The sequence below is a fragment of the Cervus elaphus genome, chromosome 21, assembly GCF_910594005.1.
Source record: "Cervus elaphus chromosome 21, mCerEla1.1, whole genome shotgun sequence".
Taxonomy (NCBI): Eukaryota; Metazoa; Chordata; class Mammalia; order Artiodactyla; family Cervidae; genus Cervus; species Cervus elaphus.
The window spans coordinates 81893430-82008003 of record NC_057835.1 but is presented as its reverse complement, the minus strand read 5'-3'; the positions used below and the strand labels follow the sequence as shown (position 1 = coordinate 82008003).

At 39.6% G+C, this 114574-nt stretch overlaps 2 protein-coding genes and 1 non-coding gene across 6 annotated transcripts; 1 reads left to right on the top strand and 2 right to left on the bottom strand.

The window, feature by feature from the left end:
* Positions 1-2119: 2119 nt before the first annotated feature.
* LOC122679193 (MDM2 binding protein) lies at positions 2120-75040 on the bottom strand. 2 transcript variants are annotated; one of them, XM_043879521.1, is made up of 22 exons: positions 74783-75040; positions 73849-73929; positions 70333-70406; positions 70086-70237; positions 68257-68315; positions 66539-66683; positions 61928-62045; positions 60875-61009; positions 59228-59322; positions 58356-58428; positions 55278-55395; positions 42030-42203; positions 40744-40851; positions 33512-33667; positions 30903-31017; positions 22788-22943; positions 19974-20069; positions 10817-11083; positions 8920-9160; positions 7370-7483; positions 3914-3979; positions 2120-2450 (listed from the first exon to the last, which is right to left on the bottom strand). In XM_043879521.1, exons 1-22 carry the CDS (start codon positions 74898-74900, stop codon positions 2412-2414), a joined length of 2700 nt encoding a protein of 899 aa, XP_043735456.1. In that variant the 5' UTR covers positions 74901-75040; the 3' UTR covers positions 2120-2411. The 2 variants fall into 2 exon arrangements, 1 of the variants encoding a protein (XP_043735456.1); XR_006336344.1 differs by lacking the exons at positions 2120-2450; positions 8920-9160 and having other exon boundaries at positions 3947-3979.
* TRNAC-ACA lies at positions 70844-70915 on the bottom strand. Its single transcript has one exon. It is a non-coding gene; the product is annotated as a tRNA-Cys (tRNA).
* A 78-nt stretch (positions 75041-75118) lies between the features above and the next one.
* MRPL13 (mitochondrial ribosomal protein L13) lies at positions 75119-114346 on the top strand. Of its 3 annotated transcripts, XM_043879524.1 has the most exons (8): positions 75183-75275; positions 76311-76429; positions 79288-79411; positions 83323-83416; positions 88007-88067; positions 94624-94710; positions 100737-100858; positions 114084-114346. In XM_043879524.1, exons 2-8 carry the CDS (start codon positions 76403-76405, stop codon positions 114103-114105), a joined length of 537 nt encoding a protein of 178 aa, XP_043735459.1. In that variant the 5' UTR covers positions 75183-75275; positions 76311-76402; the 3' UTR covers positions 114106-114346. The 3 variants fall into 3 exon arrangements, with proteins under 3 accessions (XP_043735458.1, XP_043735459.1, XP_043735457.1); XM_043879523.1 differs by lacking the exon at positions 76311-76429 and having other exon boundaries at positions 75119-75275; XM_043879522.1 differs by lacking the exons at positions 75183-75275; positions 76311-76429 and adding an exon at positions 78238-78331.
* The last annotated feature ends 228 nt before the right edge of the window (positions 114347-114574 follow it).

Genomic DNA, 114574 nt, shown 5'->3' with positions numbered 1-114574 from the left:
TACGGGATTTCTACTGGGGTGATGGAAATGTGTGGGAATGAGACAGTGGTGATGGTTACACACCTTGTCGATACACTAAAACCTACTAGATTATATACCATAAGGGGCGAATTTCATAATGTGTGAATTACATCGCCAATAAAGGTAAAACTTGTGGGCTTTCTGTGTATCCAAAGTTACAGTCTAGTCTGTCCCATGAAAACCGCATCCACCAGAGAGGGCCTCTTTGGCTGTCGGAGTGCTGTGGGGCAACATCCTTAAGAGTCATAAAAGTCCTTTTGTCTTGCTGAAAGGGTTTACTTAAAGTATTCCTAAGGTTTTAATGAAGCGTTTTATCACTGCACCTTTGGTTTGATCTTGAGGCTATTAATTACTTGGAGAACCTTTTGCCACTGGAGATGAAGTGGGAAAACATTTCATTTTCCAATCCAGAATGTTCCAAGTCTTCAGTATCTCCCAAAATGCTGCTAGAAAACCGAACAGTCTCTCCTCTAGTTGATCTATCTCATCCTGTGCCTTTATGGTTTTCAGCCAAATAAGCAAACAAATGGCTCACACTTTTAACATTGTTTGGAACTAACCTTAATTAGATCCGTGAGTTCATCTGGTACTTCTCTTCTCCAGGCTGTATGTGTGTGCTTAGTCACTCAGTCGTGTCTGACTCTCTGCGACAGGCAGGAACGCTGGAGTGGGTTGCCATTCCCTTCTCTAGGGAATCTTGCCCACCCAGGAATCGAACCTGGGTCTCCTGCACTGCAAGCAGATTCTTCACTGTCTGAGCCACAAGGAAGCCAGCTTCTCTTTTCCAGGTGATGTACGTGACAATTTTCCCAAACGTACCGTCACTGTGGGACAGGCTGAGCTGGCCTGGCCCTGTGGCTCCCTTTTTCTCCAAGGCCCTCACAAGGGGAGGAAGTTTTAGGCATTACTCCCAGCACAGGCATTACCGTCAGAACAGCAATGCCTGTGCTCCGCTCTGTTCTCCCCCGTCTGCCCTCCGAGGTCCTGCACACGGCTGTCCTACAGGCGGACAGGCCCGGTCGGCAGGGCCTCTCCTGGACACAGGCACACGGCAAGCGCAGCTGGCTTCGGCCCCGCCTGCAGCTTCTCCCGTGCCAGAAACGGACCTGAAGTCTCCGGGCCTTTCAGGGATCGCTCCTGCGTACCTGCTTTCACATTTATCTCAAATACCTTAAGTCACTGTTTACTTTGAAGCATTTTTGTGGTGGTGGTTCAGTGTCCGACTCTCGCGACCCCGTGGACTGCGGCCTGCCAGGCTCCTCTGTCCATGGGATTCTCCAGGCAAGAATACTGGAGTGGGTTGCCCTTTCCAGTATTTTTACGGGACATTCACAAAAGTTAGTAAGTGTGAGCACAGCACTGAAGTGAAGGTAATGCAGTATACTCAGACACCCACAGACTCCACTCTGAAAGAGCTGTACTAAGGAGTAACCAGTGATGCACCAGAAATATTCATTTAAGTTTCATTTACAATAAGGAAACATCAAACTCAGATGTCCAACAATGCAGGATTGGTTAACTAAACTGATTCATTTGAATCATGCAGTTATTAATGATATGATATAAAATGATATGATATTTTATATATTATTGTTATATCACATTGTTAAGTGAAAAGCAGGCTATAAATTAACATACATACATATCACACATACTAATACACATACATAAACACACACATATGACAGCAATTTTGAAAATAAATATAATGTTGAAAAATATTAAATACCTGTAGACAGAACAGTATTGGAATTTTTTCCATTCTCCTTAGTATTTTGCACATTTTCCAAATTTACTCTGTCATGGGAAAAGATGTTTTTTTTTCTGGGAGTAGGTACTTAAGTCATTTCCACTATGTCTTATTTTCACAATTTTTGCTCTTTTTTTCATCCCAAATAAACATAAATAGCTCCAACAATGGTGGCTCCCGGGCAGGGGTAAGGGAACATGACTAAGTATATGAATTTTTTTGCCAATATTTTCTAAACCAAGGGTCATCCAGTAAATCAAGCCGCTGTAACACATGAGAAAAGCCACTGGCGACGTCTTACTTAAGGCTCAGCAGTTTAAATACACCTAACAACAAAGACATTTACCAAGAGGTAAAGAAATATCTTTTTCTATTTATTGAAATAATTAAATAACCAAGAGTAAAATTTTTAAACATATATAAAAATATTAACTTTAAAAATTAAAATATAGTAAAATTATAAGTATACAAATTAAAATTACATTAACTGAGCAACGTTAAAACTATATAAATACAGGGTATTTATGAAATTCCTTAGAAATGAAACATTAATTCTTTGAATAAAGTTTGAAATTTGTAATTGTCAAACTAAAGAAGAGCTCCATCCAATTTATAATCATCAAAAGGGAATGATTCTGTGTTATTTCTTGCTTGCTCTTTCTAACACCCATTCAATCACCTACGGGGAGAAAAAATATGATTATGGTACATTCTTTTGAAAACAAAAGCAACAGACAAATACATTGTTTAAAAGAGTATGGCAGAAAATTTAAGACAAAAAATAACACATCAGACTCTTCAAAATAATTTTATCTAAAAAATACTCTTTACTAGTGGGGAGGGGGAGGGGAGAGGCAATACAGAAGTAGGACATTAAGAAGCACAAACTGTTACGTATAAAATAAGCTACAAGGATGCCCTGTACTGCACAGGGCATATAGCCAAAATTTTACAGTAACTGTAAGTGGAGTATAACCTTTAAAAACTGTGAATCACTGTATTGTACACCTGTAACCTATATAATATTATACATCAACTATATATATTTTTTTAACTATATTTTAATTTTAAAAAATTAAAAGATTATCAAACACAAAAAAATCAATATAGCATTTACCTCTAGAGGTGATGGAGTAGGATATGGTGGGGAAGAGACTTTGGGGCTTCCAGGGTTCCTGAAATGTTTTATTTCTCAGCCTAAATAGTGATCCCAAGGATTATCTCTTTTAAAATTCTTTCTTTTTTAATTGTGTTTCTTTCCATATGTATTTACATATTATATCAAGAATTTTTATTTTTTTATTTTTATTTTATTTTTTTTAATTTTTATTTATTTATTTTTTTGTCATACATTGATATGAATCAGCCATAGATTTACACGTATTCCCCATCCTGATCCCCCCTCCCACCTCCCTCTCCACCCGATTCCTCTGGGTCTTGCCAGTGCACCAGGCCCGAGCATTTGTCTCATGCATCCCACCTGGGCTGGTGATCTGTTTCACCATAAATAGTATACATGCTGTTCTTTTGAAATATCCCACCCTCACATTCTCCCACAGAGTTCAAAAGTCTGTTCTGTATTTCTGTGTCTCTTTTTCCGTTTTGCATATAGGGTTATCGTTACCTTCTTTCTAAATTCCATATATATGTGTTAGTATGCTGTAATGTTCTAAGAATTTTTAAACAGAAAAAAAATCACACATTTTATTTTCTTGCTAAAGAACATTTTTTGGTGAACTTATGTTGCAGAATACAATGATGGTGTTTCTCACTGGACAAAATGAAGCTACTGCTCTATTTTCTCACCTTTATTTGAAAATATGTTTTTAAAGGATCACTAAAAATAGAACTAAACCAAGCTTTGAAAACAGCTAATCAAAATGGATTAATTTTTCCAGCTCTTTGGATTATTCTTTTTCTTTCTGAACATTAATTTAGAAGCTCTTTTGTTAAAAGAGAAATCTCTTAAATACTACTAAAGACCCTACTTACGTAAGTCCATTATCAACTATTTTAATGAGTGGTCACAGGGACACAGTGGAAAAGACCACTCGCTAATTCTCACTGCTTATATTATAGCCTCCTAGCTACCCGGAAACAAAACAGCAACTTAACTGAATGTACTTTCACAGGAACATTTACCTGTACAACATTGTTGTTTGTTGTTTTCTTCATTTCTTCAAATAGACCCCTTGAAGTTTTAAGATCCTAAACATAACAAAACAGAGCATTTCAAATCTGTTCATTAAATTATAAAGAACAAGTCATTATTAAATAAACCTGACATGATCCTAAATCATTCTATAATGATCAATGTGGAGAGGGAGAAATCACAGTAAGAGATTATCATTTAATTACATCCTGGAAGGTCAAAGTTCTCTAGCCAAAATACACCCGTCTGTACATAAGTCCATGCTGCTCTGAGCTCATAAACCCAACAGCAGCAGCCAGACCCATGCCCATCCTCAGCCATGCACACGGCTCAGGCGTGTCTGACTCTGCAACGCCATGGACTGCAGCCCAGACTCCACTGCCCACAGGGTTTTCCTGGAGAGTTCACTGCAGTGGGCTGCCATTTCCTTCTCCGTCGTTGGTGATGTGTACCCACTAATGCTTCACTGCTCAGGAGATGGATATACAATTTATGTTTATTTTTCAGATAAAACAGCTTTCACCTCTCCCTTCTTACTGGCTATTTCACTCCACAGACAGAGGGCATGACACCGGACATAAAACTGAAGTCTCTGACTTTTAAAAAGTTAATGACCTATAACAAATTAAATCATAAAATTTAAAAAATTCACTTGTATTAAACAAAAAGCTGTCCTCTGCTGTGCTTCCCAGTTACGCTCCATCGAAGGAGCCACTTCCCTTCTTTCTCCTGCTTCTCTTATTTGCACCTTCCTGTCTCTGAACAATAGCTTATTACTGCTACTGTGTGTTTACAGTTTCAGACAGTGTACAGTCCAGATGTTACGCTGGACTCAGGTCTCTGAATCCTCCCACTTCCCTCTGCTTCCTCTCAGGAACAGCTGCACCACAATTTTTTTTAAATTAGTAAACAGTCAATGTTTGCATTTTATACTTAAGCAAATAAAGTTTACTCCCAAGCTAAGTAACATATTATGGTTATAATTTCTCTTTAACCTAATGTTTTGTTTATCCTGTGGTTGAACTGTATTTGCTTAGCTTTCCCCCCACCCCCACAACTCTGATTAAAGACTGATTAAATGGACAGCAAAGGTCTTCAAACTCTCGGATACCGGATAATCTCCCCTTTCAGCTTTTTCGTTTCTGCGTTGGTTTTCTTAACTGCATTCTTTAAAAACTGGAGCCCCTTCTCCCGCAGCCTGCTACAGTTTGGTCCAGCTACTTCCTGGACCTGGTTGCCAGTGGGACACACCTTCCCCATCTGCGTAGTTTTTTTTTTATTTCTTGATTCAGCCCCTTGTTCTACTGAATTTCATCTTCTCACAAATTCATCAAAAGGGTACACGAGTGATAAGATTTTCAGACCTTTTATGTCTGAAAGTATCTCTATTGAATCTTCATACTTGACTGACTTCTATGTGTGTTAGTCACTCAGTTGTGTCCGACTCTTTGCGACCCCATGGACTGCAGCTCACCAGGCCCCTCTGTCCATGGAACTCTCCAGGCAAGAACACCAGAGTGGGATGCCATTCCCTTCTCCAGGGGATCTTCCCAACCCAGGGACTGAAACTGGGTCTCCTGCACTGTCTGAGCCCCTGGAGAAGCCCTGTGACTGACTTCTGGGCCAGATATAAAAATACCAGGTAACTCACTTTCCTTCAGAATGTGAAGATGATGCTCTACCATCTGGCATACAGGCTACTAGAAAAGTCCAAGGCAACCTTATCCTTGAATCTTTATCTCAACCACTCCTGTCCTGGGAACCTCTCACGGAATGCTCTCTCCCCCAGGAGATGGGATCTTCCACAGTGACGGGGCTTGCAGAGCTGCCAGCCACCAGGCGGGACGAGCTGTGTGCCCTTTCCAGCTGGAGCTTTGCATCCTCCGGTCTGGAATGTCTGGTATATTTTTGAAGGTTTTCTCTCCTCTCATCTCTATTATGAGCATAATGGATCTTTCAGATAATTCCCCCATTTTCTTACCTCATGTTTAATGTTTTTGTCCTCAGTTTTGTCAGCAATACTAATTTCTGGCAAATTTCTTACTCTCATGGTTGACAATTACTGTGATTTTACTGTATCCTTAAGGCGATTTCATGTTCTATAGTTTTTGGAAACAGCATCACATTCTGGTTTTGTACATGCGATTGTCTTCTTCCTGAGATACCCAGTTTTTATGACGTTCTCTTCAGGTTTCTGCTCCTCCCGAGTCCCCTTTGCTCCTTTATGTTCTGACGTCTGCTCTGTCAGAAGCTTTCCTCAGAACTCTGCTGAGCCTTGGCTGTCTGGTCACACAGACATTTTAAAATTGCTTCTGCTGCAGCACACATCACGTGGGGTCTTAGTTTCCCATCCAGGGATCGAACCCATGCCCCCTGGAGCAGAAGCACAGAGTCTCAGCCACCGGGCTTCCAGGGACGTCCCTGTCCAGTCATATTTTAAAATGAGACAATAAAAATCTCACTGGAAGTTCTGTGTGTGCAGAGCTTATCCACTGGCACCCTTATAAGGTAGGGGAATAAGAGGTCGTTGGCCTTTTCACTGCGGCCTCCCATGCGTTTCTCCTCCAGAGACTATTTCCTGCACTGTCACAGGAGAGCAAAGCCGTGGGTAATACAGCCATCTGCAGCGAACGTGGGGAAAGATGTGCAGAGCAGGTTGAAGGCTCCCCGTTCTCTCTGCGGACCTCTCTCTAACTCCCGCTTTTCACGGCACTCTGCCCCTGCCTTCCACGACACCTGGTGCCCCCAGGCTCCGAGCAGGTCCGAGACCGTGCTGGGTCTGGACTCTCAGCCCCAGGCAGGCATCGAGGCTGCCACTGCCGCTCAGCCACCCCACGCTTCCACATGCTTCCTGCTCCCACAACGTATGGAAACACCGCTACGTTTTTCCTTTCTTCTTTTCTTGGCTTTTGTACTTTCAATACTGTCTTTCTTGAGAGATTTTACAAGGGAACTGAATGTGTTTCATCTGTGGTCCATCTGCAGTTTTAATCAAAAACCCATGTAAAACTGTGACTCAAGTCAGAAACGGAAAACTGGAGCAAATCTAACACCACCTAAGTTTTACAAAACAGCTCTCTGAAAGGACGGTTTGTCCGTCCTACAACAAGCTATTAGTGGATCCAGAATTAGAAACTGGATGTTTTGATACTCCATCAGGTAGCTTCACTATATACTAAAATTACCTGAGTACATTAAATAAAATAAGCTGAAGCCTATTATCAACTTAAGTCAATGAGCTGTTAGGGAAACACTGAGAGTATCAGTTAAGGTATAGTTCTCTATATACGAGAACTAACATCAACCATAAAATATTTTGACTCCAATTTTTCTACCTCCATTAAAAAATGTGGCAATAAGTTGTCAGTGTAAAAAATACTCAGTTAATATTATCTTGAGTCAAAGAGGAACATTAGAACTTGGCCTGGATTTTGCCAACACCATACCTTTAGGTAGAACTTGGAGATCTCAAAGAGACGCTGGCTGCAGGCAGCAAAACACTCGTGAGCCTCCGTAACCCTGTGCTTCCTCAGGGCCTCAGCAACTACTTCTTTCAGCATCTTGAACAGAACATAACATATGACTAATATTTCTTGGAGGAGGCACAAACATATTATTTCAGCTTTAGAGCCGAGTTCTGTAAATCACACAGCCATGTAGCTATGCTAAAGATAGATAAGCTCATTAAGACCAAACCACTGAGGAGAGATTTGAAACAGTGACACACTCAGGCGTCACAGAGCATCTGTCAGGCAGAGAGGACTCAAGCATCCGAAGGGAGGAGCTCATGTGCTAAGTTTTACATCTGCATCAGGATGGGAACGGTGCACACAGCAGGGATGTGTATATACAGGTGTGTCCTTATTTTTTATTATGGAAAATTTCAAACACTATAAAGAGAATATTTTGTAACAAATCCTTCTCTCTCTCTATATATATATATATATCAGGACTACATATAAGAGCTGGTTATATATATATATAAATCATATTTATATATAAATATATTAATATATAAACAAATATAATTATGATTGTAATTATATATTTTATATAAATTATGTATATATAAATTATAAATATATATATGAACTATATATAAGAGCTGGCTATATACATATATAAATATATATATATGAGGACTATATATAAGACCTGGCTATATATATATATATGAGGACTATGTATAAGAGGTGATCATATATATATGAGGACTATTTATATAAGAGTTGGCTATATATATATACATATGTATGAGAACTATATGTAAGAGCTGGTTATATATACGAGAACTTTATAAAAGAGGTGGCTATATATATATCTATGAGGACTATGTATTCAGGAGCTGGTTCTACATATATGAGGACTATATATAAGAGCTGGCTATATATATATATAAATACAAATATATGAGGACTATATATAAGAGCTGGTTCTATATATATGATGAGTATTTATATAAGAGTTGGCTACATATATATAAATATATATATATGAGAACTATGCATAAGAGCTGGTTATATATATGAGGACTATGTGTAAGAGCTGGTTATATATATGAGGACTATGTGTAAGAGCTGGTTATATATATGAGGACTATGTGCAAGAGCTGGTTATATATATGAGGACTGTGTATAAGAGCTGGTTACATCTATAAATATATACAAGGGGGATCCCTCTGGGGCTCCTTCTGCTCCTTCACATCCTCACTTGCACGTTCCCATTACCCTTCTTTCACTGAACTATTATTATTACTATTCTGGCTGCACCACGGGGCAGGAACTCAGTTCCCAACCAAGGACTGAATCTGGGCCACAGCAACGAAAGCCTGGAATCCTCCCCAAAAGGCCACCAGGGAACTCCTTGGTATGATTTTAAAGTAAATTACAGACCACTTCATTTCATTCATAAACTTTTTTGACAAACATTTGAAACGAATCAAATAAGGACGTGTCTCCCAGTGCAGAACTGAGACAGGCAGGAAGCAGATCTCTACCCGCGTGTGCTTCTGTGATCGGGATTCTTTCGCGGGCCTTGCTGTTTCTGATCCACGCACAGCTTTTTGACCTGAACGGGCCTTGGCAGTGACTCCGGGAATTTCACTGCTCAAAGCAGAGGGACATGTCACAGCTAACGGTCGCTCTGCCCGCGGTTTTCTGGATGGGACCTCATGGTGATGGCGAGCACTGCCACTTGTCTGAGAAAGAAGAGAATCTGAACTTCCAGATCTCACAAGTCTGTTGCAGGGGAAAGACCAAAACACAGATTAAGGGAATCACCAATCACGTTCACGTTCTGCCCTCAACACTACAGCTGTAACCATCGACATGTAAACCCCGGGAGAGCAAACGGTGTCTCGCTACTACTGCCTTGAATAAGCAAGCAACATGGCATCACACACTTGCTCCTTCAGTTCTTCAAATGAGAAACGAGAACAGAGAAGGCAGTGAGTGATATTCTGGCATTTCAGCTCAGAGCAAAAGCAACAAGCGATACTGCTGTCTCCCTCCCTGCCAGCTTACAATTCCTCACATAAACCAGAGACGGCCCTCCAGGCAGCACTGCTCACAGACCTAGCACTCATCTGTTAAATAATTACACTTTCCTATTACGTTAATTTTGATAAAGAAACCCTAATAATCGTGCTTGTTGTGGCCATGCAACTACCTGTACAAGATAAGTAAGTTGTTAAGACAAAAAGAAATAACACTATAAAAGTGACTTTTGTTTCGATTTTTGTTAAGATGTTTAAATTTATTTTTCTAAGAAAGGGTCTCAGACTCTTCAATTCTGCTAACCTATAGGAAAAAGTGTTACTCTTTTCTAGAACACATAGAGATCAATCACAGTCAGAAATAAAAAAATTACTAAAAAACACAGTATCCTAAATGCTAATGGGTTTGCTTTTTAGTTTTATCAGGTGAAAAAAGTATCATGAATTTGTAAAGTCCTTATAACAATAATTTAGTTATTTCATATCAGGTTAACAGTATTCTAATATATACAGATTTTTTTCTACACTGCCTGACATGCTAGCTTAGTGCAGGACTAAAGCTGCGCCCCCCGCACAGAAGTGTGGAGTCTCAACCACTGGACCACCAGGGAATCCTTAACACTTGTAACTGTTTAAAAGAAGACTTGACAGCTTCACTTTAAGATATTTGATACTTTTTGAAAGGCTTACATATGATAAGAATTTAAGGTTTGTTTTAGGTGCCAAAGACCTAAATTTGACAAAAGTTCCAAAGATATATAAATTCAATAGAAATTAGACTGCTTATTTCATGAGCTTCTAATTTTTGTTCAAGTATTTGGATATTTAGCTAGCAAATAAAGTAGCTAGAATAATCTCATTTTTATAGTATTATTATGTAGGCTTTAAAGCTGTATTTTATATGAAACAAGTTGTTTTAAAACGGTACCAGTGGTTAGGACTCCGTGCTTTCACTGCCGAGGCCCGGATTCAATCATAAACCACAGTCCTGAAGCCCCTTGTTCAAGGGCCCAGTGCAGGTAGCAGACAGTGGGAGGAGGCAGAAAAACCGCACCCCTCAATATCCTCTTCAACAGAGCGTCTCAACTGCTCAATCTATGGAGAAGATCGCCAGTGTTCCATGGTTTAAAAACTTGACAATCCCTTGTGCCAATGGACTGTATATTAGCATTATAAAGCCAGAAAGAATGTGTTTTTCCCCAAGTCATTTTTTTTTATAACTTGTAAGCATAATCATCAACTGCTCACAGCAGAAACAAACTCCTGGTATGAAAGTGTTACTCTAAAATCTACACAGAAAGCAACTTAAAAAATATGAATGATTAATATGAAAAAAAAATTACCCTAAGACTAAAACACTTTCCATCAAGATACTATTCTTATGCACTTCATATATCACCTTTTGCGGGGATAAAGGCAATTCAGGTCTTGTGATCTCCTTTTCACTCGGGAGACGTCAGTCCGGAGCTCCCCCTGCAGAGCTTCGCCGTCAGGGACACTCGTGGGCTCTGACAAAACTGCAGGAGATGGAAGGGGGCTGAGCACGGTGGGTCCTGGAGAACTCCCCCTGGTGCAGGTGGTCCGGGTTTCATAACGAATGAGACGGGACTGCAGCTCTGAAAACCCCCCGTCTCTCTCTAATGCCTTCCGGTCATCCAAGCAATACCTGAGCAAGAGAAAGATCTTTAACATCAAAGACTCTGCTGCAGCAATGGGCTATTTCCTGCCACCAGCAAAGAGCAAAACATTTACTTAAAAAGTTCTTACAAAACTTCCTAGTAATTGTTGGGAGCGTGAGTGATTAACCAATTTCCCTCACAAGTTCAGTTTTTTCCAGACTGCTACATGACATGGCAAAAGATTTAAAAAAAAAAAAAGTGAGGTACAGTCTGATTCCTCTTTGACTGTTTCTGGGCAACAGATTAAGTTAATCTTCTGGCTTATTTTCAAAATAATATAGTTGCTGTTTTGATACTTTCTAAATCTCTACCAACCTCTGATTCCTCAGCACGGCTGATACGTAATGATGTGAAATGCTGACTTCTGTTAGAAAGGGCAAGTTTGTTTTCAACACAAAGATTAGGAGGGTATAAAGGCATTCTAAACTGGCTCACCAAACACAGCTCAGAACACTTTGAAATTTCCCTTTGAAACTCACTTCCACCTTACTGACTGACTGACAAATTTTTCTTCAAAGTTTGGCTGTCTATGGATCTGGATCACTTTCTCTCTTTGTGCAATGTATCAAGGAAATGCAAACAGTGTCCCATATACAAGGACAGGACTACAAACATCAAAGACTTTTTCTGTTACCTGAAGTCTTGTAGATTCTAAGAAGTTCCTTAAATCAGAACTTTGGATCTATAAGCTTTTAGTTCAATGTTTAAGGAGTGTATCATGACCCCAATGTCTGATTGCCTGGGTTTTAAGGACTTTCTCTTTCCCTTGTGACACGTATTTTGATTTCTAAGAGTATATACTAGAGAGCCAGACTCTCCAGATTTAAATCTGCCTCTACCATCATGTGAACATGGCCAAACTACTTACTTTTATCTACACTATTGCTGCCTCCTCTGCAAAATGAGACTCACAGCAGTCACCTCAAAGCTATTGTGAAGATTCCATGAACGACAGACACAAGCAGTCAGCATCAGTGCCTGGAACCCGCCAGAAGAGCAGTCAGCACACACACGCCGCCGCTGCCATCACCATCGCAGCGGTTTTCTCCTCGACCTCAGCAAGCCTCACGGTACGCTAACAACGCGAGCAGGCCCCGTGGGGTGGCCTCAGAGTCTGACCTGAACCCATCTAGTATGTTAGCTTTCATGTAAAGGATAAGGATCACATTATTCAGGGGTCAACTCACACATGCACATTGGAATCACCTGAAGAGTGTTCATGAGCTGCTAGTGCCCAGGGTTTCTGACTCAGCTGGTCTGGGGTTAGACTTTCAGACTATCTTTTTAAAGCTACCTAGGTGATTCTAAAGTGAAGCTAGGACTGAAATAGCCCTGATGTAACCCAACAATTTAACAGGGGAGAAAACTGGCATTGTTAACTTGTGGCACAAAAGTGACTAGAACTTAGGTCTCTCAACTCTCTAACATTCTTTCTCTAGTCCGTTGTTAAATAAAACACATTTCATTAAAAATCAGCAGCAACCCTAGGAATTACTGACGAGTCCTATTTCTATCCTGGGCAACTGATAGAATCTAGAATACAACTAAGAACCATGAATGCTAAGGACAAGTTGTAGGCAAGAGGAAATGTAATCCCTGATTAGCCGACAGGAAATTTCTGAGAGAAAAAATGTACAGTTTGACTCCAAATACAATTTTTCCTACTCTAAGATTTTGATTCTAAGACGCAGATTTTTTCCTTCCAGTTTTAACATCTCTTGATCACAGCTGTTCATAGTGTCATGCCTTTAACTGCATTATGTGCACCGCCATGTTGACTTTAATCACCATTTAAAATGTCTTCAAAGTGATTTTACTCTGATTTGGCAGTGAGGCAAGAAGTGACTCTGTCAATGAAAGGAACAGAAGAGAGCAGCAGGAGCAGGGTGCACACTGGATGAAGTAAGTACTCACTCTTGGATGGACGAGTACACGTCCATATTTTCTTGCAAAACAGCCAAATGCTTTCTGTATCCCGAGAAATACCTCAGAAGATGAAGCTACCGCTGTACTAACGTATCAATACAAAATAGACAAGACACTGCCAAGCACACACCAAGCAATGCCAGTGAACGCTGGAAAAATTCCCAACATCCTGAACAGACGACAGAAAGCTGAAGGCAACAAGAGGCCAGTGTGGCCACCTGACAGACTGTTGGACAGCGGAATTTAATTCACTGTGCTGTTCAGGAGACGCTGCACCTTACAATCAACGGGATCTCACATTCCAGGATAAGAGAGATATGCGAAAAACGAGCCAACAGTAGACAGATGTCATTTTGCCTTTGGAAAACACTGATTTGCTCTTGAACAGTTTATATATTTCTTTCAAATACTCTTTAAGCCTGAATACAGGAAGAGCTCAAGGACTCCCAAGGGTCACAGCAATGTAAGAAGAGAGAGCACTCTCTGCAGTTTCTTATTTACTTTAAATTTCACTTGAGCTTTGTTTAGAGTTGAAACATAATCTGTGTTTAACTGAACAGGCCCACACAGTTTACACCCAGATCTTGAAAAAAGTGTGTCTATGGATTCACTGTGCTCACCTGCACATTCATGAGTTTGACTTCAATGGCCCAGGCTTAAAGAAATGGAGTCACAACTAGCTATGTTCATTTGCTTAAGGGGGTTTCATTGTTTAAACTCCTCAAATTCGAATTTCAACAGTTTTTTCCCCCACAAACAGAAGTTCAGAGTTGTTCCATGTACACGTGTTGCTCCCAGTTACTGTTCAGTAGCACTGCGTCATGTACGCACGTCAGTTTATTTATTGATCTCTCCTCCTATTGATGGAAATAAGGCTATTTCCAGTTTGGGTTATGATGAATACAACTGCTCTGTGGGTTCTTTTACAAGTGTTTCTGTAGTGTTACATTTTCATTTCTCTTAGGAAAATGACTATTGGAAATGCTGAGCCATGGGGTCTATGTTCACTTTCATAAGAATCTGCAAGATCCTTTTCTGAACTAAATATACCATTTTATACTTCCACCAATAATGTGGAAGAGTTCTGATTGTTCTATACACTTGTCAATACTTATCAGTCTTTAATTTTAGTTATTCTGGTGGCTACATGGAATTTTATTTATGGATGCAATATAATTTATTGTACCAAGCTCCTACAGTTACACATTACTTCCAATGTTTATTTGAAATAACACGGTGAAAAGTATGCATGCAAAATTCCTTTCGGTGTGTACACTAATTTTATCATTGAGCAAAGGTAATCAATCTGATATTATAAAAAATTGCATGGCTTTTGGTAAATTACTGATCACTCTCCCTAATAATATTAATTTAACTTACATGCAGAGTACATCATGAGAAACACTGGGCTGGGGGAAGCACAAGCTGGAATCAAGATTGCCGGGAGAAATACCAGTAACCTCAGATATACAGATGACAGCACCCTTATGACAAAAAGTGAAGAAGAACTAAAGAGCTTCTTGATGAAAGTGAAAGAGGAGAGTGAAAAAGTTGGCTTAAAGCTCAACATTCAGAAAACTAAGATCATGGCTTCTGGTCCCATCACTTCATGGCAAATAAATGGGGAAACAGTGGAAACAGTGGCAGACTTAATTTTTCTGGGCTCCAAAATCACTGCAGATGGTAACTACAGCCGTGACATTGAAAGACACTTACTCCTTGGAAGGAAAGTTGTGACCAACCTAGACAGCATATTAAAAAGCAGAGACATTACTTTGCCAACAAAGGTCCATCTAGTCAAGGCTATGGTTTTTCCAGTGGTCACGTATGGATGTGAGAGTTGGACTATAAAGAAAGCTGAGCACCAAAGAATTGATGTTTTTGAACTGTGGTGTTGGAGAAGACTCTCGAGAGTCCCTTGGACTACAAGGAGATCCCACCAGTCCATCCTAAAGGAGATCAGTCCTGGGTGTTCATTGGAAGGACTGATGTTGAAGCTGAAATTCCAATAACTTTGGCCACCTCATGTGGAGAGCTGACTCACTGGAAAAGACCCTGATGCTAGGAGGGACTGGGGGCAGGAGGAGAAGGGGATGACCGAGGATGAGATGGTTTGATGGCATCACCGACTTGATGGACATGGGTTTGAGTGGACTCCGGGAGTTGGTGATGGACAGGGAGGCCTGGTGTGCTGCGATTCATGGGGTCACAAAGAGTCGGACACGACTGAGCAACTGAACTGAACTGATCAGTCTCCCAGACAGGTAGCAACAATTTAGACTCCAAGCTGGCTGGCTCATATCGCTTTACCACCAATATGATTTTATGGGCAGAAAGGATTCTCACTGTTGTTTCAATTTACATTCTTAATGTGAATGTAAAAGGCTGACTGGTAAGAAAACACCTTTCACTGTGTGTGGTCATAGGCATCTCCTGTCGCATGCACGAATGGTCTTAGATGCTGCCAGCTTGCGCACTCTCCTTTTTCACACGGTGCTGACAGTATTTCAGTCCTTTCACATCTCTTCTTTGAAAGACTTCACCTCAGTTTATCAAAGGACAACGAGATTTGACAATGGCAGAAGCCAAGCATATGAATTCATGCTTTAAAAATAAAGGTTTCCTCTACTACCTCAGTGATAAGGAACAATCTCCCTCCCACATCAACAATGATCTTCATGATTTGGTATCAATACAGTACACTATACATCTTAGTCTTATTCAGAAACAAAAATGTTATTTCCTCTTCCTAGAATCTGTACCACTGCACTTCATTCCTCGCATCAGTTCAGTCGTTCAGTCGTGTTGACTCTTTGCGACCCCATGGACTGCAGCACACCAGGCTTCCCTGTCCATCACGAACTCCTGGAGTATACTCAAACTCTTGTCCATCGAGTCAGTGATGCCATCCAACCATGTCATCCTCTGTCATTCCCTTCTCCTCCCGCCTTCATTATTTCCCAGCATCAGGGTCTTTTCAAATGAGTCAGTTCTTCACATCAGGTAGCCAAAGCAATGGAGTTTTAGCTTCAGCATCAGTCCTTCGAATGAATATTCAGGACTGATTTCCTTTAGGATGGATTGGTTGGATCTCCTTGCAGTCCAAGGGACTCTCAAGAATCTTCTCCAACACCACAGTTCAAAAGCATCAATTCTTCAGCGCTCACCTTTCCTTATAGTCCAACTCTCACATCCATACATGACTACTGGAAAAACCACAGTTTTGAACAGATGGACCTTTTTTGGCAACGCAATGTCTCTGCTTTTTTAATATGCTGTCTATGTTGGTTATAGTTTTTCTTCCAAAGAGCAAGTGTCTTTTAATTTCATGGCTGCAGTCACCATCTGCAGTGATTTTGGAGCCCAGAAAAATAAAGACAGCCACCGTTTCCACTGTTTCCCCATCTATTTCCCATGAAGTGATGGGACCGGATGCCATGATCTTCGCTTTCTGAATGTGGAGTTTTAAGCCAACTTTTTCACTCTCCTCTTTCACTTTCATCAAGAGGTTCTTTAGTTCCTCTTCACTTTCGGCCATAAGGGTGGTGTCATCTGCATATCTGAGCTTATTATTTCTCCTGCAAGCTTGATTCCAGCTTGTGCTTCATTCAGCACGGCATTTCTCATGATGTACTCTGCATGGAAGTTAAATAAGCAGGGTGACTATATACAGTCTTGACACACTCCTTTTCCTATTTGGAACCAGTCTGTTGTCCATGTCCAGTTCTAACTGTTGCTTCCTGACCCGCATACAGATTTCTCAGGAGGCAGGTCAGGTGGTCTGAAACTCCCATCTCTCCAAGAATTTTCCACAGTTTGTTGTGATCCACAAAAAGGCTTTGGCAGTCAATAAAGCAGAAGTAGATGTTTTACTGGAACTCTCTTGCTTTTTTGATGATCCAACGGATGTTGGCAATTTGATCTCTGGTTCCTCTGCCTTTTCTAAAACCAGCTTGAACATCTGGAAGTTCATGGTTCATGTATTGTTGAAGTGTGGCTTAGAGAATTTTGAGCATTACTTTGCTAGCCTGTAAGATGAGTTCAATCGTGCGGTAGTTTGAGCATTCCTTGGCATTGACTTTCTTTGGGATTGGAATGAAAACTGACCTTTTCCAGTCCTGTGGCCACTGCTGAGGTTTCCAAATTTGCTGGCATATTGAGTGCAGCACTTTCACAACATTATCTTTCAGGATTTGAAATAGCTCAATTGGAATTCCATCACCTCTACTAGCTTTGTTCATTGTGAGGGTTCCTAAGGCCCACTTGACTTCACATTCCAGGATGTCTGGCTCTAGATGAGTGATCACACCATCGTGATTATCTGGGTTGTGAAGATCTTTTTTGTACAGTTCTTCTCTGTATTCTTGCCACCTCTTCTTAATATCTTCTGCTTCTGTTACGTCCATACCATTTCCATCCTTTATGGCGCCCATCTTTGCAATGAAATGTTCCCTTGGTATCTTTAATTTTCTTGAAAAGCTCTCTAGTCTTTCCCATTCTATTTTTTCCTCTATTTCTTTGAGGAAGACTTTCTTATCTCTCCTTGCCATTTTTTGAAACTCTGCATTCAAATGGGTATATTTTTCCTTTTCTCCTTTGCCTTTGGCTTCTGTTCTTTTCTCAGCTATTTGTAAGGCCTCCTCTACAATGTCACGAATCTCTGTCCATAGTTGTTCAGGGACTCTGTCTATCAGATCAAACCCTTGAATCTATTTGTCACTTCCACTGTATAATCTTAAGGGATTTGATTTAGGTCACACCTGAATGGTCTAGTGGTTTTCCCTACTTTCTTCAGTTTAAGTCTGAATGTGGCAATAAGGAGTTCATGATCTGAGTCACAGTCAGCTCCTGGTCTTGTTTTTGCTGACTGTATAGAGCTTCTCCATCTTGGCTGCAAAGAATATAACCAATATGATTTCGGTGTCGATCATCTAGTGATGTCCATATGTAGAGCTGTCTCTTGTGTTGCTGGAAGAGGGTGTTTGCTTTGACCAGTGCGTTCTCTCAGCAAATCTCTATTAGCCTTTGCTCTCCTTCATTCTGTACTTCAAGACCAAATCTGCCTGTTACTCCAGGTGTTTCTTGACTTCCTACTTTTGCATTCCAGTCCCCTATAATGAAAAGGACGTCTTTTTGGGGTGTTAGATCCAGACGGTCTTGTAGGTCTTCATAGAACCATTCAACTTCAGCTTCTTCAGCATTACAGGTCAGGGCATAGACTTGGATTACTGTGATACTGAATGGTTTGCCTTGGAAATGAACAAAGATCATTCTTTCATTTTTGAGACTGCACCCAAGTATTGCATTTCAGACTCTTTTGTTGACTATGAGGGTCACTCCATTTCTTCTAAGGGATTCTTGCCCACAGAGGTAGATATAATGGTCATCTGAATTAAATTCACCCATTCCAGTCCATTTTAGTTCACTGATTCCTAAAATGTCAATGTTTAGTCTTGCCATCTCCTGTTTGACCACTTCCAATTTGTTTTGATTCATGGACCTAACATTCCAGGTTCCTATACAATATTGCTCTTTACAGCATCAGACTTTACGTCCATCACCAGGCACATCCAAAATTGGATGTTGTTTCTGCTTTGGCTTAGCCTCTTCATGCTCTGGAGCTATTTCTCCACTGATCTCCAGTAGCACCTCCAATAGGCCACCTAGCAACCTGGGGAGTTCATCTTTCAGTGTCATTATCTTTTTGCTTTTTCATACTGTTCATGGGCTTCTCAAGGCAAGAATACTGAAGTGGTTTGCCATTCCCTTCTCCAGTGGACCACATTTTGTCAGAACTCTCCACCATGACCCGTCTGTCTTGGGTGGCCCGACATGGAATGGCTCATAGTTTCATTGAGTTAGACAAGCTGTGGTCCATGTGATCAGATTGGTTAGTTTTCTGTGACTGTGGTTTTCATTCCTCCCATAGATACTGCCTTTTTGGTCAGATAACTTCCTCTTCATTCCTTCAAACTTAGTTCAGATGTACTCACTGAAATTCTCAGTTTGTGGTGTTTACTTGTTCCATACACAGGGCAGTGTTATATACTGGTATTTTTAACACTAAAAATACATCCTGCTAAAGTCACGTCTTTCTTTCTCCCCTCTAGAGCACATGTTTCTTAAGGGCAGAAATAGTTGTCTTATAGTCTTTTGTATCTTTAGCCCCTGACTGAATAGCTATCAGTAAAGTAGGTTTAAAGTTGTGTGACATAAAGGTTAAGTTTACAAGACAACCAAAGTAGTGTATCTCTTTTGCTCACTGATAAATGTGCTTCTAAGAGATCAAGGTAAAATCAAGTCCTTTTCTATTTTCATTTATGGAAAATCAACACAAAATAACGCTTTGCTTTAGGAATGTGAAATAGTTTGCAAAATGAATCACTAGGGTCTTGCAAATTTAACCTAAAATATATTATTTCCATCATTTCCTTTCTTGTCCCGGTGAAAATGGTAGATGCACTCATGACCTCAGAACCTGCTAATGCTTCTAATTCTAAGTAAGCGAACCCTTTGAAATTTTATTCAAACAGGTCAATTAAAATTCTGTAAACATGTACACACAATTAACACATTGCAAGTGAGAATACATTTCATCTAACAGTTTCTGAGCAATTATAATGCCCAGAGAATATCAATGTGCCTGGTAGTGTAAATATACACCTAAATACAATATACAAGGTAGGAACCAAAATAATTCTGACTAAAATATCCAATAACTAATAATAGGACATTTAAATGTAAAACTGATTAATCAACAAGTATCTTTTTTTACCAATAGAAGACAAATTATTTGTGTATGTGACACTTGTTTTTGAGGTTTTTTGACATATTTTCTCTTCGGTTCTCTATCTCAACTTCTGTCAGTTTGTTACAGTCATTCTTCAGTGTCACAGAAGATAAGCCACATTAAGAACACACAGAAGAATAAAACGAAAATTAAAAACTCACTCAATTCCATGATAATGACATACTGAAGCTTTTTCAAAAGGTAAACCGCGAAGTTTCCGAGGACTAAGTTCTGGTGTCAGGACAAAAGTTTTCTCCCTGAAATAAAAAGCTTTGCATTTTCATTTATTCGGTGAGAAAGTTCAAGAAACTGTCTAAGGAAGGAAGTCTGACTTCCTTCTCTATAACTAGATATTATATGGGACTAAAAACTGAATTACATCAGGAAGCCAAAGAAGAAAATGAAGTAAGGTTAAGCCTAGGGGTTAGTAACTTACATTTTCTCTGTCCCAAGCTTCTAAATATGATAATATTACTTATTTTACAAAACTATTCTGAGAAATGGTTAAATCAAGTATAGAACATGATCTGTAGGGGAAATTCAAGAAGCAGCATTATTCCTGAAGCATATGTTTTTCCTGGTGTAGTAAAATGCTTATGCATTTATTAACAATTAAATTCTTTTCTTGCAGTGGAATAATTAAAGTCAAACTCGAATCCTCAGTAACAAAAGAGGTATTTAGTTCCTACTATACCACATGGGGAATCCAGATTTTTCTATGCTTGGGAACATAGTCATTTTGACACCTATTTTAATAATCAGTGACCTTTTAAATATCAGAAGATATAAAGACTAACTGCTGATTTCAGCTCTTCTTCTAAAGCAGGTTCCAATCAGCAGGTGTGCTGGAACTAGTCCTGTGGTGAACTTACATAAAACACTGATGCTCGGCCCCTCCAGTCAGGACCTGCAGGGGTACCTCAAAACCTCCGGGAGGAGGCTGCTGCAAATCAGCTTAAGCGTTCTGAGTTATTCTAATAAATGCCCTCCTTCTCTGCCTGGGTTGGGAGGCGCTGTTCTGATGAACTGCATCATGATTCCTGGAGGTCAGAACAGGTTAGAGGTGGGGACGGGAGAATTATACAAGTTTTTTACGCTGGTAATAGGCAGAAGGAGACACCAGGGGCTTGACTTCAGAAGACTTGCAAAAGGCAAACAGGAAAACAAGTAGGTAGTGGAGTATCAAGAATAAATTCAGTATCACACTTCCCCCTCCTTGGCTTTAGCAATAAAAACCGCCCACATGACACTGAATGTTATCTACAGAGCACTAAGATAAGCATTTGAAATTATTACATTAAAATGTAAGACATATGCGAGTTAATGAGTCCTGAAAACCAGGATTTACATTCCAATGCATTCATTTAAAGAGTTTCACATAAAGTAACGCTAATAAAGGGCAATGATCCCAGTATTTCATGACCAACTAGCTGAGTGAATAATCGTGTGATATGAAACTATCCAGGTGCCTGGCATTCCACGTCTTTCCTTTGCCCTGCCGTCTTCCATTTATTTTAATCTCTCCCAGCAACTCTGTCTATTTTGTTTCATTTTACTCACACCTTGTTCTTTCTAAAGGAAATATTTTAGTAAGCATGTATTCTGTCAATGTTTAACACTTCCTTTATATATGCAGGTGTCATTCCTGTACTTTGCTTGATATCGCGTTTCAGGTGGTTCCCTGGTAGACAGTTAATAAAAACCCACAGGTCCTCGAGTCATTACCAGGAAAGCTCATCCTTCAACTTTAACAGAAGATATATTTGATAATGACACAGTTCTTTACTAACATCAAGGAATTATATCAAACTTGCCTAGATAAGTCACTGGTAAGCTACAGGAAGAATTAGTAGTATCCCCCCTGACACTGCAGCTACAAAGACATTCTGGTCAAAAAGAACACAACCTACATGATTCAGTTTTGGCAAACCCATCTGACTCTGCCAGTTCACGCTTAATAATCTGGAAGGACAGGAATCCAATAACTAAATAGATGAAAACGTATATATAATTCTTTCCTTTCTTGATTCCCACAGAAAGGATTATCAATCTCTCAAAGCCATAAGAAAAGGAAAAATACTCTAAAATTATACTGTTTTTATGTCATTAAAATCATTAAGTCATTAAAACTCAGAACTATTAAGACCATCATATCTCCTAAGTTGCTCCCCATCTCCCTCTCTTTAGTGACCACGCACATGATAAATTCTTTCCAAAGTCAACCCTTAAATTCAGTACTTGCCAAAACAAGCTTTGAAAAAGTAATCAAAATGTTCTATAATTTTCAAGGTCCTTTGGAAGATTCTCAGAAAAATGGATTAACAAAAAGAAATTGGGGCAGTGAACAAAGTATTCAAATCTCACAAGTATTTGATATCACGATTTTGCCTGTAATTAAGTTAACTTCAGTAACACCCAGAATTTATTAACTAGCAACTTACTGGAAGCTGTCTTGGAAGTCAAATTAGTTGTAAATTATTCAAGCTGACAGTGAGTTTTACTTGGTATAGTTTCAAAAGCATTTTTACTACCCTTTCCCATTCTTCTCAGGTGAAAGGCTATCCTTTTGCTACTGTTAAGGCATAACTGACAATGTCACGATTAGGTAGTAGTAAAATCAAAACTAGAAAGTGACAGAAAAGAGAATTTTAAAAAATATTTGCAAGTCAGATTATAATTTTTCTGAAAAAGTATTGCCATCTGTCTACAAAGTAGAAGCTCACTTCTATAAGGTGGTTTTTATTATTCCTGTTTCCTTTATACTCAATACTATAACACAGTAGAATATTAGGCTAAGGTAAACTGTGAGAATTAAGACAGCTGATAAACACCAGGCTCAAACTTGTAGATTTTGCCAAAGTGGCAGAGAACATCTAACTGGATGTTAGATCTAAACACACAACTGGAGAGGAGGCAATGTGCTTTTAAAATGATTCCTTAAAAAATTAATTGGAGGTTGTAAGTTTATAACTTACCCTTTTTGAATCTGTAAAGGCTGAAGATCTCCAATTGGTAACCCGTCTGAGGTAAAGAATTTAAGCAATTCTTTAGCATCCAATAATGTGACTGAATCCCGTGGACCCTCTTTGTGGCCCAGCAATTGTTCAGATGAACGAGGTAATGAACCAGTTCTGAGAAAAAAAAAAAAATTATGTAGATTTACTAAAAGCAGATTAGAATTCTCCATGGTCAGGAAAAGCTGCTATGAGCAGAAACCAGAAAAATATACACACACACAAAACACATTTAAGAAAGAAAAAAAGTAAAAGCTTTGCAAATCATTTAGAATCAAAGCATATTTTCAAAAATCTGTATGTAGGCCACAGGAAAACTTGCAGTTATCATGTCAAAACAATGTTACTACTTAACTAAACATAATTATATTCTTTATATTTGACATGATTGATGAATGTAATCATTATCACGCTATCACACTATCATTATTAGTGTGAAGTCATCAATTCTATAAAATTTAAATCTAAACTCTCTTGTATGTTCCAAAGCCCCACAATATTGTAAATTCTGAAGGCAGAGACCAAATGTTCCAATGTTCTATAAACTTGAAAGATTACGTACAGCACAACCATGAAATGAGATAGTAATCAGATATTTCTCCAAAGTCTCTGCTAGCCATGATTATGACATTATGAATAAATACTAAATTATTATTATACCTGAAATATACACAGGATTTCATACTTTTCAAAGTACATACAATATATTCTTAACCCTCACAAATCCCCTTGAAAAAGACAAGACAGGTCTTATCTCAAAATGAAATTAACACCTGAAAATAAGAACTTTGTAAAGTTCATACCATACCAAGCCTAAAAAACGATCACTATTCTTACCACCCAATAGTGCCCACAGACCCACGGTGCCAAGACTTTTAAAATGACAGAATCAGAATGAGCCTGACTCTGAATTAGGTACTAATTCTACTCTATCACTCTATGAACCCAAAAAGCCCACAGTTTTTAAAAACTGGAAAGAAGAAAATAGTTTCAGAGAATGCTACAGGTTTTCTCAAGCACTGAGTTACAAATCATACTATTACTGTCATCAAAGCAAAATTAAAATCTTTCAATACCTGCACAGAACATTAATTTCCTGACTTTATATTAATTCAACTATTTCCTGATTAATCATTCAAGCATTTTTACTGATAATTGTACAATTAAAATGTTGACATTATGGCCTTAAGACGTATTTCTATACATGACAACAGGGTCTCTTTCTTCTTCTCATTCCCTTTATTTTTAAATTGAAAATATATATCTAATAAAAACAGTCAAACAAGAAAACACTCAAAATGCTATACTCCAGGAGGGCAAGAACTACATGATGAGCTGAATTTAATTTCTATATAGCTATTCTCTAACAGTGACTCACAAAATCTTAATCAGTATTACTCTCAATCATTTGATAGGCCAGTTGCAATGGGGAAATGCATACTTTGCATTTACATAGAACCCAGAACATAAAAATATCAGAAAAATTTAAAAGCCCAGTTTGTGATAAAGTTTACCAACCAGATATATCCTGGGTGAAAAACGAAACAAGAAACACTGACAACACTTTTTTGTGTTTCCAAGCTTACAAAGTAATTTTTCATACATTATCTCATTAAATTTTCACAACTTTGAAATAGACCTGGGCTCGTTATCTCCATCTTACAGATGAGTCAACAAAGTCACATAACAGGTGACTGAGTTTGTCTGAAACCAAATTCTTGGTACTTCCCTGGTGGTCCAGTCATTGAGAATCTGCCTTCCAATACAGGGCAGACAAGTTCGATCCCTGGTCAGGGAACTAAGATCCCACATGCCACGGAGCAGCAAGCCTCGCCTGCGTGACAAACCTTGAGAAGCCCGTGCACCAAACGGAGAGCCGGCGCCCGGCCCCTGAGACCCAACACCATCAACAAGGGCTGCCCTCGGCTCAGCTGGGAAGACTGCCCGCAGTGCGGGGGGCCCGGGTGTGAGCCCTGGGCTGGGATCCCCTGGAGAAGCGAAAGGCTACCCACTCCAGGATTCTCGCCTGGAAAATCCAGGGACTGTACAGTCCATGGGGCCAGAAAGAGTCAGACACAACTGGGCAACTTTCACTCACAGCCAAATAAATAAATAACACCGAATTCTTATAATTTCTGAATGTCACTCTGTAACGGTCTTTTATTCTTCAGCTGAATCTAACATAAAACAAATTATGAAACTATGTCACTTTGGTTCCCAGCCAAGAATTCTGAAGTGTCCACAAATACGTACTGAGCATTTACTCTGCAATTATCACTGTGAGGTACTAAAAAAGGTTCATTGTTCATAATTTATAGACCCCTAATCACTGTTCATGACTGTGTACAGGTATGACTCAAAGTAGGAGAAAGGAAGGAATGAGAGCAGAATGAGGCAGAAAAGGCACAATAAAATAAGTTTCATGAACGAAGTAATAACAGTCTTTTAACTGCAGCATTTACAGAAGTCTTAAGAGAAAGGTGATATTTGAGCTACACTTAAACTACAAACAAATTTCTTCTGGTTCAAGATGATGCATCAAACATACACATTAACCTCTCCACTCAAAAAAACAAAAATCACAATGCTGAAGTACGGGGCACTAAGTTTATAACAGGGCTCAAAAAAAGTAGAAGGAACAGGAGTGGACCAAAGGGTTCCATGAATTTCAGTAATAAACTAGAATACTCCTCCACAAGAATTAGAAAGAAACCTATAGAGAAGGTAGACTATGTCTTCTTCTTCCATGAAACCACAGGCAGACTCTAAACTGGAGCTCAGAGTGGCAACTGGCAGCCAACAGGTGATATACTTTCAGAACTCTACTAGAACACCCTCCCACACCACAGCTTAGACTCATGCTTTACCTCCAAGAGAAAAGCTGCTCTCTGAAGACACAGAACTGGACGCCTGTCCTGCCGGCAGCAGTGAAGCCCCCAGAATAGAGCCCTTTACTTAAGCGATGGGCAAAGCACCCACGCTACCTCCCCCAGGTGCCCTCTACCTCCCTTCTCCCGGGAAAATCTCAGGTGGCGGCAGGCAGGGCACAGAGCCACACATACAGAGAGAAATGTATGCAACGACCAACATAAAACAGTCTAGGAATAAATTCTCAGCTGTGATCAAGGGCCACCAGATATTAAAGAACTACACAGAAGAGAGAAACAGAGGACCAAATGAAACAGATCTAAAGGATAAGGGGATCATTTAAAGAACAGGTAAGACAAGTTAAAAGAAAATTCCAATTAATAAGTTAATATCCTTAGAGCATCTTCTCAATTCTTATTATTAATAAGAATAGGTTGCTATGAAAAAAGGGTAGATAACAAAAAAGAATTATTAGAAATTTTTTAAATGGCTGCCAAAAATTTACCGGAAAAGATGAAAGTAAAGGTCAAAGAGATATACCAGAAGGCAGAGCAGAAAAGATGAAAAGATGGACTACTATTATTTTTTATGAAACCATTCTTCAAAAACTTTGTTTTTCTCACTGTGCTGGGTCCTTGCTGCCGCATGGACTTTCTCTATAGCTGCAGAGAACAGGGCCTATTTCCCAGCTGCAAGGCGCCAGCTTCTCGCAGCGCTGTCTCTTCCTGTGTGGAGCACGGACTCCAGGGCTCCCAGGCGCAGCAGTGGTCGCAGGCGGGCGCCGCTCACAGGCTCTAAAGCACAGGCTCGGCTGCCGCGGCACACAGCGCCCTGCAGCGCGCGGGATCGCCCCAGACCAGGCACTGAGCCGGCGTCTCCCGCGCTGGCTGGCCGACTCTTTACCACCGAGCCCCCCAGAAAGCCCGAAGACATGGACTATGGAAGGAACAATCAAATTTAAATTGAAAAATCAATCTGAGGCATCTAAAATTAGGTAAAACAGATAATCACAAATAAGGAAGAAAGAAAACAGAAGGACAAATACTATCAAAGAAATAATAGAAGAATATTTCCAAGAGCTGATAAAAAGGGAAAAGCCTCAAGACAGAAACACTGCGCGCCATGATGGCCTCGTGTAATTTCAGAACATTAAGGGAAACAGAAAATTCTAGAAGTTTCAGAGACAGAATAAAACACCTATTAAGGAACAAAAATCCATGTCACATCAGACTTCTCATTAAGGTTTGAGATCCAAGAAAATACAGGTCTAATCTAATCTAGAAATGCAATCAAAAGAAATACCAGGACAACAGCTGTGCAGGTAGACACGGTCAGTCCAAACGAGAGCGGCAAGTCAGAAAAGTGGGAGAAAAATGACTTCAAGGAAAAAAAATTATCTATTGCAAAATAACATAAGGTGCAGAGGAAGGAGGAGGATAAAAGGTGAAGAGAAGCAGGGGTGTCCTTTTCCCCGTCTTCACAATGGGAAGTGAAAATATACAATCTAAAATCCATGAGTAAGAAATCCAAGCTCTCTTACGGGTAACCCATCCTTTTCTCCATCTTCTTTCCAGAGTGTCATTTTCCTCCTGACCTGTAAATGTTACAGACCCTCAGGGAATAGTCTTAAGCCTTCCTGTCTTTTTCTATACAGCCTCACCATGTGATCTCATCTACTAGCATATATTAAAGAAACCCTTTTAATGGTAACTCCAAACAGATTCCCAGATTTCTCCTTCTAATATGCCCACATGCACAATCCATAGGTCAAATATAGCATCCCTAAAGCAGAATTCTTGATCTTTCTCCCCCAATCCACCCTTGTTTCAACTTACCCATCTTCCCCAAACCATGAGAACACCACCCACCTGCTGTTCAAGCCGGAAACCTGAATTGTCTTGGATGCCTCTCTCTCTTTCTCTCTCTTCTCTGAGAAGAGGGGCAGGAAAAAAACAAAGTTTCTTTTTTTTCCTAGCTTAGCACCAAAATATTCTCCAAACTTGTTCTCCACTACTACTCTAGTTAGAAGTCAAAGTTACCTCTCAGCGTACAAAAAAAGCCACCTAAGTGATCTGTCTGTTCCTAATACTTTCCTCCCACAATCTATTCACCAGGAAAAAGTAAGTTATTTTGCAAAATCAGATCACATCACTCTGATAGAAAATCCATGAAAAGCTTACCAATGCACTTATGATTCAAAGACCATGTGAACGCCTGTAAGGGCCGACGTGACTGCACATGCTTCACTCATTCACCCACGGGGTCTCTGCTCCAGCATAACTTCTCAGGGTGCCCTCCCCGACCCGACCCTCCCACGCCAACAAATAAAAACACTCTGCCTCAGGCCCGCTGCTTCATTCGTTACACATAGATGGGTTTCCAGGTCTTGGATTGACTTGTCTGCTTATTGTTTTCTGTTGACTGTCCCTCCCCCTTAAAAGGCAAGCTCTAAGAGGTGAGCCTAACACACAGCTGCTGCCCAGTAAATATCTGCTGATCTCTATGAACAAATGCCATCAGTTCAGTCGCTCAGTTGTGTCTCTTTGCGACCCCATGAACTGCCGCACACCAGGCTTCCCTGTCTGTCACCAGCTCCCGGAGTCCACCCAAACCCACATCCATTGAGTCAGTGATGCCATCCAACCACCTCATCCTTCGTCATCCCCTTCTCCTCCTGCCCTCAATCTTTCCCAGCATCAGGGACTTTTCCAATGAGTCAGCTCTTTGCATGACGTGGCCAAAGTACTGGAGCTTCAGCTTCAGCATCAGGGCTTCCAATGAACACCCAGGACTGATCTCCTTTAGGAAGGACTGATTGGATCTCCTTGCAGTCCAGGGGACTCTCAAGAGTCTTCTCCAACACCACAGTTCAAAAGCATCAATTCTTCAGCGCTCAGATTTATAGTCCAACTCTCACAATCATTCATGACCACTGGAAAAACCATAGCCTGACTAGACAGACCTGAAGTGATAAATGTTCTCAGCAGTTCAGTTTAGTTCAGTTGCTCAGTTGTGTCCGACTCTTTGCGACCCCATGAATCACAGCACGCCAGGCCTCCCTGTCCAACACCAACTCCCGGAGTTTACTCAAACTCATGCCCATCGAGTCAGTGATGCCATCCAACCATCTCATCCTCTGTCGTCCCCTTCTCCTCCAGCCCCCAATCCCTCCCAGCATCAGGGTCTTTTCCAATGAGTCAACTCTTCGCCATGAGATGGCCAAAGTACTGGAGTTTCAGCCTCAGCATCAGTCCTTCCAATGAACACCCAGGACTCATCTCCTTTAGGATGGACTGGTGGGATCTCCTTGTAGTCCAAGGGACTCTCGAGAGTCTTCTCCAACACCACAGTTCAAAAGCATCAATTCTTCAGTGCTCAGCTTTCTTCACAGTCCAACTCTCACATCCATACATGACCACTGGAAAAACCATAGCCTTGACCAGACGGACCTTTGTTGGCAAAGTAATGTCTCTGCTTCTAAATATGTTGTCTAGGTTGGTCATAACTTTCCTTCCAAGGAGTAAGCGTCTTTTAATGTCATGGCTGCAGTCACCATCTGCAGTGATTTTGGAGCCCAGAAAAATAAAGTCTGACACTGTTTCCACTGTCTCCCCATCTATTTCCCATGAGGTGATGGGACCAGATGTCATGATCTTAGTTTTCGGAATGTTGAGCTTTAAGCCAACTGTTTCACTCTCCTCTTTCATCAAGAGGCTTTTTAGTTCCTCTTCACTCTCTGCCATAAGGGTGGTATCATCTGCCTATCTGAGGTTATTGATATTTCTCCCGGCAATCTTGATTACAGCCTGTGCTTCCTCCAGACCAGTGTTTCTCGTGATGTACTCTGCATAGAAGTTAAATAAGCAGGGTGACAATTTACAGCCTTGACGTACTCCTTTTTCTATTTCGAACCAGTCTGTTGTCCCATGTCCAGTTCTAACTGTTGCTTCCTGACCTGCATACAGGTTTCTCAAGAGGCAGGTCAGGTGGTCTGGTATTCCCATCTCTTTCACAATTTTCCACAGTTTATTGTGATCCACACAGTCGAAGGCTTTGGCGTAGTCAATAAAGCAGAAATAGATGTTTTTCTGGAACTCTCTCGCTTTTTTGATGATCCAGCAGATGTTGGCAATTTGATCTCTGGTTCCTCTGCCTTTTGTAAAACTAGCTTGAACATCTAGAAGTTCTCGATTCATGCATTGCTGGAGCCTGGCTTGGAGAATTTTGAGCATTACTTTACTAGCGTGTGAGATGAGTGCAATTGTGCGGTAGTTTGAGCATTCTTTGGGATTGCCTTTCTTAGGGATTGGAATGAAAACTGACCTTTTCCAGTCCTGTGGCCACTGCTGAGGTTTCCAAATTTGCTGGCATATTGAGTGCAGCACTTTCAGAACATCATCTTTCAGGATTTGAAATAGCTCAACTGGAATTCCATCACATCCACTAGCTTTGTTCGTAGTGATGCTTTCTAAGGCCCACTTGACTTCACATTCCAGGTCAGCAGAGGAGCTAAAAATAAGAATGTGATTTGCACTACTTGGGAGGGCAATGCAACAGAGTCAAATTCCTTTCCTTTATTCCATTCTTCCACTGCTCAACAATGATGTACCGCGTGCCTGCTGTGCACTAAACCAAAACCAAAGCAAACACAATCCGCCTCTTAGAGACGGTTGGTGCACACAAACATAACACGTAAAACAGGAGCATTTCAAAATGGCTCGCAGGAAAAGAGTGCTTTTACTTTGTTTTACACATTCCTGTGGAGAAGGAAATGGCAACCCACTTCAGCATTCTTGCCTGGAGAATCCCACGGACAAAGAAGCGTGGTGGGCCCCAGTCCATGAGGTCACAAGAGTTGGACACGACTGAGTGACTACACACACACACACACACACACACACACACTCCCGTATTTTTTAAATTTTTCTTTCATGTTTGTATGTTTTTGTACTTCTATGGAAGATGGTCTGAAAAGTCACACACTAAAGTGTCACCTGTGATTAAGTACACCTGGAAAGGACAAGCAGAATATGGAAGGAAGAGAGCATCTCCTGGACAACTTACTCTGCAACAGTCTATCTCGATCTATCTATCTACAGTAAGCATATATATCTTTTACAATAAAACCATAAACTGCTATCTCATAAACAGTTTAAGGATTAAGAAAAAATAAAGGTAATACAAAATAACAAGCTGTTTAAATGTTACCTCATTTTTTGTTTAGCTTTTTCAAAAGTTTCTAAATTTTGAAGGACATGCCTCTCAGGCCACTGCAGAGGACTGGTCTCCACTGGGCAGGAAGGAGGCTCCAGTGAACGGCTTTCTGAAGAGAAGGGACACATGTGAGTCCTGAAGTATTAACATACTGAATTCTGCTACATAAAAATGTGTACATATAGATATACACATAAAAATCACTTGGATTAACTGTACAATACTTACACCAGGCATTTATTAAGGATATTTCTGATGACCTGAACTATGCAAAATGGCATAGAAAAGTTTTTTGGAAATGATAAAAAAAAAATTAGCATTGAGCTTTATTTTACATTCTCCTCATAATAAACGTCATGGGCTGGAATTCAGAGGAGGAGTTAGCACTGCAAGGACTCACAGGGAATGAAAGCATAACTTTGGCATTTTTGTGAAATTAGTTCTAAACGAAAAGAGACAACTCTGTGGAGAATATATGGGATATATTATGTGATCTCCATATTAGAAAGAGGAATTAGCACCAATATCCTGAAAAATTTATGTTTTTAAAAGATTACTTCATTCTCAAAAGTACTACAATACCATAAATAACTTAAGACGTTTGAGGGTAAAGATTACTTTAGAACTAATTCTCACATATACTAATGTAAGATGCTTTAACATATTCATTTTCAAGTAAATCACTAACATTAAATGCTATTTTACTACTAATAAAGTATTATACGTAAGAGTGTCTTATCTTTTTGGTCAGTATGGTGCAATGAACTAACACTGAGATTGTTGATAATCCACAATTCTCATCAAAGACAGAGGGCCGTCTTCCATTCTCATTATTAATTATGAGGACATCTCAACTGTTTGAAGACTGACAAAATCACTAACTGTACTACCGGACTCCAAAACCATCTGGTGTTTTACATTGTTTTGAACTATCACACACTACTCCAATAAACTGACTGAAAATTACTGGACATTAGCTGTTTGACTAACCGTCAACCCTGACAAAAATACTCATTTTATACTTTAGGGTCTTACAAAGTGATAATGATTTGGTAAGAAATTTTTGAACTAAAAAGAAAAAATTAATCACAGATGAAAACAGAGGCCAAATGCATATCATTTTTCCTTTACTTTTAAAGTATTTAGTCTTGAATAGTTAAAAATATTTTTAGTGCCTATACTGTATTGCCCCAACCAATCACCGTTCAAGTATAGTAGTTCCTGCTTCTTAATAAGGGTGGTGAAATACTGACTATTTCATGGAAGAATAAGCTTCATGATGAAATAATCTGCTTTATAATGCTGGCATGGCTTTTCAAAAAATGGATAAAGAAAAAAATTATTAGTAGTTCTGAACAATTACAGGGTATGTTCACAGAAGAATACAAGCCATGTTAAATAAAAGTAAACATTAATTATTCCCCTAAGTATTACAATATAAATTATTAAATTTGAGTATACAACCTATATAAATGTAAATGCCATAGGCTAAATGTTAAGGTACAGACAAACATTCATATATATAACAGGGGAGTGACTTGGTGCTAAGCATGCACACAGATATTAACAACGGTAATAATGACAATATAAATGACAGGTCACAATTTTTTGGAGATGATTACATTCTAAGTGTTTTATAGGACTCAACTCAGTTAATCCTCATAATTACCCTCGTAACTGGGTAATATCATTATCCCCATTTGAAACATGAGGAAACAGTCCCGGAGAGGTTGAAGAACCTGCCCGAAGACATTCGGCTGAGGTCTGAACCCTGGCCGTCGAGCTCCAAAGGCCTGGCCTTTAAACAGGGCACGAGACGCTGTGCTTGTATTTTGTTTTCCAACTAGATCATAAGCCTGATGAAAGTCAAGGACCCACCCAAATTTTTTATTTTTTGTGTGCCTTCACGGCATCAAACAGAGAAATGGCAGACAACAAACATTATTATTAACTTGATTCTATGGCCATTTTCTTATTAATGTATGGGATAAAAATGATTTTCACAGAATAACAACAAAAAATTATCCTATACATTTAAAATGCCAGGCAAGTGTTAAACGCTTCCTTTTTAAATCCTGAAGAGCTTCACTCTGTGCAAATTCATCACCAGAACAGAAAGTAGGAAAACAGAAAGAAATTGCCAAGCTAATATAGAAATGATTTCCTGCTCCTTCAGTAAGTTTGGTGACTTCCTGCTAAAACAAATGGCAAGTGTGGAGCATCTTATTATATGTAGTTTTATCTACATTAAGTTTACCAAGTTCCGCTTTTCTCACCTTATGAAAATATAGCTTAATAGAAACCCATCCATTCTAGCAGCTTAGTAACAATTTTAAGAGGAATTACCTTAAGGTGCTTCTCCTGCTCAAAAACAATTATACAGAACGTGCTTAATAAAAAATGTCATCAGAAAATTTCTAATGTCTAAATGATGAAAAATATAACATATTGATATTTACACAGATACTTATATACACAAATATATCACTACTACAATCTGATAGATTTTGATTTGATCAATGAATTTTATAAGTTTTAATAATAACTCTCATAAATGCTACACACAAAAAAAGGACTACTATTTAAAGTAACAAAAAACTTACCATTTAACATATTGGAGGTTTTGTCTGTCTTTATTAGACTTGTTTTTGGAATAACAGCATCAAAATGATCTAAAAAACGTTCCCTTGTGCGTGTTAGCAGACTTTTGAGTTCATCCACAGAAATTACCTCACGCTGCTTTGCCAACTTTCTCCTTTCTGTAAGACAACAAATCAATATGATTAACAATGTAACTGTTATTTTCAACCCTTTGAGCTCATCTACTATCTTTTAGAGGAAATACTTTCAAAAGTAAAACAAATGAACTTCTCCAGCAAATGAGCATTCCTGTGTAGGCCTGTTTTCCTTTCAGTCCCATTTGAAGGTAATAGAAGAATTTTCAGTTATGTGAAATAAACAAAGTAATTTGTTAACACTAAAAGGTGAGCAACAGTCAAAACAAGTTTACAGAAGTTTTCAGAAATACACTGCAGAGCATGAAGAATGGCCTTATGTTGGTGCTTACATGAAAATAAAACCTGTAACACTTTCGGGTAAACGTGGTGGTTTGGTCATGTCCATCTATTTCCTCTCCTACTCAAAACTCAGAATCACAACCGAGGAATAAAAAAAAGGACAACAAAAGAATAAACACTAAATGATGCAGTTTCCAACGAATTTTGGAGGATAAGATGATGGTGGAGTGGTAACTGAGTCAGCAGAGCAGAGAAAGGCTCAGCCGAAACAGGAAGGGCCCGAGCAGAAACAAGACCGACAATGGATGTCCCTAGGCTCCAGCCCTCAAGCCAGGTGACTCTGCTCTCACTCTGGGGTAGAAACAGAAGAGGAGTCGTCTCAGATCACAGCGTATCAGGAATGGGAGATGGTGAAGGACAAGGAAGCCTGGCGTGCTACAGTTCATGGAGTTGCAGAGTCGGACACGACTTAGCGACTGAACAACAAAAAAGGTGGTACTGATGCTGGAGGGTTAGACTACAAGATTAAGTAACAGTCTACATACCAAAAGGTCAGACTTCCAACCCGGTAGCCAGAAAGACAGCAGCTACAGATGCCCCACTGAAAAGATGAAAGGATTCTCCCTTTGAAAAACTGAATGCCCCAGGAGAAAAGAGCTAGATACTGACACTACCGTGGAATTAAGGATAGGACCTCACAAACAAAATGTTGAATAGTTACTCCACCACTCTTGAAGCTTCCCAATTATATTACAGTGACACATAAAATTTCCCAGTTAAAACAGGACAGGGGAAAAAAAGTCACCAGACATTTAGCGAAAGGGGTGGAGGGGACAGGGAACTGTGCATTTCATGGTCTCCTGTTCAGACACGTAAGGAGTTCGATTCAGCAATGCTTCCAGCTTCCTGCTCCCTCCCATCACCCACTGAGCTGGTCTGGGAAAGAAACGAGACACGTTCTGATCAGGACTCCCCTTTCCAACTTCCACCTGAGTGAGCAAATCCTCAGGATGCTCGCCCTCGGTAATTGTGGTGAGAGCCCTGTCCCAGCAGGCCTGATCGGTGGTTGCCCAGCTCTGGTTGTCATCCAGGGAGTAAATTCAGATCTGGGTATATGCAGCAGAAAACCCGTTATAGCTCTAAAAAGTCATATCCTTCAATCCAGGAATTTATCTCCATCAGTGTGTTTCTTAAGTTTATTTCTCAGTTGGCTCCAAATTTGGGAAACAAGTATTATTTAGTAGGCCCCTCCAAACTAAAAAACAAGTCTGGGATGAAAAAGAAAGACTAATGCACGAAAAACAAAAAAGGAGCCCAGCAGCAGCAGAAGCATTCCAGGCAACAAAGAAAGTCTGCTGGGACTGACACTCTCATGAAGGCATCTCTGAGGCTCAGACGCCTGCACTGTGGGAGACTCGAATTCGATCCCTGGGTCGGGAAGATCCTCTGGAGAAGGAAATGGCAACCCACTCCAGTTTTCTTGCCTGAAAACTTCTATGGACACAGGAGCCTGGCAGGCTACAGTCCATGGGGTCACAAGAATCAGACATGACTTAGTGACTATATCACCAAACCACCAATTAATATTCTCACAGAAATAAGAAAAGATACTATACTCATGAAACAAGTACAGGATGATCTGATAAAGGAACAGTCAATGAACAAGGAAATATTTTTGAAAATTAAGCACAGGAGAGATCAAAATTAAAAAATACTGCAAGACAACGCCTAGAAACTAGGACAAAAAGATAATAATATGGAAATAGGAAAAAAGAGCAGACATTCTATCCAAAAAAAGGTTGATATATAACCAATAAGAGTTCTAGAAAGAAAAAAGTAGCCGGGAGAAAGAAAATTGTATTAAAGAAATAATAAAAATTTTCAGACTTAGGAAATGTGAATCTTGTATTGATGTGGCTCATCAAGTACACAGCTTAGTACATTGGAGAGCAGAAAGCAGGGGGTACACACATTAAGATTCAGAGTAAAGCTTCCAGAAACAAAGCTTCTGGGGGTAAAAGTTCTGAAAGGGGGCAAAAGCAAACTAAAAACAGACCACTTCAAATAGACTAGTATGAGATTTGTCAACAGGAACAGAGCAACACAAAAGCAATGGGGCAGGGACTTCCCTGGGGGCCCAGCGGTTAGGACTCTGTGCCTCCAGGCCAGGGAGTGTGGGTTCAGCCCCTGGTTGGGGATCCCCCTTATCAAGTGGCCAAAAAAACAGATGAGGGGACAATGTCTTCAAAATCTGAGGGCAAACAATTTTTAACCTGGAAGTCCAGAGAATTATCAATCTAGTAAAGATATTTTCAGACATGCAAGAGCTTGAAAACAGTATGCCCCAAGAACAAACTTTTACTGAGGAAGCTAATGCAAGATATGATCCAACCAAACAAGGCAGTAATCCCCCCCGCAAAAAAAAAGGAGGTCAAGGGGTCTAGAAAATAGGATATTCCAAAAGAAGAGAAGAGGAAAGAGAAGTCTCTAAGATGTCAGTAGGTCTAAGACACATTTTGTTCAAAATACAGTAAAATATGAAACACTCCAGAAAAAAAACTATGAGAAATAAAAAGAAACTGTTGTGTTTGAATATACAATAAATTTAATGACAGGTGTGTGGCAGAAATGTTGGAGGCTCTGGAGAAACATACAAGTATTTTTGCCTCTACAGAAGAAGGGGCAAATTAAAAATAAGGTGATTATCAACCACAAGGAAAACAGAGATTACACAAGGAAGGAAAATTGGCCATCATGTACCATATGACTCAGCAGTAAGTTTACAGACAGGCAGGTAGGTAAGTGGGCTTCCCTGGAGGGGAAGATGGGTAAGAATCTGCCTTCGAAGCAGGAGACCTGGGTCTGATCCCTGGATTGGGAAGATCCCCTGGAGGAAGGCAGGGCAACCCACTCCAGTGTTCTTGCCTGCAGAATCCCACCGACAGAGAGGAGCCTGGTGGGCTACAGTCCACGGGGTCTTAAGAGTCAGACACGACTTAGCACCTAAACCACCACCATCACTGACCTATGCCTATTAAAACCATCAATTATATTATAATACTGGGCAATGTGGAAAGCAGGATATGACTTCCTATTGACCTTAATGACCAAGCAATAGAGAGAGAAAATAGATGAGGTTTAACAGGGTTTACGAGCAGAATAATTTGCCTAGGTGAAAAATAATCCCTACACAGGTGAGTCGGTAACACAAGTGACAGATAAAGATCTGGGAGAAAAATATTGGACTAAAGTGTTAAAATAAATTCACAAAAGAATGCTATTCCTAAAACAAGTGAGTAATAACTCAGGACTTGGTAAAGAAAAACAGAGTGTAAAATGTCTAAAAATATCAGCAGAATGAACACCAATCAGGTTTGCACCAGGTTCTATAAATTTAAAAAATTTATGGAGTCCTAGTCAGGACTCCAGTGACCGCAGTCCTGGAGCGATACAACAAAGCTGCTATTTTGGAATATGTTCTGCATCACACCGAGCAGTTTTTATTTAAAAAATCATTCAGCATTCTTAAACCTTTTTTCTTTTTTATTTTCTTAATATTTTATTTGGTTAAACCGGGTCTAAGTCGTGGCACATGGGATCTAGCTCCCTGACCAGGGGTCAAACCTGGGCCCCTACACTGGGAGCCCATCTCAGCCATGGGACCAGGGGAGCCCCAAGCCTTTTCTTTAAAAATCAGTGAAGCAGGATATTTAATATTTCTAATTATAAAAGTTTACAAATTACAAAAGATCAGTTAAATATAAATTATAAAATTTAAGTATCATTCCAAATGTCTATATCTAATTATCTATGTATAGTTAAAAATTAACATAATTTTTAAGAATAAAATTTTCATGCAAACTTTCCCAGCTGCTCATTCTAACTTAGTAGTCAGAGAAATATTGGGGGAGATAGTAAGTCTACCCCAAGTCTGAATAATAATTTTGAAAAAAATTTTGAACAACCTTTTGTTTTCCAGCAGAGACTACGATCTGTGTTGATATTGAAACATTAATTTTTACCTGAAGAAAGCTTTCCTATTCATTTTCATCAGGTATAAATTAACTACATCAATTTAAATTCTTTTATATTTATATTCACTTCTTTGAAAACCACTGAAAGAAACACTAAGATTCTCTTACAGGGGAAACTTCATTTGTTGTCATTCTCCTCTATCTTCAGAGATACATGAAACCTGAGCAGATGCACCTTTGTGCCCAGATTTTTCAATTCAGTGCTAACTCTGGGTAAAGGAGAGACTGGCTCCGCAAATAATTCCACCAAAATGGGTCACTCATCTCAGCCAAGATTTAGGCTTCAGACTGCACTTGGCCAGTGCACAGATATCCCCAGAGCTGACGTCTCGAGCAGCTACTAGCTCTGAGGCTTCCTTCAACCTCCAGCCCCCTACGTGTCCTTGCCCAGTGCTGAGGCCGTCCTTCCAGCTCCTGCCTGGGTTATAACTCAGCTGCTGGTGCTTCCACATTTTCAGCATTTATTTAGCACCTCCTTTTCCCCCCTCCCTGAAGCAGAGCTTCCAGTCACACCTATAGGCAACAACTTGATTCCTTTCCCAACCAAGCAGGAGGGATGGCCTTACCCAGAGGAGAGACGGACCGGCTTCAGGGAGCTGCCCGCTCTTCCACTCTCAGTTTTCTGGTTGGAAGGGTCAGGAAGAGAGGTGAAGATGAGGGAGGGAAGATGCTGAAGGAACTTAGCTTTAAGGAGCTGCCAGAGGCTTATGGCAAAGGTTCAAAGCCTAAAGAGGGGTTTAGCAGGGCTAGAACAGAGTCAGAAGTAAACAATACTAAGCATGTAGATGTTTGAAACATAGGGGCTTTATCCACAAAAATACTAGTATTTCAGCTTTTTTTCCTTTTAAATTGAATTATAGTTGATTTACACAGTGTGTTACTTTCAGGTGTGTAGCAAGATGATTCAGAGACATATATATATATTCCTTTTCTGATTCTTTTCTGCTATAGGCTATTACAAAGTATCGAATATAGCTCCCCATGCTACATGCGTTAGGATCTTGTTGTTTACCTATCTATCTATATATGTACATATATACATATGCATAAATGACAGTCTGTATTGCTAATTCCAAACTCCTCACCCACCCACCCTCGTCCCTGCTCTGCGTCCTCCTCTGGGGACCATGAGTTTGTTTCCTGTGCCTCTGAGTCTACTTCTGTTTTATAAGAGTTTATTTGTATCATTCTTTTAGATTTCACATGTAAGTGATGCATGATATTTACCTTCTGTCTGACTTCACTTAGTATGAGAATCTCTAGGCTTATCCATGTTGCTGCAAATGGTACTTTTTCACTCTTTTTTATTGTTGAGTAATACTGCACATCCTCTGTCCACTCGTCCGCCGATGGACACCTAGGTTGCTTCCATGCCCTGGCTGCTGGAAACACTGCTGCTATGAGCACTTGGGGTACGTGTACCTTTTTGATGATAGTTTCCACCTTTTCCAGATACATGCTCAGGAGTCGGAGGTGCTGGATCATGTGTAACTCTATTTTTAGGTTTTTTCTTTTTTCTTTCCCTTGGGTTAATACATACTACCTTTTATTGAAACTAATTCACCTTTCTCGATTCTATTATTTTCATAGTCAAAAAAAGTAGTTTGAGGAGTTCAAGACTACACAATTACTCTGGCTTTGTACAAATGAAAAAATAGTAATTCTTATACAAATTATTGAGACCAGGTATACTAAAATTATTTTCCACTGAATAAAATGAACTACTGATGCCAAAATATTTTTAAATGCTTTTAAAGAGTGATATTTTTCATTTTATAGTGTATGTACTTAATAATCAGTTTTTCTATATGCAACTAATGAAGCCTCACAATTTGAATCAAGTTTTTAGAAATTCTATATTAATTAGCTTAAGTCCATATTAGGTATTAATGAATGATTATTTGTGACAACAATGTTAAGATTGATAACAAAGTTAACATTTAGAAACAGAGGAAAAAATCTTAAATACAACCCTAAAAAAGTGTCAATTTCTTGAAAAAAGAAAAACCCATGATCCAACCTGACTCAATATATGCAATGTGCTTAGTTATGATTAAAGTCTAAGAAGCAATGCTCAAGTTAACATATTAATTTCTCTAGATTTGTATTTTCTTCTGTTTGCAATCACTACCTTCCTCTCCTCTAGCTAAAAGATAAAAAGAGAAATTTTGTAAAGATGATTACATTAACCAGAAAGTATCCTTTCTGGCATACAATTAAAAATAATGAGAAACTAAATTTTCCTGGGCAAATATTATTATAAATGGTAATAGCAATATACAAGCAAATAGGAATATTCTGAATCTGGTGGGAAAAAAATTACAGATCGTTTCTATGCTTCATCACCTCTATTAAGAACGTACTTAGTGCCACTGAATTGCACAGTTAAATATGATTAAAATACAGTATGTTTTATATTATGTGACTTTTACTGCAATAAAAAAATTTTAATTAAAAAAAAAGATTAGGAGACTGACCACCTAAGACCTTGTGCACACAGTAATTTTGTCAGCAACACCACCCTTGAACCATTGCCATAAAACCTCTCAATAAACTCCCCTGGGTTAGGACACAGTTTTTGAGGGCAGGAGTCCACTGTGGCTCCTTTGCCTGGCAAAGCAATGAAGCTATTCTTTTCTGCCTCACCTTCTGCAAAAAAAATAGTTCTACCAGTGAGTATCATATCTAAAAAAAAAGTATGTAAGAAAAGTGTTAAAAGAAAGCATTAGGTCTGAACAAGCCAACATTCTTACAACAGAATGAAATGCACACACGATTACTTACTCAGACATTCCTTCAAAGCCAAAGCCTGAACAATGTCTAACTGTTTTTCTCTCTGTATAAGCTGCTCCCTGGAGAAACTCGGAAGTGACAAGAGGTCAAGAGGAAAACCTAAGAAATAGAAAAAAAAAATCAGTATTAAAGATGGTTTATAACAACAATTAATATACAGTTCTCAAGAAATGTATTAAAATGTAATTAAAAGTCAATTATTTATCTTTCTTCATCTTGCATATTTCAAAGTAAACAATAATAAATGAACAGCAGAAAATAAACATACTATTTTGCATTTTAAACTTTGACCTGCTTCTTAAATTCAGAGAATTTAGGTAGCAGAGCAGAATTCCCTCCACTACATCTTCTTCTGCTTCAGCTACTGAAACCGCTACACAAAACGGTGATGGACTGTAGGAGTTGGTCTTCAAAGGTAGCCTCCCCAAGAATCAGGTTCTGCTTCTCACCTGCCGTGTAGACCTTCCACAATGAATCTAGGTGACCCCAGGAGACCAACAAGGCATGGTAAAAGCGACAATGAAAGACATAAGTCATAGAAAGTCTTACAGTGTCTTAGAACACTCGCTCTAAGAGAAGCTGGCAACCATAAAGAAATCAGACTTCCTGGAGACAAGCTGTTGCGAGGAAGCCCAGGCTGGCTGGAGGATGGGTGTGTGAAGAGGAGATCAGCTCAATCTGATCCAGCCACCCCCACCCAGGCACCAAATACACAGGGGAAGAGCCAGCCTACACACCCAGCCCTGTGAAGTCTTCAAATGAAAAGAAGCCCCAGTCGTGTGTGATGGCAGTCAGATGTGGGCCTTCAAAACAGAAACATCCAGCTGAGCCCAGTCAGCCCCCAGGACCACAAGACATGATAACAGACAGTCATCGTTAGGCTACATTTGGGGCAGTTGGTCACACTGTGATGGAGAACCCAAGCATGGAGCTTGGAGAGTAAAAAAGATGAGCAATAAAGATGCTAGAGAGAAAGTAAATAACAATGAGACATAAATTCTAGAAAAATAATTTGTGTAAAGTGGAAAATACTAAAAATTTTCCTGTTTGGAACTGAAGGGGTGACTTGCTACATTTTAAGAAGTATGATATGTAAAGGATAAATTCTCTGCATTCTATATTGTTCAAATATGTTATAAAATAGTTAAAATAAAAGCAAATTTACGGAAAGTGAAATGGAGTTTGAAGACAATAAGTTCATTAAAAACCACATAAGTTAACTATTTACACAAACAGATATAAAAATGTTTTGTTTTCCCTCTAAAGTTAACACTCACTCAATTTGGTTTCTTCTGGCGTTGCTTTCATCTTTCCATGAAGTAAACTGAGTGCAAACGAGCCATTGATCTGGTTGGCTGAGTGAATCAATGTGGCTTTACACTTTCCATTGCCATTACCTTGTAACAAGAGATAATAGCTAGAACTCTGTCCTTTCACTTCAACATCTGGAACTAAACAAAAACAATTATCTTGTTAAGCGTGTGAAAATTCAGCAGACAGCACAGCAGAATCATACATTTGATCCACAGGATATAATTACATTTCTATGTTATTTTAAAACAAGGTATCACCCAATATATTTGGGACAGCAGTTGTTCTTTTAACTGAAACTGAAAGTCGCTCAGTCGTGTCTGGCTCTTTGCAACCCCATGGACTACACAGTCCATGGAATTCTCCAGGCCAGATTAATGGAGTGGGTAGCCTTTCTCTTCTCCAGGGGATCTTCCCAACGCAGAGATCAAACCCAGGTCTCCCACACTGTAGGCAGATTTTTGACCAGCTGAGCCACAAGGGAAGCCCTATTTATTTATCTTTTTTAAAATTTATTAACTTATTCATTTAACTGAGGAAGCTGTTAAAGCAGAGACTCATAACAAAAATGATACTCACAAAGCATACACATTTTAAATTAAAACTATGTATACTCATTGATTAACTTTTGATGTGGCTCTTTATAGAGTTCTATTACATCTTTTCTATATATTCACACCCATCATGTATCAACTACTATTTCCAGCTTTCGTTTCTTTAAAGAGGAATAAGCTGAGCCCTGCACGCACACACAGCTCCACTGGTGGGAAAGGAGTGCACACGTGCTCAGAGATAGCTTCTTGCTCCCGCACTGTGCATCCATAATGTATTTCACAGAGGGACTGGACAGCACTCATTAATCTGGCACGCCAGTAACTCGAAGGTCAGTTAAGACAGTTAAAAACAAATCAAGTGAGGGCTATAGTGAAGGTCAAAGAAAAACTGTGAGGCCTATGATATTAAAAATAGAAATAGAAGCCTTTTTGCAGAAGATGGTGAATTGGACATAAGCATTTATTTTCACTATCTCCTGAAATTCCATGAAATGAGAATAAACTTTAAAATAACAGACAACTACAAGAGCCAATATCTGAGAGAAGAGACAGCAGCAACTGAACTTTGAGAGCAGGAGAAAAGACAAACAGTTGGAAACAGACTTCAGACTCCCAGTTGCTAAGCTGAGAAAAACCACAGAGAAAGTTTGGAAGCAACAAAATTTATACTACAACACCTGACATGGGACTCTGGGATGGCAACAGAAACAAAATGATGGTGAAACAGTGAAACAGGCTGAAAGTCTGTCTTAGAGCTGTTTGGCATCCAGATTCCTCCATGTTCTGTGCAGGCAAATGGCTGTCCTTTCCCCAACCCAGGAGACTAGCAGTTATTTTCTGGAGAAAATAAAATAAAATGTCTCCGGTCTGGGAGATACAAGACAGAGCTTAGGGCTAAAATTGATTATTCATGTATTAAGTGAATGCTGGTATACTGAATACTGAGGCCCTTTACCCTTCTTCACCCACATCATTTACAGCATTTTGGAAGCCAGAGAGCAGAATCGAGCTTTCTTTTGGAAATATTGTCAGTACTAGTGGGCTGTGTGCTTAGTCACCCAGCCATGGGTGACCCCGTAGACTGTAGCCCACCAGGCCCCTCTGTCCGTGGGATTCTCCAGGCAAGAACACTGGAGTGGGCTGCCCTGCCCTCCTCCACAGGATCTTCCAGACCCAGGGATCAAACCCATATCTCTTATGTCTCCTGCACTGGAAGGTGGGCTCTTTACCATTAGTACCACCTTAAGTCTCTAAGCCGCTTATTAATCGGGTTGTCTCCATACTACTGAGTTGTAAGAATTAAAAAAAAAAAATCTGTCCATTGTAAGATAATATGAGTGAAACGATCTCTTAGTCAGTAGATTTTAAAATTTTTCCTTAGCAGAGTTTTTCAAAAAGCGGACAGGTGAATTTATTCAAAAAATTTAAATTTTGGTGAATTTATAGGTTTCTTTTTTTAATATATCATCCATTTGGTGTATGTTTTCTTACAGAGGTTTTATACTTTTAGTGCTTGCATTCAGGCATATGTAATTTTACATATATGTGTGTAATTTTTGAGTTTCTTTATATGAACATTCAATTATCCCAGTATGTGTTAAAAGACCATCCTTTCTCACTGGCATCCCTGTCTATTCTGCTCCACTGACACATGGATATTCTGTCTTAATTCTTAGCTTTAGAGTGAGTTGTAAATCAGTTAGTATAAATTCTTGTAAGTTGTTCTTCCTTTTCAAAATTGTTTTAGCCATTCTAGATCTTTGTAATTTCATGTAGATCTAGTATCGGTTTGACAATTTCTATGAAAAGGCCTCCTTTAATTTCATTAGAGATTAGATTGAATCTATTCCCTGTAACTCAGATGGTAAAGAATCTGCGTGCAATGCAAGAGTCTTGGGTTTGATCCCTGGGTCGGGAAGATGCCCTGGAGAAGGGAACGGCTACCCACTCCAGTCTTCTTGCCTGGAGAATCCCATGGACAGAGGAGCCTGGCGGGCTACAGTCTGTGGGGTCAAACAGAGTCGGACACGGCTGAGGGACTAACACTACTACACCACTGCTATCCATCAGTATGCAGAGAAGGACCATTTTAATAATGCTGAGTTTTCTAAACTATGAACATGCCGTATCTCTCCATTTACTGTTATCTTCTTTAAAAGCTCTCAGTAATGTTTTGTAGTTTTCGGTGTACAGGTCTTGGACTTTCTGTTAGATATAGTCCCCTGTGTTTTATTCACTGATTTCTGGTCTAATTTCCTTCCTTCTATTTATCTTGAATTTAGCATTCCAGTTTCCTGAGGTTAATGTCAATTTTAGATCTTCCTTCCATTCTAACGTAAGCACTCAGAGCCCTCTCAGAGCTGCAATGAGGGGCTTTTCATATGTTTGTTTCTATTTCCATTCAGTTAAAATTATTTTTTTAATTTGACCTATGGGCTATTTAGAAGTGTGCTTAAGTTTTAGTTTCCAAATATTTAAAGTATTTCTCAGATTTCTTTCTGCTGTTGCTTTCTAATTTAATTCCACTGCAACTGGAGAAAACGTTGTGTATTATTTTTATCCTGTTAAATTTACTGAGCCTTGTTTAATGGCCTAACAAATATATAGTCTATCCTGAAGAAAGTACCATCTGTGCTTGAGGAGAACAAGTATGCTGTTTCATGCTATGTTTAATAAAAGTTAATAAAGTTGGTTGACTGTTTTCATTACTGAATTTCTAGCATCTAGAATAATGCCCTGAACACAAGGAGCATACAATAAATGTAAGTTTTCGCTGACTGAAAGAATACTTTGTCTTTGCCACTGAAATCTCTTCCAAAATCTTTATCCAAGTCCTTTACCTCTTCTCAAGGGCAAAATTACTTATAAAATCAATTATACTGAGTCACCTTAACCTTGGCAGTTTCAGCTCTATTTTGAAACACTTTTATCCCACTGATTGGAATATGAAGAAGGCACAAGCTTCCTCAATGCAAAGTACTTTATTAGTCCTAATTAATAATTTTTTTTTTTTGCCAAATATCTTCAAAATGTTTCCTTTCAAAAGAATTCCAATTTTGAAAAAATGTGGCAATAGAACTCAGGATGGTAAAATGATCACAGATTACCAGTAGAAAGACTTGGGTGGAAATTTTGACTTCACCCTGTGACCTTAGGCAAGTTTCCTGATTTCTCTGTACCTTAGCTTTTTCATTCTTGTATAAAATTAGGCAATGATCAACATCTAATTTTTTGACAATTTCATAAAACATCTCTGTGAACATATGGTGTACCAGGTTCTTTTCATTATACAACTGGCTTTTTAATACAAGTTTAAATATAGAGGCCTTTCTTCAGAAATGTAGTAGGGTTTAGTTACTTGCGTTTGTTTCCATAATTCTTTTACATTTTCCCCAGTACTCTTCCCCATAATAACTCTTCAGTATTTCACCAAAAATCACTTTTAAAAATCATTCTTTTGCCATTCAATTTAAGCATATTTCAAATTGGGCATTGTTCTATTTTCAGTTCAGTTCAGTCAGTTTAGTCGTTCAGTCGTGTCCAACTCTTTGCGACCCCATGAATCGCAGCACGCCAGGCCTCCCTATCCATCACCAACTCCCGGAGTCCACCCAAACCCACATCCATCGAGTCGGTGATGCCATCCAACCATTTCATCCTCTGTCATTCCCTTCTCCTCCTGCCTTCAATCTTTCCCAACATCAGGGTCTTTTCAAATGAGTCAGCTGTTCGCATCAGGTGGCCAAAGTATTGGAGAGTCAGCTTCAGCATCAGACCTTCCAATGAACACCCAGGACTGATCTTTAGGATGGACTGGTTGGATCTCCCTGCAGTCCAAGGGACTCTCAAGAGTCTTCTCCAACACCACAGTTCAAAAGCATCAATTCTTCAGCACTCAGCTTTCTTCACAGTCCAATTCTCACATCCATACATGACCACTGGAAAAACCATAGCCTTGACTAAATAGACCTTTGTTGACAAAGTAATGTCTTTGCTTTTTAATATGCTGTCTAGGTTGGTCATAACTTTCCTTCCAAGGAGTAAGCATCTTTTAATTTCATCGCTGCAATCACCATCTGCAGTGATTTTGGAGCCCAGAAAAATAAAGTCAGCCACTGTTTCCACTGTTTCCCCATCTATTTCCCATGAAGTGCTGGGACCGGATGCCATGATCTCAGTTTTCTGAATGTTGAGCTTTAAGCCAATTTTTTCACTCTCCTCTTTTACTTTCATCAAGAGGCTCTTTAGTTCCTCTTCACTTTCTGCCATAAGGGTGGTGTCATCTGCATATCTGAGCTTATTGATATTTCTCCCGGCAATCTTGATTCCAGCTTGTGCTTCATCCAGCCCAGCATTTCTCATGATGTACTCTGCATATAAGTTAAATAAGCAGGGTGACAATATACAGCCTTGATGTACTCCTTTTCCTATTTGGAACCAGTCTGTTGTTCCATGTCCAGTTCTAACTGTTGCTTCCTGACCTGCATACAGGTTTCTCAAGAGGCAGATCAGGTGGTCTGGTATTCCCACCTCTGTCAGAATTTTCCACAGTTTATTGTGATCCACAGAGTCAAAGGCTTTGGCATTTTAGGTCAAATTATATAAATTTTTATATTTAACAATTTTTGACATACCACAGTTCAAACTAATACATATGTAATATATGCATTATATACATCCCCTGATTTCCTACATTAAACCTGAAGAACTGATAAAAACTGGAGCACAAATTTTGGTTCACACCGCAGTCCATTCAAAGTCTTTCTTCACTTTTCCAGACAGCAGTTACTGCTAACTGGAAATACAATATATATTTCACTTATTATTAACAATTATTTTTGAGTACCTATTAAGTGTCAGGACTTCCCTGGTAGCTCAGAGGGTAAAAAAATCTGTCTGTAGTGCAAGAAACCTGGGTTTTGATCCCCGGGTCGGGAAGCTCCCCTGGAGAAGAGAACAGCTACCCCCTCCAGTATACTTGCTTGCTGAGTCCCATGGACGGAGGAGCCTGGTGGCCACAGTCCATGGGGTCCATCAAGGGTCAGGCACTGTTCCGGGCACTAAGAATAAAGCAACGAATAAAAGCAGAAAGTCCACCTTGTCTCTTCCCCTTCCCAGTGGGGGGTGGACACACACTCGGTCTATCAGACGGTGGGGAGCACGAGGGAGAAAACACCGACCTGGAAGAGGAGGGGCTGCCAGGAGTCGTCTCTGCAGTCTCAGACAGGAGAGCGACACGCAGGTTCTGAATGAGAAAGTGACTTTGGAATAAAGGCTTCCCCAAACTGAGAGACCTAGCCAGCCTGGGTGAGAACTGAACCTGTGACCTCCAACACCGTGTAAGCTCCCCAGGAGCACGTTCTTTGTTCAAGTTACTGCCGGTCCAGCATGTAAACCGCACCTAGGATATTTCAGCTGCTCAGTAAAAAGCTGTTGAAAAACTTTAGTATTTCATGCATATACAAATACTTATAGATGCTTACATTCACACACCTGAACAGATATTTGTACTACAAATGGTAGCAATAATAACCTTTGCATGTATCTATTTATGTAATAGCTCCTGGGAATTATTTCTAGTTGGTTGCTACTAAATGCAACGCTTTAGTAAGACTTATAGTTCCTTCTCCGTTTCTATTTTCTAAGTCACAATGTAAACTCCAGAAGAGGAGAAGCATGTCTGCCTTGCTCACCACCAACCCCCAGACTGTAGTACCATCCCTAATTCACAGCACCTTCAAAGCATGAATAGAAAGGCATGATGGAATGAATAAGTAACAAGGTCATAAAAGTACAAAATCAGTGAAGAGTTTTAGCAAAGAGTCTAAAGTGTAGTTTGGAGGAAAGGGAACATGGAAGGCAACATCAGAGAACAGCTGGGCACGATTCAATAGGTTGTGGGGAAACAGTTTTGATTTAGAAGGCTGATCTGACAGCTCACATCTCATCTGGCAGTGAGAGAGGCTACTGGTAGAGACGCCACAAAAGGGCTCTGATGTGTTCCCATGTAAGAGGCATCAAACTTGCACTAGCTAAAACTTGGGTCTCTTTACAATAGAAGTTTTGTCAGTGGGATAATTTCCCCTACAGGACGGGTTATGAGTAAAATAGAACTTAATAATCAACTGTCCAATTTGATTGTTTCTACTTCTAAGATTAAAAAAAAAAATACTGTATAGTGTCAGCTTAATCAGCCCTTAATGATACAGCCTAATCAGTAATCAACAATCTGCCTTCAAAGATGGTCATGTGATAGATGTCTAATTATTTTTCAGAAGTTACCAATATGAATCACCAAATTTTAAGAGGGGATAAAATAAAAATCAAATCAAGCCAACTGATAAGGTATTTTCTTAAGAGCTGCAATAAAAACCATGAGGGGGGAAAAATAACAGTAAATTCTAAATAAAAAAATTATCTTGGAAAAAATTACAAGAGAAAAAACAAATAAAGGGCTGTCCAGAATACACTCAAGTTTAGTTAAGAAATGTTAGTGTTCAATCCATGTTCAATCCATGCCTTACATACAGGTAATAGTGAGAGATCAATAAATACTATACTATCCCAACATTTCATGTAGTAAGGTGAAACTGACTCTTCTGCCATCCAGTAAGTCTATTTCTGCCTTTGTTTTAGCATCCGCCAAAACCACCAGGTATACACATATTCCCTGTGAGCTGAGAAGGGTTAAAGTCGAATTTATTCATGAGCTAGTTCAGTGCAAGAAGCTACATTAACAACGTCTGTTCCTCCAAGAAGCCTCCATAAGGCTCTGTGAGGGTGTACACCCTGGAAGTATCCTCCACTTCACTTTCACCCTGCCAGCCAAAGGGATTTAAAATGATTTTTCAAAGTGCCTGCCTCATTTGTCTATAAATTTCACAAAGAAAAAGGCCATGCCTCTATTTCCTCAAGTGTAAGAACCTAGCTGGACTCCCCATTATTTCCCACCCCTTGCACCACATTCTATATCATGTCATAAATTGTACTTCAATATTGATGTTAATGATTATAATTTTTTCCAGTTTTCCAACAACCATTTCCTCCACTATACCTTAAATTCAGGTATTTCTAAAGGTTCTACCTGTGAAGTCTAGTTCTAATCATGCTGTCTATGTGTTTCTTTCCAACCACGCCTAAGATTTCCATGTTACGTTCACTCATCCGTGGAGGGCTGTGACATCGGCAGCTTCCCAGGATTCAGACCCTGATTGAGTCACCTCCCTCTTGAATCTGGCCCATGCTTGAGAGTAGCTTTAAATTAGAGAACACAGCAGAAGTAACACTGGCCAGTTCTGGGAATAAGCCTTAAAAAGTCCTGGCAGCCTCAATTTTTGCACATCTTGGAATCTTGAGTCATCATGTATAAATTCTAGCTAATCTGCTATGGAGATCACAAGATAAAAGCATGTGGCAAGGAAAAAGCACTGACACCACACGGAGAACACCCCTCTTCCTGCGTACCATCTGAGGCCAACCCGCAAACAAGCCACAAGCCCAGCGACGCCACACCTCAATCAGCGAGCGCTGGTCAGACGAGCAGGAGAGCTGCCCAGGTGAACCCAGCTCCAACTATGAGCAAGTCAACTGTCTGCTCTTTTAAGCAAGTCACTCAGGGTGATGCTCTGTTTGAGTCTGGGAATTCTCCAGGCCAGAATACTGGAGTGGGTAGCCTTTCTCCAGGGGATTATTTCTAACCCAGGCCTCCCACATTACAGGTGGATTCTTTACCAGTTGAGCCACATAGAGAAGGGAATGGCAAACCACTTCAGTATTCTTGCCTTGAGAATCCCATGAACAGTATGAAAAGGCAAAAAGACAGGACACTGAAAGATGAACTCCCCAGGTCGGTAGGTCCCCAATATGCATCTGGAGATCAGTGGAGAAATAACTCCAGAAAGAATGAAGGGATGGAGCCAATGCAAAAACAACACTCAGTGTGGATGTGACTGGTGATGGAAACAAGGTCCGACCCTGTAAAGAGCAATATTGCATAGGAACCGGGTATATCAGGTCCATGAATCAAGGCAAATTGGAAGTGGTCAAACAGGAGATGGCAAGGGTGAACATCGACATTTTAGCAATCAATGAACTAACACGGACTGGAATGGGTGAATTTAATCCAGATGACCATTATATCTACCACTGTGGGCAAGAATAGCTTAGAAGAAATGGAGTAGCATCATAGTAAAAAAAAAAAAATAAGTGCAAAATGCAATACTTGGATGCAATCTCAAAAACGAAAGAATGGTCTCTGTTCGTTTCCAAGGCAAATCGTTCAATATCACAGTAATCCAAGTCTATGGCCCAACCAGTAATGCTGAAACAGCTGAAACTGAATGGTTCTATGAAGACCTACAAGAACTTCTAGCACTAACACCCCAAAACGATGTACTTTTCACTATACGGTACTGGAATGCAAAAGAAGGAAGTCAAGAGATACCTGAAGTAACAGGCAAATTTGGAGTATTTCCAAGGCAAGTTTGGCCTTGGAGTACAGAATGAAGCAGGGCAAAGGCTAACAGACTTTTGCCAAGAGAACACACTGGTCATAGCAAACACCCTCTTCCAACAACACAAGAGAAGGCTCTACATATGGACATCACCAGATGGTCAACACAGAAATCAGACTGATTATATTCTTTGCAGCCAAAGATGGAGAAGCTCTATACAGTCAGCAAAAACAAGACCGGGAGCTGACTGTGGCTCAGATCATGAACTCCTTATTGCCAAATTCAGACTTAAACTGAAGAAAGGAGGGAAAACCACTAGACCATTCAGGTATGACCTAAATCAAATCCCTTATGATTATACAGTGGAAGTGAGAAATAGATTCAAGGGATTAGATCTGATAGAGTTCCTGAAGAGCTATGGACAGAGGTTCATGACATTATACAGGAGGCACGGATTAAGACCATCCCCAAGAAAAAGAAATGCAAAAAGGCAAAATGGTAGTCTGAGGAGGCCTTACAAATAGCTGAGAAAAGAAGAGAAGCGAAAACCAAAGGAGAAAAGGAAGGATATACCCATATCAATGCAGAATTCCAAAAAATAGCAAGGAGAGATTAATAAAGCCTTTCTCAAGTGATCAAGGCAAAGAAACAGAGAAAAACAATAGAATGGGAAAGACTAGAGATCTCTTCAAGAAAATTCAAGATACCAAGGGAACATTTCATGCAAAGATGGGCTCCATAAAGGACAGAAATGCTATGGACCTAACAGAAGTAGAAGATATTAAGCAGAGGTGGCAAGGATACACAGAAGAACTATACACAGAAGAACTATACAAAAAAGATCTTCATGACCCAGGTAATCAGGATGGTGTGATCACTCACCTGGAGCCAGACATCCTGGAATGTGAAGTCAAGTGGGCCTTAGGAAGGGTCACTATGAACAAAGCTAGTGGAGGAGATAGAATTCCAATTGAGCTATTTCTAATCCTAAAAGACAATGTTGTGAAGTGCTGCACTCAATATGCCAGCAAATTTGGAAACCTCAGCAGTGGCCACAGGACTGGAAAAGATCAGTTTTCATTCCAATCCCAAAGAAATACAATGCCAAAGAATGCTCAAACTACCGCATAATTGCACTCATCTCACGCGCTAGCAGAGTAATGCTAAAATTCTCCAAGCAAGGGTTCAACAGTATGTGAACCGTGAACTTCCAGATGTTCAAACTGGATTCAGAAAAGGCAGAGGAACCAGAGATCAAATTGCCAACAACCACTGGATTATTGAAAAAGCAAGAGAGTTCCAGAAAAACATCTACTTCTGCTTTATTGACTGCCAAAACCTTTAACTGTGGATCACAACAAACTGTGGAAAATTCTTGAAGAGATGGGCATACCAGACCACCTGATCTGCCTCTTGAGAAACCTGTATGCAGGTCAGGAAGCAACAGTTAGAACTGGACACAGAACAACAGACTGGTTCCAAATAGGAAAAAGAGTACTTCAAGGCTGTATATTGTCACCCTGCTTATTTAACTTATATGCAGAGTACATCATGAGAAATGCTGGGCTGGATGAAGCACAAGCTGGAATCAAGATTGCTGGGAGAAATATCAATAAGCTCAGATATGCAGATGACACCACCTTTACGGTAGAAAGTGAAGAAGAACTAAAGAGCCTCTTGATGAAAGAGAAGAGTGAAAACCTTGGTTTAAAACTCCACATTCAGAAAACTGAGATCATGGCAGCCGGTCCCCATCACTTCATGGCAAACAGATAGGGAAAGAGTGGCAGACTTCATTTTCTTGGGCTCCAAAATCACTGCAGATGGTGATTGCAGCCATGAAATTAAAAGACGCTTGCTCCTTGGAAGAAAAGCTACGACGAACCTATACAGCATATTAAAAAGCAAAGACATTACTTTGTCAACAAAGGTCCATCTAGTCAAAGCTATGGTTTTTCAGTAGTCATGTATGGATGTGAGAATTGGATTATAAATAAAGCTGAGCACCAAAGAATTGATCCTTTTGAATTGTGGTGTTGGAGAAGACTCTTGAGAGTCCCCTGGACTGCAAGGAGATCCAACGAGTCAATCCTAAAGGAAGTCAGTCCTGAATATTCATTGGAAGGACTGACTGACGCTGAAGCTGAAACTCCAATACTTTGGGCACCTGATGCGAAGAACTGACTCACTGGAAAAGACCATGAGGGTGGGAAAGATTGAAAGCAGGAGGAGAAGGGGACGACAGAGGATGACATGGTTGGATGGCATCACTGGCTCAAGGGACATGAGTGTGAGTAAGCTCCCAGTGTTGTGATGGACAGGGAAGCCTGGTGTGCTGCAGTCCATGGGATCACAAATAGTCGGACACGACTGAGCGACTGAACTCAAGTGAACTATGGTGACATGTAAAATAGGTAACCAAAACAGCTGGTAAATAAAACTCTAAATCTCCTGCCCTGATGACTCACAGAGATATACATCTAAAACTTTAAACTCTAGCTTTAATTTTCTACATAGATACTATCTGCATTTCAAATTCAACATTTGCTAACATGGATTTCAATATCTCACCTATTTCCTATAAAGTACTAGGGAAGCCGCTGATTGTAAAACTGTATTCCTTAGCATTCTAGGGCTCTAGAGTATCTCTGCAGCTTTCTTGGTCAATAATCTGCCTGCAATACGGGAGAGGCAGAAGACGCAGGCTCAATTCCCAGCTCGGGAAGATCCCCTGGAAAAGGAAATGGCAACCCATCCAGTATTCTTGCCTGGAGAACTCCAAGGACAGAGGAGCCTGGCAGACTACCGTCGACAGGGGCACAAAGAGCTGGACACGACTGAGCACAAGCACTTGACTTGAGAGTATTTCTCGAGATTACAGTTGGGCAGATGTGTGTCTTTAGTCCCATCACAACATGGGTCACAAAAACTAACCATAAGCTCAGAATTAAATTAAACAAAAGAAAGAAGTGAAAGTTGCTCAGTCGTGTCCGGCTCTTTGCAACCCCACGGACTATACAGTCCATGGAAATTTCCAGGCCAGAATACTGGAGTGGGCAGCCTTTCCCTCCTCCAGGCGATCTTCCCAACCCAGGGATGGAACCCAGGTCCTCCGCACGGCAGGCGGATTCTTCACCAGCTGAGCCACGAGGAAAGCCCAAGAATACTGGAGTGGGCAGCCTTTCCCTCCTCCAGGGGATCTTCCCAACCCAGGGATGGAACCCAGGCCTCCCGCACGGCAGGCGGATTCTTCACCAGCTGAGCCACGAGGAAAGCCCAAGAATACTGGAGTGGGCAGCCTTTCCCTCCTCCAGGGGATCTTCCCCACCCAGGGACTGAACCCAGGTCTCCCGCACGGCGGGCGGATTCTTCACCAGCTGAGCCACGAGGCACAGTCCCACAGTCCCACTGTCCCACTGGAATACACACTGGCAAAGAGTACAAAGGAGCACACTTCGGCAATGTGACTTTGGACAAGCGACTTTAACATCTGACCCACCATTACTTCATGAAATATTAGTTTGGATTTAAATAATCTGAATTTATAAGAGAAATTAATGACATCTTGAATGTAATAGATTGTTAGAGGCCTGGGTTCAAATCCTTGGAGAAGTTAACAGAGTTATTAACTGGAAGAGACAGGATTTTAAACAAGATTCTGGCAGTTAATGGCTCTGTAATTTCTCCAAGCCCCAATTTTCCACATCTGTTAAATGTGGAAAATCTGTTAAATCTGTTAAATTATATAAATATAATTTCATAAGGTTATTATAAAATTTAAATGAATCAAGATGTCTAAAGTACTTAGAACACTGCACAGCATATAAAAAGTTGTTAAATAAATTCTATTAATTTCTTCAGAAAATTTTAACAAGTTAACTTTTTTAATATATCATATAATAAATTGATCATTATTTCCATCAATTTTATTCCTGAAATGGCTCTAAGAAATCCATGTTCAATATAGTTAGCTATCTAATTAACCAAGATTTCTGTCTTTTGAACACTGATATTTTACAAATAAATTAAGGCTGCTGTATATATGTTGCAGTAGGTTGTTAGATAAAAAAAAAATCTTAATATGATACAGATCCTTTTTAATTAGTACTAATAAATAACATATCTTCTCATAAAAAAGTGTTAAATCTCCATTTCAGATTTGATATGTACATTATTTATGTTGCACCATGAAAACTGGACTGCTTACCACTGATTGTCCTAGGCTTTCTAGCCATATATTCCTTCCATCTTCTTGAACTGAGTTGGCTGGGAGGAGGAATAAGTATGCTGCTAATGGTACATGGCAATACAAAAAGAGCACCAGCCTGGATAAAACAGAATATACTTTTAGTGACTGCTCACAGGAGGCACCTTTAACATACTATCACTTGACAATTCTCTACTCACATCTCACCTACATAACACACCTTTAATAATTCCCTCTCCCAAAAATTTCACTATAAAAAGTAAAAAACAAAAACCTAAAACACAGGCTCACCTCTACCAAAAAAGAAAAAGCCAAAAAACACAGAAAGGTATTCAGCTATAGGTGTTCCTTCTCCTTCCACTGAGTCATCTCTCTCTGAAAACCATATTTACAATACTTAAGTTCAGGTTGTGGGTATAATTTCTTTGTCTATCTGCAAATCAATGAGAGGCCACAAATTCTACCTGTTCTCAAAAGATTCTGGTCATACTAAGCCATAATTTTATAACTTTGGATCTAAATGGATTATTGTTCTGGCTTCAAAATTAGAATCAAAAGGCAATTTCATAACTTCTGTTCCTAGATATCGGAGACTTAATGCTAATAGGTATAAAATTCAGAGAAACCATGAATCATATGCCAGAAAACACACAGCAGCATCCAGCTGACTTATGAGCAAGCCCAACTTAGTCATCATCATATTCCCATGGCTGGGCACACAGATGTTCATTAAATATTTGTTCCCCCAAGCCCAACATAACATATTTAGGTAAATTCTCAGTTTGATTAAGCACTGAACAATACAAATTGCAACCCTGAAAGCTGTATTTTGCCTGTTATTTTAGAAATGTAAGCTACAAAATCAGCACATCTTGATATATACTTTTTTTCTTTAAATTTGGGTGAAATTTAGGCACGAGGCATCTCAAATTTAAACCAAAGTCACTTTTAATTGTCTTCTGCAGACAGAAGAGTTATATGAGATACGTGATACAAAGTTACTTAACACTTTTTGCTGCTATTTATTATTTTTGCTTAAGTATTCTTAACTAACAGTTATAAAAATAAGTCTACCAGGGGCAAAATAAGGAAGGTAAAATTAAATATGCTTACTTTCCCTTTATTGTTATAGCCATAATCTTTTTAAGTTAAATATATTCCACATACTCAAGGTTAGACATTAAAGTAAAAATATTTAGGAAAATAATCATTAATTCTAAAATATATATGTCTCTAAACATTAAGTCCTAGTTCTCCCTCCTTGCATAAAGAAGACTTCTTAGCCCAAAATGCATGACAAGACCGTCTGCCCAAAGGGCAGACGAAGCTGTAATGTGAGTACGCCAGATCAGAGTCCAGGTATAGTTTACCAGTTATACGGCCGTTAAAATTACAGCTACAGCCTAACAATGCAGAGATGCTAAACACAGTTCAAAGCATAACTTATACCCTGGTATAAATATCCTGATCCGCCAGCCAGATAAATAATCACATTTCTGAGACAGCCTATTTTTGATTAAACATTTACTACAAAAATGAAAATAAACATTTCTAAATCACAAATGCTATAAATTCCTACAAAATAAATTTATGTCAATAGTTTCCACAATACTGACAACAAAACTTGGATTTTGATAAGCTGTGCCCACTCCTACACTGACCTTTAGATGGACTCAGAGACTTGAGAACGACACTTTTACTTTTGATAAGCTGTGCTCACTCCTACACTGACCCTTACATGGACTCCTAGAGACTTGAGAATGACGCTTTTACTTTCACCTTCTATTTCAAAATTTAAGACAACACTTCAAACCCCCTTCAAGGGGCAAACACCAAACAAGCAGGCACTAATGACAATCATGATTTTAGCCTTATAAATTCTCTTCTTTGACAAAAGTGTTCTCTGTCCATATGATTACTAGATATTATGATTCTCTAACAATTTTATCTTGCCTTTTTCTAATCTAATAAGCATTCCTCTAAAAGGCTTTTATTTTTATTCTGGGGATAATCAAACATCCTTTTTAGGCTCAGAAGTCGACTTAGGATCACATAAATCACTAGAATTTAAGGACTATGACAGCTTCCCAAGGAGGGACCTTGTCCACTTTATTCTCTCCAGTACCTGCAACAAACAACTGGCAGGCAATCCAAAAAAAAAAAAAAAAGAACAAATAAATGAAAACCATGGTATAAAGCACTAGGATTATTTCAAGCAATGAGCATGCAATTTAAAATTTTCTTTTAAAAAACGTAAAAGACTAATTTTAACCCACTGTAAAAGGACAATGAACTGTTTCACATCTGTTTTGCAGATCAGCCAAATTACATAATCTATGTTTCCAAAAATTATGCCTTTCGCTGCATTAAAGTGGGAACATATATTTAAAGATCCAATATTTGTCCCTGACTGATAAAGTACAGTTCAATATTCTATAGTCATTGCCCAAGAAACAATAAAAATGACAATCTAATAAATCAAATTTAAAATAAAACAACTGAAAATGCCATGAATAGATACCAACAGTTTAGCTGTCTTCTAGGATTGGTCTTCCCTATCTTCAATAGATGGATTAACAATTATTTTATACCTGTGCTGAATTACAGGTATATGTCTGATTTTGACTTGAAACATTATCTATAAAATTAAGGACTAAAGACTTCATTGTAACTTCAAAAGAGGGTATCTAGAGCTTTATGCATTTCGGGAGAATGTTTCACTTAAGTGTGTCTATCATTTGGGCCACATAAATATCTTGCCACAGAACTGAAATCAAATGTGAAAGGAGTAGGTTAACAATAACCTAACGTACCCTAAAACTTTAAAGCAATTACCAATCATGAAGCTTATTTTTTAAAATCTCTTCTAAAAAAACAAAAATCACTTCCTGTCTGCAGTAGACTCTGGAGTTATAACAAGTCCAAAGTATTTAATATGAATTAGGACCAAAACAATGTGTTATTTGAAAGAAACCAAATCATCACACAAAGACAGATGAAAAAAATATATATTCCCTTTTCTCACACATCTGTAAATATTGAGTTAAAATCAAACCACACAAGCCCCACTCTCTATACCTCGCCACACAGGGATGAAATCTGCTCCAACAACAACACGGAGCTCTGCTTGGCACTGTTTTTGGTCAATCCCCTGTACTAAGGAGTTAAAGAAACGATGGAATGGTTAACTGTCAAATAATTTTACTTCCTACAGTAAGTCTGATTCTCCAACTCACAAGATGGTTAAATTCATTTATCAAAAATTTTAAACTACTCCTCTCCTTAAGGATAATTACTTTTCTGATTCTGAAGATACAACAAGAAGTACGATACTGCGAACTATTAGAACCAGAGATTTTAAAAACTGGAGCTTCTGAATAAAAATTCAAGAACATTGTATATACTAGGGTCTCATTTCCAACCAACAACAAATTCTTTTTATACAAAATATTCTGTTATTAGGTATATTCTTAAAACGTCTTAGATATATTTTCCTTAAAAAGATTCTAAAATATGCTGAATATTTGCAAACAAATGTGATGGCATTCTTATTTACTTAAGTAACTAAAACAATACAGTAAAATGGCACTTTTATCTATCCTGCCAATGTCAAGAGAAACATCTGAACCTTCCAATAGTATATAAATTATTTTGTTTTTCTTTACAGATTCCTAACATTTTTCCCTCTTCCCTACCCCACAAATGAGTGATAATTTCAGGAAGTCTTCTGCCTATCCTAAAGGCATAAATATATTACCTGAAGGAAGATTCTTTTTTCCAAGTTGTAGAACTTCTATTAAAACAATGGCAATGAAAGGTATACTGATATTATAAAAAAAAAGAAAAACAACAAAAGTACGGCCAAATATTTAAATGTGGTGGTATCACGAATAAACTCTACTTGACACAGAAAATGTGATCTATGATGAACATGTAAATGAAAAGGATACAGCTCAAATTCAATGTCCGACATATAGCAGGAAGGTAGATCTGATAATTTTATCATCTGCACAAATTCTAAAGCAGGGCCATAATAATGAAAAACCTAAAATGGAAAATAAAATTATGTAAGGTTTTAAATACCAGAAATAAAACGAAAGTGCAGGGTTTAAATCTTTAAAATGGGTCTTAAAAAGACAGTATTTATACACTATGCAAGCCAAACACTTCATTCTCTGTAACAGACAAGAATTTCTTCCATTCCAATTCTAGCTTTCAGAGTGGAGAGATAGACATGGAGATTTCCTAGAAAGGAAAGTTTCTAGAAAGAGTTTTACAGGAAGAAAGTAAGTCCAGAAAGAGGTAAGCAACAGAGGACAAGAGTTCTCAACTTTTCCTGTTTATCTCTAGCTAGACAGACAGATACGCCAGAAGGCTAGGTTACTGAAGTGGGTCTGAAAAACTGAGAAAGAAAAAGAAAAGACACACCAGAAGGAACTCTAACTGGTATGCTGAGATTAAAAAAAAAAAAAAAAATCCTTGGAGAAAATACCAGGGTAATTAAAGAAAGAACTAGTGAAACCAAGAATGCTAATTAACAAAGAAAGCTCCACTCGAAGAAATAAGGATTTCTTTGGATAGAGTCTAAAAGTAAACTAAGAGTGAGCTAGTGAAGAAGGTATTTCCAAGGCTGGGGTTAGAGTACTTAATAGGAAGGGCAAAGAAAAACAAAAACATCTTCAAACAATACAAAATTTTAAACTTGCATAAATCTGAGTAATTTTACCATATATGATTCTGTGTATGTATGTGTGTGTATACACAAAAATACACAACACACATAGTGTGTATTTATATAAAGATCCGTATACTCAAGGGTATGGTTTTTTAGTAGTCATACGTGGATGTGAGAGTTGGGTCATAAAGGAAGCTGAGCGTCTAAGAATTGATGCTTTTGAACCGTGGTGTTGGAGAAGACTCTTGAGAGTCCCGTGGACTGCAAGAAGATCAAACCAGTCAATCCTAAAGGAAATCAATCCGAAATATTCATCAGAAGGACTGATGCTGAAGCTTCAATACTTTGGCCACCTGATGCAAAGAGCTGACGCATTAGAAAAGGCCCTGATGCTGGGAAAGACTGAAGGCAGGAGAAGGGGATGACAGAGGACGAGATGATTGGATGGCATCACCGACTCAACGGACATGAGTGCGAGCAAGTTTTGGGATTGGTGATGGACAGGGAAGCCTGGTGTGCTGCAGTCCATGGGGTCGCAGAGTCGCACATGACTGAGCGACTGAACTGACGCACGCATTTGTGTGTGTGAACACAGAGACAGAGAGATCAAAGCCTGTTCTTTTTCCACTGTGTCATGCTCCCTTCAAACTGAATCCTAGAAAGCTCACATAGTAAAGTTCAAACCTAAAGTGGTTTCAGGCCTATACTGACTTAACATTAGGATCATTCCATTTTGAAAAGAATCTAAAACAGTGATAGTTTTGCCAACATTCAATGCTGATAACAGTATAATTTAAGAACAATTATAATAAAAGTTGTGTGAGTGAGCACACTTAGGCACATATATTAGTTAACTGAAGATTCAAATGTATCTTATAAAAATATTTATGAATGGATGATTGCAAAAACAAACACAGATTACCTTTGGCAAAATATCTTTATCCTTCGATGGTATTATCTTTTTGTCAAGAAAGCAAGTTTCTAAATTAGATGTATTAAAATCCTTAGGTGTGACTCCCTTTAAACAAAATTCAGGGAAACTAATTTCACTTCCAAACTGAAAAGAAATGGAGAGAGCACTTACAGGCATCATGAATTAAGTTATAAAGATTAATATATCTTATTTCAACATAAAAGTTGAGAGGAAAACCATATGTAAATTCATTTTTGATTCCTCAGCTCAAAATGCAATTCTTCCATTTACGTACACATCATTCGTATTTCAACTTACACATGAATTTTTCATGAAATGCTCTCCTTGGCCTTTCACTAGACCGCAAGAGTATATTAAGCCCATTCTCTGGAACCACAGGGACTTCCCTGGTGGCGCAAATGGTTAAGAATCTGCCTGCAGTGCAGAAGACTGGGGTTCGATCCCTGGGTCGGGAAGAACCCCTGGAGAAGGGAATGGCAACCCACTCCAGTATTCTTGCCTGGAAAATCCCATGGACAGAGGTGCCTGGCAGGCTACAGTCCATGGGGTCCCAGAGAATTGGACACGACTGAGCGACTAAGCATAATAGACTGAAATACATCAAATACCAGAAATAATTATTTGAACATGGATACAACTCACATGCAAAAAAAAAAAAAATACAACTTACATGAAATAAAGCAGCTTGGACAAACATGAACTCAACTAATGTTAAATGCTATGTTTTAAAATAATGTTACATTTTAGAATTGCAGTGCCCAAAACAATCATAGTGACTCCTTACATTTAAATAAAGTAAAAAATTCAGTTTGTGTTTGAAGTAGTCACATAGAAAGTTCTACTAGCAACATGAAGCCAGTGGGCTATTGCATAAGTATAAATTCAGAACATTTCTATTAACGAAGCAGTTCTATTTAGATAAGTGTTCTTCCAGAACATTTTCAAATGGCACATGTTCATTAGGATTCATTTATATTATCTGTGTTGTAAATAACATTGAAAGGCCCACTTTGTAAACTGTGATAACAGAAATCCCCTTACCTTCCTCTCCCATATCTGAATCTTTCCCCTCCACAGCTCCTTTGAATCAATAGCATTTCTGAGATCTTCAAAAGATACAACATTAGCAGAAAGGTATTCTGCAATTTTCTGATAACTTCTATAAATAAAAAGTTCATGATAATTCAATACAGGCTTTTAAATTTGACTTAGATTTAATGGTTATAGTTAACTATAAGCTAAACAAGCAAAATGTCAAGCTTCTATTTCTGCTTTTATCTACTAATATTATAGAACATTCATTAAATCAGTCTCTGGAGAAGTTTCCAGCATATGTTCATTTAATCTCAATATCACCATGTATTATGAATAATTATCCTTAATGCTACAGATGAATAGATTTTCCTATTGTCATTTACTGGCTTTAACATGTCAAATACACACATATGTACACACATATACGAAGAATTAAATTCTTATCTTCAAAAGAACTGCTTTTCTAAACTGTTCCCACAACAGTTGTATATGAAATTCCTTAATACCACTGACAGATTATCCTGACTATATGCATTCCAGTTCCTCCCTATATTTCAATGAAAAAGATCAAATCTCACTTTTGAAATTCCCCAATATATACTGCTGTGCTTGACATAATGACAGTGGTCAACAGTTGCTGAATGAAGAAAATCATGAAGTGAACAAATTCAACACCTATTTAAGGATCAAAACTGTAATACACAGTTGATACTTACTCCAGTAAAACACAACAGTATATATTTATTTCTACATTGCACATAAAACAAAAAACAAATATGACATTATAAATCCAGTGTATCCATATACCCATGGGATTTATCATGGTGCTCACTGGACAATACAAATCTATTTAAAAATACACAAGGAGTTGAGAGAATAACACTCAATAACAGTTCAAAAACAGTATCCATAATATTTACAAAAAACTTAAAACATCTGAGAAATATAAAGTATGAAATAAGGAAAATCTAGGTTTTTCTTAATGCAAAAAATCTCTAATTGCAGTAGGACATATTCAGTTCAGTTCAGTCACTCAGTCGTGTCCAACTCTTTGCCACCCCATGGACTGCAGCACGCCAGGCTTCCCTGTCCATCAACAACTCCTGGAATTTATTCAAACTCATGTCCATTGAGTCAGTGATGCCATCCAGCCATCTTATCCTCTGTCGTCCCCTTCTTCTGCCCCCAACCCCTCCCAGCATCAGGGTCTTTTCCAATGAGTCAGCTCTTCGCATGAGGTGGCCAAAGTACTGGAGTTTCAGCCTCAGCATCAGTCCTTCCAATGAACACCCAAGACTCATCTCCTTTAGGATGGACTGGTGGGATCTCCTTGCAGTCCAAGGGACTCTCAAGAGTCTTCTCCAACATCACAGTTCAAAAGCATCAATTCTTTGGCACTCAGCTTTCTTCACAGTCCAACTCTCACATCCATACATGACCATGGGAAAAACCATAGCCTTGACTAGATGGACCTTTGTTGGCAAAGTAACGTCTCTGCTTTTTAATATGCTATCTAGGTTGGTCATAACTTTCCTTCCAAGGAGTAAGCGTCTTTTAATTTCATGGCTGCAATCACCATCTACAGTGATTTTGGAGCCCAAAAAAATAAAGTCTGACACTGTTTCCACTGTTTCCACACCTATTTGCCATGAAGTGATGGGACCAGACGCCATGATCTTCGTTTTCTGAATGTTGAGCTTTAAGCCGACTTTTTCACTCTCCTCTTTCACTTTCATCAAGAGGCATTTTAGTTCCTCTTCACTTTCGGCCATAAGGGTGGTGTCATCTGCATATCTGAGCTTATTGATAATTCTCCCAGCAATCTTGATTCCAGTTTGGGCTTCCTCCAGCCCAGCGTTTCTCATGATGCACTCTGCATTTCAGTTAAATAAGCAGGGTGACAATATACAGCCTTGAAGTATTCCTTTTCCTATTTGGAACCAGTCTGTTGTTCTATGTCCAGTTCTAACTGTTGCTTCCTGATCTGCATACAGGTTTCTCAAGAGGCAGATCAGGTGGTCTGGTATGCCCAACTCTTTCAGAATTTTCCAGTTTGTGGTGATCCACACAGTCAAAGGCTTTAGCATAGTCAATAAAGCAGAAACAGATGTTTTTCTGGAACTCTCTTGCTTTTTTGACGATCCACTGGATGTTGGCAGTTTGATCTCTGGTTCCTCTGCCTCTTCTAATACCACTTTGAACATCTGGAAGTTCATGGTTCATGTATTGCTGAAGCCTGGCTTGGAGAATTTTGAGCATTACTTTACTAGCGTGTGAGATGAGTGCAATTGTGTGGTAGTTTGAGCATTCTTTGGCATTGCCTTTCTTTGGGATTGGAATGAAAACTGACCTTTTCCAGTCCTATGGCCACTGCTGAGGTTTCCAAATTTACTGGCATATTGAGTGCAGCACTTTCACAACATCATCTTTCAGGATTCGAAATAGCTCAGCTGGAATTCCATCACCTCTACTAGCTTTGTTCATAGTGATGCTTTCTAAGGCCCACTTGACTTCACATTCCAGGATGTCTGGCTCTAGATGAGTGATCACACCATCGTGATTATCTGGGTTGTGAAGAACTTTTTTGTACAGTTCTCTGTATTCTTGCCACCTCTTCTTAATATTTTCTGCTTCTGTTAGGTCCATAGCATTTCTGTCCTTTATGGAGCCCATCTTTGCATGAAATGTTCCCTTGGTATCTTGAATTTTCTTGAAGAGATCTCTAGTCTTTCCCATTCTGTTGTTTTCCTCTATTTCTTTGCATTGATCGCTGAGGAAGGCTTTCTTATCTCTCTTTGCTATTCTTCGGAACTCTGCATTCAAATGGGAATATCTTTCCCTTTCTCCTTTGGTTTTCGCTTCTCTTCTTTTCTCAGCTATTTGTAAGGCCTCCTCAGACAACCATTTTGCCTTTTTGCATTTCTTTTCCTTGGGGATGGTCTTGATCCCTGTCTCCTGTACAATGTCACAAACCTCTGTCCATAGTTCATCAGGCTCTCTGTCTATCAGATCTACTCCCTTAAATCTATTTCTCACTTCCACTGTATAGTCATAAGGGATTTGATTTAGGTCATACCTGAATGGTCTAGTGGTTTTCCCTCCTTTCTTCAGTTTAAGTCTGAATTTGGCAATAAGGAGTTACATGATCTGAGCCACAGTCAGCTCCCGGTCTTGATTTTGCTGACTGTATAGAACTTCTCCATCTTTGGCTGCAAAGAATATAATCAATCTGATTTTGGTGTTGACCATCTGGTGATGTCCATGTGTAGAGTTTCTCTTGTGTTGTTGGAAGAAGGTGTTTGCTATGACCAGTGTGTTCTCTTGGCAAAACTCTATTAGCCTTTCCCTGCTTCATTCCGTACTCCAAGGCCAAATTTGCCTGTTACTCCAGGTGTTTCTTGACTTCCTACTTTTGCATTCCAGTCCCCTATAATGAAAAGGACATCTTTTTTGGGTGTTAGTTCTAAAAGGTCTTGTAGATCGTCATAGAACCATTCGACTTCAGCTTCTTCAGCATCACTGGTTGGGGCATAGGCTTGGATTACTGTGATATTGAATGGTTTTCCTTGGAAACGAACAGAGATCCTTCTGTCATTTTTGAGATTGCATCCAAGTACTGCATTTTGGACTCTTTTGTTGACCATGATGGCTACTCCATTTCTTCTAAGGGATTCTTTCCCACAGTAGTAGATATAATGGTCATCCGAGTTAAACTCACCCATTCCTGTCCATTTTAGTTCGTTGATTTCTAGAATGTCGACATTCACTCTTGCCATCTCCTGTTTGACCATTTCCAATTTGCCTTGATTCATGGACCTAACATTCCAGGTTCCTATGCAATACTGCTCTTTACAGCATCAGACCTTGCTTCTATCACCAGTCACATCCACAACTGGGTGTTGTTTTTGCTTTGTCTCCATCCCTTCATTCTTTCTGGAGTTATTTCTCCACTGATCTCCAGTAGCATATTGGGCACCTACTGACCTGGGGAGTTCCTCTTTCAGTATCTTATCATTTTGCCTTTTCATACTGTTCATGGGGTTCTCAAGAAGCAACCCCATGTCCAAGGAGTGGCAGCTGCGCGGGCACAGGAGGGCCGAGAGGAGCTACTCCAAGTTCAAGGTCAGGAGGGGCGGCCGTGAGGAGATACCCCTCATCCAAGGTAAGGAGCAGCTGTGAAGAGATACCCCACGTCCAAGGTAAGAGAAACCCAAGTAAGATGGTAGGTGTTGTGTGACGGTATCAAAGGGCAGACACACTGAAGCCATAATCACAGAAAACTAGCCAATCTGATCACAGGACCACAGCCTTGTCTAACTCAGTGAAACTAAGCCATGCCGCGTGGGGCCACCCAAGATGGTGGGGTCATGGTGGAGAGGTCTGACAGAGTGTGGTCCACTGGAGAAGGGAATGGCAAGCCACTTCAGTATTCTTGCCTTGAGAACCCCATGAACAGTAGGACATATTGGGTTGGTCAAAAAGTTTGTTTTCCCATAAGATGTTGCTTTCTTGGCCACCACCATAAAACTGTCACATTTTTAAAAATCTTCAAAGGCTGGGTCTATTAAAAGCAGGGTAGCAAGTTAACTATAAAAACAAATAGCACAGAGAGCTTACATTTCACAATGATCTCCCACTACAGTAATTTTTGCTGAATACCATTCCTTCAAATGTTTTAATGCTCCTACAGTAGGCAGACAGTCTCTCAGTTTTGGAGGATCTTTGTCAGAAGGCAACAGTATTATATCTATCATTGCTCTACCTAGAAAGAAATAAAGGCATTTTTATAATTTTTTTTACATTTTTATGTTGGAGCACAGTTGATTAAGTGTAACTTTTTAAAGATGTTAGACCCAAAATGCCTCAAAACAGTATCCTGGACAATTGAATTTTATGTTTTTTTAGAAGATGAAGGAGGATCTTAACTTTAATTTATGAAATTCTTCAAAACAATACACATCTTTAGGAGTTGGAAATTTTTAAATGTTCATCCCTTGATTTAAAGCCATGTTATCTTGAAATAGCTAGCATATGCCAGAAAAATGAACTATATCATAATCACTTGCCAATTATGTGTCAGTGGTTAATAATACATTGCTCGTGAGATCATCAATGCTATTGTTGTTCTGAACAGAGGGGAAAAAAACTTGTGCAATTGATTATGTTCTTCTATACTTAATTTTGTTACACAAAAGGGAATGAATTAGTGTAAAATTGTAATGCTCAAATAAATTATTTCTCTTTTTAAAGAACAATAAAACACTCAGAAAACTCAGTTATACTGACAATATGACTGGTTCCTGAGAAAAGAAGGTTAACTTCATGACACTTTACATTTTATAAAATGATGAATTTTACTGAAGGATAAGAAAAATCAAAATCAAACAAAAACCAAACAAAAGTATAACAATGAAAGTATTTCAATTTGCCAAAATAGCAACTCTACATTTCATATTTTGAACTTCATAGAAAAAATTGATGCTTATTTGTCAATGTATTCAGCTATTTTCCATATATGATCTTTTATGCTAAAATACAATCCTGAATATAAGGATTAGATTGTGAGCTAAAGTCCTTTATGATAATCACATATACTTTACTCATCACTGTATACTCAGTTCCCAGTACATGCCTGACACATAATAGACACAACAAATATCTGCTTAATAACTGACCTCCAATAACGAAAATATTCAGAAATCTCTTTAAAAGTATTTGTGGATGCCAAAGTATATCAAATTTTTGATGAATCAACTAATTGATTCACCTTAAGAAAGATTAAAATAAAATACAGCTTTAAGAATAAACAATACACTGTTTCATAAAACATGCTTTCCATTACAGGGAAAAAAATGAACTGCATAAAAAAATTGAGTCAAGGGCTTCTTTTACTGTATGATTTTCTATATGACAACATATATAGCTGACTTCACACCATGAAAGAATGTTACCCAAATGATATACATTAAAGAATTTCTTTTTCCAGGAGTTGTCATGGGACAAGTTTTCTAAAGAACATTGTAGAAAACAATGGTAGACAGTAGAAAGACTCTTCTTTAGTAATAACTGAAGCAGGAAACAGATGAGTATTTAATTTTGTAAGTTCTAATTTTTGTCTAAGTAAATGAAAACAATTAAGAAAACTAACATCTCAACAATGCATTTTATTAAAGTAGTGGAGCATGTCTTTTTTCACAACTTCAAATAAAAATCATTTTTCATTTTGATTTTAAAAATCAGAAGTGAGAACACGAGCATAAAGACTGAGTTTATCATTCATTCACACACAGTTTAAGATAAGATGCAAATTACTGAAAGTAGCCATAAGATATTACCAGGAGCAGGAAGCTTGTCTGATAACTGATGCAAACTTTCTGCAGACTCTTCATAAAGGCTAAAACAAAAGAGAAAGTAGAAAAAAAAAAAAGTTATATATAATCATAATTAGGTCATACTAATCAAATGGATCTCTGCGCCAGGCACTATTAAGTATGTTAGCATTATCTCATTTGATCTTCATGACAATCCCATGAGGCAATACTCTTAATACTATTTTTATCCTCACTTTAAATAATTCAGTTAAAGTCCACATCAGTAGTAGGTATGAAAGCTAGGATTCAAACCCTGAATCCAAGTTCTAAGCCACACTCCCCAAACAACAGTAACAAAAACGGGGGGAAAAAACCATCCCTAAATTATATCTAGTACATAAAAAATAAATCATAACTAGTAGACCAAACATTTTTCTGAACCCTACAAAGTAAGATATTCCTAAGTGTTTAATAAAGGCTACTGCTTTTCTCTGAATGACATATAACAGATGACTGGAAAGCATGACACTCTCCTTCAATTCTTTAAAATCTGTTAGTTTTATCCATATAATAAATTTTTCTCAAAATAGCTTATTATATGGCATAAAGTTACTTGAATCTTTTATTATAAACTCACCATTGTTTAAAAAACTTAAGGCATCTTATGGTAAAATGCAGTTTTCAAGCTCCCTCTTGTGGAAATAGTTATTAAGTCATTTACTAGATACAATCATTTTTACACTCACCATCTTCGACAGTGGTGAGAAAACATGGAATGCTAAGAGCCCTAAAAGGATCTCAGCACTTTACAGATGAGATAGTGAGCACCAGAAAAGTTCAGTGACTGCCCCAAGCTCATATAACTACAGACCACTTCTACCAGCCTCCGTTTCAATGCCTTTTCTAAACTTCTACAACGTCTCCCTTCGTTAATCAGTATAAACAAATATGATTTGAAAACAGGAAAGCTCGAAGTCTGCAGTAATTTATAGAAATATAATACTTGAATATTAAAATAAGCACAGGTAGTTTTTTGTAATGAAGTATTACACAAGACCAAAATGACTAGTGGGCTTCCCTTGTAGCTCAGTTGGGAAAGAACCTGCCTGCAATGCAGGAGACCTGGGTTGGACTCCTGGGTTGGGAACATCCCCTGGAGAAAGAAATGGCAACCCACTCCAGTATTCTGTCCATGGAAAATCTCATGGACAGAGGAGCCTGGCCGGCTACCGTCCATGGGATCACAAGAGTCAGACACTACTTAGCAACTAAACCACCACCAGACAGTGTATTTCATGAAGAAAAAAATAATGACCACAACTCACATTACCTAAATCGCCATGTATGTCGAACTACAATTCAAAAAATCTAAAAGTGAATCCAATCACCCATATAACCCTCAACAACTCTGGATTTTAAGTATGCCTGAAACACTGAAGACACACATAAATTGAAGAAATGTATTTCAGTTTCAAATAGCAAAATGAAAGTGATACTGTGGTTTGAATGCCAGTTATTAACCTTAAATAAAGTTTCTATTCAAGCTCCTGAAATATAACATCAAGCAGACTTTTTCTTCAAGCAAGTGACACATTAATTATCACTTTTTATGACTCCTACAAATAAGTAAGCTTAAGAAGCTAAACATTTTCAGATACACATTTTTGCATTTTAAAGAATTTTATTCGAATTAAAGGCCCAAACTGCCTATCTTCCAAAATAAGAATTGACATTTTTAATTATGTAAAATTCCCTCACTATAACTGTTAACATATCAAATCCTCACTCTCATGGCTAAAATACAATTTAATGTCAAATATTGTAAAGACATTATAGGAAGCATGTAAGCATACTCAGCCAAGGATAATGATTCCCTGCTATTGCTGTCTTCTTCCTCAAAACACTCAACAGCACTCAAACATTCTTCCGTATTTGTTTGAAGAACATCTTCAATGTCATCTTTCTCTGCACCAAAATGTATCTCTTCCCAGTGTGAACTACAAAACTAACATATCAAAAGACTGCATTAAGTAATGAGTTCGTGGAATTATTTGTATTAACAAAGATATTGACCAGTGACCATTTTCTTATTTATATTACCTGATAAAATCCACATACTGCCTGCACTGCAAAGAACCACTTCCTGGAACCAGGTATACTGCCCACTGAACAGGCTTGAAAGCAAAATCATACTGATTAGAAGGAAAGAATGCCACAAATAAGCAGATGTTACAGCACATATACTTAGAGAGCTATGCAATTTTGACACATATTATACAGTTCTCCAAGTTATGTATATGTGTGTGTGTGTGTGTGTGTGTGTGTGTATAAAGAATACAGAAATTCAAACAGGAAAATCTGCCTAAAGAGTAAAATTATTCACTCTCTATGAAGACTCTGCTTTAGTTCATCGCAGTTCAAATGCACATGATTATTATTAATCTTCATTTCAAACTCTAAAATCTAAAGGAAAGGAAAGTGAAAGTGAAGTGGCTTAGTCATGTCCGACTCTTTGCAACCCCATGGACAGCAGCCTATCACACTTCTCCGTCCATGGGATTTTCCGGGCAAGAGTACCGGAGTGGGTTGCCATTTCCTTCTCCAGGGGATCTTCCCAACCCAGGGATCGAACCTGGGTCTCCCGCATTGTAGGCAGACGCTTTACCATCTGAGCCACCAGGGAAGACCTAAAAAGATGCTGAAAAATACACCCACTCAATTACTGCTGAATAATACCAAAAAATGCAAAGCATTTTAGGGAAAATGGTTCCCTCCTCAAAGACCATGAAGGTTTGGTTCAGCCTTACTAAAAAGAGAGGAGATAAAGAATAACTATAGCCTTAAAATAGAGATGATCTTCTTGGAGACTGGAATATTATATGAACATATGAAATTAAGGGTCACCCCAGGGTACGAGTCAGAAGATCAATGAAAAATTTAGAGCAATGTACAGAAATCGGATTCAAAGGAGGAGTAACTGCGGCTTACCTCATAGAAGTTAGGAAAGATGCTAAGTGCCTATTACCAATTTCTGCCAAAATTCCAGAAGACTTTATCCCCTAATTCCTTAAGAAAATAGAAGCCATTAGGTAGTAACTCAAATAACATCCTGTCGACAAACAGACCACCCTTCCTGCATTTCCATCAGGCCTTTCTTCATTCCTTCCTGTTGACATGTAAGAGGCACCATCCTTCTGACCAAGGCTACACCCCACCCCACTTCCACTGGGACACCAGGCCGCTCACTTCCCTGCATCTTTGATCTCTCCTTCTCTACCATTTCCTTCCCACTAACATCTAAATATGCACAAGTATTTCTCAAATTACTTTTTTAAATCACCTTTAAATTCATCTCCCTTTTTTAGTTAACCACTATATCTCTTTCTTTACTTTTCAGGAAGATAAACTTTCTGAAAGCACTGTCTACACTTGACCATCTCTACTTCCTATGTACCTTTTCTATTTCCCTCCAAATCCAGTGTAATCTGTTCTTTTGTCTCCAACATGCCACTGAAACTACAACCACCAAAGTCACCAGTGGGTGACATGTTTCTAAATCTAAGTTTTTAGTCCTATTGGTACTTGACTTCTCAACATTAAGACCAAGAAAGGAATAAAAAATGACACATTTGACTACTTTCTCCTGAAAACACTTGCTTTCTGTGGAAAACCTATCTTTCTTTAAAAACTGGTGCTCAGATCTTTTCAAAAATGAATTCAAGATTTTCTGCTCTTCTCACACTCCAAAACAATACCGTCACTCCTCACGGCTCAAACTGACATCTATATATTGATGATTCCATAATCTTTCCCCAGCTGCATTCTCCTTTGGAGTTCCAGACACATGTATCCAATTTCTTTTTTTTAAGCCTTTATTGAACTTAAAATTACAATACTGCAACTGTTTTATGTCTTGGTTTTTTGATCTTAGCTTCCTGACCAGGGACTGAACCCACACCCCTTGCACTGGAAGGCAAGGTCTAAACCACTGGACCACCAGGGAAGTCCCGTGTATCCACCTTTAACAAAATATTTTTACTTGGCAATGTTTCAGGCAACTCATCACACGTCCTTCACTAACCATGTCACTTTCCATCAAAATCCTGTTGTAATAATAGTAGTACTGACTTAAACTATACCAACTTGCAAAATTAATGAGTACTACCAGGATTTGGCAAACAGGATAGGGAAGCACATAGATATTAGAAATAATTCCCCAAAGATGACAGTTGAAACTCAAGAGACAGGTTATCTGATGAAAGAAAACAGAAAGGAACAGAGTGTTCAGTCATCAGAACAAGCACACTCTCCTTGGCGTCTCCAGGAACTTCCTTCAGCTTTCAGACCTGTCCTGGCATCTCCACTCTCAGATAGAGGCCAAGTCAGGGAAGGAAAAAAAGAGGGTGACTATCAAAGAAGTAACAAACGGATCTGTATAATGCCAATAGGAACCAAAGGAGAAAAAATGTTTCCAAAGTAAAGGGTGATCAAAAAAGTCAAAGACTTTGAAGAACTTCAAGCAGATAAGAATGGAGAAAAGATGACAATTATGACGTGCTTTTTTTTTTCCATTTATTTTTATTAGTTGGAGGCTAATTACTTTACAATATTGTAGTGGTTTTTGTCATACATTGACATGAATCAGCCTTGGATTTATATGTATTCCCCACCCCGACCCCCTCTCCCACCTCCCTCTCCACCCGATTCTTCTGGGTCTTCCCAGTGCACAAGGCCTGAGCACTTGTCTCATGCATCCAGCCTGGGCTGGTGATCTGTCTCACCCTAGATAATATACATGTTTCGATGCTGTTCTCTCGAAACATCCCACCCTCACCTTCTCCCACATATGAAGTGCTTTTAAGAGAAGTGGTAAGAGGTAAGAATGAAAAAAAAAAAACAGTTAAGGAAATGCCTGTAAGAACATTAAAAATGTATTTGTACTCAGAACACAATCATACATCCTCCTTATAAAGCCACGTTACTCTATTTTACACGAAGCTAAAGATGGCAAGCAAATCTCATAAAGGGAACAACGCTCAAGATGAGAATATAAAACAATTTTCATAACAACTTTATGACATCTGAACATCAGTAAATGAAGGAAAGCAATTTTCCCCTTTTGTTTTTCTTGTTTCTTTTGCTAGCTCCCGATCCCAGGGACTTGCACCCAGTCAACAAGTGCCTCTTGTTGAGTTTAAAGATAAAGAATATGATACAGTAATGGGCAAATAATGTGTATAGATACATCTTTTTTAGTCTGTAACAATAAGTAAAGGAGTGTGCCACAAGAGACTGGAGTTTTAAATTATTGAGTCTAGTATTTATGTTATTTGTGTTACATTAAATTTTTATGTAACAAATTGTGTTATACAAAATTTCTGTTACAGAAATATTTATATATTCTGTGTTAACTGGTAATGCATTATAGCTTTGCACTAATATTTTCCTGCAAACACGTTTAGCTAAAATATTAAATGACATTATTAATATCCCCCCCAAAAGCAAACAAAGAAAAACAACCAAATGTTTTTTGGACTTTTATGTGACCAAATTAATTAAATTTATTTCCAATACAAATGCTACGCCAGTGAAAAGAAGGGTTTATGTTGTACTTACCAGGGAAAGTACTATCTTCTGGACTAATTGAAGCACTAATGCTTCTTTTCAGGAGACGATAAAAATTTCCTGCTCTTAAGTCTGAGAAAGAAAAATCAAACTCACTCAGCTGGGTTCAAGAATTACACAACGTAGACCAATTCCAGTTTCACCACCAGAGCCTCTCCAGAACAATATACTATACATAAAAGATCTACACTCTGTTCAAATTTTAATATAATAAATATAAAGCAAGCAGAGAAAATAGGTAAAGTTCCCGGTTTGCACATGCTTGCCAGTTAACACAAATCCAAAATCTCCCTCCCCCAAATAATTTTTAAACCGAGATGGGAAATCCTGTTACCATACTCTGTACACAGCCACATATACTTCCTCCTCAAAACACCTCTCCATCAAAACAAACTAAATAAAACGCAACAGATTCCAGACAGGAGCGTCAAAAAGAGTGCAATCTCAAACGGTCAGAATCGTCTTACATCTGCCACTCGGTTTTTTAACGTATTACACGTGCGGAAAGCCTCCTCCTGTTAGGATGTAAACTCCAGGAGAGTAACAGCCCTTTCCACCGAGTTGCTTTCCGTCTGACTCGCACTTGGAACACAGGAGGCAGAACTACCTAATGAATGCATATACGTCTCAAGGGCAGAAATTCCATTCCCAAGGCCCCGAGAACTTTTTAACTGTGTCTCCAAGTTCTGAGCGCGGGCACGTCGCACCCAGAACCTTAGCCCCGTTCTCCGTGCGGGTAGCATCTTCCTCAGCCCTGGCAAGCCGATCTTCTGCGTGCGGGCCGATCTTCTCAGCCCTAACAGGCGACCCGAGGGAGTCACGGCTCCCCGCGGTCCCTCCGCCCAGTCCTCCCCAGAAGAACCTGCTCCCAAGAGTCCTCTCCGCCCCGCTAGCCGCTCCCGCGCTTTCTCCGCTCGGCACCTACCCAACGGCTTTCCGGAGCCCTCAACTCGCGAAGCCTCGGGCCCACGTGTCGGGCCCGCCGCCGCCGCCCCCGCGGCCTTTTCCTCGCCCCACACCGCGAGGAGCAGGTACCGATCCATCTCTCAGCGCGCGCGGCCGCCTCCGTCCAAACTGCCCGCGCGCCTGAAACACTTCCGGAGCCCTCTCTTCAGCTCGGCGGGAAACAGCCCGTCCCCCATCGGTTTCCGCACCCTTTCCAGCAGGCGAGTGACTTTCGGAAATTATTCTCTCAATAACCGCATCGTGTTCTCTCTTCCTGACGGAATGGTTGTGGTGGGAAGACTGGAAGAGACGTGGGAAACGCGGAGAAGCATACAAAGACTTGCTGGCCTAGGAACCGCCACCCGCAGCTCCGCGCGTTTCCCGCCGGGCCGTGATGCGAGGCGGCCCCGGGTCCTGGCGGAAGCGCGGAGACGCCCCTCGGGAGCATGGCGGGTCTGTCCAGGGCGCCGCAGGTGAGGCGGCGCTCCCGGCGTGGCGGGCTTCCTCACTCTGGCGGGAGGCGGCCGGAGTTGGCGCCGCCGAGGCGGATGGGGAGCCAGGCCCCTAGGCCCGGAGATAAAGCACAGACGAGGGTCGCAGCTGACCACCACTTCGTGTAGTGCTCTCGGTGCCCCTACTTCGGTGTTTTTATTCAGCCCTTCTCTGGTCTCCCCTCACCCCGGAGCGGTGTTAGGGGGACAGTCAGGGAGCCAATAAGATGGATCTCATAGGGCACTGTAGACAGTTTGAGCAAAATAAGGGCCGCCTTGCGGGGGCGGGGGTGGGGGGGGCGGTTGAGGTTTGGGCTTCACTGGTGGCTCAGCTGGTAAAGAACCCGCCTGCCAATGCGGGAGACGCGGGTTCGATCCCTGGGTTGGGAAGATCCCCTGGAGGAGGAAATGGCAACCCACTCCAGTCTTCTTGCCTGGAGAACTCCCGTGGACAGAGGAGCTTAGAGAGCTACAGTCCATGGGGCTGCAAAGAGACAGACACGACTGAGCTATTGAGCACAGGTATATATGGGCTTCCCTGGGGGCTCGGACGGTAAAGAATCCGTCTGCAATGCGGGAGACCTGGGTTTGATCCCTGGGTTGCGAAGATCCCCTGGGAAGTGTTGCGGCCTGGAGAATCCCATGGACCGTATAATCCATGGGGTCAGAGAGAGTCAGACACGACTGAGCGACTTTCACTTCGGAGGGTTTTGAACCAAGTAGTAACCTCATCTGGCTTAAGTGTTAAAAGGAGTACCAGACTGCTGAGTTAAGAAGGAATTGTTTAGAAATGGGAATTGGTGGACAGAAGCAAAGAATCTGTTTGAAGGCTACCGCAATAACCCAGGCTAGACATGCCTGTGGCGCGGACCAGGCCTAGTTGCTGTGTAGAGTTGGAAAGTGGTCATGCTCCATGTGAAGGTGGAACCAGTGAGATTTCCAGAAGGACTAAGTGTGACCGACAGCAGCAGAAAAAAACCAAGGACTAATCCAAGGTTTTTTTGTTTCAACAACCGGAGAGACCTTCCATCAACTGAGATAGGGAAGGCTGGGACTGAAGCAGGTTTCAGAGGAAGAGCAGGGTTCGGTTTTGGATATGTTGCTGTAAGATGCCTCTTAGCCTAGCCCTGCCCCAGGTGAGATTCCGTCCTTGAACTCTTTGTTACCTGCCCCTGATGAAGGAGATACAGGAATTAAAATTAACCATTAAAAAGAATTGTAGCCGTTGGACATTGTGGCAGCATTTTAATTGCCTTATCAAGGTTTTTTTTTTTTTTTTCCTATCTGAGCATTGGTCTGCAATGGATTGGGGAAAAACTGGTCTTCAGATACATATAATTTTAAAAAACACTGTAGTGTATATGCCAGGTGGGCAGTTGAATACAAGTGTATAGTTCAAGGGGCTTCCCAGGTGGCTCAGTGGTAAAAAAAATCAGCGTGCTGATGCAGGAGATGCAGGGATGGTGGGTTTGATCCCTGGGTGGGGAAGATCCCCTGGAAATGGCAACCCACTCCAGTATACTTGCCTGGAGAATCCCATGGCCAGAGAAGCCTGGCAAGATGCAGTCCATAGGGTCTCAAAGAGTTCCAGAGTTAGGAAAAGAGGTCCAAGCTGGAGATGTAAATTAGGTAATCATAAGCATGCAAATGGCCTGGATGAAGTCTTTGAGGAAGTAAGAAAAGAAAAGGAGGACCAAGAACAGTTGTGGAACATCCCAGCCTTTCAGAAGCAAGAGAAAGAATCTGCATGATGGATGGATGGGGATAGACAGTGGCGTTCAACACCCAGGAGAGGGGAATGATCAACCGTATCAAAGAATTGACTGAGGGGTTTCAGAATGTGAAGGTCATGGTAACTTTGGCAATAGTGTGCTGCTGGTGGGTATGGGAAGACAAAAGCCTGGGTGGAGTAGGTTGAAAAAACCATTGTTTCGGTTGTTGTTTACTCCCTACGTTGTGTCAACTCCTTTGCGGCTCCATAGTCTGCAGCCCGCCAGGCTCCTCTGTCCATGGGATTCTCTAGGCAAGAATACTGGAGTGGATTGCCATTTCCTTCGCCAGGGGATCTTCCCAACCCAGGGATTGAACCCCTATCTCCTGCATTGGCAGGCGGATTCTTTACTGCTGAGCCACCAGGGAAGCCCTGAAGAATGAGGAGAGATAAATTTGGAGTAAAGACAACTCTTTGCAAGAGTTTACTGCAAAAAAGAGGAAAGAAATGAGGCAGTCACTGGTAAAGAATGGAAGTCAGGAGCAGCTTTTCTTGTTTTCTTAACTTTATTATGGATAATCACAATCAGATATTAAAGTAGATTATCACCCAATTTCGGAGGGCTCACAGTCAGTATCATTTAATCTGTACCTCATTCACTTCTTATTTCATCAGTAAATGTTTTCAATATGTGCTTTATAAGATAAAGATTTTTTTTAAATCCCATTACCATTTATCAAAGCTAAATGAAAATTTCATAGTGATTCCTTAATATCAATATTCAGTATATGTTCACATTTCCAATTTTCTCACATATATATTATATAAATATTAATACAGAATATTTTTATGGTTTTTTTCTTTGGAAAGGGATCCAAAGTATAGTAAGCTGCTGAGTTGTTTTTTTTTTTTTTAAGTCTCTTAATAATGGGTTCCTATCCTATCTTTTTTCTTTGCAATTTATTGAAGAAACAAGATTGTCCTGCAGACAATTGAATTTTTTTTTTTTTTTTAGTTCATATGCTGAGAGAGATATGGAAAGTATGTGGGCTAGAAGCTCTCCTTATTTGCAAAGAAAAGGGTCATCTGTGTAAAAAAGGGAATTTACAAAAAGTTACTGAAACTGATAAATGCAAGGTTGCAGTATATAAGACCAAAATATAAAAATGAAGTGTATTTCTGTATACTAGCAACAATCAGAAATTTAAATTAAAAATGCAATACCCTTTACAGGGGCATCAAAACATGAAATAGAGGTAAACCTGACAAGATGTACAAGGGGAATGGGATGGAGACTAGAAAAATGAGTACAGGAAAACACAGATGGGTAAGCAGTTGTACTGATTTGAGGTTTGTGATGGTTAAATTTAAGATAAAACCAGCCAGCCTAGTTGTATCAATTTTTTCCAACATTGTTTGGCAGCTTGTGTATATCCATAGACAAAGGATCTGATCAAGATCTTTCTGGCCTGAAATTTTCCTAGAGTTTGAAGGCAGTGTCAGACACTGCAGAAACACTGCGGCAGCCTCAGATGTCTGTCTAAGGCAGTTTTTGAAATTTAAGTTTATTCAGTATCATCTGTCTGTACTTTTCCAGCTTCCTTTCTGCTAGTTCCCTGGTGGCTCAAATGGTAAAGAACGGGCCTGCAATTCAGGAGACCTGGCTTCAGTCCCTGGGTGGGAAAGATTCTCTGGAGAAGGGAATGGCTACCTACTCCAGTATTCTTGCCTGGAGAATCCCATGGACAGAGGAGCCTGGTGGGCTACAGCCCACGGGATCGCAAAAAGTCAGACACAACAGCTACGAACACTTTTTCAAACTTTCTTTCACTAGGGTTAAACTCCTGAGTAGTCATCAGTTTCTAACTGGCCACTCTTCTCTCAGTGTAATGCATCTTCTGATCTCCAGGTATTTTTGAAGACTTTCAGAAACAACTTCTGCTTTCATTAAGAGCTTCTCAGTATCCCTCCAGTCTATTGTACGTGGTACGAAAAATACAAAATGTAAAAGGAAATAATATCTTTGAAATGTTTTTAATAAAGCATAATCCATACTGCTAATAGAAAAGCAGGCAGGAAGAATAACTGCATTAATCTCCACAGAAGAATGAGGAAAGATCCCCTTTTCCAGAAATAGAAAATGAAAAAAGTTATCTAACGATGGGATCTTTTTCATAGTAATTATTGACATTAACTATGGATTATGTGCAATGGTATATAATAACAAACTCAGGTGTTCCCCTTTAATGAGAATTTTCTTTGTTTCCTCTTCCGTCTCTTAAGCAATGGGCCACTTTTGCCCGAGTTTGGTATCTCTTAGATGGGAAAATGCAGCCCCCTGGAAAGCTTGCTGCCCTGGCATCGGTTAGACTTCAAGGATTGCATAAGCCTGTGTACCATCAACTGAGTGAGTATCATTTTAGACCTGTCGGTAAATGCAGTTTTCATGTGAGGATAGAATTTTGAAGAGGTTGGCTGGACTGCTGCAAGGATCTCTTTTTTTTTTTCCCTTGAAGATCCCTTATTCCATCTTTGCCAAACTCCTGTTGGGGCACTAAAATGAATTTTGCTTCTTCATAGCAAAACTGCATAGACCATTTCACCTGAAACAGCCCCATTTTATGCCATTGTCCCAGCAAAATTATCAGTAGCTCTTCCTTTCACTCTCAGAAATGTCCTGACTTGGACTTGAAACGCTCACTCTTCAGCATGTCTCTTCATGTGGCAACATGCGTTTCAATAGAGAGCTTTTGAAAATACACAGATAAGCTTGCCCTCTCTTGGAAAGACTCTTTCCTTCAGAGAGATATATAGAGCTAACTAGGTATGGAAAGTTATTTTTCACTATTTTGAGTTAATAAATTTGCTTTTCCATATCCTTTTTTCAAAACAAATGGTTGCTTTCGTACTGAAAGCCTTCCACTTAGCCCAGGAAGTTTTGATTGACTTCATTTTCTTAGGCACTCCCTGTCCACCCTGCAAGGCCGAGTATCAGTTCTTACCCTTCATCTTGCTTGGCCTGTCAACAATGCTTTTTGCAACTGGTCAGAGTTTTAACTTTGTTTTGAAATATGAAATATACAAAGATGTGTATAGATAGATAGGGATGTATTCATCTATCCGTATATAAATATAATATTTTTAAAAAAATTAATAGTAATGATGAAATAAATATCCATTCACTCAGCACTTCGGTAGTTTACCTCCTTTTTTGTTTCTTACACACAACATTGCTATCAATATTCTTGTACCATTTTTCCAGGGCACATGTGGAAGAGTTTCTCTGAGGTCTGTCTGTAGAACAGGAATTACTGGGTTCAGAGATACACAGGAACCTAGTCAGTCTTTATATGCAGATGTTTTCATTATTCCTCATCTGAGTAACATTCTACTTTGGTAGCTGGGAAGTGCTCTGTGGTTTTAATTTGCATTTTCCTAATTGCACGTGGAGTTCAGTATCTTTTCATTTATATATTGGCCTTTTTGTCATTTCCCATTCTGTGAAATGTCTGCATTTCTTCCCTTTTTTCCACTGGTTTATTAGTCTTTTACTTTTTTTCTAACTTGTCGTATAAAAATTTTCACAATTTCAGAAAAGGTCAAAATAGTACGGTGAATTTCTCTATATCCACCTAGGTTACACAGTATTTTACCATGTTGTTTTTACTCAATCATTTGAAAGTAAATGACTGATAATCAGTATATCTCCCCCTAAATACTTCAGTGTATGTCTCCTAAGAATAAAGATATTCTCCAGTGTAACCTAAATGTCATTATCACACCTAAATACTAACTTTTATAGCCCTTCCTGTACATATGGCCATCATTTGTAATATTGTTTTTCCGGGAAACTGTATGTCAGTTTTTAAGTAAACATGTTTATAATGTTTATAAGCACATAAAACATACATAATAAATGCTTGTTAAACCAATAAATGTTAGAAAAACACTTAAAACAACATATTTGTAAATTGAAAACTGCTTGCAGTTTAAGTTTTTTGTGTTTTTTTTTTTTTTTGCAGTGTAAGTTCTGATTTTAGTGACATCTTAGGGACATGAAAAGTCCAAACTTCTGTCGATAAAAGTCGAATATTAAATACAGTGAAACAAAAATACAATTTAGTCTTTAAAAAGTAAATTTCTAATTTCCTGGAAAAGCTATCCTCCATTCCTAGGAAAGGACGGCCTGCCAGAAAGTCTCATCTATTCTGGCAGAATGTTTGCTGTGCAGTACGTGAGGAGTGCTTTTGCAGTGATGACTTACATGTAAGGAAGCAGAACTTTAAATCAGTGGATGGTTAGTGCTGTATTTGAAAAAGAATTATGTGGCTACTGCTGATTCCATCTTCTCCTAAGTTTTGTGAAAGGAGCACGTTCTTCTAATTCCATGGCATTTCCATCTTGACCCAAACCACAGTTTGCAAAAGAAAAAAAATAACCATATAAATGGAAAGTTGGCTTGCCACAGCATCTCACCAAGCCCAGTGGGCCTCTGTATGTTCAGATATGTGAGTATACAATCTTTGAACCACTTTACACGCACTGCCTTCTAATTAGAGCTCCCCTCCTGAGCTGGGGACGCGGAGCTTTCCCAACAGTTTATTTCTCACTGATGAATGAAAGGGGAGGGCCCTTGGTGATTTCTGGATTATGACTTACTCTTCATGAGAACGCCGTTCTTTTCATTGTCCACAAGTTAATCAGTTGAGGAAGACTATAAGCATTTAAAAGAAGCAGAGGGAAACCTTTCTTCAGCATTATCTGAAGTTATCAGATCATCTTAAAATATTTCTGGTGCATGTGGAATGAAATCAAATAAAAGTCTCACACAGTTCTTAAAAGTTATATTGTGAATGTTAGCAATTCAAACACAATTCAAACAATTCAACTAATCTAATCTCTAGTATTCTGTTTTGCATTATTTATTTAAATCTTTTAAGAATTTGTTAGGGAAAAAAAAGTTTAAAATGCTCTTCTTAAAGTTACCCAACTAAAGTATTTTTCTTTCTTACTATTGAGTTGAGTCAGTCTGTTTCAGGTGTTAACAATGTCATTTAAATTTCACAGTGTTAATCACACATTTGTTCTTCAGCTCACTCCTAGAACATCGTCATACAGAGCACTGAAGGTTTTCGCTCCCGGTTATATCTAGAATACTTGCCTTTTTCAGAAGTGAATATTTACATGCCAGCAGTAGACTGGGACAACACCCCTTGTTCCTATCACAATGTCTTTATACTCAGTGGATTTTGTGGTAACTTCCATGATCATCTGTCACATTAGCCATGCGGAAGTTCAGGGATACTAAAGGAAGAAAAAAAAATTGAAGTAGGCATTTGGATGTTTGTGCATCAGGCTGGAAACAAGCATAAATACCAAAGCCAAACTTCTGTTATTTATCACTGATTTGGAACGGCTGTTTTTCAGACATTCTCAAATCAAATCCTGTAAGAAGATCAGATAGAAAAGCAGTGCTCTATGTCATGAAGGAGGGAGAAGACTGTGGATCCATGATGAGACCTTAGATTTCCTGACATAAATCTTTGAGTTTTCCCCTTGATTGAATTAGTTTGAATTTTATTTGGCCATTTAACTTAGCCCATTATTATAAAAAGAAATCAAATAAGGTTAGAAATCTAAGGTGATAAATTTTTGTAAATAAACTCAATTCCTATTTCTGAAAACTGTTTACCAAACTTTATTTTTTTTCCAGTTTGAAAGATATTTAACTAGTTAAATGTGATTGGAAAAAACCTTGGGTTAGTAGTTAAGCATGAGAGCATAATACTCTATTCTCTGAATTTGAAATGAGTAACAATTGTGATGTTTTACATTTGTTTCCAATTTACCTATTGGTAAAACATACCTTTTTTCATCTTTATGCATATTGTTTTCATTTTCTCTTTTATTTTTAAGGGGAAATTTTATTAGATAGTTAAAAGTGGTGAAGTGTAATTGTTATTAAAGTGTAATTATTACATTTTAACGAAGTGTAATCATTAACGGTGAAAGACAATAAAAGTAACAGTAGTTTGCCTTTCAAAGGCCTATTGTTATTGGCTTCTTTCCGGAATTCTCTTTTACCTTCCAGTGTTGAGATTTTCCGAATGTCTAGCCAACTCCTCTATGCTTAGATGTTATGTAAAAGAAAAACATCAGTCTGTTCAAGGATTTTGATGTTGCACTGACATGCTTTATATTCACTGATGTGTTCTTTGGACTTTGGAAAGCTTTGTAAATAACCAAGCACACTTTTTCTTAAAGTCAAGATTTTTCAACCAAAATCCTTTTTTTCTTTCTTTGTTCTTTTAAATCCAGGTGACTGTGGGGATCATGTTGTCATAGTGAACACAAGGCACATTGCATTTTCTGGAAACAAATGGGAGCAAAAAGTATACTCCTCACATACTGGGTAAGATAATGCTTTTGTCAGGGAAGATAGGCAGGGGAAATGTATCACTTTAATATTATTGATTATATTTCAAAGAAATTTAAGGAACTTCCCTGGTGGTCCAGTGGTTAAGACTGCACTTCCACTGCAGGGGCACGGGTTCAATATGCGGTTGGGGAACTAAGATCTCACGTGGCACAACCAAAAAATAAAAATAAATAATATTGAAAGAAAAAGAAACTTAAGAAAACACCGATTTTGTTCGTGATGCATGTGTGATTTACTCAATTAGAAAACCACAAAATTGTACCAGATCCTTGTAATTGCCCGAGGCTATTGGTTTTTCCTGAGAGTACTTGTCATGTTAACCTCGGTGATCTAGATTTCTCTCATTGTTTAGTCAGTCTTCTCATTTCTTTCTGCTTCCTCTGATTCCTCTTACTGCTGTTTCCGGAAGTGTCTTGAACGTCTAAAATGCATGAGAGGTTGAAAGAATGGTGAGGAGAATCCCCAGTTGGAAAGACACCTTTATACCTGCCCACAGCATCCCTGTCAGATTACAGATCTGCCTGTCTTTGAGCAGTAGCAGTCTCCTAGCTCCTGAGGCAACCCATTCATTTTGCCTTTGACATGGTCTAAGTTTTGGAAAGATCTCAGTGCTGTTAAGTCATCAACTGTCTTTCTTCAGCTTTCATAACGGCCTTTTGTTGCTGTTGTCAGTCGCTCAGTCGTGTCCGACTCTTTGCAACCCCATGGACTGCAGCACACAGGGCCCCCCCATCCTTCACCGTCTCCTGGAGCTTGCTCAAACTCAAGTCCACTGAGTTGGTGATGCCATCCAGCCATCTCGTCCTCTGTCCTCCTTTTTTGGACGGTGTAAAATTGTATCTTCCACATGACCTCCTTCAAGTAATTGTGAGACAGTGATCAGCACGTACTCACTGATTTGTCTTTCCTCTAGACTAAACACCTGTAGTTCGTGCGAAGTTCTTTATGTGACTTCCTTCAAATATGTCCATTATATCCTGCTCACTGTTCTCTGGGTGCCGTCATTACTTGTCAATATCTTAACTAAGTAACACTCCCCTGGCTCTGTCCTGATGGTTTTCTGGTGTAATGTGACTCCTCCATCTTCCAGTTATTCAGTCTTCTGTCGTAGTAGAGTGCTTCTTCAACGCTGTATCACTGTGTGCTGCACTGAGGTTACTCTCAGCTAAAACTCTTTAGGTCTTTTTCAGCCTTGTATCCTCCTGCCTGTGTGTTTCAGTTGCATTTTAATCTAGCTGTAGTACCCTAAGTTTACTCCATGTTAAATTTTATCTCCAGCCTTTGAAGATCTTTTGAGATCTGGATTATTTCAGGTAATGTGTTAGTTAAGCCCTCAGTTTCAGGTCATGTACAAATTTTATTAAGCATAATTTCTTCAATATCATGCAAGATACAGTTAGAAATATTGACCTTTCATTCTTGATCAAAATTATTTTATTTCCAAGTGCACCTTCATCTTAGACAAGCCAACTTTGAAGTTCCCATCTGTTTCTTTTTGTCTTTTGCCCAAGTAGGTCTTCAGTTCAGTTCAGTCGCTCAGTCGTGTCCAACTCTGTGACCCCATGAATCGCAGCACACCAGGCCTCCCTGTTCATCACCAACTCCCGGAGCTTACTCAAATTTATGTCCATCGAGTCAGTGATGCCATCCAGCCATCTCATCCTCTGTCGTCCCCTTCTCCTCCTGCCCCCAGTCCCTCTCAGCATCAGGGTCTTCTCCAATGAGTCAGCTCTCCGCATGAGGTGGCCAAAGTACTGGAGTTTCAGCTTCAGCATCAGTCCTTCCAATGAATATTCAGGACTGATTTCCTTTAGGATGGACTGGTGGGATCTCCTTGCAGTCCAAGGGACTCTCAAGAGTCTTCTCCAACACCACAGTTCAAAAGCATCAATTCTTCAGTGCTCAGCTTTCTTCACAGTCCAACTCTCACATCCATACATGACCACTGGAAAAACCATAGCCTTGACCAGACGGTGTTGGCAAAGTAATGTCTCTGCTTTTTAATATGCTGTCTAGGTTGGTCATAACTTTCCTTCCAAGGAGTAAGCGTCTTCTAATTTCATGGCTGCAATCACCATCTGCAGTGATTTTGGAGCCCAAAAAATTAAAGTCAGCCAGTGTTTCCACTGTCTCCCCATCTATTTCCCATGAGGTGATGGGACCGGATGCCATGATCTCAGTTTTCTGAATGTTGAGCTTTAAGCCAGCTGTCTCCCTCTCCTCCTCCACTTTGATCAGGAGGCTCTTTAGCTCCCCCTCACTCTGCGTGAGGGCGGTCCGTCTGCGCCTCCGAGCCCGTGACGTCTCCCGCGATCCTGGAGAATCACTCCTGCTTGTTAGCGGCCTTTGTCCTTTCCTATGCTTTCACGCCTTCATGAAATCTTTATCGAACAAAAATTAATTCACATTCATTTTTAGTCATTTTTACTTTTGGCAAAGTAAAATATATGTAAAACAAGTTTTATAAAATTTAGAGGCAATTGGGAAAGAAATAGGAAAATGAAAGATAACCGTGTGATAAAAGCAAAAAGTATTTTCTTCCCAGAGAGGGAGAATAGAGGACAATTATTTCTTGTTCTGAGGGTGAAGCTCCATGAAACAAATGAAAGAGTATCATTTGGAAAATTATCCATTTTTCTCAGCATACTTCTAAATTTGCTTTCTTAAATTTTATTCCTAAAACGTGGTTCTTTAAATCCTCTTCAAAATGTTTTTAAGTGTTGAAAGAAACCTGTAAAAGGAATCATATTTAGATCATTTTAAATTTCCTTTGCAGAGTCCACTGTCTTTACATTTTCTTTTTCCCTTCCTTGAAAATCATCTAGGCTTTTATTCATCCATTCAGTGTAATAATGAAGTCTTAAATCTGTATGTTGCTTTTGTTTTAAATTTCTTAAGCACTGTCACAAACACTTGCTTACCCAACTCTCACAAAACCTTCAGAGGCAGATGGGGCAGATACTGGCATTTTCCTTACCTGAGCGAACCCATAAATAAAGAGATGAAATGAGTTTCCTCATGTTATACTGGTTGCTGCTGGCAAAACCTTGATTCCAGACCTGGGTCTGGGGTATTCAGGTTACTAAGATCTCCAATAACTATCCCAAATATTTTTTTAATCTCCATTTTATTTATGATTTTGATCTCAACACAATGAAATATTTTGTTACTTAGAAGCAGCACATGAACTCCTGGTAATGGGAAATAGGAGCACGACCTGTTCAGAGCATTAAGTTGCCTTCAGGACCAAGTAGTCTACCACTCTTTTCCCCAGACCTGACCCCTAGCTTACTCACTTTGCCTAATTTTTTCAGGGAATGTGAAACACATTTTGGCACTTTGTTTTGTTTTGTTTTCCTTTCATTCAGGCAGAAATAAGCAACTGTGAATGTTTGAATGAAGAATGATGAGTGAACTTAAATCCCAACAGAAGTGTAGTTAGCCAGGGACTTCCGTGGTGATGCAGTGGATAAGAATCTGCCTGCCATTGCAAGGGACACAGGCTTCATCCTTGATCTGGGGAGATTCCACACGCCCGGGAGCAGCTGCTGAGCCCGCACTGGGAGCCTGCTGCGGCGCTGAAGCCCGCACACCTGGAGCCGGCGCTCCGCATCAAGAGAAGCCGGTGCCGCAAGGAGCCCGCGTGCCAGAGCAGCGCGTAGCCGCCCTTTGCCGCAGCTAGACAACTCCCACATAGAGCAGTGAGGACAGTGGGCAGCCTTCCCTTCTCCAGGGCATCTTCCCAACCCAGGGGTCGAACCCCGGTCTCCTGCGTTACGGGCGGATTCTTTACCAGCTGAGCCACCAGGGAAGCCCAGTGAAGACCTAGCACAGCCAATAAATAAATTAATTAGTTAATTTAAAAAATGGTTAGCTAAGAAGTTTCTTAGATGTGGAACTTTTTATGAAATTCGGTTCAGTCGCTCAGTTGTGTCCGACTCTTCGCAATCCCATGGCTGCAGCATGCCAGGCTTCCCTGTACATCACTACCTCCCAGAGCTTGCTCAAACTCATGTCCATAAGTTGATGATGCCATCCAGCCATCTCATCCTCTGTGGTCTCCTTCTCCTCCCGCATTTAATCTTTCCCAGCATCAGGGTCTTTTCCAGTGAGTCATTTCTTCGCATCAGGTGGCCAAAGTATTGAAGTTTCAGCTTCAGCATCAATCCTTCCAATGAATATTCAGGACTGATTTCCTTTAGGATTGACTGGATTTATAAAATAATGATTGCTAAATGTGACCACTTAATAGCATTTCATATAGCATAGTTACTGCTTAATTTTTAAGACATGATGAGTAGCATAGTTTCCAGAAGCAAGTATGTGTGTTAGTTGCTCAGTCGTGTCTGACTCTCTGCGACCTGTGGACTGTAGCTCATCAGGCTCCTCTGTCCATGGGATCCTCCGGGCAAGAATACTGGAGTGGGTTTCCATTTCCTCCTCCAGGAGAAACAAATGTAATTTCATAATAAAAATAGTTTTCATATTATAAGAGAATGTTCATTTCAAAGATACTGTCCCATCGCCTACTCTCAATTTTAACGTCTTTGTTTCTTTTAATAGCTACCCAGGTGGGTTTAATCAAGTAACAGCTGCTCAACTTCACCGGAAGGATCCAGTAGCAGTAAGTGTATTGTATTTTTTTATCATTATTTATCATCTGTGGAGAGACTGGTTCAGAAACTGGGTTTTCAGTCTTCCTTCTCTTCTAATGTAGCTAGCATTCAGGGTTGTGAGTTCTTCACTATAATTGTATCATACAAGTTTTGATAGGTATCAATAATATTTCATCATCCTGTATCTTTTCTAATTACTATTTAATATAGTTTGCATTTAGTTATAGAAGTTTAATGCTTTTCTTTTTAATTTCTTGACATCTGCATGATCACCTAGAATATATGATTGCTGAAAATGTTTTGGGGAGACAGATGTATGTATGTATATATGTTTATATTTTAATTATATCAAACATGCTAAGTATGTTGTTCCAATCTTATACTCTCACTATTTTTGTTATTCACTTTATTGATTATCTTAAAGAGTTATGTTAAAATCTCAATTATGGATTTATTAATTTTTCCTTGTAGTTCTATCAGCTTTTTCCCTTGTATGTTTTGAAGATTTAGGGTTAAATAAATTTAAATTTGGAATTATAATCTTCCTGAAGAATTGACCAGGTGTGTACTGAATTTATCTCCAATAGTGCTTTTTAACTTGTAGTCTATTCTTTTTATATATTGATACCGCCAAATCAACCTTTTTTAAAATTTTGACGCCTCATATACCATTTTACAGTTTATCTTTAAACTGAGCTAGATTTTATTTTTTTAAGTGGAGGAGAACTGCTTTACAATACTGTGTTGGCTTCTGCCACGTGTCATCGTGAGTCAGTCATAATTGCATGTGTTCCCTCCTTGAGCCCTCCTCCCGCCCGCACCCTGCCCCCTCGGGCATCACGGAGCCCTGAGCTGGGCTCCCCGTGTGACGGCGGCTTCCTCGGGCGTCACGGGGCCCTGAGCTGGGCTCCCCGTGTGACGGCGGCTTTATCGGGCGTCACGGGGCCCCGAGCTGGGCTCCCCGTGTGACGGCGGCTTCCTCGGGCGTCACGGGGCCCCGAGCTGGGCTCCCCGTGTGACGGCGGCTTCCTCGGGCGTCACGGGGCCCCGAGCTGGGCTCCCCGTGTGACGGCGGCTTCCTCGGGCGTCACGGGGCCCCGAGCTGGGCTCCCCGTGTGACGGCGGCTTCCTCGGGCGTCACGGGGCCCCGAGCTGGGCTCCCCGTGTGACGGCGGCTTCCTCGGGCGTCATGGGGCCCCGAGCTGGGCTCCCCGTGTGACGGCGGCTTCCCGCCAGCTGCCTGTGTCTCACACCTGCCGGTGCAGGAGGCATAGGTGGCCCCTGGGTGGGGAAGAGCCCCTGGAGGAGGGAATGGCCACCCGCTCCAGTGTTGTTGCCTGAGAAATCCCGTGACAGGGGCGCCTGGCGGGCTGCCGTCCGTGGGCTCACAGAGGGTTGGGCCTGACTCAGCGCCTGAACAGGGGGTGTGTGTCGGCACTCCTTCCTCCGTCCGCCCCCTCTGCTTCCCCCGCTTTGTCCACACGCTGACCTAGATGTTATTTTCTTTCTCCTCCCCTTCTTGCTTTCTTTTGGACTGACTGAGTTCGTTTGTTAGAAGTCTAAATAAGATTAATCAATAGTTTCACTTTCCTCAAAGTCAAGTCAAGGCCTTTAGAAGATATTTAATACCCCTTCTCCCTCTCAGTCTGTATGTTTTCTCTGTTCAGGATTGTTCAAAAACCCTTCCAGATGGACATTCTTGTTCCCATTTTTTAATACTGTTACTGGTTTTTTTACGATCTTCTTTGCTTGCAGTCTTATAACTCGGAGCAGTGTCCCCTTAGAAGTACGGCTCACTGACATGCCCGTCATAACAGTCTCTTGAACGGTGAACTCCCCTTTTCTGTTTGTAACTTTATTTTTACCTTCATTCTAAAAAATACTTTCGTGTATCTACACAATTCTAGGTTAACTTTTTTTTTTTTAGTTTTCTTATTTATTTTGCTTGAGGATTGGTTTCTTGTCTTCTGAAAATTTGTCAGCTCTTACATCTTTTAATACTAGTTCCCTTTATTCTCCATCCGCCCTCTCCCTTTGGAAGCTGACTGTATACATAGAAGACTGCCTCATTCCATCATGCACAGTTCTGTATCTCTCTTTTATGTTGTGTGTCTTCCTCGTATTTTATGTCTCTGTGCTGGATTGTCAGGAATTTCCTTAAATCTGTGTTCTTCTTCTCTGATTATCTTTTCACCAAGGTCTAATCTGATTAGCTCTTTTATTGAGATTCTAATTTCAGTTGTTGTATTTTTTTCCTTTTCTGGAAGCTTTTACTGTTTGTTTCTTTCTCAGTTTGCGAGTCAGTTTTGATAGTCTTCTGTTCTTTTGTCATACCTTGGTTCTCTCTTACATTTCTTTAAGCATATTAAACATAATTCTTAGCATTTATATCTGACTGATATTTGTGGGTCCTTGTGGGTCTGCAATTTATTGTTTCTGCTCAGGGTGCTAGGAAAGTACATGTACCTTGGAACTTCATCTCTGAGAGTTCTTGAGACCTATGTTAAAAATTAATTTCTTCAGAAAAGATATACTTAGCTTTTGGCTGGTGCCTGGGGATATACGTGTATACACACACACCCCAACCTAAGATCCCTTTAAGCTATACTTTCAGCTTCTGGAATTTGATCCCCGTAAAATGGGTGAATTTGGGGCCTGAAAACCTTACAAGATCAAGTTCATAGTTAGCAGTTACCTATCAAGAAAGACTTATGTTTCCCTTTCCACACTCAGCACCCTGAATACTGCCTTTCTGCTGGGCCCCAGGGGATCCAGGTGTGTGGGGGCATCTTGATCCTGCCTGCAGACCTCACATTCGTGGCCCTCTTCCCAAGCCCCGTGCCGAGCGGACACCCCAGAGCAGATGCCAGCCCAGGATGCGCTTTTTCTTGCTCTTCCTATTTTTGTCCTCTAGTCAGTTCCGTCCTTTAGAAATATTTAAAAAAACAGTATTACTGACTTCATTAATGTTTGTTTATTATGTATCACTAGAGTTCTGTACTGAGAGATGTTCCAAATCCAAGTGCTCATTCTCAGTATTGATTTTAAAAGCAGAGTCTCCTGTTGCCCTTTCACAGTTTTACTTTTTTCTTCCTTAACTCTTGATAACCCAGTCTTTGAATTGTTCTCTTGGATTTGGTAGTGTTTTCCCCATTCAAAGGTGTTTTAGCTTTTTATTTAAATGAGCAAACTGTTAAGTTTTGAAGATACTCCTTTTTATTTTCCTAAAATGATGAATAAAAATAAATGTCTGTTGTCAGAATGCAACCATTTGTTTGGTGTTCAGTTCAGTCGCTCAGTCGTGTCCGACTCTGCGACCCCATAGACTGCAGCCTGCCAGGCTTCCCTGTCCATTACCTATTCCTGGAGTTTACCCAAACTGATGTCCATTGAGTTGGTAATGCCATCCAGCCATCTCATCCTCTGTCGTCCCCTTCTCCTCCTACCTTCAATCTTTCCCAGCATCAGGGTCTTTTCCAATGAGTCAGCTCTTCGCATGAGGTGGCCAAAGCATTGGAGTTTCAGTTTCAGCATCAGTCAGTTCTTTCAATGAATATTCAGGACTGATTTCCTTTAGGATTGACTGGTTTGATCTCCTTGCGGTACAAGTATTGTCTAAAATTTTCTTGGTTAAAGGTAGGGGAAGAGCTGTGTTTATTACTGACATAATATTTAGAAGTTCCATACTTTGCTGTGTATTTTTACTTCTTTATCATTCAAATCTGTTTTATAAAAACATGCTCAAGAATTGTTTTTTTAATTTTTAGATTATCACGGATCAAATATAGTATCCTATTTTGACTTAATATGGACTGCATATAATACTAGTGAAAAGTTGTTACGGCCGCTGCTAATATATACCATAACTTTTACAACAAATTACAGTTTTAATACTTTATATTTTTAAATGTCTTTAAAACTAGTTTCTAGTTTGTTCAGGTATGCTAAATATACACTAGGAGGCAGTACAATCCAACTTTTGATGTTAAGAATTTGGCTTCGGATAGCATTTGTAGAAATTATTTCAAACTATTTTTTATGAACAGAGATTGAAATGCATTATGAAATATTTGATGATGGCTTTAAGTCTTAATTTTGACTGTGTTTTAAAAAAAAAAAAAATGGTTTCTTAAGAGGTCAGTTATTTTACCACCAATTCAAATGCTCAGTGTTTTTCGGGAACAATAAAGTACATTGATTAATACATTTGATAGTAGGTTTTAAAATATTTTTCAATATATTTTTGTGATTATGTAGCAGATCTTTAATTCTAAACTCAAGTAAATGCATTGATTCAGCCCTTTCTTCGTCTGTCATACATTTCAGTTTGCTTAAGAGTCTCTGTGCTCTTGCATTTTTCTTCTAATATGGTTCCTTTCTCATATTCATTCCCTCTCCTATAGTTTATAAAGATATTTTTTGTGAAACAAATATCATATGCCCTGGGTTCAGACTCTATTAGGAAGGTCTTTAATGTTTGTTAGCCCTAGCCCGTTCTGTCTTTCTCATTTTCTGGGTTCCTCAGAGTTCGCGCTTCAGTCTGTATAGCTGGAATTGCTCGATTGCATGTTCAGGGGATGTCACATCTTTTTGGGTGTGTTTGTATGTCTGTCATCTTTTTCTCTCACCTGGCAGTTTGTAACCGTTTCATACTTTTCAGCTTTCTTTAATTGTTATGTTTGCATTTTTAAATAAGGTGTATTTTAAAAATACCAACTTGTTAATTCAAGTAAATAAAACTAATTTTTTTAACATGGAAACCAAATACCAAGAAACCCTGCTAATGTAATAAACTGGCTGTTAGGATGTTCAGAAGATACAATGACTTGCTAATCCAGACAGGATGCTAAGTAGTCTTAGCATTGTCACTTTCTACTAAAGACTTCTAAAACTTTAAAAATTTTAAAGACTGTTATCAGTGCTACTCAATAGAAATTTCTGCTCTAATGAAAACATTCTTTGCGCTATCAAATATAGTAACCACTAGTCACCTGTGGCAAGTTGACCACTTGAAATGCAGCTTATATAATTCAGGCACTGAATTTCTAATTGCTTTTAATTTTAACAATATAAAGTCTCTAGAATGTAAAGCCTTAACAGCACTAACATAGAAAATAGATGGGAAATATATGTGGGGTGGTGTTAGCATTTGTATATGTTGAGGTTTTGTAGTCTGATTTGATGAGAAAATAAAAGGATAAGGAAATCCTCTACAGTGCAGTCCTATTGTAACATGTACTGTCTCAGTGGGTTTAGTTTAATACATGCCAAATTATATTCTTGAAATATGAGTGCAGATGAAAAAAAATCATTGACTCTCCAGATGTCTGTGAGTAGTTTCATGAAGCTCGTGCGGGGTATCTGTACTCACTACATGCCAGGAGGCCCATGGGAAATCATAGAGCACAAGGTGAGACTGTGTGACTTTCTGCTGACAAAATATACGCAGAGCCACACTCGGGACAGCAGTGAGGATGACCTTGGGCTTCCCTGGAGGTCAAGTGTTTATGAATCCGCCTGCCAGTGCAGGGGACTCGGGTTTGATCGCTGGGCTGGGAAGACCCCACGTGCCGGGGGACAGCTAAGCTCGTGTGCCACACCGCTGAGCCCGCGGGCCCTAGAGCCCGTGCTCTGCACCAGGAGAAGCCACGCACCGCAGGCAGAGAGAAGCCCCTCCTTGTCTCGGCTGGAGCGAGCTCGGGAGCAGTGAGAGAGACCCAGCACAGCCAGAGGCTCAGACAGCAGGTGAACCGTGAGGGCGGCCTTCACGGGGAGGGGAGCAACCACAGGAAGCTCGGGCTGCCCTCTTGGGAGCGGGTATGACAGGGCGACGGGGCTTGGTCTTCTTGATAAGTGACAGAGAGAAACGAGTTGTTAAGTGTGTTTGCATGTGTTACGTGTCTGTCCTGGGAGTAGGCCTACCTGGTTTGAGTTCCAGTACCATTTATTAGATATAGGAAATTAAGGTGGGCTCTGTAGCCTCACTGAATTTGTTTCCTCGTCTGTGAAATGGAACTTAGTAACATAAACAAGATAACAAGTCTAATGCAGTGACCCCTGCACACGTGCTAAGTTTTCAGTGAATGCTCACTGTTACCGTTGTTCTAGATTTGTGACTTACAGAGTCAGCCTCATGACGGTATGGTCAGGCTTAGTTCATTCATTGGCAGTCTCCTGATCACCCACCTGGGGAAATGGGATTAAACCTCCCTAGGATGTGCTGTAATCTGTATGTAATAGATTATTTGAGCCACAAGTTCTAGTATAAGCTTAGAGAATTTCTTCTTATTCCATCTAAAATCAACACATACACAGGTTTTCTTAATGTCTTCCTTTCTTTTTTTCCTTTGTCTAAATACAGATAAACAGATTTAAAAGAAGATAGTAATGTACAAAATAACAAAAGGTCTTTTTTATTGCTGCCACATATCTGCTTAGGTCTCAGTTTTGTTTCTTTCATATTCATATTGAGTCTTAGCCCACTGCTTTTCATCACTATCTCTTACTATGTTTATATTCCCATCACATGTTTCTTACTGAGTGCTCCGTGTATCTGTTTTTCAGATTGTAAAACTAGCTATTTATGGCATGCTGCCAAAAAACCTTCACAGAAGAACTCTGATGCAGAGGTTGCATCTTTTCCCAGATGAAGTAAGTAACCAAAGATCCTTTTTAAATTTTTAATTAAATATTTTCTCATTTTAAAATAATTGTTGTATTTGTTTTCAGTAATTTTATGTCGACTTTTGAAATAGTTTTTTGCATTTTATAGTGAATACACTACAAAAACAATTGCTTCTATTTTAAATTATAAAGTGAACCATCATTGAACTAAAAATCAAAAGTCTGTAAGTTCCATATTTTCATTTTAATAGCTACTTTCTTTGGAACAAGGAACTATAATTAGAGTCCCTGTTTAATTGAGGATACTCATAGGTAATTTCATGAACTACAAAAAAGTATGAATTCACTTTACTTTTTTGTGACCTGTATAACTTCTGTGAATCATAGATTAATAGCTTGGCTTTGATTGCTAATTATTTCCCATGCTATAACTTCAAAATACTTATTCGTACTCAGAACTTGTTCAGCTTAAAAGTACTTGAAAATAAAAAGACAGTTTTGTTCATAACTGTTATACCGGTATGAGTACTTAGCTTTTCTCTCTAGTGTAATATAAACACTGGAAGTTCCACATAAAATAGTTGAGTCCAGGCTCTGGAATCAGACTGTCTGGGTTTGAATACATGTCCTACCATTTACTGACTTTCTGGCCGTTATTATCTCTGTTTTCTCATCCGGTAAATGGGTGTAGTAATTGTACCTTCATCATAAGATTGCTGTAAGAATTAGGTGAAATAACATTTTTTAGGTATTTAGACCAGGCCCTGGAACAGTAAGTACTAGTTGGTATCAATATTACAGGTTATAATTGTCCTTATAGTTCCTAGTAAAAGAATAATATAAACAGAAAAAGAGACACAGATGTACAGAACAGACTTTTGGACTCTGTGGGAGAAGGCAAGGGTGGGATGTTTCGAGAGAACAGCATGTATATTATCTATGGTGAAACAGACCACCGGCCCAGGTGGGATGCATGAGACAAGTGCTCCGGCCTGGTGCACTGGGAGGACCCAGAGGAATCGGGTGGGGGGGGGGGAGGTGGGAGGGGGGATCGGGATGGGGAATACATGTAACTCCATGGCTGATTCATGTCAATGTATGACAAAACCCACTGCAATGTTGCAAAGTAATTAGCCTCCAACTAATAAAAATAATTGAAAAAAAAAAAAGAATAATATAGAATTTATTCCAGAATATCGAGTTCTATCAACTATTCAAGGCACTTGCATGTTCTATTGTTAGCTTAAATAATGCATAAGTAAATTATTCAGACTTTTACTGAAGTGGCTAATTTATTAGCTTTGCTTTGTATGAATGAGTAGAATAATTTCCCCCTCTTCACTTTACCTCTGAGGTAACAAGCATGGGAGTAGTATCATCATGTAAGGATAAATGACCTTGGGCATGAAATTAAAAGAATTTTAAAACTGTTTCTGATTGTACTTTCACATATTTTTAGAAACCATGATTTCTAAAAGGGACAAAGAAAATAGTAATGTCATTTTTCCCAGTTATCAAGTTATAGGTTTCAGTATAAATTACTTAAATTATTTCAGTCTATAAAATAAACGAGCCCATTTCCCCAAAAATGGATTGCTAAATTTTCAAAAACTTGACAACACATTTTATTGTCACGGCCACGAGGAAACGCACTCAGACACTGCGGGTAGCAGTGCAAAGTGGTGCAACCCACAAGGAATGCAGGGAACCAGGCGACGGTTAGCAAAGACACGCACAAGGAGACTCTTGCTGGTCTAGCAGTCGCACTGACAGCAAGTTACCCTGAAGATGCGCACACACGAGACTATTGTTTCCATATTATCCATAATAGTAATGGAAATAAATGCTTATAGGAAATTGGCTAAATTATGCTATATCTATTCAGTTGAGTACTGTGCAATTATAAAAAAAGGAATGACAGATATCATTGTGACTGGATAAGTAATGCTTTCCAAGATATATTAAGTGAAAACAAGCAAGATGGAAAAGAGTATCGGTAGCATACTACCTTTTATATGTATTTATACATATGTATGTTCACAGACACATATATGAATATATCTTTTGGCATAAAGAAACACAGGAAGAATAAACAAGAAAATTAAGTTGGTTACTCACTAGATCAAGAGCACAAACATATGGAAGGGATTGGTAGGAAAGAGAATGAGCTTTTTGGAGAAAAGCCTTTTAGATTATTATAACTTTTTAGATTTTTTTTTATCATGTTAAGATTTTATATATTAAAAAAATAAAATGACAGCACCAACAGAAGTAAGCAGAACTCGTCTCCAGACTGTTTTCTAAGTGCTGCTCCATATTAAAAGGAATGTGATTCTTAGAGAAGTGTTGATTCTAGGTCTGGAACAAAAATAGAAGTTTATTTTGGAGTACACACATGCACAAGATTATTATTTCTGCATTGTTTATGATAGCAAATTAATAAGTAAAAGAAAGTGAGACAGAACTCAAAGGCCGATGGAGAGATATCCACACACAGGAGGCAACCTGAAGTGATGCCCGTGGAACAAACACAGGACTGTGTGAGCCTTGAAATGAATGGGCATAATGATGGATTACTTTGAACAGAAAACAGAAATCTGTGAGCCCACAATGATAGTCCAAAAATTATTTTTAGCTTATTATAATTTCCCTTCTCCTTTTTTGAGAAGGAAGAGCTCTTCTTTAGAGAAGAATATCATCTAAAACATGTAGAAAATAATACTGAATTAGAAGAGCCACCATCATCAGTGTATCGTATATCCATTGAGTTAAACGTTGTAGAACAGGATATTCACAGAGTTTCAAAACATGCCACAGAGTACTTAACTATTTAGAAAGGGAAAAGAGTCTTCTACGTTAAAGCCATCTGGTCAACCACCACCTGTAACAAAGACATTAAATTTATCATCAGTATGGGATAAACTGATATTGTACGCCTCCTGCTTCGAATGAAGCGCTGAAGACCCAATGTGAACTATATAGTGTCCTGCCAGAAACGTTCAGCCTGAATCTAATCATGAGGAAACAGTTCTACAAATCCAAAGGAAAAAAGATATTCTGCAACACAGTTGGCCTGGCCTCTTCAAAAATTAATTTCCTAAGAGACAGATAAACCAAGGAAACTCTTCCAATCAAAGGAAACTAGACTAAAGAATGAATTATGTATATTAAACAACATAATAACATAGTAGTTGTAGCATGTGACACTTGACCTTGGATTAGAAAAAGAAAGCTACATAAGACTTTATTAGACCACTTTGGGAAATTTGAATATATACTCTGTGTGTGTGTGTGTATGTATACACACACTGTATATTAGGTTAAAAGATGTTTCATCAATGGTAGTTTTCCTGAACATGAATTTGTAATGTGGTTATGTCAGAAACAATTCTTATATTTAGAAGATATATATGCTGAAATATTTAGGGATGAAATATTGGCAGACCACTCTCAAATGGTACAGTCAAAAAGAGTGTTTGGTGTATGAGTGTTTATGAATAGACAGAAAGCAATCATGTTGTATTTTAACAGTGAATTTAGGTGAAGGTTAGATGAGTTCACTCATTTTCACAACTTTGCTGTAGATTAGAAATTCTCTTAAAAATTGCATAAACTGGGGCTCCCTTGGTGGCCCGGAGGTTAGGCCTCTGCTTCCAGAGCCTGGATTCGAGAGCTTAGCTCCAGAGCACAGAGCCCGGATTCGATCCCTGGTTGGGGAACTGAGATCCTGCTGGCTGCGAGGCGCGGCCAGGAAACAGACACAAAAGCATGAAGAGGAAAACCTGTAAAAAAGTAAATCATCACCTCCCCGTGCGTCTTTTTTCTGCTTTTATTCTTTTCCTTATTTCCCTCTTCGGCTAACCACCCCTCTGCAGAAGGTGTAATCACAGAAAGAGAAACTCTTCTCACCACCCTCAGTTAGCATGCGAGGGCTCCCTTCCCCGTATGCCCGCTAAAGGAGCACCTTCTGCCTTTCTGGTTTCATCTTGCTCAGCATCTTCCATCCCTAACTGTGCACTGATTTTTGTCCATTCTTTCAGTGGATTCCTTTATAGTGGTGAAATTTGGTAAGCTCATTTCAGTCAAAATTCTATTCAATTCAGCAAACACTTACCAGAAACCCACTAGGTTCTAAATTCTCTATGCTGAATGAGCAGTTGGCAGTGTTAAAATTGTCTTTGCAAATATGATCTAAGGGTTTTTTTTTAATAGTTTTCCAAAGAAGTGTGAAATATTCATACATTTTCATGAATACCAAACTGGCAGATAGACTTCTTTAGTAAGTAAAGATTAAGGAATAATTAACAATATTTAACGTGTCCGGGCATCCTCTGCTCATTCTGATTCTGTGTGCTTACACTTGTGTATTTGAATATGCTGGGGAAGGAACGTTAAATGTTTTTCAAATGCTTTTCAGTGAAGAAACAACTGTGAGTAGTGTTTATTGTGGCTTTATGCATGTTGATAGTGACCCAACCTATCCAAACAATAATTTTAAAGTCATTTTCAAGTTTAAAAAAAAAACTATATTTTTGCCATATTGAGTTTTAGAATCAGCTTACAGTGTAAGAGCTCTGATTCCTTGAAACTATTTTTAAATTGTATTTTGATTCTTAAGACAAACTGAGTGACTTTTTGATGCCATGTGCTTGCCTAGACATTTGATTCCCAATTATACAATTGCTCTCTGCAGACATATAGTCATCCTGTTTTTTGAGAACAGTTAGGAACACACTGTAAATGAAAAGAGGGTATTATATCTGCAGTCCCTGTGGAAACGCCCATAGGACACTTCTATATTGATATCTTACTGTTCCTTCAATAGACTCTCCAGAATTAACCCATCATTCAGATCCACAATATAATTCCTTTTCCTTACTTCTGTTCCAGGAGCACAATATAAATGTCAATTCTTTAAGTTATCCATGCTCTTCATTTTATCATTCCCCTTGTTTAGTCCAATTTATTAATTCCATGCCCTTCATTTTATCATTACCTTTATTTAGTCCAATTCTCTCAAGATGCCTCTCAAATATATGCTTTACTCTTTAGTCTGCTTTTCATTACTGAGGTTCAGACTTTTTCACATTTTACCTTTCCTTTTATTTTTCTGAACATTTGGCCGTTTACTCAGCAGGAAGCAGTTCTGGATGGTTCCATTAGTAAAGGCACCAGGGTCTCAGCGTAGGCCAGTGCGCGAGTGGTGGGAGGGTGTTTGCTCAGGGGTCACTGGCCCTGGTGGAGAAGTGAAGTTGGAGGGGGGCTGGGAGTGAGTACACTAGTGTGGCCCAGGGGTTAGAGCTGCGTCCAGAGAGATCCTAGCCAAGGAGCAACTTTGTAAAAATTGGAAGCCTTTAGAAGCCATGATCGTTTGATTTTTCTTTCTATATCAGCCCCTAACACAATTTTGGTTCATAGAAGGAATTCAGTAAACGCTTGCTGGCTAAATGACTTGAGTATCCAGCAGATTTTCATTTTTGAAAGTTTTTTTTGGCAAAAACATGGAGCATAAATTGAAAAAGGTTGTGGCACTGGAGGCAACAGACCTTGTACAAACAGTCACCAGATGAAACGCTATGGGAATGACCCAAAGCGAGGAGGAAAAAATTACACAATACTCAGAAAAAGTAGAATTTAGTGACCAGACACTTGTCAAAATTGAAGATGTCTAATTTATCATTAGAAATGTTTGTCAAGATTAAAATATAAAATGTGTTATTGTAAACATTCTTCTGCTTATCATTTCTTAATATTTACTAAGAATTACTAAGGGCTTCCCTGGTGGCTCAGAGGGTAAAGCATCTGCCTGCAAATTAGGGGACTCAGGTTTGATCCCTGGGTCAGGAAGATCCTCTTGAGAAGAGAACGGCTACCCACTCCAGTATCCTTGGCTGGAAAAGTCTGTGGACAGAAGAGCCTGGCGGGCTCCAATCAATGGGATCGCAAAGAGTCAGACATAACTAAGTGACTAACACACTTATACACAAGAATTACTAATTAATTACTAAGAATAGATTTTAAGAAAATCAAGCCTAAATTTTTGTTTGACCTAGGATATACCAGAAGATATTCTTAAGAATTTAACAGAAGAGCTTCCTCAACCACGAAAAGTACCCAGACGTCTAGATGAGTACGCACAAGAAGAAATAGAGGCTTTTCCAAGAGTGTGGTCTCCGTAAGTCTTTCTTTTCCTTCCCATCTTTGTTTTTATTGTCTTTTTAACCTGAATTTAGTGTTTCCTGTTTGCTTATCCAAATGATAAGGTCCTTGAAGGTGGAAAGTATGAACTTTTTTCACTCCCTTGGATGCTTTTCCCTACAAATAAACTCTAGCTGTGGATGGTAGAACCAAAAGACTCAAAGTCTTAAGACTTTGCTAGGTAAGTGCAAGGATGTTCATAGGGGCCTATAAATTATCAGATACTTTGTCTGGGATGACATAACTTGGGTTGATTATAGTCTCTTGGAATGATACATGAATTGTCTTTACCTAAAACCAAGTAATTCTCCCATTTTCGGGATTGCTTCACTAAGCCAAGAATATGATCTAATGAAAGTCATCCATTCTGGATACTTTTATAGTCTATCCAAGTAGAAGAATAAAATAAACACTTTTTGTTCTCCTCTGTACAGTGTCTTCCACCTGTGAGCAGAAGCCTGCTTAGGTCTGACACACGACTCCCGTCTCGCTGATTTTAGGCGGTTTTGCCTGGCCCGCCAGGCTCTTTGTCCCCTCCTCAGCTTAAGTCCTTCTCCCTTCACTATGCTGGGCTCTCAGTAGCAGACTGTACAAAACGGGCTCCCCTTGTATGCAGTTTAGCTCCTCCATGACTTTCTGCTTCACCTCTGCCTAAAACAGCGTGCCCCTCACCTCCTCCTCCGGTGACTCTCTCCCACTCTTTAGGCCGTGGCACCTGTCAGGTAGCTCTGTCATCCCGTTTACCTCCTCAAGAGCAACGGCTACATCTTGTTCATCACTGCATCTGCAGCACCTCAAACTGTACCTCACATGATAGGGGCTCAGAAATGTTGACACAGTCTGCGTAGGTCTAGAGAGAACCACTGGAGAAGGCATGGCACCCCACTCCAGTGCTCCTGCCTGGACAATCCCATGGACGGAGCAGCCTGGTGGCCTGCAGCCCATGGGATCGCTGAGTCGGACACGACTGAGCGACTTCACTTTCACGCATTGGAGAAGGAAATGGCAACCCACTCCAGTGTTCTTGCCTGGAGAATCACCGGGACGGTGAAGCCTGGTGGGCTGCCATCTATGGGGTCGCACAGAGTCAGACACGACTGAAGTGACTTAGCAGCAGCAGCAGCAGCAGAGAGAACCACACATCCTCTTTGCTGATCTACAAAAGGCAGCTCCTTTTCCCCTAGGATACTTACCCAGTGTACTCTGAACATCTATGTCTCTAGATTGGCCCTTTGGCCAGGTTGGTTTGTGAAAACTTGTTTTCCCAGAATTAATAGTGTGTCCAGGAATCTAATCCTTGATCTACTGTAATCTTTGTGTGTGTATATGACTTCACTCTTTGCACACACAAGTCTTTAGGGTATTCTGTTTTAAATGTTTTTAACTTTGCTGACTTATTTCAAGGTTCACCTTTATTAAGTCTGCAAATAATGAGCAAAATAGTATTATTAGTGATCAGTTATATTAATACTTTCAAATAGCCCAGCACTCTGCTAGATGGTTTACATACGTTGTATGTAATTCTCTTGCCAGTAAGAGAAATGTGTTATTCCTGTTCTTAAGACTGAGTCAGAGGTTTGGCTGATGTGTAGTACAGCCTGAATTTGAAACTAATTCCCAATCCTGTGTTCATTTCACAAAACCAAGCTGTTTCATTGTCTTTTTCAACAAATATTATTAGGGCGCTCTTCTGTGCAAGAAACTGTAGTAAGCAGTAGGACACACATTGGAGAAATTACCATTAAAGCCATTATTTCACTCAGTTTTACAAACTTTTGTTGAGTTTATACTGTGTGCTGTAAGTTTGGTAGATGCCAAAGGGATACAGAAGATGAAATGTTTTAAATGTAACTTCCTTCCTGTAGTCCTTGAGCTGGGTTAGGCCACCTCCATAGGGTCTTGTTATAAAAGAATAAATTTTAAAAAATAAATATAATAAATTATGTTACTGTATTTAATCTCATGCAGTTAAACATGGGCATGCTTATCTGTTTACTAGACTAGACTAGACATCCCTGACTAGACTCCGTGAGGCACTTGTGTGTTGTCTGGTTACCACTGAGCAGTGACTGACTCATCAAGTAGGCACTCAGCAAATACTTAATGAATGAATAAATGAAGAAATAGAGTGTCTTTTTTATCAACTTTTATAAATGAGGTTAGAAATAATCTTTAGAAGATACAAAGCTTTTGATACTTTCATAAAGTTTACATTTTAGAAAAAATCATTTAAAATTGTTCTTAGAGATTTGCATGGTCATTTACTGAAGACATATCCAATCTACCTTTTCCTGGTTAAACTACATAGAAGTTATATTTATCCTTAAAACTCAGCCCACATAGACATAGAACATTTTTCTAGGAAGATGTTAACATTTTTAAAAGTTCTTTAAAGGAGATGTGGAATTTGCCACAATTTAAATTAATCCTCAACTTTTAGAAATCATTTATTAGCTTAAATTTACCACTCTGAAACCTTTTCTTTACTAAAAATTGACAATAAAATAGACTGCATGTAACATAGACAACATTTACTTCAGACATAATGACTCTGGAAAAAGCAGACTCAGGCACTCAGTTGAAAAAAATGTTTTAATCTGGGGGTTTTACTAAGTGTTCATTGCAGAAAATAAAAATAAGATACAAACATAAGTAAATAACATCACCATACTTAACATGCCGCTGTGCTCACTTCCTGTCTCTGTGTGTGAGTTTCTGCACTGTGTGTGTGTATGTGTGTGTGTGTGTGTGTGTATGTATGTGCATACGTGTGTGCGCGCACGTTACAAACTCGGGGAATCATGATTTTGCGCGAAATACGCTGTTGCTGCACGTTTTCCCGATTGCAAGATTTTTTTATTCCCCACAAGCATGATCTTCAGTGGCTGAAAGATATGATACCAGTTTTATCCTGTAAATCTGAATATCTCGTACCTGATTTTCTTATAGAAACCCTGTCATAGTTCTTAACCAAGATGGGAAACAAGTCTTTTTTAAAGACTGGAAATACCAAAGGTGCTCTTTAGTTATGTGACCAGACACATATTATGCATGTGGCTATGCATATCATGAATATTCTAAAGTATGTTCTAATCAGTTAAACCAGTATAATAGTGTAATAACCATTCACAACAAATTATATTTATGTTATTTTAGTCAAAGAGTACTAATCAAACTGCTTGTTTTATTGCTAAATGTTTCTGGCTCATTTAAAACCAGCTAAAAGGTGACTGAGTGCCTTTATTGTATTAAGGGAGGTAGAAAGGGCTTTTCTGGAATTATTTTTAAGGAGACTTAGTGAAACTTGGAGCCGCCTGATCCACTTCTAAGTTATTATTCTGGGACAGATTTCCCTGCCCCTTCTTTCCATTTCCGGTTTCTCTGCGGCAGGAACACACATGAGACACCAGGCTTCCTGGATGCCTTAATAAAGGGATCTTTCCTCACCACTAGCCACACAGGATCTGTTAACTTATATGAGTATACACTACTGAAATTACAGGTATACTAGTTATTAAATTGTTCAACATTTTATTCTTCTGAGTATCATAGCTGACACCAAGTCTAATTTTTTTTTTTAGTCACAGAATGCATATGACCAGGAAAAATATATATATACATTTTTGTGTCAACCAAAAACTTACTGCCTAAGAAACATGTTCTTTCAGGTCAGGGCTGTCTGACAGACTTTTCATGTTGATGCGTTGCTGAGCTAATACAGGAGCTGCTGGCTTCCTGTGACTCTTGAACACGTACACTGTGGCTAGTGTATCTGAGAATTGGATTTTCAAGTCTACGTATGTAATTTGACTTAGGTTTTAGTAGCCTCATGTGGCTTGTTGTTCAATCGCTAAGTCGTGTCTCTTTGCGACCCCGTGGACTGTAGCCCACCAGGCCCCTCTGTCCATGGGATTTCTCAGGTGAGAACACTGGAGGGGACTGCCACCTGCTTCCCCAGGGGCCCTTCCCCACCCAGGGGCCCTTCCCCACCCAGGGCACCTTCCCCACCCAGGGGCCCTTCCCCATTCAGGGGCCCTTCCCCACACAGGGACTGAACCCATGTCTCCTGTGCTGCAGGCGGGTTCTTTACCACTGAGCCACCAGGGAAGCCCCTCGTGTGGCTCGTGACTACTTTAATGGACTCTGCTGTTTGGGTTGTTTACTGATTAATAAAGTTCAAGTATAAAATAGGATATATATTAGGATCACAATTAAAATATTTGACACACCATACTATCTATGGTGAAACAGATCACCAGCCCAGGTGGGATGCATGAGACAAGTGCTCGGGCCTGGTACACTGGGAAGACCCAGAGGAATCGGGTGGAGAGGGAGGTGGGAGGGGGGATCGGGATGGGGAATAAGTGTAAATCTATGGCTGATTCATATCAATGTATGACAAAACCCACTGAAATGTTGTGAAGTAATTAGCCTCCAACTAATAAAAAAATTAAAAAAAAAAAAATTTGACACACCATGCAATCCTGAAAAATGGGATTCCCCATTACTAATAGATTGGCTTTTATGAGAAAAAAATTTTTTCTCCTTTTAGAGAAGGAACCTACTTAAAATATGCTTTTGTTCCACCCCAAATAGCTAAGGCAAGAATATAATCTTCCTTTGGAATGTAGTAATTGGAAATTATTCAAGATAGATATGACGGGTAACCTGCAGAGACTTGACTAAAACGAATGTCCCTAGATTGCACCATTAATAAATAGGCATGAAAATAGCTTGCTCTGGTTTCTGTTTCCCTAGCAATAAAACCTAACACATTTATAGTATAAATATGTACATTTTGTAATTGCAACTATTATTAGCTTTTGGCTCAGTGTAAGCTCTTTAGCTTTTCTGTTAGAGATGAAAATCTTTTGAGCAGCAATAACAGTTGTCAGACTAAGCTTTGAATGACCTTGAAACCAAGTCACCCAGTAGGTGACTAACAAAATTGTATTAATCTTAATTGAATAGCTAGTCATTTTAAATCACTTAAAAAGTTACATTCCCTCAGGGCTAACTTCAGCATACTCTAGATTTTCTTAGGCTGGTTGTTTATTTATTTTTAAAACAGTGGTATACAAGACGGAAAGAAACGGATATTTATGAGGAAACTATAAATATGTTGTATGACTAAAAGCCATTTTCTCATATGAGAAGTATTGTCCGTACACCTCACTTCTTAAATTAGTGTGTATCCTTGGTGTACTAGGATATATATCATGTACTAGTTTATATATCATGGATATATAAACTGTGTCAGAGAATGTTATGTCAGAGTATGTTATAAAGTTTTATTTTGCATTTCCTGATGGTACAAAGGAAATACGCATTTGCCATATGAACATGGTGATTGTAGGATCTGCACTTAGAACTTGTTTCTCAGAGAAAAAAATAGCACGGTCTCTTCTCAGAATTCAGTTGCCTGAGATTGTAGCTTTCATATGGTCAGCTTATTTTAATTGTCAATAATTATTTCCAGGATCATTGAGGTTTTGCCAACACATTACAAAACCACAACAATCATGGAAATTATAATGCTGTCACTGTAATGGAAATTTCTCATTATGTAGGGTAAAAATAAAATTTGTTTCATTTGAAACTTTTTTAATTTTCAGTTTTTCAAAATTCTGTAGGAGAGCTTTTCTTTGGAAAAAACTAGGTGTAAGGAAAATTGCAACTTGAATTGCTTCACAGTATCCACAGAACGATGAAACAAAACCAAAAAAGAAATGTGTTCTTTTTAACTCCGCACCCGTTAAATCTGTAATGCTTTATTTTAAGCATAACCCTCACCTTTGCAGAAAAACTAAGTGTGGAAAGTCTCAGCATCCGTAAATGCTTGCAGACAGACTGTGGGATGAGAACCTAGGCCCCTGGTCTGACGCTGCCCACAGAGAGCAGTTAGAAGTGAGCCTGGGCAGGAGGAGGCTGCGAGGGTGACCGGGGCGGCACGGGGCGGCGGGGGTGGGTGGTGGGTGGCGTCTGGGGAGGCGTGGTGGGCCCTGCGGTCGTCTTTGCTGAAAGCAGGGTTAGACTCAGGCAGTTTACTGGTTCATCCATGCGGCTCTGTAGAAAGGAGAGCAGAGCCAGGAATGCGAGCGTGGCAGAGGGACATGGTCAGCACCCCGTCCAGGCAGTGGGCAGCCCTGGAAGAGGCAGGGGCGTGAGCTTTCTGCTCGCCCTTCCATGTGAGAGCTGTTCATCCCCGACGTCTGCCCATTAAAAAACAGTAATAATTTCACCTATGGCTTTATAAAAATGTGCTTCAGATCAGAGACTTAATTAAAGACAGTGGAGAGGAGTTTTACCTTTTCAAAACCCATAAAGAACTGGGATCTGGGCATCTTCAAGATTTTCCATAATTGTATGCTAGTCTAGTCATGTGGCATTTTCCTACAAGATTTAACTTAATTTTGCTACTCTTCACAGACAGAAGTTATTGGCTGGACTGGGGAGCAAGTTTATGTTCCAACTTTTCCATCATTTCAACCAGCTCAGCATTGGCTTAAACCATAGACTTCAACATTTCCAGTCCTGAATTTTGCTCAAATCAAGCCTTCTAAACTATACTGTTCTTTTGGATAGGAACACATTAGGACTGGTTGCTAAAATAAAAAGCAATCTCTGTGTAAGAAACCAAAACCAAATCATTTATATTCCCTAGCCAATAGAGCTGTGACTTAAAAGTGAGTGTGTGCAACAATAATTCCTATTCATTTTAATTGAAAAAAAATTTGATTTTTAAAGAAGGCGAGCAGCCCTGTGAGTGTTTGTTTTTCTTTGTATTGGAGCGTCATTCGTTCACAGTGCTGTGTTAGTCTAAGGTGCGCCGCAGTGACTCGGTTACGTGCATACATGTCTGTTCTCTCTGATTCTTTCCCCTCGAAGGTCATTACAGGGCATTGCGACAGGTCCCTGTGCCGTACAGCAGGTCCTTGCTGACGGTCTGTTTTATACACAACAGTGTGTATACGCTTCCCGGGGGCTCAGCTGGGAAAGAATCCGCCTGCAGTGTGGGAGGCCTGGGTTCAGCCCTGGGTCGGGAAGATCCCCTGGAGGAAGGCACGGCTGCCCACCCCAGTGGCCTTACTGGAGAATCCCGTGGACGAGGAGCCTGGCGGGCGCAGAGAGCCGCACACAGCTGACTGAGCACGCACAGCGCGGTGTGTGTGTTAGCCCTGACCTCCTAGTTTACCCCCGCCGCCTTTGGTAACCTTACGTTCGCTTTCTGTGTCTGTGAGTCTCTTTCCATTTTGCAGATAAGTTCGTTTGTATCATTGTTTAGATTCCACACACAAGCGATATCATGTGATGTTTATCTTTGCTTAGTATGGTCATCTCTAGGTCCATCCATGGTGCTGCAAATGGCAATGTTTACTTTTTACGGCTGAGCAGTATTCCATTGTACCTAAAAGTGAGTTTAGTTTTTAAAAGAATTCCTACTGAACGTTTTCTTGTCCGGCTGGTGGTGCGGGGTCTGGGTGGATGAGTCTGGCAGCACCATTGCTCTGCCTGTTACCTGTACAGCTAACACCTTCAGTTCAAGGACGACGTGATGTGACCAGATTTCCTGGGATGGTTTATTCTAAATAATTCCATTCTTCCAGTGAAAGTGACTTAAAAGTCTTGTCAACCTGACCGTTTATATCTCTTGATTATTCCACTATCCAGATTTTATCCTAGTCTTTTAACTTTTGTTGTTAACTTTTTTTGTTTTGTTGGAGTAAGCATTTTACTGAGAAATACTATTTACAAGTGAAGAGACATAAAACCTAAAGGAGAGTAAACTATTTTTGAAATTTATTACACTTAAGTTATACTCCAGTTTCATAAATTTACAGCATAAATTTGAATGCTATTTTTACCTTGGAAAATAAATTCATCATAATGGGATGAATACTATTGTGTCTCTATTTGAACTACAATATAAACCATGTGTTTTGTAGCTTTGTGTTTCGTTTTATTCAAAAACCAAATGCATTTTTCTCTGCCATTTTACAATGAAAGCTAAAATTTCCAAATAGATTTTCCTGAACTCAGAAGATTCTTTCATAGAAATGTCCCGTCTCAAGATAGTCCAGACATGTTGGTTTCTTACCATTTTCGTGTTCTGAACTTGAGTGTCTTCATTTTTGAGATGTGTTTGCGTCATTTTAATGACTGACAGTGTTGTGCTTATTTAATTTGATGCGTGGAAGGTACTGTTTTGCATAAGGACATGTATGGGAAAGGGTTTGCTGTAGAGAATTGGGAACCGTGTGAGCTGTGGTACGATTTCAGCTGCCCAAGCAAGCACAAGCACCATCGGGAACTTTGTGCAGCTCCCACAGGCCTTTGCGCCTTCATTCGAAAAAAGTGGTGATACTATTTTGCAAAGCTACATTGCTTTTAAAGGCAGTTCTCTGCTGGTGACAAGTATTAAGTCCTAAGTGAGTTGTTGATGTAAAGCATTAGCTACCTATGAAAGTTTAGCACACTTTAGAAAATGAATTAAAGAAAGTCTTATGTAGGCAAATTCTTTGAAGATTCATTAATCTCCAAAGTAAACCCAAAGTGCGTAGATGAGAACTTCAGGCTTTTAGCTTTCTCTTCAGAGGTCAGTGTGTGTGTCTTCCTCTGTTAAAAACGCGCTCTCTCAATGCAGGGCTGGGTCTCACTCTCTGCTCTTTCCTGCACCCACCATGGACCTGATGCTCAGGAATCTTGGTTGAAGGAGACTGAATGAGTGGACTCTTACCTCCTGTAAAGAGGAATTGACTTTCAATTCACTGTGTGATGAATTCATATCTTGGTCTTTGTTGCTTATTTAAATGTTGCTTAATGCCTCTAGCTAAACTAGAATTTTCTCTCAACAGTCTGCTTTGCTCCAACTCTAGTATACCCAATTTTGGATACTTTGTATTACATATATAAAGAAAAGATCATGCTAATTTCATTAAAATAAGTTATATTTCTATCAATAATTTTCTATTAAAAATTAATAGGTATTAGCTTTTTATAGGCTCCCCTGGTGGCTCGGACAGTAAACCGTCTGCCTGCAATGCGGGACGCCCAGGTTCCATCCCTGGATCGGGAAAATCCCCTGGAGAAGGAAATGGCAACCCACTCCAGTACTCTTGCCTAGAAAATCCCATGGAGGGAAGAACCTGGTAGGCTACAGTCCATGGGGTCGCAAAGAGTTGGACACGACTGAGTGACTTCACTTTCACTTTTCAGCTTTTTATAATAGCATTTGAAATGTCTCCCAAAGTTTTCCTGAGGTTCTAAACTACTATAAAATGAAAGCTGTTATTATTTACAAATTGTTGTTGTTCAGTCATTTAGTCCTGTCTGACTCTGAAATTACATGGACTGAAATCCACCAGGCTTCTCTGTCCGTGGGGTTCTTCAGGCAAGAATCCTGGAGTGAGAAACATTAAAGTTTCAAACAGCATTTAAGTATCCATAGGCTGAAAAGGAAAATACTAGTTGCCAGATTTCTTGCTTTTAAAAATTACTTAATCTAGTAAGGAGAGTATGTAGATCTAAACATAAAATAGAATAAGTATGTAAGCAACATCTGAGAATTCAATTCTGACTAAGGTAATGTTGCTGTACATATATTAGCTTTTAAACTAATGTAGTTTTAAAAATTTAGAGAATGTTAATACAGTGACATTCACTCAGTTAAAGCTACAGTTAATCTTTCTTTGATGATAGATGTCAAAGGAATTTTAGTATCCAGCCTCTGTAGATGTTAACATAATTTATAGTTAGCTATTGTTGTGTCAGAAAAGTATAAAACTGCCTATTAATAGAGTCCTCTGGTGGGTAAAGATCCAGAAGGATGCTGTATATCAATTGGAATCATTCGTGCTAATAGGGAATTGTGTTATTTTCTATTAGGCACAGCATAGCTTTAGAAATTTCTACTGAAAGTGCTTCTTTGGCATCTTTAGTCACCTCCTCTGTCTTAGGAATAGCTCTGTGGGAGGTCTGAGGTTCACGAACCAGAATTGTATCACAGGGGAGCTTGTTAGAAATGCAGAATCATGACCTTTTACAGACTTAACTGAATCAAAATCTGCATTTTTACAAGAACCCAAGTGATTCACATGCCCACTGAAGTTGGAAATGCACTCAGGTACGTGACCCTCCCCTCCCTTTCTTATGTTATCTTGGATTGCCTTCTTTTAGTGGAAGGGAGTGAGCAGGCCAAGCATGTTGTATGTGTACCAGCTTTCATTTGTGTGGGTGGAGAGAAAAATAGACCCATATTTAATGTAAATACCTCCTTTTTCCCACAGGGGTACCTCCTGAAGCCAGGTAATATTTTTAATTGCCTCCCACATAAGTTGATCTTTCTGGCTCTGCTAACATGTAAAATATCTAGTCCCTTGGCCATGAGACTGTTCTCCACACCACCGCCACCTCTGAAGCAAATTAACCACCTGCCAAAGATTCCGGAAGAGGAAAGGGTGGGTTTATGAACGCAGTGACGTTTTCAGGCGGTCACTACAGTGATGAGCATCTTAAGCCCCCTCACCGTGCAGGCCGCTGTCCTCATTGCTGGACACGTAGGATGAATTCTGTCGGGGCTGTGCCCGCCGTGACGGGCACACAGGCATGGAACGGGGCTTGCGAGCAGGGGGTCCGAGGTGCCCGTCCCTGCTGGCCGCTGTGTCCTCTGGTCCCTCGGCTCCTCTGAGGGTCCGCCTCGCCAGCCGTGTGGGGCTGACAGCAGTGTGTTTCTCACGGTGTGGCTCGGAGGGTAACATGAGGCCGGGCTTGTGGGGTGATTAATGTACGTCACGGCGTCTAGGAAGCACCCGGCACTGTCGTCTACATAGACACCGACTCTTGTTTACAGTCAGAGCAGTATTTACTCATTTACGTCAGACAAGCGCAGTGTAACAGAAGCCGGCATTGGAGTTCCCTGGCAGTCTCAGGGAAGAGAGCCCAGCCTCAGAAAGGAAAGGTGGTGTAGGGTTTCCCGGAACACGTGATTTTGTGGGTGGGTTTTGCAGGACTAGTCAAGTCTACCAGGCAGGGAAACGTGAGAGATACTTCAGATGCAGAAAATATCAAGTGCCCAAGTCCAGTGGTATGAAAGTTCTCATCTGGGCAGCAGCAGGGAGTGTCGGGGGGCCAGATTGGACAGGGCGGGGAAAAGTGACTCGGAGCAGTTCCCTGGGGCCATTACGGAGGGCTGGTTATGTATGTGTGGATTTCTGAGACATTTGAACCTGACAGAGTGGGGAACTGGTGAAAATGCTTCCACTGGGGAGGTGGGATAGCTGTCTGTGTTAGAGACTCAGGAGATCGGGTCTCCAGGCGCTATGGCTGTAGACTGTTAGAGACTCTCAGCTGTCTTTCCCTTTGCCCCGTTTCCCCTAAACTCCACATCCTGCCTACTGGCTGCCTGCCATGTCCAGATAGCATGTACAAAACCAAGCTCCTTCCCTTCAAACTTGGTTCTTCTGCCTGTATTCCCCCTCCTGAAAAAACAGATAGCATTGCCATTTCCCGAGTTCTTCAAGCTGAAGATTGAGTGACCCTTGAAGTGTCCTCTTGCAGCAGCTCCTTCCTCTGCGGTGTCCCTCCGCTCTCTCCCTTCCCTAGACGAGTTGGCCTTCTCTTTTAAGTCCTTAACCCCCTTCCTCTCCCTCACCCTGCCGCAGTCCCGACGGGCCTCACCTCCGTCCTCCGCACTGTCTCCACGGGGTCGTGAACAGAATCGAACTCTGTTAGCCCCTTTGCCTTCAGGTCACAGTCAGCATTTTCACCAAACAGACCACAGCCTGCACACACGCGTCCTGTTTTACTCCTGAGTTCCACTAAAAGGTACTCTCGTCATCTCATTGTGAATAAACTGACTCTTGGTGTGGAAACAACCAGACTCTGACGAAGCACATTTAATTTTGAGTGGAACTGCAGAAACTTGTCAGGACTCCTTGTTAGAATTGTAGAAGATTTCCTTCCTTCCAATGGCATCACCGCCTCCCTTTTTTAATTATGTGAACCAGCTGGATGGGAGAAGAAATTGTTTCTTAAAAGGCACTGGTGTCTCTTGATTGGGAGCTTGGACCGTACTGAGTCACGCGCCCAAGACTAGAAGGGCACACTTTGGAGCCCTCCAGCTGTCACTCCCAGACTTTGGATTCAGTGTTTACATTTGAAGAGATTTCAAAAACAGCAACAAAATGCTGCAGTTTCTCTTCTTGTTGCAGACTGATGATGGTGAAGCACATTTGGATAATTTTAAAGTGTAATGGCGTTCATTTACTTAGATACCGGAAGCTGCTCTTCCTGTCTGGGCTATCTGGTCTTTTTTTTTTTTAATACGCTATAAATGTAGAAAGGTAAGTTGTTTCAGGGCAAACAGAGTTCACCTTTAAAAGGAATTCTAACTATTATATATTTTACAGCTGTTTCAGAAATATCTATTTTGTTTAGATTACTTATTACTAAATTCCTTGTGAAAATTCCGTAGGAGTCCAGTACCTACAAATACGCTACTCTGTAAAAGATAACGAGCCGCCAACACTTCTTACACTTTATAAGTTCCTTTCCCTCATTTTCTCCACTTTTGAAATTTAACATTTCTCTGAAAATGTGCTTTGTTTTAATTTACTACTAGAAGGAACTGTCAGGTAAAATTAATCCTATAAATATATAAATGAAGAAAAGACCTTATGTATGGATGTATATAATAAAAGACCATATATATACATATATGTATATGTAATAAATGTATGTATAATTAATGTACCAAAGGACTGGTGTTTATACAATTGTTTTGCGTGCTATTATATTGAAAATTAAATTTAGTGTGTGATAAAGTAATATAAATAGGGAAATTATTTGCTCATTCAGAATTTGCTACTATTAGTTAAATCCATATCTTTGTATATAATCCTTTCTATTGAAAGGGCTTTGGGGAAATTGAATTCAGGTTTATTAGTACATACGTTCATGTACTGGCACATGGGGGCCTATACTTATACTCGCAGAAGAACTTGGAAATGTGCCACACGACTATTCTGCTTTGCAGTCATTTGGCCTCAATGTTTTTCACCAAAAATTTAGACATAATATTTGCAGATATTTCTTGGTGAACAGTTACTTTCATTTTAAATTGGAAAAATCATCTTCCTGCATCAGGCAGGAGAAAGTGAAATAATGAGTCGTTAAAAAAATAAACACTGCTTTTTGTCTTTCAGACCTGAGGATTATCGGCTGTAGGAGGAAGAAAATTTCAGAAAATAATGGTGTGGTGCTTGAAACTCCTTCCTCAGGACAGGATGAAGCAACAGCTGCCTTCTGACAGGAAACCTGCTCTGGGAGCTGAAAGTTTGTGGGGAAAGGTCGGGAAGGGATATTCCTCCATTAGGAAATTGCAGGAAAACGTTGTTTTATAGGGCCCTTTTATTGTGTAGTGCAACTTGAATGTTGGAAACGGTAAATAAAACTGCCCCTTACTCAGCTCGGCGTCTCATCTGACGGGACGCGCAGGCCCAGGTGACGAGCTCTGCACGCCTGGGGAGCAAGGCCCTCCTCGTCTCCTTTCAGGGGCTGTTGTATCCAGCCCACCAGCTCTGCAAGGCAGGGCTTGCCTAAGCTCTCTTCACACTGCGTCACCTTTTTCTGTGTCCTGTAGAGCTTCCTGGTTTCCGGGACACCAGGCTGACAAGCAATGCTTCTCTGCTCCCTA

Bases quoted from the DNA above. Each gene is read 5' to 3' on its own strand.
- LOC122679193 (XM_043879521.1), bottom strand. From the start codon at position 74,900: ATGGATCGGTACCTGCTCCTCGCGGTGTGGGGCGAGGAAAAGGCCGCG. The intron at 31,018-33,511 runs GTAAGTTTTTTG...CCTTCTCTTCAG, and splicing joins AACCTCCAATATGTTAAATG to AAAGCCGTTCACTGGAGCCT. The intron at 9,161-10,816 runs GTGATATATGAA...CCCCTGCAACAG, and splicing joins TGCCTTTATCCCCGCAAAAG to ACTTGTGAGATCTGGAAGTT.
- MRPL13 (XM_043879522.1), top strand. From the start codon at position 78,275: ATGTACAAGGGGAATGGGATGGAGACTAGAAAAATGAGTACAGGAAAA. The intron at 94,711-100,736 runs GTAAGTAACCAA...TGTTTGACCTAG, and splicing joins TGCATCTTTTCCCAGATGAA to GATATACCAGAAGATATTCT. The intron at 100,859-114,083 runs GTAAGTCTTTCT...TTTGTCTTTCAG, and splicing joins TTTCCAAGAGTGTGGTCTCC to ACCTGAGGATTATCGGCTGT.